The 121,896-nt window shown below is 38.7% G+C and overlaps 4 protein-coding genes and 1 long non-coding RNA gene across 8 annotated transcripts in view; 1 reads left to right on the top strand and 4 right to left on the bottom strand.

Moving 5' to 3' along the window:
* Positions 1-706: 706 nt before the first annotated feature.
* On the bottom strand, positions 707-34,750 carry PPIL4 (peptidylprolyl isomerase like 4). The gene is made up of 13 exons (XM_004263729.3): positions 34,596-34,750; positions 29,621-29,688; positions 29,469-29,533; positions 28,784-28,901; positions 28,043-28,185; positions 27,438-27,534; positions 26,572-26,688; positions 22,103-22,227; positions 20,546-20,612; positions 15,242-15,353; positions 12,405-12,501; positions 7,498-7,645; positions 707-1,506 (listed from the first exon to the last, which is right to left on the bottom strand). Exons 1-13 carry the CDS (start codon positions 34,663-34,665, stop codon positions 1,255-1,257), a joined length of 1,479 nt encoding a protein of 492 aa, XP_004263777.1. The 5' UTR covers positions 34,666-34,750; the 3' UTR covers positions 707-1,254.
* A 5,390-nt stretch (positions 34,751-40,140) lies between these two features.
* On the bottom strand, positions 40,141-44,587 carry LOC125960661 (uncharacterized). Its single transcript, XR_007470550.1, has 2 exons — positions 44,447-44,587; positions 40,141-40,849 (listed from the first exon to the last, which is right to left on the bottom strand). It is a non-coding gene; the product is annotated as an uncharacterized LOC125960661 (long non-coding RNA).
* A 90-nt stretch (positions 44,588-44,677) lies between these two features.
* On the top strand, positions 44,678-63,672 carry GINM1 (glycosylated integral membrane protein 1). Of its 3 annotated transcripts, XM_049695193.1 has the most exons (9): positions 44,683-44,857; positions 49,248-49,307; positions 49,479-49,575; positions 54,878-55,029; positions 55,582-55,738; positions 56,282-56,417; positions 56,909-56,969; positions 57,794-57,957; positions 62,934-63,672. In XM_049695193.1, exons 1-9 carry the CDS (start codon positions 44,738-44,740, stop codon positions 63,043-63,045), a joined length of 1,059 nt encoding a protein of 352 aa, XP_049551150.1. In that variant the 5' UTR covers positions 44,683-44,737; the 3' UTR covers positions 63,046-63,672. The 3 variants fall into 3 exon arrangements, 2 of the variants coding, with proteins under 2 accessions (XP_049551150.1, XP_004263776.1); XR_007470449.1 differs by lacking the exon at positions 62,934-63,672 and having other exon boundaries at positions 44,678-44,857; positions 56,909-57,459; positions 57,794-57,932; XM_004263728.4 differs by lacking the exon at positions 56,909-56,969 and having other exon boundaries at positions 44,686-44,857; positions 56,282-56,415.
* Positions 63,673-65,560: 1,888 nt separating this feature from the next.
* KATNA1 (katanin catalytic subunit A1) lies at positions 65,561-100,999 on the bottom strand. Its single transcript, XM_004263726.4, has 11 exons — positions 100,859-100,999; positions 94,838-95,012; positions 93,320-93,477; positions 87,356-87,536; positions 75,742-75,863; positions 74,002-74,107; positions 72,632-72,790; positions 67,507-67,633; positions 66,861-66,995; positions 66,364-66,490; positions 65,561-65,924 (listed from the first exon to the last, which is right to left on the bottom strand). The coding sequence occupies exons 2-11, from the start codon at positions 94,997-94,999 to the stop codon at positions 65,726-65,728; spliced, it is 1,476 nt and encodes a 491-aa protein (XP_004263774.1). The 5' UTR covers positions 95,000-95,012; positions 100,859-100,999; the 3' UTR covers positions 65,561-65,725.
* Positions 101,000-109,979: 8,980 nt separating this feature from the next.
* The window catches only part of LATS1 (large tumor suppressor kinase 1), a 41,669-nt gene continuing 29,752 nt past the window's right edge, over positions 109,980-121,896 (bottom strand). For both annotated transcript variants that reach the window (XM_004263724.3, XM_033405060.2), the window contains 3 exons: positions 120,263-120,445; positions 119,951-120,057; positions 109,980-113,861 (listed from right to left, as the gene is read on the bottom strand). In XM_004263724.3, the coding sequence (XP_004263772.1) occupies positions 113,352-113,861; positions 119,951-120,057; positions 120,263-120,445 (800 nt within the window). In that variant the 3' untranslated portion in view covers positions 109,980-113,351. The remainder of the gene's footprint in view (positions 113,862-119,950; positions 120,058-120,262; positions 120,446-121,896) is intronic.

Below are 121,896 nucleotides of genomic sequence, written 5' to 3'. Positions count from 1 at the left end.
TGAAGATATCCAGGGGCTTCCCTGGTGGCGCAGTGGTTGGGAGTCCGCCTGCCGATGCAGGGGACATGGGTTCGTGCCCCGGTCCGGGAGGATCCCACATGCCGCAGAGCGGCTGGGACCGTGAGCCATGGCCGCTGAGCCTGCGCGTCCGGAGCCTGTGCTCCGCAACGGAAGAGGCCACAGCGGCTGAGCCTGCGCATCCGGAGCCTGTGCTCTGCAACGGGAGAGGCCACAGCAGTGAGAGGCCCACGTACCGCAAAAAAAAAAAAAAAAAAGATTAAGATATCCATATCACGTGACCAAGCAAATCACTCCTAGATAAAGAATGTTCATAGCAGCATTGTTTGCAATAGCAGAAACAAAAACAAACCCCAAACATCCATAAACAGAAGAATGGATAAATTATGGTCTATTCATATAACATAGCAATAAAAATGAATGACTGGGCTTCCCTGGTGGCGCAGTGGTTGGGAGTCCGCCTGCCGATGCAGGGGACACGGGTTCTGTGCCCCGGTCCGGGAAGATCCCACATGCCGCGGAGCAGCTGGGCCCGTGAGCCATCGCTGCTGAGCCTGCGCGTCCGGAGCCTGTGCTCCGCAACGGGAGAGGCCACAACAGTGAGAGGCCCACATACCGCAAAAAAAAAAAAAAAAAAATGACTTTCCAAAAACACTAAGCTGAAAAAAGCAAGTCACAGAAGTAAACGTACTTTATACCATTTATATAAAATTCAAAAACATACAAAACTTAACATTTCATTTAAGGATACGTACATACGTTGTAAAACTATAATAACAAGCAAGAGAATGACAAACACAAAATACAGAATAATAATTATTTGAGAAGGAGAGGGTACTTTTAAAATGCCAGTAATATTCATTTCCTAAGCTGGCCAATGGGTACACGGCAGATATTATTCTTTATACCTATATATATACATTTGTGTATTTTTGTAGGCATGAAATACTTCATTAAAAATAAAGACTGAAAAATATGAAAGACTTTAAAAATGAAGACTACTATTTATGTATAACAATAAAATTAGTGTAAAAAAGTATACAAAGAAAATGTTCAATTCTTTATTTCTTTCAGTGCCCCGTACAATCAGTATTAATCTAAAAGGGCTATAATCCTACTGTGAAAAAAAAATAACAGGCAGTGTCTTTAACTGCTTTGACACAAAATCTGAACGTCTGGTACTCGAAATTATACAAGAGCAAATATGTTAGCCACTCATGTCTGATTCTTCAACTTTCATCTGTACTTAGATTTTTCTTTATCTTTGGATTTCTTGGGACTCCTGCTTCGTTCTCTCTTTTTACTCCTTTCTCTTTCATAGGGATCTGTCTGGTATTTGGATTTGTGACTATTACTATAGTGGCCATCCCTTTCTCGAGATCGGCTACGACTTCGGTTTTGAGGTCGGTCTCTCTTTTCACTCTTTTGCTTCTCCCAACAACTTTCTTCTTCTTCATAGTGACCAAAGCCCATTTCCCTGTAGATATCCTGTCAAAGGAATAAAGTGAATCAGTAAAATAATCATTTTGTACACACTATCAACAAAACTTAGACAAGTCCTCCATTAGTAAGCGGTTTTTACAGCTCAAATTTGAACGCTACCACTAAGGCCAAGAATCTTGTAAGTTAAAACGCAAAAATAATTCAGAAAAAGACTTAACCATTTTCTCATCGATCTCATTATTCTGTACTTACTACTTCAGCTGAACTGAAAGATCAGATCCAAAAACAAGGAACTGAAATAGCCCAATTGAAATAAGAAGCCTTTAGGGTGAAATTGCAATACCAAGAATTCTGGTTATGTGTGGTCACATTTCCACCTCCCCCTCTCCACTCCCCAAAAATGTGGTTCCATCACTGATCTGCAGTGAAACTACTAAAATCCCGATAAGAATCCTATAAAGAAGACATCATTTAAATAACATAGCCAGAAGACGTTTTAGACAGATCAATCAGTCTAAAGAGAAGAGAAAACAGATTCTGAATACTTGGGTCTGGGCAATTATTTTTAAAGTATTTTTTTGTGACAGCTCCTCTCTAAATCTCTAAATAAATTTTCTGGTTTACACTAAGCTGATAAATGGTTTTTTTTAAATCATTATTGACATATTTCTTTAAAATGAGTTAAGAAACACTGAAATAATTCATTGCCCCAAAGAGAACAAAGTGGGTACATTTAGTTCTATTCTCAATAACTAAGGAGCAGTAGTAACGTTTTCATATACAAAAAAGGGCTAGTTACAACACAATTCTATCTCCGCTTGTGTCTTATCCCTGATGAAAATGAGTACCTCCACAAGTGGCTGAAATCTAAAGACGCCAGAGCCAATGCTCTTTTAAGAATAGTTCATAAAATTCAACTTTCTTAAAAGATTTCTCAAAGGAAAGGCAAAATTCTAAGGACTGAACTCCCATGCGCCCAACTCTATCACCTTAGACATTATAATAGTAGTAAATATCAAGGTTTAAAACCCAAGTGGTGAAAACCCACGGTTAAGGACTGGGTTTTAAGCAAATGATTCACAATGATTCCATATACTATCTAGATACTGTACATTACGCCTGGCATAGAGATTGCAGTATGTGAAAACAGACCTAACGTGATTGTTACATTCCACAGTGTTTGTGGAATACCTCACTATAAACTGATTCATGATTTCCCACACAATACCAATAGTTCTTGTCATTCTATAAGAGTCCTGGAGGTAGAAAATGAGTAGGTAGTTCAGCTTAACCTTTTATCAACTATTTTCGAGCAAAATGTGACATCCCTAGATAAAAGAATTTTTTGTGCTTCCTGTAACATACACAAAATGTAAATATCTATGTACTATTCTGACTGTACACCTAGTACTTATTTCTGTACTGGTTGAGGCAAGAAACTTTTTAAATGGAGAGACTGTTTTAGCTGATGTATAATCCTATAAAGTCTTCAGCACATTATTATGCAAACAGGCACTTAAATGCTTTGAGTGTTTAAAATAAGAGAGAGAGAGAAAAGATTGTACAGTATTTAATTCTTTGAAAAAATTGACTAAGCTGAAAATCTGAAATGGACTGAAACCTTAAAAACCTCTCCTACTTGGCACAGTTTTCAAAGCTACACAAGCTTTGAAGTCGGGCAGCTCTAGGTTCAAATGGTCTTTGCCATTTAGACGTGTCAAACAAGAAATGCTCTTGAGGTTAGATTTATCAGTGAAGGTTTCATAGAGAAGTTATAATGGACTTGAGATGAGCCTCAAAGGATGAGTGGGTTAGGGCTTGGAATGGCTTCAAGAAGGCTAATGCAAGGAGTGTTAAGTGAAAATTGAAAAGCAAGGAAGAATGAGTACTGTATGTATGAAGGAGAGAAAAGTTTAGGCAGCTGGATGAAGCCATGTTAGAACAGATCTAAGTATGTGCTTGCACAGTGCTAAGTGCTTTTGGAGTACAGTATTATCCTCCTTCCAGATATAAGGCAACTGAGACTCAGGAGATCCCCATAGGTTGGAGATAATTATTTCATTGATCAGTAACTCTACATATAAAATTGAAAAGGGGGTGGTATAGAGTAATGAAAAAAATAATACCACATCCAACTGAATTAAAATAAATGTTAAACTTCCAGTCCTCCCACGAAACTATAAGGCCCATGGGCTCGTGGGGTCAGGATCTTCATATCTAAGGTGAGGGAAACAAATCACATGAGCTCTAAGTCCTTTCCAGTATGGACTTTTAAAAATTCTATTTGTTTTATGCATTTAAGACATAAGACAAGATGATTAAACCAACAAGCAGCTGAAAAAAAGAAAGAAAGAAAAAGAACACCATAAAATGTTCAATTTAAGGCACTCAACTTAACCGAGCCAACAATTTCACGTTTAGTAGTCAAAAAATTAAAAAATCAACCAAAAACTGTCCTTGCTGAGGTCTCTGGGAGTAAATCAGAGGTTTAGTTACATCTAAATCACTAAAATAATATTAAAAGATGAAAATGACAACAAAAAGTCCCAAATTATAAGAACACTGAACACCTATGAAAACCACAGAGGAGACAGGCAAGTAGTCTGAGTACCTCTCAGCCAGGCAGCCCACGGCTGAGTACTCATTTCCTGTAACCCCAGTAAAACTCAAACCTCAAGAACACAGTAACCAGCTCTGGAATTAAGACATGTGGTGGAAAAATTAAACAGAGATTTCGAATTGAACAGTAAGGCTGTCATTCAATAAAAAACAAAGCCCTTGAAGAAGTAAGTTAAAACATTCTTAGGAAACTAAGCTCACCAAGCAAAACACCACCGAACAGGAAAATTTGAGCTATACCTGAAAATTCCCTAGCACTGAAAATTCCCTTTAATGATTATGTTTTTGAGATTAAAATCAAAAGAATAAAAAGCAGAATAACAGAAAAAACTGGGCCCACTGAAATCTTAAAAATGGATGCTATTTCATTAGGAAGAAGAGAAAATTAGTACAGCTATATTATTAAATCAAAGTACAAAATCAGAAACAATTGCTTTAATACACTTCGAAGGGAGAGATAAAGTTAGAATATTATTGCAGAAAGAGAAAGACATTTGCTACTGCTGCTGTAAAGTTTTAAGTAATCAAACAGCAAGATAAAAAAGATTCACAAAAAGGCAGGGGTGCAAGGGTGGGAACCACAGACTTAAAATGCAGCCAGTCTTTGGAGTTTTTAAAGATGTCTGATTGTCTCAAACACACCAATGTGTATTTCGGGCCTAAATTCATCGAGGAATCCATGTACAAGCGCAGGATGAGCAGCTGTAGCTATAAGCAACACATGGTGGGTGGGGGGATTAAGGAGTTTTAGGGGAAAACCTGCTAAATATTCACAGAAGTGTGATACAGGCACCATTAAAAAAGATGCTGGGGTGACCTTCGGCTAAATTAATAGAGTATAAAAACTAAGAGGGAGATGTTCCTATTGGATGACATTGGAATATTATACTATGAGACAAATTATATTAGAATTAACAACTGGAGTTAGGAAGGAAAACTGCTGACAGGAATATATTCCAGGTAAGAAGATTTAGAAAAGAAACTGACAGAAATATATTCCAAGTAAGAGGAACAGCAGTAAGGGTGCAAGTCCAAATTTAAATTGTGGTTCCATTACTTATTAGCTGTGAAAAACCACTGGCAAGTGGCTGAACCTCTTTATTCTTTACTTTCTTTTCTGTGAATGGAGACAATAGTATCCACCTCGCATTATAAGGACACAGAGACGTTACTATTACTGATTCATGTGAGGATTACTTGAAGGATTGACAAGGATGTAACTTAAAAACTGAGGGCAGGGGGCTTCCCTGGTGCCGCAGTGGTTGAGAGTCCGCCTGCCGAGGCAGGGGACACGGGTTCGTGCCCCGGTCCGGGAAGATCCCACATGCCGCAGAGCGGCTGGGCCCGTGAGCCATGGCCGCTGAGCCTGCGCATCCAGAGCCTGTGCTCCCCAACAAGAGAGGCCACAACAGTGAGAGGCCCGCGTACCGCAAGAAAAACAAAACAAAAAACAAACGGAGGGCAGAGCATAAATGATGGGAATCTTTAAGTAGTAAAAGGTTTATGGAAAGAGGAGAGATTAGATCTCTGCTGGATGACAGCAAGGAGTAGGAAGATCGGCTGTCGAGAAAATAGGGTGCTAAAAATATATATAAAAAATGCGGGGCTTCCCTGGTGCCGCAGTGGTTATGAATCCGCCTGCCAATACAGGGGATAAGGTTTCGAGCCCTGGTCCGGGAAGATCCCACATGCCGCGGAGCAACTAAGTCCGTGCGCCACAACTGCTGAGCCTGCATTCTAGAGCCCACGAGCCACAACTACTGAGCCTGCGTGCTGCAACTACTGAAGCCTGCACGCCTAGAGCCCGTGCTCCGCAACACGAGAAGCCACCGCAATGAGAAGCCCATACACCGCAACGAAGAGTAGCCCCCCCTCGCCGCAACTAGAGAAAGCCCGCACGCAGCAACGAAGATCCAACACAGCCAAAAATAAATAAATTTAAAAAAATGCATTTGCTGACAATTTTTAAAATGAAGAATAAACCATAAAATACATAAAATGGTTACCTTTGGGGAAAGAAGAAAAGGGGGAAAGGACAGGGATGGAAGCTAGGTTTTCTATACGTACAATTTTGTAGATTTTACTTTGGAACCATACAATTATTATTATTATTATTTTTGCGTTACGCGGGCCTCTCACTGTTGTGGCCTCTCCCATTGCGGAGCACAGGCTCCGGACGCGCAGGCTCAGCGGCCATGGCTCACGGGCCCAGCTGCTAAGCAGCATGTGGGATCTTCCCAGACCAGGGCACAAACCTGTGTCCCCTGCATCGGCAGGCGGACTCTCAACCACTGCGCCATCAGGGAAGCCCCAATACAATTAGTTTTTTAAATGACAAAACAAAAGAAAAAATTTTAAGCTATCCTTAAACATCAAAAAGAACAAGTTAATTTAAATATGAATCCAGTTAATGGCCTTACCAGAGAAATGATTCCAAGTGATTTAAAACACAATGATTTGACTGTAAAAATAACAGTAACAGCCAGTGTAGAAAATGTTTGCACACACATTTTTTTTCTTTTTCACTTAATCGTAACGTGCCTGGACAATAAATATTATCTCGATTTCACAGAGGAGGAAACTGTGGCTCAAAAAACTTAAATAACTTGATGAGGTCGCATCAATGATTAGCAACGTAGAAATCTAAACCCAGCTTTTCTGACAGCAAATCCTTTACTTTGCCAATCACACTACATCTCTCCATCTCAGTGTCTTTGCTTAACATTCTCACAGTCTTGAGTCCCCTCTGCCAACTGAAAGCCTCCTCGTCTACCAGGGCCCAGGTTGAAATGCCCTTACGTGGCAAAAACCATAGCAAGGGAACATAACATAATCTGCTTTTCAATTAACTGAGAGTCAAAATGCAGGCTGGAAATGATTCCTTCTCTTTATAATTAATTTTCTCTGGGGAATTTTTATTATCATTGTCTTAGAAAAAGCATTGTTCAAGAAAGCTTTGGGGATGATCAAGCTAATTATTAGTGCTGCTTTTATTTCATATATACCATATGGAAGGGCATAAACGTTCTTCAGGTCCTAAAACCTCAAGACCTCTAAGTGCTGTACATAACACTTGGTGATAAATTAACATGATACATTATAAGAACTTTTTTACCATAACCACACTTGTTTTTGGTGGGAATAAGTGAGTGTCCACAGGTATGAAAATCACTCTTGCTTCACAATGTGGAACTATATGATATATTAAGTTATTTCAAAAACAATCTTTTATAATCTGTTATATATATTCTTGAAAATTAAAGTTCATTACCCTAGTGAAACCATTCTACATCTTAAGAGTTAGGAACACATCCATCCCTGTTCAGGACTATACCCTTATCTCCTAAATTAAGATGTAATTTACAAATGGATGAAATATTTATTTCTCTACAGCTAAGTCTGAACATCAGTAAGTACCTGATTTGTATTTTTGACTGGCATATAGTCCTCATCTTCTTTTTCTTCAGAGCAGTGGCGGGTTTTCTTCTTGTGTTTTTTACTTGTGTGTGAGTAACCTGACTTTGAGTCTTCTGCCTGCTCATCTAGTATAAGATCATATTTTGCACTGCAGCAGCTAGTTAAGGACAAACATGAGAACTGACACCGGTAATACATCAAAACATAAGAATCTGGTAAACAAAGTAGGCCATGAGGTTAAAGGTAACTTTTTAAAGCAAGAAACATCTCAGAAGCATAGAGTATATTTCTAAAACAAAACTAATTCATATTTTACTTCATTACAGAGTCAGGAAAAATGGAAAGAACACCTGTCTTTAATAAACGGTTATAAATTGGTAAGTGGGCCAAAAATATAGAGAGTAAAAAAACAAAATGAAAAATATAAGTAGCATAAAAAATAAGGAAGCATATTTGTCAATAATGAAAAACTTAAACTTAGAAAATGAGGCACATTTTTAACTAGAAAAAATTAAGACATTATAAACCCCAATGCCAGAGAAGCTGTATAGATGAAAAATACACTCGTGTGACTCTTCTTTTGAGCGTAAATTAGTTCAGTCCTATAGGAGAAAATTTAGCAATGCATATCAATAGTTATCATGTTTAAATTCAAATAAGAATTTATAAAATAACAGTAAGTTAAATGAACATAAGCACAGCTGTCCCTCATTATCCACAGGGGATTTGTTCCAGGATCCCGAGGATACCAAAAGCTGCAGATGCTCAAGTCCTTTATATAAATGGCATAGTGTTTGCATATAACCTACGCACATCCTCTTTTATACTTCAAATCATCTCATTACTTAAAAACCAACACAATGTAAATGCTATGTAAACAGTTGTAAATACAACATAAATGCTAGTAAATAGCTGCCTGCACAGCAAATTGAAGTTTCGCTTTCTGGAACTTTCTGGAATACTTTTCCTGAATATTTTCCATCTACAGTTGGAAATCCATGGATGCAGAACCTGCAGATACAGAGGGCTGACTGTATACATAACAGAATTTTTTTTTTAGGATTATTTTTAATACAGAAATTAAGAACAATAAACAGCCTAGTAATAAAGATATACTTAAATACATCAGGGTATTTCAACTGATATATTACTATAAAGGAAGTTATTAACAATGACAAATGAATGCTATTAAATAACCTGGAATGATGTTTATAAAAAATTAAAAGTGGAAAAAGCTTGAAGCAAAAACTGTATATACCACACAGTGATTATAACTTTATAAAGCTTTATAAAAGATCAAGGCTTGAGAGGAACAAGGAGAAATAAAAAGTATCATTTGCCCAGGTGGTAGAATTATGAGTGAATCATTTTTAAATTTCACATAAATGTTATAAAAATTGTAATAATATGTTTTAATTCAGAAATAAGTGTTTAATATACTATAATGTCTTAGAATAAGAGAAAATGTAAGACTATTAGAACCTCTTCTAAAAAGAATCTTAAACTCTAAAACAGATTCTGAGGAAGGCTGACAAGGACTAGAACAGTGGTTTTCAAAAGAAAGGCTAGGAGGAAGCCCAAAGCGCAGAGCTATTTCAGTGGCGTGTGGGACTAGAGTAACAGTAGACACACTTCCCTCAGGACTAGGGCTTCGCCAGGCTACAGCTCTATGCTTCCTCAGCGATGTCTCTCATTCAGTAGGAAAACACTGCAACTTCTGGCTTTTCACAAGACGGCTAACGACAGCTGATCAGCCTGTACCATCCTATTATTACTCCATTATCTCCAACTTCTTTTCTCCTTTATACCATGTCGCAATGTTTCCATAGTACCTTCTGGATGGTCTCCTTCTCCAGATACAAATTCAATAGTCCCTGCCTATGATTTCACCTCAGTGTTTGCTCTACACATGCTGCTCTCTGTCCAAAGTGCTTCAGAGGGGGCTTCCCTGGTGGTGCAGTGGTTAAGAATTTGCCTGCCAATGCAGGGGACACAGGTTTGAGCCCTGGTCTGGGAAGATTCCACATGCTGCAGAGCAACTAAGCCCGTGTGCCACAACTACTGAGCCCATGTGCCACAACTACTGAAGCCCGCGCGCCTAGAGCCCGTGCTCCACAACAAGAGAAGCCACCGCAATGAGAAGCCCGCGCACCACAACAAACAGTAGCCCCCACTCGCCGCAACTAGAGAAAGCCTGCGCACAGCAACGAAGACCCAATGCAGCCAAAACTAAATAAATAAATAAATATTTAAAATAATAATAAACTATTCAAAAAAAGTGCTTCAGAGTGTTTCAAACTACTGATCATAATCCATCAATCCAGTTAGTGGGTCACCAAAAGCCAGCATTTTAAAATAACATAGACTAGAAAATAGAGTACACGGCATCTAATGAAAATATTATTTTATAACACTGTTGTTTCAATTACGTGTGTGTGTGTGTGTGTGTGTGTGTGTGTGAGAATGATTATATACTTGGACTGTACTGAGTCAAGATGTAAACTGTATTTAATGGATCACAGATAAAGAAAATATTGATAGTATCCCACCTCAGCCCTCCTCTCTCCCCATATTCAAGCTGTAGCTTTAATGTCACTAAGAGTATTACTTGAGGTTCCTCTGACCCCTTACCTCTATTATGAGTCCCATATCCCACAAATGCACTTCTCTGCAACACTCTAGACGTATTTAATTAATGGTGATTATTTAATGTCTGTTCTTAATGTCTTTAAGGTCCAGAGGCTACATTTCATTGCGAAACTTCACTGGGCATGTAACCGATGCCAAATAAGTATCGGCTGATTACTTGTAATACCACCAAGACACTTGTTGTATCTCTTCCTTCCTTGCTCATCCACTATCTTCTACTCACCACTACAATCAAGACTTCTAGAAGATGTCAAATCTCTCCAAAATCCTACTTTGTGATCTCCCTGTCCTCTTTTCCCCAATTACTTCCCTGAGGTCTAGTGCAGCCAAGTTAAACTTCTCTCTTCTACTTCTATTTTTGAATCTTCTTATTAATGGTTTAACAGCACCTTCTCTCTCATGACCTATAAAGTACATCCCATGTCTTTCTAATTGGCTTATCTGTACTTAGATTATCATCAGAATCCCCTTTCTTCACCATGGTAATAATGTATGTGAAAATATATATCTATGTGCTACATATGAAGACATATGTTCTGTCCCTCTATAACTGTACCTATAATTTGTAGATTACAAATGACTTGCTAAAATGAAACCTATCAACTACCAGGAATGTAAAGATCATCCTACTGGGTCAGATTCATGAATTCCTTTCTCTTGTTCAGTATGTTGTTTGTGAATAATGAATAGTGGTTTGCACCAGGACATGCCTATCTTCTCCATCAACTTCAAAAGGTTAAAAGCAGCACTGTTCAATACTAGCCATGGGTAGTGGTTTAAATTTAAATTAATTAAAATTAAACAAGTTTTAAAATCCAGTTCCTCAGTCCATTTCACAAGCTCGATAACCACATGTGGTTAGCAGCCATACTGGACAGTGGAGTTACAGCACATTTCTATCACTGCAGGAAGTCCCGTTAGACAGCACTGGCCTATAGACTGATTCTCAAACACACTGAGTTCCTTTCTTAACTCTCAGTAGTCTATCATCTTGAATTTAAAACACTTTAATACTAGGTATCCTTCCTTTTCAGCCTGAACACCCGCTATGCGGGGAAGATGCCTCCTCCTACTTCATACTCCACAGCTGACCTTCCTTTCATTTGTCCTACACATTTCCCTTCTTCCAGCTGCAGTTTCTAGTGGTTGGCCTCAATTTAATTTCAAAGATTTGGTGAATAAGTCTCAAGTGTATTCCATCCACACCTTTTATGATTCTAAGATTTCAATCATACCCCCTCTAATGTCCATGTTTTAAGACCAATCTTAGTTTACTGTTTGGTTTGTCTGTATGTGAAAGCCTCTTTTCATGCTGATTATGTCAGTATACTCCAGACTTTATCCAACTCTAACTCCTTACAATGCTTTGTGCATTAGACAGCCAATACAATAAAAAATATTTAACAGGTCAACCTGATATTCATCTTTCCTGATGAATACTTGGAAAAAAAATGTCTATATAGTATGGGCAAAGAGAATCCCTAAAACACCAACAGAAACTAGGAAACAAAGAAACTACTTACGAGAAAGAATCACAAAAGAAATAACCTTTGCCATGTATGGAGTGATAGATTTATAATGAGAATATCAATGAAGAAACTAAAATGACATAATATAAGAAGTATGTTTCATTGCTTCTTATTTGTCTCAGCCTAAAACTTGAAAGAATCTATAAACTAAAGGGTCAAGTCAATGGATTTCTTTTTAATCCTATAAAAGTCAACTCTTGTACACAATAGGAGCCCAATAAATATTCGTTGCTAGACTGACAATGTATTATGCAGAAAGAAGCAATCTAGTAACACAAAACAACAACAGGATTTTATCTACATATTCACCAACTCCAAAGAAGTTAAACATATAAGAAGGGTTAACACAAAGAGTTTAGCTTAGCTGTAACAAAGAAATTTCTGATTATGAGAAATTTAAAACATTAAGATTATATATAGAAAATACAACTCTTACCTGCAGATCTTCTGAGAATAAGAGATAACCTTAACCTAGGTGTAGGGAGGTAAAAGAATTAAGCTCAAAACTTCTTTCAACCTTAACTTTCTCCATACAATAGAGAATATACTGAAAAAGCAAGGTATACAATGTAAAATGGTGAAAAGAGATAACAATAAACTAAGTGATTTCTTCACAAACCATCTGGATTCAGGAACTTGTCTTCTATAGCCTTTTTATAAGGTATCACACTCAACTCTCCAGATTGGATGGTCAATACGTATTGACCAACTGGTTCTTGTGAAGGATACTCCTGTTTGGGCTTTACTTTATCTTTCAGAACCAAATTACATGGTTTGTCCTGTTCCTTTTCATACTCCTTGAAATCACTCTTGGTGTACTTCCCACCTATTTATTTAAAAAAAGAAGAAACAACCTAGTAATAAAATCACCTGATTCATCAAGAACAATAATTATTTTATAAGAGGTATAATATGTAAGAACTATTTATAAGTGGCATATATATCACGGGATAGAAAAAGGCTGAGAAGAAAACAAAAGAATCATAGTAATTCATTCTCCACCACTATTTTAACTGAAATCAGATATCCATTTTGCTAGGTAGCCAGATGCTGCCCCCTAATGACATACATGAATATTACAACACCAAACTTCCAAATCCTAAATTACGCAGTGAATACAATCACTGGAAAATAATTCAGGGTTCAAGTAGAGCCATTAAGTCTATGAGAACATTAGGCCCAAAGGAAATTGAGAGCTTGGGACCTGCGTCTGAGATCTGAGAGGCTTATAAGAATCAAAGACAAGATGAATCTATTTGGCAATTCCAGAAGCTCTGTAAAGGAAAAGGGCCAGTAGGCAAAGTTTCATATAAATGTGAAACAGACAACTGTAAGAGTTAAAATACTGGTAACTGTAAAAAACAGGCATCATTTCATCACTGAAAAATATGTGCCATGTGTCTGCCATTAGAAGTCTCACTATGGATGAAGCAGTTATGGTATATAGTAGAAGGAGCAACAGATCCAAGTGAGAAGTTCTGGATTCAAATATTGACTCCAGTGGGAGGTCCTAGGTAGGACACTTCAATTCTCTGAAAGTCATTCTCTTCATTTAGGAACTGAAAATAATATCAACATTTCACAATGCTGTTGGAATTATTAAACAAGGCTATAAGGAAAAGTACTTAGCACTGTGAATGGTACACAAGATATGTTCAATTTTTTAAAATGTGAATCCATAATATACAGAATTATCTCAGGAACTTCCTTGGTGGCACAGTGGTTAAGAATCCACCTGCCGGGGCTTCCCTGGTGGCACAGTAGTTGAGAGTCCGCCTGCCGATGCAGGGGACGCGGGTTCGTGCCCCGGTCCGGGAAGATCCCACATGCCACGGAGCGGCTGGGCCCATGAGCCATGGCTGCTGAGCCTGCGCGTCCGGAGCCTGTGCTCCGCAACGGGAGAGGCCACAACCGTGAGAGGCCCGCGTACCGCAACAAACAAACAAAAAAACAAAAGAATCCACCTGCCGGGCTTCCCTGGTGGTGCAGTGGTTAAGAATCCGCCTGCCAATGCAGGGGGCACGGGTTCAAGCCCTGTCTGGGAAGTTTCCACATGGTGCGGAGCAACTAAGCCCGTGCTCCTCAACTAGAGCCTGCGCTCTAGAGCCTGCGAGCCACAACTACTGAGCCCGCGTGCCACAGCTACTGAAGCCCGTGAGCCTAGAGCCCATGCTCAACATGAGAAGCCACTGCAATGAGAAGCCCACGCACCGCATCAAAGAGTAGCCCCCGCTCGCCACAACTAGAGAAAAGCCCGCGCGCAACAAGACCCAATGCAGCCAAAAATAAATAAATAAAGTTATAAAAAATAAATAAATAAAAACACTGCATCAGCAATCAAAAACCCGTAGTATTTCAGTATACACAGATTCAACCTTAAATTTGTTATGGTACCACTAGCAGAAATTTGACATATATATGCACATGTGGGATATGTCATTATGTGTAGGGATAGGACCTAGTACACAGAAGATCTTTTAATTTTGTACCATATGACAACTAAAACAAACAAACTTTATAAAAAAGAATTTTTTTTTAAATTTATTTGTTTTTGGCTACGTTGGGTCTTTGTTGACGTGCATGGGCTTTCTCTAGTTGTAGCGAGTGGGAGCTACTCTTTGTTGCAGTGCGCGGGCTTCTCAGCGCGGTGGTTTCTCTTGTTGCGGAGCACGGGCTCTAGGCACGCCGGCTTCAGTAGTTGTGGCACACGGGCTTAGCTGCTCCGCAGCATGTGGGATCTTCCCAGACCACGGCTCAAACCCATGTCCCCTGCACTGGCAGGTGGATTCTTAACCTCTGCGCCCCAGGGAAGCCCCAGAAAAAAGAATTTTTAAGAGTTTTGCATCTAGAAGAGCCAAATCACCAAATGATAATTACTTTGGAAACATGTTATGTCTGCAATGGGTAATTATAAGTAATTTATAATACAGTCAAGCAAAAAATATATTCATCATCAGTTTAAAATACACATATACATCAGATAGAGAAGGACAAATATCATATGATATCACTTATATGTGGAATCTAAAAAAATAGTACAAATGAACTTGTTTACAAAATAGAAATAGAGTTACAGATGCAGAAAACAATCTTATGGTTAACGGGGATGGGGGAGTGAGATAAATGGGGAGACTGGGTTTGACATATACACACTACAATACATAAAACAGATAACTAGTAAGGACCTACCATATAGCACAGGGAACATTACTCAATACTCTGTAATGACCTACATGGGAAAAGAATCTAAAAAAGAGTGGATATATGTATATGTATAACTGAATCACTTTGCTGTGCACCTGAAACTAACACAACATTGTAAATCAATTATACTTCAGTAAAAATTTTAAAATTTTTAAAAATACAAATATACACACTCACACACACATACCCCCATCTTATATACTAGATAGCAGCTAGGGAAAATCAAATAGCAGGAGTTACATCACTGAACATTTCTAATTAACAGCACTGTCAAAAGAGGTACACACACACACACACACACACACACACACACAAACACGATGCAAAGCAGAACAGAAACAAAGGAAGATGAACCAACATACCTTTTCCTTTCCATTTAACCTTTGCAACAGACTGGCTAAAGTCCACATGTATTCTTCTGTCATCTATAAGTACATTGTCCATTTTGAAGAACGCTTTCTCACAATCTTCTTCCTGATAGTAATTATAAAAACTCAAGCATAAATCTTTATGGAAAAGATTTCTGCAGCTAGAACAAATACTGAAAATACAAAAAGTTTCTTGTTACTAAAACTAAAATTTGAATATTTACTATGCACCAAATGCTGTTAAATGCTTTGCATCTACTATCTCAATTAACTCTGATAACACCCCTATGAGGTACTACCTATTATTACCTCCATTTTGTCAAAGAGAAAACAGAGGTTTAGAGAGGTACAGAAGTTGCTAGAGGGCACACAGTTGGCAAGGGCAAGAGCCAGGATTTGAACCGAGGCAGTCTGATTGCAGTGCACATACATATACTTACCAACTGTGTTATACAAATCCATAATCCCTTTTACTCAAAACCCAAAAATATCCTGAAAACTGTTTTTATAAATTTGGTGTTAAAATCCATGTGACAGCAAAACCTAATGGAATGATAAACCTTAACTTATTCTACTTAGTATGAATATTCATTTGTTTTCACAGCGGAAGTATTTCTGTGATTACGGAATGCTGACCCAGAAGTGTGCCACGTAATCCAGAGATATGTGTGTTGCGCGCACACACACACACACACACACACACACACACACAAACACGCAGTATTACATTCCTAAATTCTGAAAAAGTCTGAAATGGGAACAGCTATTCCCAAGGATTTTGGATAATGGATTGTGGGCCTATGATACCAAGGTCTATGTTACATAAGAATCCTTGCCAGTAACTTTGCAAGCCCTACATCCCCATTTCTGACATCTGAAGACTAGAAATGACACATTTCAATCCAGCACTGATCAATTTTCTCCTAGGTCCCTGGAAACTTATTTTTTGGTCTGTTCACAGCTCAACTAGAAACAATCCAAAGAGAAGCAGATAAAAGAACTAGTTATAATCATTTATTTACAATGTATGTCAAGAATTAAATGGAATATAAACTCCAAGGGACAAAACTTTATTCATCTTTGAATCTACATCATTTAGACCATCATCTGGCACATGGTAGGCAATCAGTGCATGTTTGATAAATCTGACTGATGACCCCTAGGCAGGCATAATTCCATCACTGTGCCATTTCCCCAAAGAGAAAGTTCTCAGATACTTTTTTCCAGGAGGATAGTATTTGCAAATACTCAATTTACTTATACCTAAACAATAGTTAAGGAATCTCTTCAAAATTTAGATTAAACACAACATTGTAAATCAACTACACTTCAATTAAAAATTATAAAAAACACATATGGAAATGCATGCCAAGGACAAAAATATCCAAGAAAATCTTTAAGAAGAACAAAGTTGGAGGACTCACACTACCAGATATCAAGACATAATAAAGCGATAGTAATTCACACAATTTGAGAGTGGTGCAAGGACAGACAAATAGACCAGTGCAACAGTGCAGCATCCAGAAACAGACTTTACACATGTGGACACCTGATTCATAACAAAGTCGGTACTGAAAAGCTATGCGAATGGGTCAACCTTTTTAACGAATTTTGCTGGGTCACCTGGCTATCTTATGCAAGAAAAATGAAATTTAACATGAAACACATAATATACAAAAATCAAATTTCAGATCTAAATGGGAAAGATAATTTCGCAACAAAGCTTCTAAAGATAGAATAGAGAATATTTTCATGACTTCAGGTAGGCAAACATCTTTAAAAATAGGCAATAAGGAAGAAAGCTGACAAACTGAATTAAAAATTAGAAATTTCTGCTTATCAAAAGATACCATTAAGAAAGGGAAAAAGGCAATCCACTGAGCAGCAGATACTTGCAACACATACAACCAAAAAAACAGTCTGTACCCAGGAAGTACAAAGAATTCTTACAAATCAATAAAAAGGCACAAACACCCAATCCCAAAGTGGCCAAGTCTTGAACAGGTACTTCATTTTTATAAAGGACGTTTAAATGGCAATAAACATATGAAAAGGGGCTCAATCAGGAAAATGCAAAATAAAACCACAATAAGATACCACTACACATCCACCAGAGTGGATAACATTTAAAAGACAGACCATACCTAGAGCTGGTAAAGCTACAGAATAATAGGGACTCCCATACATTGCTAGTGGAAGTGAAAATTAGGATAATCCCTTTGGAAAGCTGACTGGAATTATCTCCTGAAGCTACACCTACCCTATGACCCAGCAATTCCCTCTTGGATATATACCCAACAAAAATGCATACACTTGTACACTGAAAGACATGACAGAAATGGTTTAGAGCAGCACCATTCACAGCAGCCAAAACTGGGAAAGACCCAAACGTCCATCAACAGCAGACTGGAAATCTAAATAATGTTATATACACGCAATGAAATACCATATGGCAACGAAAATTTACATACACACAATAAAATACTATATGTCAGTGAAAATTTACATGCACACATAAAATACCGTATTTCCAATGAAAATTAACAAAAAAGTTAAAAGCTACATGCAGTAACGAACAAATCTCACAAATGTTAGTTTAGCACTGAGTAAAAGAACCTAGACAGCAAAAACACACATTGTGTTTACACTGATATCAAGTTTAAAATTAGACAAAATCTATGATATCAGAAGTAGCAGCAATGGGGAAGTTTGTGGAAGGGGACACAGGTGGGGCCTCTGGGATTCCGGTAATGTTTTTTCTGCTGGCGTTTTATTCCTTGACCTGGGTGGTGATTTACATGGGTGTATTAACTGTGATTAATTCATCAAGCTGTTCACTCATGAGCTGCATGTTTTCGGCATGTATTTCATTCCTCAGTTTTAAAAACATTTTGATCAGATTATCCAAAGCATAGAGAACTTGCATAACATGCAAAAAAGACTCAGCAATGGACACTTACAAAGAGGCTACCGCTCATGAGAATCATGAAGCAGAATAATATAGCTTAATCTAATTTTCAAGAAAAGAGAAAGGCTACAAAAGATTCACCTCAGGGACTCCCCCGGTGGCACAGTGGTTAAGAATATGCCTGCCAATGCAAGGGACACGGGTTTGATCCCTGGTCCGGGAAAATCCCACATGCCACGGAGCAACTAAGCCTGTGCGCCACAACTACTGAACCCGTGTGCCACAACTACTGAAGCCCACGTGCCTAGAGCCCGTGCTCCACAAGAGAAGCCACTGCAATGAGAAGCCCGCGCACCGCAATGAAGAGTAGCCCCCGCTCGCCGCAACTAGAGAAAGCCCACGCTCAGCAACGAAGACCCAACACAGCCAAAAATAAATAAAAGATTCACCTCAAAAACTGAAATGTTGAATTATGATAAAGAATCCATAGATTCTAGGGCTTCCCTGGTGGCGCAGTGGTTGAGAGTCCGCCTGCCGATGCAGGGGACACAGGTTCGTGCCCCGGTCCGGGAAGATCCCACATGCCGCAGAGCGGCTGGGCCCGTGAGCCATGGCCGCTGGGCCTGCGCGTCCGGAGCCTGTGCTCCGCAACGGGAGAGGCCACAACAGTGAGAGGCCCGCGTACCGGAAAAAAAAAAAAAAAAAAAAAAAGAATCCATAGATTCTAGAACCACTCTATGCTCTACAGTTGACCTGAACTATGTATTCATGGCAAATGGGATACGTGCAGAAGATATTAGTCAATCTGCCATAAACAAAATGAAATTATGTTTGTAAGCAAATAAACAATATAATCTATGCTCAGTGATGGAATAACACTGTCAAGTTGACAAGAAGTATTCATAGCAAACTAAAGGTAGAAATCTCCTTTCTGCTGACACCAATGTACCTTGTAAATATTATTTCTGGTACACCTGACACAGTGTCTAGGTATAATGTGTTATGTGTCTGTCTTCCTCAACCCTCCATTATTCATCTTGTACCCCTAGGGCCTACTGCAGTGCCTGAAATATAAAAGGTGTTCGACAAGTACTTTGGGATAACTATAACTAAGAATGAGCTACTATTGGACATACTTCAGTCCAAAGCTGCAAAAAGAAATAACGTAGCCTAGCAAAATGGCTAAACACATTGGGAACAGCATCAGACATATCTAAGTTCAAATCCTAAGAGCAAATACAAGCTTTTGTTTTGTTTTGTTTTGTTTTGTTTTTGCGGTACGTGGGCCTCTCACTGTTGTGGCCTCTCCCGTTGCGGAGCACAGGCTCCGGACGCGCAGGCTCAGAGGCCATGGCTCACGGGCCCAGCCGCTCCACGGCAGGATCTTGCCGGACCGGGGCACGAACCTGTGTCCCCTGCATCAGCAGGCGGACTCTCAACCACTGCGCCACCAGGAAAGCCCAAGCTTTTGTATTTATTTATCAGATGAAGAAAAGTGCAAAGAAGAAATAGAATTAATACAAATGTTCCTAGTCACTGTATAAGTCACATTTAAATTTGATGGTTTTTTTAAAAAGAATTACACTAAATTTATGAGTATTAACAACGTTTTAAATCTGAACAATTTTATAAATATGGGTGGTAGTTTATATTTGTTACATAAAATGTTAATTGAGTTATTAACTATTTCTTTGAAAATAAAACAGCAGGACAGAAGGCTATGACATTCACTAGGTACATGATTTTAAACAAGTCACGCTACCACTGTGTGTCTCAGTTTACTTATTTGGAGAAGGAGGACAGTACCTATCTCAGAGTTGTGAGGATTAAATGCAGGTCAAATAGCATAATGCTTGCTTAAAGAAAATTACTTGAGTAACATAAGCTATCATTCCTATTATAGATCTAGAAAGTACCCATCTAACCTAATACTCAAGCTTTACTTATAAGGAAGATAATGCCTAGAAAGAAGAATTCTAAATAAACTGCCAAATATCATAGAACAGCTGGTCAGTGATAGAGCTGAAATGAATATCTAGATCATAACCCCCAGATTGGTTCTCTTTCTATTACTCAATTATTATATCTACCTAAATAGCACTGAAAAATTATTTATAGAATGCGAAGAACTTTACCTAAAACTTTAAAATTTTAAAGATACATTCATGTAGGTTGAAACTGAACCTAAATTAAAGATACATATATTAACATTGATAGATGTTAAATTTATCCCCTATTTGAATATAACAAAGTTATTTTTCTTGGGTGCCTAAAGAAAGGGCAAACTAATTTTCTAATCTTAGAGACTAGAAAAAGTTCTATACATTTTCACACTTTAATATCATAGAACAAAAAAAATACATATTTAATATATCTATATTATGACCTACTTTTTCAAATTCAATAAAAGCATAACACAGGGATTCTCCAGTCTTCCAATCCCGGATAACTTCACAACTGAAAAATAGTTTGGAAAAAAGTGACTTTAAAGAAAAAGCATTCACTCTTACTCTTCAAAAGTGAAAAACAAAATAAGCCAAAGTTAAATTCACAGAACTATATTTCTCCAAATCTCTTCAATAATAACTATTTTTTTAAAAATAGTTCACCAGTCTAGAAACTAAATTATTTAGATTCTACTATAAATGCCCTATCTAAGCCTACAATCCTACATTCCCAAAACACTGAAGGAAGAATAAGATAAAAATATTTAATTTTCCTTTGGCAAAGGGAAATTACTGCTAAAAATCCTTTTAAATTGTAATTTATTTGTAGTCCAAATACAGATGAATTACAGATTATCTAATGTAGAATAATGCACACACATTCATACATATTCATATGTTTAATAAACTTACGATTTGGGGGTTTTGAATTTTAATATAAACCAAGCTCAAATGTAATCGCCTAAGTCTAGCTATTATACAGAACTAATCCATCTTAACCAAATGAAAGGGCCAATAAGATGGAATTTAAAGCAACTGGCTTAATCCTTTTTCCTCATGTATCTCAAGCCTCATTTTAAACACATGAAATGAAACAGGGATATAAAACATCGTGAGAGAAACGAAAAGTAATCACATTATAGCATATGGTTCAGCTGCTACAATATTTAAGTATACATTAAAATGTAAATATTGAACAAAGATCTAACCAAAATTATGATACAACCAAAGTTGTAGGCAGGGAGAATGAAGAGGGCAGGATAGAAATAGACGTGAATCCTCATCTTCCTTAGCAAGAAGTTAGAACATAATGTCTCCAATTTAAAAATAAGAAGTAGCAGTATAGGAAATATTTTTGTAAAGATGATATATTATAAGTGAGTAGAGGAATAAAGGCAGGTAGTCTTTTATAGGAAGATTTTTCTTTCAATAGGAAGAATAAAGAATGGCTTCATAGAAGAAAAAACATGAAATGAAAGGAAATTCTAAACTTAAAATAATATTTTTTAATCAATTACAAAATATTCCCCTTTCTCACAGAAACACTAGTTTCATAAACTTTTGCACTAATAATACAAGGAAAATTAACCAAAAGAAAAATTTTAGAAAACTTAGATTCAAATTAATTTTGACATAGGTTGCTGGTAATTCTAGGGAGAATTTAAATGAGATAGATATTTAAAATATTAAAGAAGAATACTACAGAACTAGACTTAAACTGTTCCATTCACTTCCTGTTTTAGAGTTGAAAATGTCTGTGCTGGGAGTGAGAGAATCATTCAATGTATAATGCATACACACACATTACAATATATATACACACATATATCTACGCATACACATTTACATACATGTTTTTCTTCCCTACTGTCCAACAGACTCATCTGTAAAACTCACCAGTATAAAATTCACTTTGAGTTCACAGACTCGTCAAAAATGTTATTAGAAAACTACTAACTAATACCTAGTTTTTCTAAATCTTTCACTAATTCTAGAGAGTACCTTCTTATTGGCCCAAATCTTGAGAATATTATCTCCAGATCTTCATCTGTGGTCACTGGATTCAATTTACACACAAAGAGCACATTTTCTGGAGGTTTAATATCTGCATCAGGTAGGTCTCCCACCTAAATGACAAATAAACAAGAATATAAATCAACTCCTTTATTTAATTTGCATTCTAAATATCCCATATTTAGCCCACAATGCTGATTCCCTGAAATATCTAAATTTACATTATAAACTACAGGCTCAGCAAAAGAAATCTTAATAGATTTCAAGATTCAAAACTCCATGCTTCCTGGCAGTAACAATATTAATAGCCAAAATATTTACCAGACCCCTACTTTGTGTGAAGACCATGTTTGGCACTTCATATACATTACTGCCAATTCTTAAAACAACCATGCAATTTCCATTTTACTTTTCCATGAGTAAAAATTCAAAAAGGTTAAATAACTAACTTGCCCAGGGTCACACAGTTGTAAGCAACAGAGTTGGGATTTGAACCCAGGTCTACCTGGCTTCAAAGTCCCAATTTTATCTCCACTTTTTTCTTTCTTCAAGTATTTAATATATTTTTGAAAGAACTTATGTAAGTATATCTAAGTTATGAAGCATGAAAATAAAAACACCCATGATGCCACCAACTAGCTTGAGAACTAAAATGTCCCCTGATCCCATTATCCCTCTGCCTCTCTCACCACGAATGAGCTTTTTGGTTTTCCTTTCTGGCCATTCCCTTACAGATCTTTATAGAGTTCTGACACATAAGTATATACCCCTAAGTAACATATTGTTTAGTTTTACTTGTTTTTAAACTTTTGCAAAATACTGTCATGCTGAATCTAGCCTTCGGCAATAAGTAATGCCCAATTCTTCTCCACATTATTGCTCAGTATGGAACACCAACAATTCCTGGAGAGTGTTTCTAGCTTTTTAATCTCACCCTCACTATCATCTTCTACTTCAGTCAAACCAAAGTCAACTTCATGGTCAACTACTGTGCTGAGCCGAGCCTACCACTTCCTACTAAAGAACTAGAGAGGGTGACAGTAAGAGAAAACCATGATATAATGATATGATATAATGATGGTGTTGTTTTCCTTGTGGGAAAAGTATGTTGACCATGAGCCTTTAGATGGGGAAACAATATACCTTCATACATATATTCAAAAACTCTCAGAGATGATTTCAGGTAAGATTACTATATAACGTGTTTCCTCTTGGACAAACACATTAAAAAAAAGAGAGAGAAATCTTGGAAATCATAAACAGTAAGAAGCAAGTGAGCCAGTAAGATCTGCTCAGTGTCTCTGAAGTCTATCAAAAGATAGCAATAACCTATGCCCAATAAGCAGCATTACAACATATATGGGGAAGAGCAAATCAGTAAAATCCCAAAAGGCACCTATAATGGCAGAAATACATCTAATGGAAGCACAAATGAGAAAAAAAAGTTAATGAGTTAAAAAAGAACTTGTTATACTACTTAGTCAAAGATAACTTTAAAATACTGCAAGGAAATTTAAAATATTCATAAGCTATGAAGGTCAAAACAATATTGCAAAACACTAGCTGAATTACCATTACATTATACACAAATAAAGCGAAACTGATGTTCTTAGAAAATAGAGGAAACTTGTTAATTGTGAGAATTGAAAGGACACAGGATCACCTAATGCAACAGCTAAAACCCAAAACACTGACAACACCAAGCGCTAACAAAGATGTAGAACAACAGGAAGTCTCATTCTTGCTGGTGTGAATGCAAAATGGTAATTCAATTTGGAAGAGAATTTGGCCGTTTCTTACAAAGCTAAACCATACACTCCAGCAATTGTGCTCCTAGGTATCTACTCAAATGAGTTAAAAATTATGTCCACACTAAATTCTACACACAAAGGTTTACAGCAGCTTTATTCATATTTGCCAAAACTTGGAAGCAACCAAGATATTTAATAGGTGAATGGATAAACAAACTGTGGTAGACCCATTTGAAATATTATGTAACTATCAAGAGAAATGAGCTATCAAGCCATGAAAAGACATGGAGGAACCTTAAGTATACGTTGCTAAGTGAAAGAAGCCAATCTGAAAAGGCTACACATTGTATGATTCCAATTATATGACATTCTGGAAAAGGCAAAACTATGCAGACAGTAAAAAAAGATACTGGTTGTCAGGAGTTAGGGGGATGAACAGGTGGAGCACAGAAGACTTTCAAGGCAGTGAAACTATTCTGTGCAATACATGGCATTTGTCAACACAAAGAGTGGATCCTAATGTAAATTAAGGATTTTAGTTAATAATAATTTATCAATATTGGCTCACCAATTGTAACAAATGTACCACACTAATGGAAGATGCTAATTAAAAAGGTAAACAGTTGGGGAGGGTGAAGGGAGTACATAGGAACTCTCTGTACTTCTTGTTCAATTTTTCTGTAAATCTAAAACTACTCTATAAAATAAATTCTATGTATTAAAAACAAAACAAGAAAAGGAATCCACAAGTCCATATAGATAATGAATATATGATAAGTAGAGATAATAAAGGAGTGCTCTTCCTTACAAAAGGCAGGCTGACAAGTGTGGAAAAAAGGGCAGAGTTGGGAAATCACCACTTTGCACCCATCAGAGTCAAGATTGGTTCAAGCAATAGTCACGGATGGCTAAGAAATCCAGAGGGACAGTTTGACAAGGAATAAGATATCTGAAGGTCTCAAAGTGCCTTTCTACAGATGGCTTATTAGTTGCAAGGGGAAAACAGAAACTATGCAGTGGAGTCCCCAGACAATGGATTACCTTGACCAAGTGATCAAAACGAACACTTTCCAATGAGAGGCAGATGGATATTATCCACCTCCAGATGTGACATCTGAGAAGGATACAATGTCACCTATGTAGTACTCTGGCTATGGGTGTATAACCTGAATCTTAATCACAAGGCAACAGCAGATAAACCTAAATTGAAGAATATTCTACAAAATAAATGACCTGTATTCTTCAAAAATGTTAATGTAATGAAAAATAAGGCAAGTTAAGGAATTCTTCCAGATTAAAGAGATTAGAGCAACATGACAACTAAATGCAACAGATGATTGATCATGAGCTGGATTCTAGACTGGCAGGAAAAAAAAAGCTATGAAGGATATTACTGAAGTAACTGACAAAACTGGAAGGTAGACTGTAATTTCTATCAATTTTAAATTTCATGATTTTGATATCTATACTGTGAATATGTAGGATAATATTGTTGCTCTTAGGAAATACACACTAATGAAAGAGAAAAGATATCTGCACCGCAATTTCAAATGGTCCCCCCAAAACAGTATGTGCGTATGTGCATGTATAATCAGAGACAGAGAGGGAGAGGAGAGAGAGAGAGAAAAAATGAACGATCAAAGCAGATGTGGCAAAATGTTAAAAATGGGTGAATCTGGGTAAAAGGTATATAGAAGTTGTCTGCGTTATTTGTAATTTTTCTGTAAATTTGAAATTATCTGAAAATAAAAAGTTTAAAGAATGTGTCAACTCCTCTTATTCTGGCATAAACTTTCTATACTTTGTTGATGAAAGCTCTGATGATAAGCTAATGTTCTTTCCCTTATAAATCACTTACTCTTGCTGCCCAGGTGCTCAAAGGATTTTTCTTTTAAGTCCAGTAATTTTCTTAGAATTTGTCTTGGTGTTGGCTATTCTGGGTCAATATTCTCAGATAACACAGTGTGCTCATTAAACTGTATATTTTTAATTTTTTTTCAATTCAGTAAAGTTTTCTTGAATTATAATCTTTAGTATTTGTTCCTTCAGACTAGTGATGCTAATACGAATTTTAAAACATAATGAACCTGAAAGCTCTACTATATAAAATAATGATAGTAATAAAAACTTAATTATTATCCATCCATTCCAATATTATTGATGACCTACTACGTGAAAGGTATACCTATTCCACAAAAATAAGAAATGGAAAAAATGCCTAGTAGGTCAACTAATCATGTACTGAATAACTGTTCCCCAAATGACTTCATATTGCTAGTAATACAAAAAAGAGTATACTTTACAGTGTTCAATTTCTGCCCAGGTTTTATCCTGTACTTAGTATTTTACTATTTAATCTCAATACTTGAGACGTACAAAGAATTATTCTCTAATATACTTAAAATTCAGTCCAAGAAACTCTTTAAAAATGAGATGAGTATAAACAACTGAAACCCAATTAATATTTGTAAGCTGGATATCCACTTCCCATTTTTTTAAAAAGGCACTTAGCACTATATTAATAGTGGAATCAAATCTGTTTACTTTCATTTGTGTTACTATGTCATACAAAATTTAATCCAAAAAAAAACTCTTAGCTAAATTTTTTAATATTTTAAAGACTATCAAAAAGTCAGAAATAAACTCACAATGAGTATGTATTAAATATATTGCTGAAAAACTATTCGAACAAAGTAATTATCTTACCATTTCTAGTAGAATAGCTTGAGTTTTGGCCTCTTTTTCTGCCTTTATTTCTTCTACTTCTTCAGCCGATCTTCCTTTGAAATCATCAATTTCTTCATCTGCTCCTATTCGACCACTCTGTAAGGCAGAAGTTACTCATATATATATTTAAAGAATAGAAAAATCTAAGAAATATGAGAGACATTATGCTTTATTCTTAGTTCCATCAAATGTGTTAGAACATTTGTTTCACAAATGTGAAACAAACTTACAAACCTCTGAAAATTGATTTAGATGAATTCAATAATACTAGCCAGACTAGGCATCTAATTTATTTTGAAATCAAAATAAACATTTATATAGGAACTACCTGGTATCCAACTAAGTGCTGAATACAGAAGATAAATGATCTTAGAAATTAAGCATTAAATCCCAACTATAAAGATAAATTCAGCTTTGAGGAAGCCTCATATGCAGAAATTTTTACCTCAAAAGATCTGAGGGAAAAAGTCTCCATTATGCCACAGAAATTTCTGGGTTCTAGCCTGGCTCAAAAGTATCCCCAGTTGAAAAGCTCCTTCACAAGCTGATAATTTAATTTAGCCTTAAAGCTACACTCCTATCTAGAGTTAAGAGATAAGAGAAATATTTCCCCAAGGTATTCATATAAGCTTCCAGAGCTAAGGAAAGAATATTAGGGAAATAAAAAGATAGGTAGAAAAATGAGTATCTCCCTGGAAGAGAAAAAAGAACTCTAAACTTGTCCTAGTATTACTGATCAAGCAAGATAATCATTCTGAAGAAATAAGTTTTAATAAGGAAAAAAGCAAATTTTATGCAAAACATTAATATGTATATACATTCAATCACAAGAAGACTCTACTTACATCTAGTTGTTCCCTTGTAGGTTCTGGTGATCGATCAGGAATTAATAGATCAGGAGGATCATCAAATGGATCATCTAAAATCACTGTATGATTTATCCTTACAAAATAAATCCAAGTCAAATGTTACATTTATGTCATTTCAGAATCCATGTTTTACTTTTTATAAAAATTATAACAAATATCTTAAGTATCTCTAACACCAAAAAAAAACCATAAGCTCTTAAATTTTATTGCACAAGGATATTACTAGTGTGTACTTTCACAATTAGTGTTACTGTCTTTGATTGTTTGATATTATATATTATATTTATTACTCTGCATTATGCTAAGATGTAATATAAATGACTAAATCCTAGTAATTTTGTCATAGCTCTCAATAATCTGCATTTTTTAAAAGCTAAAGGAGTAATAATTCCTCCCAACATAAGCATTTATAATTAGTACAAGTATTTTTTTAAATAAAGGTCTTCTCTATTATAAAGATTCTTATAGTCACACATTTTAGAATTATCCAAAAACCAGTCCTATGTATGCCATCCCCATTACCTGTCAAACATCACATATAAAACATTCTAGTACATTTCAACAGTAAACTATAACCATACCTGATATCTTGATATGGAACAAAGTCCTTATCAACAAAGGTCTCATTAATTTTCTTAATTATGTCCATGCCTTCTGTCACTTCACCAAACACTGTATGAACACCATCAAGGTAATCTAGATTATCTCCTGTTGTAATAAGAAACTATATAGAAAGACATAGAATAAATACAAATATATATATAATTCAAACTGAAATCAGTTACAAAAGACTACATTAATTGCATGAATTCTCACCTACTTGTCACTACTACTAAGTATAAGGCACAAAGCTTAAACATAAAATATCAATAAATACAGATGCTCTGATTGTTTAAAACACTTGAACAAACCAAATCTCAGTTTTTTCACATGTAAACTGTGAGGGAAAAAAACCATCTACTCCAATGGGGCTGTTGTGACAATGAATGAAAGGTGCTCAACATGACCTGTTTTGAAATAAGTAATCAATACTGAAAGGAAACAGGCCACACTGTGAACAGTGATATTCCAGGAATGGTGGGATTGTAGGCAATATTATTTTCATCTTTGTGCTTTTCTGTATTTTCTAAATTCCTCCCAATGGACATGCTTTACTTTTAAAAGGACAAAATAATAAGGATTTTTTTAACATAGGAAAAAATAGTGTCATTTTTTTCTTCTAACAAATATCTTTGATTGAAATTCTCTCATTACTAGATATTTACAAAGATAATTTTGTGGGTTCCCTAGAGCAAAACTCATCTCCTCACCCATTTCCTTACCTGAGATCCATGCTGATCACTGCCATTGTTCACCATGGACACAGTGCCCTTCTTCTTGTGCTTAATTCTTGGCACTTTTTCAGCATCGAAAAAGCTTGCTTGATCGCCATACAGTTGACTAAAAATACATACAATAAGGTTATAAAATATAAGTATACTCAACATGAAATATAAAACTACTAGGGTTACATATAGGGTGCTAGGGTTAACATATAAGGTTACCATTTGTTTTTGGTTTTTTTTGGCTGTGCGCATGGCTTGCGGGATGGAACCCATGCCCCCTGCACTGGAAGGGCAGAGTCTTAACCACTGGACTGCCAGGGAAGTCCCAGGTTACCATTTCTTTATAGAAATGCCACTATGATTCAAAATATTCCTTTTATTTGCTATAGACATTTATGGAACTTGGGAAAAATCTATATATATATATAGATTTTTTTTTTTTTTTTTGTGGTACGCAGGCCTCTCACTGTTGTAGCCTCTCCCGTTGCAGAGCACAGGCTCGGGACGCGCAGGCTCAGCAGCCATGACTCACAGGCCTAGCCGCTCCGCGGTATGTGGGATCTTCCCGGACCGGGGCATGAACCCGCGTCCCCTGCATCGGCAGGCGGACTCTCAACCACTGCGCCACCACGAAAGCCCGAGGCAATTCTATTTTTACTCATTTGAAAATAAAAGAACTTACCCAAAAACTGATTCTCCTCCACGGCCAGTCCCTGTAGGATCACCAGTCTGTATGATAAAATCCCTCTATAATATATAAGATACTTTGTTAATTCAGAGAGCTTGCTAGATAGTTCCAATAACAAAGAACATGACTAATATCCACCAACTCACCTGTACATTGTGAATAAGGCAATAATTGTAATATTTTATTTTGCACAACTTCAGGAAATTCAAGCAAGCTGAAAGAAAGTAAATAGTAAATTTATCACAGTAGTTCACAAATATATTTTTAACCAAGTAAAAGCACAGTTAGTATAGTTTAATTTCTAAGTTACCATACAAAAACTTCCCCAAATGGTCAAATGTCCAAAGCCACTGAAAAAGGTAGTAATCCTAGAAAAAGGCAATATGTTTTAAATTATCATTTTATTCTCTTTTTCTTTGGATTTCTTGGGCATCTGAACTGTATAGAAAACTGAAACTTATCTGGGATAAGCAATCATTTGTTGATGAATTGATTTTGTAAGGGAAAGAAAAAATGAAGAGGACACTATGACTGCAAAGGATCTAGCAGAGTATCTGAAAATGGGTACAGATTATTTATATTAGAGAAAACAAAATATCTGGGACCATTTTTTTCACAATGATTAAACAGCCCTTCACAAAAATCCATATACTTATCATGTACCATGTTTTTTAAATAAATTCACTCATTTATCCAATAAACACTGACTAGAATCTTCTAAGTACCTGTCACTGTTGTTAGGTCAAATGCCATTAAATCTCGATCTCTGCCCTTAACAAGTTTACAGTCTAGTTGTAGAGAAACATGCTAACAACTTCTCAAGGCACTAAGCTAGAAACCAAACAGTCAGAAAGACATATGAGGTGGTCCCTGCCCTCAAGGAGCTTATACTAAACTAGGGTCCTTTCACCTGAACACAAATAGTTACAATAGTGGGCACACCTGATAATACCATCTGTGCACTTAAATGGTACAAAGTTTAAAAGTGCTTTTAAATATGCCACACAAGTTGAAAAGAGATTGTTTCTGGCTGGGGAAATGAGAACACCTCCTGGAGGCTTAAGGGAGCACTAAAAGAACTGGATTGGCAGAGAGTAGAGAGTGGGCATTTCAAGCTGGGAGGACATTATGAAATACCCTGGAAGTGGGAATTTAAATGTTTTGGGGAGGGCCCAGGAGACCAGTCTAACTTCTATAACTTCTCCAGTGACACAGAGGAACAGAGGATTAAAAAGCTGGAGAGGTAAGATGGAGCCAAGTTATTGGAGGTTCTTGAATATCAGGCTTTTGATCATTTTTCTAGAAAACAAATGTATTCCTGGAGTTACTGTTAAACATATAGGAGTAGTCCTTTAACTAGAAAACAAAAATAATGAATCTAAGTAGTGATCAACAATGGTTGCCAAAATCTTTAGGTGAAAAGCTAATGGGAACACTATAACAGATATTATCAGGTAGACAGGCCTGAACCACTAACCAATTTTAACATCACAAAAAGATCCAACCAGACATCGAGTGCCTCCTGAATGTGATGCAGCTGGAAGTACAGGCTACCTGATATGAAATATTCTTGCCAAAAACATTAAACCTGAATCTGATCAAGGCTCTGGATCTAAGTAGCAATTCATGAGAAATAGAAGGGATAGAAGAATATATTAAAAGATACAACAGGGATAAAATCAGTCAAATCCAAAATGAGAAAAATCTATCAATGACCCAGATTCTTTCTCAAAAATTTTTCAGGGAAAAAAGGGGGGGCGGGGGGAACTTACAGATTAAAAGATATTTAAGAGATGTATCAACCAATATAATATATGGACCTCCTTACAAGACTAAACACACTCTTATCATACAATCCAGCAATCATGTTCCTTTGCATTTACCCAACGCATCTGGAAACAGGTCTATGCAAAAACTTGCACACGGATGTTTATAGCAGCTTTATTCATAACTGCCAAAATTTGGAAGCAATCAAGATGTCCTTCAGTAAGTGAATGGATAAATAATCTGTGGTACAACCAGACAATGAAATATTATTCAAGGCAAAAAGAATTGAGATATCAAGCCATGACAAGACGGGGGAACCTAAAATGCATTACTCAGTGAAAGAAGTCAATCTGAAAAGGCTACATACCGTATGGTTCCATCTGTATAACATTCTGGAAAAAGCAAAACTATGGACACAATAAAAGATAAGTGGTTGCCAGGAGATGCGGGGGAGGGGAATGAACAGGCAGAGCACAGAGGATTTTTAGGGCAGTGAAATTACTCTGCATGATACTGTAACGGTGGATACATGTCACTATACATTTGTCCAAAGCCACAGAATGCACACCACCACGAGCGTACCCTAACATAAATAATGGACTTTGGGTGATAATGATGTGTCAATACAGGTTCATCAAATGTACCACTGTAGTAACAAATGTAAAGTATGTACAATGTTACATGGTAGAAACATTACAAATGTATTACAAATGTACCATTCTGGTGGGAGGTACGACAATAGCAGAGGCCTGTGCACTGGGTGTAGGGGGAATATGGGAAATCTCTGTACCTTTACCTCAGTTTTGCTATGAACCTTAAAGTGCTTTAAAAAAAATAAAGTCTTAATTTTAAAATGGGGTGGGGGAGAACCTACAGATTAAAAGATATTTAAGAGAGACTTCCCTGGCGGTCCAGTGGTTAAGGCTCTGCGCCTCCAATGCAGGGGGTGCGGGTTCCATCCCTGGCGGGGGAACTAAGATCCCCCAAGCCGAGGGGTGCGGCAAAAAAATAAAAAATAAAAAAATTTAAACATCCAGTGGAGTGGGGCTATAGATGAAACATTTCACAACTGTTAAACAGAAGCTGATCATCAGCACATGAGAGTTCATTTACATGTTTCTACTTCTGTGTATGTTTCAAGTTTTCTATAACAAAAAGGTTTAAAAAAAAAGAAAAAGAGGGCTTCCCTTGTGGCGCAGTGGTTGAGAGTCCGCCTGCCGATGCAGGGGACACGGGTTCGTGCCTCGGTCCGGGAAGATCCCACATGCCGCGGAGCGGCTAGGCCCGTGAGCCATGGCCGCTGAGCCTGCGCGTCCGGAGCCTGTGCTCCACAACGGGAGAGGCCACAACAGTGAGAGGCCCGCGTACCGCAAAAAAAAAAAAGAAAAGAAAAAGAAAAAGAAGGGAGAGAAGGAGGGAGGAAAAAAGAAAAATAAGTCTGGATATACTTACTATAAATTGATAAGTAGTTACATATAGAAGTAGATACCCAATCACCTGCTTACAAATATATACAAATAGGGTGGACTTATGTTTTTAGTGTCCCAAGCTATCTTTGCAGAAACATTGCTTGTCCATTTTGTCCGTGTTAATTAGGTGAGATAACCCTACCTCCCCTTTAGTCTCTCATAGTTCTACGGAAAAAGGCCCACAAACTTGCCAGGTGCTGCTCCACATGGAGAGTGTCAAACTCAAAGGAAAGCAAATCCAAGAGATGAAAAATACAATTCCCTAAAAAATCCTGTGTACCCCCTGGTCCTGCCATCCTTAAAGCTTACCCCAGTAACATGAGGCAATCAACTGTTTTCTTTAAGCCAGTTTGTGTTGAGTTTCTATCACTTGCACAAAGAATCTTAATACAACACATATATTTGCATTACTCAATATAATGAACCTTTGGTGTATGCCCTCAAAGTGTCAGGCACTGCAGTAGATGCTCAGGATATAGAGATAATTAAGACACAGTCCCTATTCTCTTAGAGTTTACATTCTTGAGAGGAGCCCAGGACTTGCAAATTAATTCCAGGAAAATAGGTAAATGTATAACAAAATATGTACTGTGATTTATAAAAGACCTGAGACAGAACACAAGAAACCAATCGAACTCTACTTAGGGACACTGGAGAGTTTCACAGAAGAGATCATGCTTGATCTGAAAGTTGAATAATAAGCAGGAACTTTGCCAAAAGGACAACAGCGGAGAGAAATGTGGGGTAGAGGCAACAGTATGAGAAAGGCATAGAGGTATGGCTGAGTGTTGAGGGGTGGCGATAAGTGAGCGTGGGATAAAGTGCAGCACGTCGGAAGGCACTCAAGGTACCATACTGCAGCTTGTTTCATCTTCTTTCATAGACTGCATTCCGTGGGGGCAGGACCCTGCTTGTAACTAAACTCTCCTGGTCTCTAGCTTCTCCCCACTCTGAAACATTCTCCACACTGCTACTTATTATCGTCCTAAAACAAGAAGTTTGCCATGCCTCCATCCTGCTCTTAATCCCTTCAAAGACTCTGGGCTTAAGGCTATTCACGACCTGACCTAACCTAAAAACGTGTACAACCAGACTCGCAGTCGGCCATTCCACTGTCAAGCCACGCGGATCTACTTGCTATTTCCATTAAATTTCAAGCAAACAAGAAAACCCTCGCTCCCACTCATTTTTCAAAGAGCTAGTTCAAGGGCTCTGAATTCTTTGCTAGCTTTGCTTCTCCCCGCCCCGTGCCAAAATTACACCCTCCTCTGGTTTCCATGGCAACTTACACATTCTTCCACTACAACGCTTAAGAAATTAAATGGGTTGCGGCGCCTATTTCCACCAATTTAAAATTAGACCCTCAAGGGTAAGAGGCCCATTCTACGGCTTGGCACAAAGTCTCGCATAGTGGACGATCAATGAGTGTTTGCTAAGGTTGGGTGCACACCTCTGGACAGCCCTTCTTCCAACCACGAGGGATGCCCACACTCACGGCTCCAAGCCCATCCTCCCTGCTTTCATCAGGATATACTGATTACACACCAAGGAATACTGCTTGCGTTCCTCTGACTAGTGAAAAGCAGTAAAGCCGCAAAAACTATGGGCATTGTATATGCTGCATTACACACACACACACACACACACACACACACACACACGCATTTAATAACCACAAGCACCCGCCACCCGGACCCAGCACCAGATGCGGAGAAGGGCTGCTCCTCAAAAAAACTTTTCAACCAAGGCCCGCTAATAAAACAGCGCAGTCGCGGGCACCATCAGCCCAGAAGCTCCAACCAGTCCACGGGGACCTGGCAGAAAAGGCAAAGTGGGGAAGGCAGATAGCGGCCCGGCGGAGAGGTGAGCGGGGCCCGGGCCTCACCGCGCGGCCGCTCCTCCGTGTACAAGTCGATGACGACATCGCCCAAGGTGGTCTCCAGCAGAACAGCCATGGCGCCCGCTCCTCCTCTGCAACAAGCCCCAGGGGTGACAGGCTCAGCCCGACGTCAACTACGCCAGGCGTCACCCTCGGCGCGACGCCTTTTACGTCATCCCTCCGGCGACAACGCGCCCTTCCGGGAGGCTCCTTTGGGCGGATCTGGTCGGTGCCCCGCCTCCCCCGGCTGTCGGGCGGTGCCCTGGGTCCTGCCCATGGCGCGGCCCTTTTGAAAATCGTTCTTAGCCCTTGGCGACTGGCGCGGAAACCTGTCACTCAAAGGGGCTTCTCTGAAGGATTTGTGACCCTTTGTGCTCTATCTCAAGAATGGGGCGCTCTTGCACTGTTAGTGGGAATGTAAACTGATACAGCCACTATGAAGAACAGTATGGAGGTTTCTTAAAAAACTGAAAATAGAGTTACCACACCACCCAGCAATACCACTCCTGGGCATATACCCTGAGAAAACCATAATTCAAAGAGAGTCATGTACCACAATGTTCATTGCAGCACAATTTACAATAGCCAGGACATGGAAGTAACCTAAGTGTCCATCAACAGATGAATGGATAGAGAAGATGTGGCACATACATACAATGGAATATTAGTCATAAAAAGGAACGAAATGGAGTTATGTGTAGTGAGGTGGATGGACCTAGAGTCTGTCATACACAGTGAAGAAAGTCAGAAAGAGAAAAACAAATACCGTATGCTAACACATATATATGGAATCTAAAAAAAAAAAAAAAAAAGGTTCTGAAGAACCTAGGGGCAGGACAGGAATAACGACTCAGACGTATGGATTTGAGGACACAGGGAGGGGGAAGGGTAAGCTGGGACGAAGTGAGAGAGCGGCATGGACATATAGACACTACCAAATGTAAAATAGATCGCTAGTGGGAAGCAGCCACAAAGCACAGGGAGATCAGCTCGGTGCTTTGTGTTCCCCTAGAGGGGTGGGATAGTGAGGGTGGGAGGGAGGGAGACGCAAGAGGGAGGGGATATGGGGATATATGTATAGCTGATTTGCTTTGTTATACAGCAGCAACTAACACAACAATGTAAAGCAATTATACTCCAATAAAGATGTTAAAAAAAAATAAAGAATGGGGCGGACCTTTCTTTAATGCTCCTCAGGCCCTCCCTTCATCGCAGTGTGGGCGGGGGCGGGGGGCGGGCGGGGAGGGGGACCGCGGCGCCACCTTCCCCTGACCTGCTGGGACAACCACTCGGAGTTTCCTAGTTGGTCTCTTTTTATCTCCCAGAATCAGAAACTTTAGGCCTTAAAGGCAGAATTTGCTACCCAGAAAGATGGTTAACAGGCAGTTCTTTCCTGGCTAATTGCGTCTAGGGAAAAGACTATACCTGTTACAGCAGCAGATGGTGGGTGGGTCCTTAGTGCAGCAAGCTAAAGATGGTAGGCTTCAGCCTGTATCTTTGCTGGTTTTATCAGTAATCTTGATGAAATAAGAGAAAACAATTTTAAGACAAGACAGAGAAGTTCAAGATCAATGATTGTAATAGCGTAACTCTAAATGTGAGAAGAAGCAACAATAGGGAACATTTCCTGGACCATAACGGACTAGTAAGACAGGTGGTCTAGAGGCTTTGGGCTACTGTTAACAGGGTCTAGTACAGTCATAGCACATTGAGCGGCCTATCAATGAAATCCTCGCTTGACCTGGAAATGAGCATTCCTAGCACCCCGGGATAGATTGGTCATGAAATGCCTCGCAAAACTTGGTTGAAATTAAGACCTAAAGGGAAGGGATTGTAAAATTAAAAAATGTTGCCCACCATCCAGTTCTACAAGAATCAAGTCATCGGCCACTGCAGTCACTGGCCTCTAATACACCTTGAAAGGAATTCAGGGCGAAGGTCAGGATGAGACACTTTGTGCTCTGGGAAAACTAACAGAACTGGCCCTCGGTTAGATATTTACAGGAGAAAATTTCATGAACCCGGTTTCTTGCATCTTCTCACACTTAGAAAAGCACTAGAACCATTAACTAAGATATTTGTTTCTCTCGAATAGCAGTAACCTACTAAGGTGATGGAGTTCATGTACCCCTTCACCAAAATCACATATATACTGGCCTCCGCCTTTACCTCTTCAGAACAGTTCTCAGAGCTCTCTGAGAGACTATCTCCCAGGTTATAATCCTCAGGTTGGCTCAAATAAAATTTTCCATTTCTTTCATAGGTTGACTATTAATTAATATTTTCATCGACACTCTAACTTAGAAGACTTATGAAACTACTTTTGTCTTCCTTTGAGGGTTTCCATGAAAAGTTTATTCCCCAAACTCTCCTGGTCAAGCTGACCATTCTTTTTCATGCCATTTTATACACACTTATAACCTCCAATAACTTTATTTCTGACTAAAAACCAAAGTTTCTATAGTCTACAAGGCCTTACATGACATTCTGCCACCCCTCTTGCTGTCTTCACTCTTAGTCCCATGAGGTCACACTAGCCTTTGCTATTCTTTGAACACTATGGGGGAGGGGATGGGGTGAGGGGCTCTGCCTGAGGCCCTTTGCATTGCTGTCCCATCTGATTGGAACCCTCTTTCTCCAGCTATTTGCATAGCTCTCTTTCACCTCCTTTAGGTCCCTTGCTCATATGTCACCTCTCAGTGAGCCCTTCCCTGACTACTATAATTAAAGCTAACCTAGAACTTCCCTGATGGTCCAGTGGTTAAGCCTCTGCACTTCCACTGCAGGGGGCACGGGTTCGATCCCTGATCGGGGAAGCTAAGATCCCACATGCCTCGTGGTGCAGCCAAAAGAAAAAAAGGTAACCCCACATACATACACTTTTACTTCTCTACATAGTGCTTTTTACCATCTAACATGCTAGTTAGGAATTTGTTTATATTTGTATGTTGTTACTAGAATGTCAACTCCAGAGGGAGAGCCAATTTTGTCTGTTTTGTTTACTGCTTTATCCTTAGTGCCTATGACAGCCTGCCACATAATAGGTGAATAATTATTTACTGATGAATGAATATTGGTGATTAATTAAAGAAATGCAAATTAAAATAACAATGCAATTGTTGATGGAAATGTAAAATAGTACGGCCACTTTGGAAGACAGTTTGGCATTTTCTTACAAAGCAAAACATTACCTTACCATGAATTCAAGCCATCACTCACCTAGGTATTTACCCAAATAAGTTGAGTCTTATGTCCACACAAAAACCTGCACACAAATGTTTATAGCAGCTTAATTCATACCTGCCAAAGTTCAGGAGCAACTGAGACATTTTTTTAATGGGTGAATGAATAAACAACCTGGTTTAACAAGCTGGAATAAACAGCCATGCAATGGAATATTATTTAAAGATCAAAAGAAATGAGCTAGCAAGCCATGAAAAGACATGGCAGACCTTAAATACATATTGGTAAGTGAAAGAAGCCAGTGTGAAAAAGCCACATACTGTGTAATTCCAACTATATGACAACTCTTCCTTTTCTGATAAAGGAAAATTATGTAAACAGTAGAAAGAGCAGTGGTTGCCAGGTTTCTGGCAGAATGAGGGAGAGATGAGTAGTTGAAACACAGGCATTTTTAGGGCAGTGAAACTATTTTGTATGATGCTATAATGGTGGCTATTATGTATTTGCCAAACCCTGAATAACTGTATGACACAAAGAGTGAACCCTATTATAAACTATGGACTTTAGTTAATAATAGTGTATGAATATTGGTTTATCAGTTGTAACAAATGTACCAGACTAATTCAATATGTTAATAATAGGGGAAACTGGGAGATGGAGGAGAGGGTATATAGGAACTCCCCATAATTTCTCCTCAATTGTTCTTTAAACCTTAAGTTGCTCTAAAAAAAGTGTGTATACAGAAAAAAGATTTACCATTTTCAACTTTTACTTAAGTGATTCAAAAGATAAACAGTCCTAAATATTAAATTTTACATATATACCACTTAACATATTTTATTGTTTTATGGTTATATTTTCCATGATTATCTCTAAATATTGAGTCCCCTGAGATAGTAAGCTTCCACTCCTATCCAACCCCACTCATATAAAAATCTTAAACTTACTATAGCAGGGGCTTAGATCCAGGGGCTTTTGAGAACATTTTGATTGGCTGGAAAGCAGGACATTCCGCCCTCTCTGGGAGCAATCTTCACCTGCTTCTTCGTCTGCCTGTCCTTGTCAAAGACTTTAATTGCTCTTTCTTTTCTTTTTTTTTTGCCATTTTATTTTTTTAATTTAATTTTATTTATTTTTTTTATACAACAGGTCCTTATTAGTCATCAATTTTATACACATCAGTGTATACATGTCAATCCCAATCTCCCAATTCATCACACCACCATTCCCACCCGCCACTGCTTTCCCCCCTTGGTGTCCATACATTTGTTCTCTACATCTGTGTCTCTATTTCTGCCTTGCAAACCAGTTCATCTGTACCATTTTTCTAGATTCCACATATATGCGTTACTATACGATATTTGTTTTTCTCTTTCTGACTTACTTCACTCTGTATGACAGTCTCTAGGTCCATCCACGTCTCTACAAATGACCCAATTTCTTTCCTTTTTATGGCTGAGTAATATTCCACTGTATATATGTACCACATCTTCTTTATCCATTCATCTGTCGATGAGCATTTAGGTTGCTTCCATGACTAACTGCTCTTTCTTTATTGTGATTATTTTAGCATGACCTTTTCAGTAGATATTGGTACAATGTTTTGAAATGTGGGTTTTAGTATTATTCACACGTGGTGAGGACAACAGATCCCAAGAGGAGGAGGGACACACCATGCCGTGAAGGACCACACAGGAAAGCACCAGGGTGGGTCAGGAGGCAGAAGGAGCAAGAGGAAAGCATAGACAGAAGTCTTTACTGTGGTTTCTTTGGAGAAGGCAAGACAAGGGAGCATAAGCAGGATTAGCATTGGCTGGTTTGAATAATTTCAGTGGGCTCTGGGGGTTGGAGGCTATCTCTAGTTTTCTGGCACTTGGCCCTGGGATGATTAGGGCAGAGAAATATTGCCTCCTGGAGTTTAATAAAAGCCTGATAGTGGAGGTGATCTGGAGTATACGCTCTGGATTGGTTGGTTTACATATGAAAGGCAGGCTCACAGGGGAGCAGTTTACTAACTCTAGAAATTAGCTTAGCCCTGGGAGTCTCTCTTGGGTCAGCCAGGCCCCAGACAACAGAGCATCCAGAATACAGAAAATAAGAAAATATAGTTAATACATACAGATTATGAAGTTGCCCATAATTTTGCCACCAAATGCGGTAGAAGATGATAAAGTGCGGCTCCTGTGTTCTAGGGACTCAAATAGAGTGAAGCTTGACTCAAAAGAAGTAAATGCACTCCCCAACACTGGAAGACCAATGAAGGCGGAGAAAAGACATCCTGCAATCTGCTTCTGCTTCCACATGGAGGCCCCTTCCGTTCCTAAAAAAGTCTTAAAATTTCAAAGAAGACAAATAAAAATGCAGGCTTTTGCTTCCCGGGTGTCTGTACATAGCTTGTCTTTGTATCAGAGCACTCTCCTGTGTTCTGCTTTAACAGACAACAGCTGTATGAGGAAGACAGTGTAAATAGAATACAAATTAAACTGGATCTCTATGGCCTAGGTTTTGTACATACAGAAACTGCATGGTATTTAAATTACTGTTTGTCTCTAATGATGTATGCAGTTTCTTTAAAAACAAACCTCAAAAAAAGTCTTAAAAAAATAAAAAAAAAATGCAGGCTTACCACAAAATATTACCTACTTAGCTGTGTTACTGAATATGAAATCATCCCTAAATAGACTCTCAAAAGGATTTCTACCTCCACCATTGAATTCTTCCTGCAATATTTATCACAGGTGTCCTATATTTTTGAAATCGCATAGTATTTTTAAATATTTTGGATGTTTATTTTAATCTTTTATTTCCAGAATTTTTATGAGAATACAAATCAAACACTGATTTACAACTAATTTAACATCCTTGGACACAGATGTCTCTGCATGCTTTCAGGTTGTTGGAATCAGTTAGCTGGGGGAGCAGAAAGCAGGGACGGCCTCTTTGTCCTGGGGCCCCTCTGGCTACAGTTGTGGTGGAGAAGGAGGCAAAGATCTCCCACAATTTCCTGTTTCTTCATTTCTCTCAAGCCAGATCATGTTCTTAGAAACTCAACTGAACAGAACACTTTGTAATAATCTCTATAAACATATAAAAACAAAGAAAATTATGACTTTTACTTTTTAAACAACTTCTATGAACCAATAGAATGTATTAATTCAGAATACCAGGGTTAAAAACCACAGCTCCATCACTTAGTATCCTGTAACTCAGGGCAAAAAACTTAATCTCTATAAATACACAGAGAATAAGGGTACAGTAAAAACAGTTTTAAAATATCTTAGCAGAAAAATAAGGTAAAATGTGTAAATGGCTCTGGAGATGTAAAAGGAATATCTTTCTTGATTTCCTTTTTATCATCTCCTGGGGGCATTCAGGAAGTTCAAAAATGTGTAGTTGAGTAACTCTGCGAAATAATGGGGTAGACTGTGTTGCAATAGAAATGCAGTGATTCACTCTCTCCCAGAAATTGGAAACAGATACAGATTATGTCCCAGACTTCTCTTTGGTGCCAAGCCTGCTTTTGGATTACAGAAAAAGAGGAATTCAACTTCTGAGTGTGAGAACAATAAAAACAATGGGATCAGTAGTTTTTGCTTTTTTTTTTTTTTTTTTTGCCACACGGTGCCGGCATGCAGGTTCCCTGACCAGGGATCAAACCTGTGCCCCCTACAATGGGAGGGTGAAGTCTTAACCACTGTACTTCCAGGGAAGTCCCTAGGATCAGTTGTTGAAAAAGGAAATACCTCAAAGTTTGGAGTCAAAGAGTACTATTTTGCGTGAAAATAAAGACGTATTTTTTATACCTCATATAGTTATCTATGTATCAAATTTTTAAAACAATATCTTCTGCTATACGAAAGATCATCTTCAAGAAACATAAAGCAGGGGGCTTCCCTGGTGGCGCAGTGGTTGGGAGTCCGCCTGCCGATGCAGGGGACGCGGGTGCGTGCCCCCGTCTGGGAGGATCCCACCTGCCGCGGAGCGGCTGGGCCCGTGAGCCATGGTCGCTGAGCCTGCGCGTCTGGAGCCTGTGCTCCGCAGCGAGAGAGGCCACAGCAGTGAGAGGCCTGCGTACCGCAAAAAGAAAAAAAAAAAGAAATGTCTTTTTTTTTTTAAAAAGAAAGAAACATAAAGCATGTAATGTACACAGAAATACATTGGGTTTCTATAGGCAAACTGAACTCTTCTGGAGACGAACAAGTGTAAGAATAATGGATGGTCAGACAAAGGGGAGCGCTCTGTGAGTGACATACAGACTACGTCACTCACCTTCCCCAACTACTCTTTCTTTCAAATGTATTTTGGAAACTTATACATATATTACTAATTCAAATTACACAGATCCACATATGTCATATGTTCTGACCATTAGATTCGATTTGGTTATTTATTTATTTATCTATTTTGGCTGCACCAGGTCTTAGTTGCGGCATGAGGACTCTTAGTTGTGGCATGCATGTGGGATCTAGTTCCCCGACCAGGGATCGAACCCTGGCCCTCTGCATTGGGAGCACAGAAACTTACCCAGTGGACTACCAGGGAAGTCCCAGATTCGATTTGTTTTTAATCCCAGAGGTCTGAAACAATGAAAAGGCCAGTGGTTGCAGTTGAAACCCACCAGTGGGTGAGGCTTCATTGCAGAAACCACTTGCCAGTTAATAATGTTCTTGGGTATCTCATCGTAGGCAAGAAATTAGTTGAATGACTGTAGTTTACCATACAACAATTTTGGCCAAAGATTTTGTAGTTTACTCTAGCTAAAAACGCAGGCATGGGGGGAGGGGTTGATAAAAGAGGAAGAGGAGCTAAGAGAGAAACAGATTTCTTTTTCTTGTCAAAAGTTTTATTCTTTTTTACTATTTTTTTTCAAAAGTTTTATTTTAAAGAAAGACTGTTTCTTACTCTCCCTAAATGGCAACATCTCCAAGTTCTTCTCAATCAATATGCAATCCTGTTAACCTGAAATATCTGAATTCTTGGCATTTTCTGTGTTAACCTTAAAAATAAGCCAGTTGTTTTACCAGCAAAATGAGTCTATTCAGGACTAGCAGAGCAACTGCAGTAAGGGACATGAAAACTAGATGAACCATAGGTTAAGTTGGAGGACAAAGGAGAGGGACTTGCTTTTATAGAGAAAAGGGGGGAGGTTAAGAGGGACTGTTTTGAGTAGAAATCCATTGGAAGAGGGCAGGCGTTCAAACTTCTCATTGGCTGAATGTGGCAGTTTCTCATTGGCAGGCTACTGCTGGGTAAAGATAAAATCTTCCTTCTGCTGGAGTATTTCAGTAAGCCTCTTCCTTCTGGACATGCATGGTACCTCTCTCTTTCTGTCTGGGGTCTGCAGACCAAGGAGTGATCATGCATGAGAGCTCCTCCAGTCCTTCCAGATTTCATTTTATTTTTAACTTTTTAATTTAATTTTGTCATTTTTCTTCCAATTTTATTGAGATATCATTGACATAAAACACTGTATAAGTTTAAGGTATACAGCATACTGATTTGACTTACATACATCATGAAGTGATTATCACAATAAGTTTAATGAATATCCATCATCTCATATGTATACAAAATTAAAGAAATAGAAAAAAATTTTTTCTTGTAATGAGAACTCCTCGGATTGACTCTCTTAACAACTTTCGTATATAACAGACAGCAGTGTTGCCTATATTTATCATGTTTTACATTACATCCCTAGTACTTATTTATCTTATAACTGGATGTTGTACCTTTTAACTGCCTACATCCTATTCTCCCTCCCCCCATCTCCCAGACTTTATTTTTCTTTTTTTAAAAAATTAATTTATTTTATTTATTTAATTTTGGCTGCGATGGGTCTTCGTTGCTGTGCGCATGCTTTCTCTAGTTGCAGCGATAGGGGTCTACTCTTCGGAGCACGGGCTCTAGGCACGCGGGCTTCAGTAGTTGTGGCACGTGGGCTTCTAGCCTACTCTAGAGCGCAGGCTCAGTAGTTGTGGTGCACGGGCTTAGTTGCTCCGCGGCATGTGGGATCTTCCCGGACCAGGGCTCAAACCCATGTCCCCTGCATTGGCAGGCGGATTCTTAAGCAGTGCGCCATCAGGGACGCCCCAGACTTTATTTTAAATGGGGTTTCTTTCATTTCATTTCACATTTGCTTTAGAGGGTTTCATCAAAAAGAAAATTATTTTTTTAATCTTAAAGAGGGAAGAAAATCTATCATCTTCAATTTATAGATTTTAATAAGCTCACTAGAAAAGTCCTGAGAGCCCAGGTGGCCTGGCTTCCAGTGGAGTGTTGTTCCCTCGCGTCTCCAGCGATCCGCTGAGTGTTGAACTTAATGTGGGGTTGATCCTCAACCTTGTCACAGTAAATCACTGGGGAACTTTAAAAACTACCAGTGCCCAAGTAGCTGCCCAAAGTAAATCAGAAACTCAGGTGTCCCAGAAGATACCAGAATCAGTAATTTTTAAAAGTGCTCAGGCAATTACCAAGTGCAACCATGGTGAGAAGTACCGATTTAATAAATCTGCCCCTCTAAACGTGATATACCTTATTTTCTTGTACAACAGCGTTCTGATACATTACCACTATTTTCACTTTGTAGATATATGTAAATATATACACACAGAGACATACCTATGTACGCATACAGTATATACTGATTCAAAAGTAATGGCAATGAAAATGTTTACACTCTTTTAGGTGAGGAAACTCTCTCCAAATCAGAGTGCCGGTCTAATGACGGAATCAGACCTTCTGTTGACTTGATTCCGCCCCGGAACGTTGCTCCGCGGTCCGGAGGCCTAGACCTCCGCAGCTCTCGGAGCCTTCCGGGTCCCGCCCCACCTTCTCCCCGCCCCCGCCCCGCCCCTCCAATCCCCTCCCCTCCTAAAGGCCCCGCCCCTCGGGCCAGCTCGGCCCTCGCCTCCCAGCTGCCCCCGCACCGCCCCCAACGCCAGCCGCCCGCCGCCGGCCTGTCCAAGATGGAGGGCGCTCCGCGGGCGCCGCTCGCCCTCCGACTGATCATCGTCGCGGCGCTGCCAGTCACCGGCTGGCTGACGACGGGCACCTTTGAGCCGACGCTGTTGCCCCGAGCCCCGAAGGTAGGGCACGGCGGACGCGGCTCTGCCGGGATCCTCAGGAGAAGCCGGGACCGGAGACGTGGGACTGCGGCGTCCCCATCGACGCCTCCCACCTCCGGCGGGCAGGCCGTGGTCTGGGGGCCGGGCCCCCAAAGCGGGAGTGGGGAGAAGCAGCCAAGGAAATGGAGGCGGCAGGGGATGGGGGAGGCGAGAGCGCAAAAGAGGCTCTTCAGTTTGAGGTTCAGCGCGGCGCAGCGAACCCGATTGTTGCGGCAGTCCAGGCAGTTGCAGTCCTGATGGGGGTGTGCCGTCGAAAGTAGCGGATCACTAGTGATCTCAGCCTTTTGTAATGGCGCCTAAAGAGCCGGGCTCTGGGGCGAGGCAGTGTTGAAGTGCTGGGGAAACGTGGAAGTTGCTCAGTTGAGAGCGAGCGCGAGCGTTTCCGGGCCACCTGTCTGCCCCGGCCGGCGGCGGGAAGGAATGCCTGCCTTCCCCCGGCGTGCAGGGCTCCGGGTGCACGCCAGCCGGGTCGCTGGGCCGGAGAGGGAGGGAGGCTGCAGGCCAACGCTGACCCCGACGTCGTCCCTTTGGCGGGAGTTGTTAGAGGAGTGGATCTTCGAGCGCGGTGGAACCAGCCGCACCAGCATCCCCTGGGAACCTGGCAGAAACGCGCTAATCAGAAGCTCTAGGGTGGGGACCCAGCAGTCTGTTGCAGCAAGCCCTCCAGGTGATCCCGAGGTCGGCTAAAGTTTAGGGACCACTGCATGCTTGTCCTGAAGGGTGGCTGGTTCTTACTGCTTTGGCCGGGTGGAATTAACCAGTATTTGCCTTTCATTAATTCAATGTGTGGTAGGGAAGCGTCTGAAGACTTTAAAATGCGATTTTCCCAGAATGAAAAGAAACGACATAGGTGCGCCTTTTCTTACTATATCAAGACTTGAATGCTCAAAATTCAGGGGTGAGGGTTACGACGTTACCCTTCCTGGGTAGAATAATAGCATATCTTAGTTTCAGTTCTCTTGGGACATTCCAAGAAGCCACAGCATCCCAAGCTCTAAGAACCACTTATATCTGAAGTATGTGGACCACAGTTGCAGCTGTTCAGAAATATGGTTGTGAGATCAAGAGACCAAATAAAAATGAAATAATTCCTAGAGTTCTGGAAATAGAGACATTGTTTTTCCCTTTTCCAGATTTTAAAGATTCATCATAGTTATTTATGAACCCGAAAGACATTTGAGTCTGTTCCTATAATATGAAAAAAAATGCATTTAGACTGCAAGCTGAAAATACACCACACCGTGGGGCTCTTAGTGAGTTCATCATTTCAGTTCTCCTTATGACTTCTTTCTACTTTTGGAAGGTCCAGATCTACACTCAGAATTTCATAGGTTAAATGAATGGTGTGCAACTAGAAGGAGAATCTCATTCCTTGGAAAGGTGTATATGGGAAACTGAGGCCTCTTGATTTCACAAAGTTTTACTGTGAAAAATTTTTAATGTACAGAACATTTGAAAGAATTTTACAGTGGTCATGCATATTTGATAGGAGCTGTCCAGTTGACCTTTGTGCAGTGATGATGTATGTCTGCTCTCCCCATTACAGTAGCCACTAGACTACTGTGGTTACTGAGTATTTGAAATGTGGCCAGTGTGATTGAGGAACTGAGTTTTTAAAATGTTATTTAGTTTTAATTAACTTAAACGTAAATAGCCACATGTGGTTAGTGGATACCGTATTGAATAATGCCAACTTAAACTACCATTTATGTTTTACTACACACATCTGTTCATTTGTTCATCTTTGTATCCAGCCTGACCTAACTGTAAGAAAACTGGTTGAAGTCAGAAAAATTCTCCTTGTATCTCTTCAGTGACTCATATTTATTGTGTTATAAGCATTTTTCTGTTGTGTTTTTTTTTAAATAAATTTATTTATTTATTTTTGGCTGCATTGGGTCTTCGTTGCTGAGCACGGGCTTTCTCTTGTTGCGGTGAGCGGGGACTACTCTTCATTGCAGTGCACGGGCTTTGCATTGCAGTGGCTTCTCTTGTTGTGGAGCACGGGCTCTAGGCACGCGGGCTTCAGTAGCTGTGGCACGCAGGGTCACTAGTTGTGGCTCTCAGGCTCTAGAGCGCAGGCTCAGTAGTTGTGGTGCATGGGCTTAGTTGCTCCGCAGCATGTGGGATCTTCCCAGACCAGGGCTCGAACCTGTGTCCCCTGCATTGGCAGGTGGATTCTTAACTACTGCGACGCCAGGGAAGTCCCGCATTTTATGTTTTGTTTACACATGTAGTTGTCAGAAGTTGAGGTTACACAGATTGTGAAATTTTTAAAAATTTGGGGAAAAGTTGTTACAAAGATTGTGAAATAAAAAAAAATTTACAGTACATTCTTCTAATATTAAAATGACTTGGTCACCAAAGAGAGGGAGGCATCCAGAGGACACTTATTTTCTTATATGTGTAAGTATTTCATGTATTTCCCTCAGACTTATTTTAAACCAGGTATCTATTACCTTTGTCCTTAGGAAGCCATTTTTTTCTAGATGGGCACTTGTGAGTGAAGGAATTAGAGGAGAATTGAAAATGAGTGGGGAGAAACTTCAGTTCTGCCACTCACTTTCTAAGCATACACTGCCCTGGCTGACAAGCCTGAACTTTCAGTTCAGTCAGAGGCTCTCAGGAAGAACAAGAAATATGCTGGCTCTGAACTTTGGGTCAGGAGGCAGTAAGGGGTGAGAGTTTCCCCTGATATGAAATCATTCAAGAGGGTCAAAAGGAATTTAATTGAAGTTAGTTTTCTGGAAAATATAGTGCGCTATACAGTCTGCTAATTGTCTTTTACAAACCGCATATTTCTACTGGGCAAATGATGTATGTAAGTGCAATAAATTACTCACAATATAGTGTATGTTCTCTACTTGAACGGCAGAAGCTATAAAAAGGTTTCTCATAACACCATGAGTGGACGGTTATCTCTGGGCTATTAGAAGAGCACTATAGTCTACAGTTTTCAAACAGATCCTCTAGTTTGAAAAGAGGAATGAATTCTTGGCTGGAATTTGGGCATAAAACAATACAGCCACCAACTTGATGATTTATTGAATGTTAGTTTGTTCTAGAGATGAGTTTATTTGTTCTAGCCCACACTTAATTCTAGATAAGCGTGGGCCAGGAGAAAGCCAGGCTGGATCTGAGGAATCACTAGTCCTAAAGCTTCCTGGGCTCCTATGGGAGTTGGGAAGTGTACCAAAGTCATCCTGAATAAATGGTATGAATTTACATGTTAGAATCCTGTTCCTCAGGTTGTCCCAGGAATCAAGCCAATCTCATAAAATCACTCAGTCTTGGTCTCTCATTTGTTAGAAATATATAAAGTATTGGAGTTGCGCACAGTGCCAAGAAATACACTTGTATATTGGTTTGATGTTTAGAATAATTTCTGTCTTTTCAAAATTAAGAATACCCTCACAAAAAAAGTATTTAAGGGGAGTCTTGTTTTCATTCTATGATAACAATGTCTGTCTGTGAATATATTTAGGAAAGAATTTGATTTACAGATAACAAATCATAGTTCCTGTGACTCTGATTACTTAGAATAATGCTTTCTTGTCTGTAGTAAGCATGTCATGAGTAAACTTAAATATTTGAGCAGAGTGCTTTTGAGCATACCTTGAGAGGCACTGAAGCTGTGCACTGAAAGACCTTGTCCTCGGGCACTAGGGGACACATGTAAGAAGGGTTAGAGAAACTTTGTATATGAAAACAATAGAGTTGGAAACATTTCAAATGTCCACTGATAGGGGACAGTTAAGTAAATCGGTAACAATTTGATGGCATATTACACAATGCTGTAAATAAATGTCTACAGCTGCATACATAACAGTTTTAAATGAAAGAAGTTCCAGAAGAATACATTATATTATTCCACTCATATAAACAACAATATGTTGTTTAGAGAGAGATAATACAGATAGTTAAACTATAAAGAAAAGGAAGAAATGTTAACATAGAAGACAATATAGGGATTCCTTCTGAGGGGCATGAGGGGAATGTGACAGAAAAGGTCATTCAGGGGACTTCTAAGGTGTGGATGACATTCTAGTTTTTAACCTAGGTAGTAAGTATGTGAGTGTTAATCTTTTAAACTCTATATTTGCATTTTATATGCTCAGATATGTGATATATTTCATAATTAAGTGGAAAAGTATATAGTTTATAAAAAATTGGAATTGTGAAGGGTATTTAAAAGGCTGTAAGGATGAAATTGATGAGTTTTTAAAAGTGGTCTTTTAATGTTGCTGTAAGTGATCATACAATAAGTATAACTGAGGGGAGAAGAAAAAGAACTGAGTTATTCTCAGTTTGTGAAACGCATACCTGCCCAATTTGTATATTTGTTTTGCAGGACAGCATCAGAATTAATGTAACTACCCTGAAAGATGATGGGGAGGTATCTAAAGAACAGGTTTGTCTCTTTTGGTTATGTTTTTATTATATCACTTAGCTAAGTATCATGCAGCCTATTTTATTTTTTTATCTCTATATCCAATTTAGTTAGATAATGTATTTTTGACATGAAGAGTTTGTCATCATTTGTAAACCATTGGAATTAATGTATATGCTGCTTTATTTTAAGGTTGTTCTTAACATAACCTATGAGAGTGGACAGGTATATGTAAATGACTTCCCTGTAAATAGTGGTGTAACCCGAATAAGCTGTCAGACTTTGATAGGTAAGTACTGCTAAATTACTTCCGTAATTGTTCTATTTTTAATAATACTAAATTAGTGAAACACAATTCTTTGATGTTAAATATTTCCATTTCAAATTAATACTACACATCATTACTAGAGTATATAATAACACTTGTGTGTACTCTTTTCCTACTTTATATTTATATTTCTGGCATATTCACATTTTCTCTGTCATGAGATTGGCATTGCTTGGAACTTCATGTCTGGTAGGTTGATAACAATGTAAGAATGTGCCTGGAGGTGGTAAACGGAGATTTACAAGCAAGAGACAAAATCTTCAGAGGAGTGCTTATCACAGTTGTAAAAAATAAAGAGAAAAGTGATTTGTCTTTCTGATTCTTCCACCTTTATGTCCATATAATGTTTTCCTTTTTAACCTTTTAAAATCTTGAGTTGTTTAAAGACAAGCAAATATGTTACATTGGAATGTGCCATTATTTGAATGAAATAAAGGATATGAAAAATTTGTATAGTATTCCTATTACCTGTTTTAATATATGCATTTGAGGCAGTAAATGTTTCTCTGAGCAGTTGTATCCTATACTTAATTCATTATATATCTTTATTATCATTCCATTCATGGTGTTTTCTAATTATTTACTGTGATATTTCCTTATCCTGTGGGTCATTTTGAAGTATATTGCTTAATTTTCAAATATTTTGGGATTTTTTTTTTTTTTTTTTTTTTTTTTTTTACTGATTCCATCTCTATCATCAGAGATATAATCTGTATAATTTTAACCCTTTGAAGTTAGAGACTTGCTGTATGGCTTAGCAGATGGTCAGTTTTAGTAAATGTTGTTTTCTGTGTGTACTTGAAAAAAAGTTAATTATGTAATTAGTTGGATATGATGTTCTATATATGTCAGGTCAGATTTGTTGATCGTGTTCAATCCTTTATGGAATTACTGATTTTTTTGTTTATTTCTTTCCTTGCCCTATCAATTACTGAGAATGGTATGTTAAATCTCCACTATGTATATTTGTCTGTTCTTTCAGTTTTGTCAATGTTTGCTTTATATATTGTGACACAATATTACTAAATCCATACATATTTAGAGCTGTTATGTCTTCCTGGTGAATCCGCTCATTTATCATTATAATATGTCCTTATTTATCTCTAGTGATGTTCTTGCCTTGAAATCGGCTTTATCTGTATTATTTTACTAATCACTGCTTTTTGGCCAGGCATGGGGGAGGGACGTGGATTGCTTTGTGGTATCTTTCCATCTTCTTGGAGTCTTCCTGGGTCCTTATAATTGAGGTGAATGTCTTACAAGCAGCATATACTTGTGGTTTCTTTCTTTCTTTTTTTTTTTTAATCCAGGCTGTCAATCTGTCTTTAGTTGGAATTTTAATTTATTTACATTAATGTAATAACTGATGTATTTGGATTTAGATCTTCTCTCTTATTTGTTTCCTATTTGTGTCTCACCTGTTCTGTTTCTTTTTCTTCTCCTTTTTTGCCCTCTTCTGGGTTATTTACTTTTTGTTTCGTCGTTCCCCTCTATCTTGTTGGTTTTTATATTATTTTACTATTCTTTTAATGGTTACCCTTGAGATCAGTAAACTAGTACTTTTATCATTTCCCAACCAATGTAGGACCCTTAGAACATGTAAAGTCCATTGATTCCCTTTATGCTTTTTTAAATTTTATTTTTATTTTTTTGACTGCGCAACGTGGCTTGCAGGATCTTAGTTCCCCGACCAGGGATTGAACCCAGGCCATGGCAGTGAAAGCACTGAATCCTAACCACTGGACCTCCAGGGAATTACCCCCTTTTTGCTTTTGTGTTGCTATTGTCATGCATTTTAACTCTTTGGGTTCTTAAACACTAAGCAACATAATTATACTTAATGGTTTTCTGTAGTCCAGTATTCATTTATGTTCACCCTCACAGTTACCCTTTCCATTGTTCTTCATTCCTTCCTGAATATCAGTGTTCCCCTCTGGGGTTATTTTCCCTCTGCCTAAAGAATTCCCCTTAGTATTTTTTTAGTGCAGATTTGAGTGTCTGTTTGTGTGTTTATCTTTTTACATGTTTTCTAGTGGTTCTCAGTGAGAGACTTGGTGTGCTACAAGCTAATCCATCATAGCTAGGAGAGGAAGAGCCATTACTGGCTTGAAGAATATTCCACTGATGCTGTATTTATTAGGAAGTTGACGTGGAGTGCAGTCTGGCTGCTTTATTTGTTATAGTCATCTTTCTAGTCATCCCAGTTGCACAGGGTTTATTTCCTTGAAAGTGGAAGTAAAAGCCTATCTTATCAGTTATAAGAATCTTTAAAACATTAAATGCAACTACAACAAAAAGTCTTCTATGCTTAATTCTTTAAAAAAAATTTCTTCTTTGTAGATACATTAGTTATACTGCTGTGTAACAATTTCACCCCCAAGTTAGTAGTCTTTGTCAGTATTATCTCCTAGTTCTTGCAGGGCAAGAATCTGAGCTTGGCCTAGCTGGGCTCTCTGGCTCTGGCACGACTGGCGAGGCCCGCTTCCTAGCGCACTCACATGGTTGTTGACAGGATGTAGTTGCTTGTGAACTGTTGGACTGAGGCCTCCGTTCTTCACAAGATGTTAGCTGGAGGCCTCCCTCATTTCCATGCCACATGGCCTCTCTGTAGAGTATCTCACAACATGGCAGCTGGCTTTATCAGTGAGAGTACGAGAGACAGTGTCAGGGAGAGAGTACCGGCAAGACACAAGTCAGAGTCTTTTATAATCTAATCACACAGGTGACGTTCCAGCACTTTTGCTGTATTCTGTTTGTTAGAAACAAGTTACTAGGTCCAGCCCACACTCGGCAGGGGGCAGTTACACAGGGGCGTGAACGTCAGAAGGCAAGGGTCATTGAGAGCCATTTGGGAAAGCTGTCTACCTCAGTAGGGAAAGTCAGAATATGGAGGGCTTTTGTTCTTATTAGTTTTATTCTACGGCAGCAGTACCAGCTTTGGAGTCTGAAGGGTCCCTGCTTTGATGTATTTATATGACTGCATTTTCTCATGCATTGAATCTGTGTCCTCGTGCACTGGCCTTTGGGCATACAACTAGGCTGACGAGGAGCCCACTGTTCCATGAGGGAGGCTGATGGGTAAACAGTGAAAACACTGACATGGACCACGAGAGAAGGGACGTTTTCCAGTTAGGAGCCTCAGATGATGTGAGGGAAGTTAGGCAGACTAGAGAGAGGGCACACTGTAACGAGCCTGAAGAAGGAGGACCAGGCAGAGAACCACTAAAGAGGTCACGGGGGCGCTGCTGAAGGCGTTTGCACAAGGAGACTATAATCAAAACCATGTCATGGTAAGATTAATCTGGTGCTGTGGTGTGAATGGTTTGAAGGGGGAGGGGTTACAGAAGGGGAGAATAGGTAAGTATCATAATAGTAAGTAGCTAATGAACTAGACATTGGGTGGGGAGGTAGGTGGAGATGGAAAGGACAAATATAGGAGATACTTTGGAATGGTCCAAAGGAAGCAACTGACTGGATACAGAGGATGAGGGTGAAGAAGTCAAAGGTAACCTAGTAATTCCTGTCCTTGGTAGGTTGGAGAAGGGTGGGTTTATTAACAGAAATAGAGAAGTCAAGGAAGATTGAGACCAAGGGTTAGGCCACTTGTTTCTCAATAAAAATATCTGTACCTGTTTAAAAAATTACAAATGTTAGTCTATACCCCCCAGAGATTTTGATTTATTAAGATTAGAGTGAGGCTCTGGCATCTATACTGTTCCCTGGTGATTCTGATGCATAGTTAGGATTTAGAACCACTCAACCAGGTGTCTGAACATTATTGACAATTTATGATAGGATATTTACTTTAAATTATGTATTTATAATTCTGGGTGGAATCACTGATTCACAAAGGCTGTAGAACAATAAACTTGATGCATTCTCTCAAAGAACTCAGCCTAGTTGAGGAGACAGGTTTCTAAACTAAGAGCTACACTACGAGAAAGTTAGTGCTTAAAAAAAAAGGCATGAACTCAGCATTGTAGGGATACGGTATCTAGAACTACCCAAGTAGGAGTTTATTAAAAATGTATGGGAGGAGAGTGAATAATGGAGAGCATTCTATAACATTTTTTAAAACTTAATTTAATTTATTTATTTATGTTTGGCTGTGTTGGGTCTTAGTTGCTGCGCGCGGGCTTCTCTCTAGTTGCGGTGAGCGGGGTCTCCTCTTCATTGCGGTGCGCGGGCTTCGCACTGCGGTGGTTTCTCTTGTTGCAGAGCACGGGCTGTAGGCGCCTGGGGTTCAGGAGTTGTGGCTCGTGGGCTCTGGAACACAGGCTCAGTAGTTGTGGTGCACGGGTTTACTTGCTCCGCAGCATGTTGGATCTTCCCGGACCAGGGCTCGAACCCGTGTTCCCTGCATTGGCAGGCGGATTCTTAACCACTGCGCCACCAGGGAAGCCCATGGAGAGCGTTCTAGATCAAGGGAACAGCTCTGCAAAGGCACAGCATCACTTTAAATAGCTGGATATGCATGCAGAATTTTCATCTGGGTTCCTTTCTGGCAAGTAATTCTCAGACAATAACATTTGAGGAACAGAAGCAAAATGCTTCTTTTGCGGCAGTTTCATTGGTTTCTATTGATTTGTCTTTTTCTATCTCTTTCACTTTCTTGGCTTTATAAGCCAGCTGCAACTGCTACACCCCGTCACTGCCAGGGTGGGGCGGGGATTCTCAGCTAGAGAGGAGGAGGGCCGGTAGCTGATCCTACCCCATCGTCCACTAGTGGAGAGTCATTAAGGGCTCTCCCACCCTCTTCCCCATTCCTGACCTCTCCAACAGTAACGAGTCGCTTACTGGAGACAGGATTGAGAAAAGCCTCAAGTGTCCTTACTGCTTGGGCCCCTTCTATCACTGGATTTTGTGAACGAATGACTGGATGGATGAACGTGCTCACTTTGCTTAAACATGGGATTGTCTGTGTCTTCTGGCCTGCTTTGTAAATAGTTAACGCCTTGTCGGTTCCTCATTGACAGTGTATATAAAAGAATAGGAAGGACGTGGCTAGTGTGGAGTTCGGTACAAAACATAAAGGCCATCAAGCATTTTCCCCTTTTCAAATGAGTATAAGGATTGTAAGGATTTGTCAGGTTGTCTTTGTTTTCATAGATCTGAAGCATCAATATGAGGTCAGAGATGAAGAAAGGCAAAGATATTGGTATACAACTGTCTCGATCCATGTAAATGTCATCAAAATAATCAAATGCAGCAACTGACTTGGTGGCAACTTTTGTTCAGAGCTGTCACTACTTTTTTTTTATAGTGAAGAATGAAAATTTGGAAAATTTGGAGGAAAAAGGATATTCTGGAATTGTCAGTGTAAGGATTTTAGTTCATGAGTGGCCTATGACATCTGGTTCCAGTTTGCAACTAATTGTCGTTCAAGAAGAGGTAGTAGAGATTGATGGAAAACAAGTAAGATAGTATGCTTACTAATTGAGAATTAAATTATAAAGATTTGTGCTCGGTGTTATGCATGTGTTCAGTTATTTTACTATTTATTTCTGACTTAATAAGGAAAAAAGTTACGTTAGTGTTGCGTGTATCCAGTCACTCAGAATTTTTTACTTGTTTAGCATTTGAAGTCTTAATTTTAAAAAAGATCATATTCATACATGTTTATTCACACATGTTTATATCACTTTAAAATATAGTAAACATCATTAAACAGAGCAAGTAAGTGAAGAGATTGAATTTGGTTCGTAGCTCTGCTGCCATTTCCTCTGGCTAAGTCTCTCTAAGTCAATGAAATGGAACTGAGAGCGAGCCTCTAATAGTGAGCACACAGGAATGTGATTAAAGTTGCAAATTAAATGCCTTAAAGTGGGGGGGGGGGGAAGAAAGAGGAATTGTGTGTGACTAGGACAAGGTTTTTAGTTTCAGAAATCAGGGAGGAAAATTCAGTCTTAGTTTCTTACCAGCTTGTGCCATTATTTAAAGTAAAGAGTTGCTTATATTTTCTCATAGGCTCAACAGAAGGACGTTACTGAAATAGATATTTTAGTTAAGAATCAGGGAATACTCAGACGTTCAAACTACACCCTGCCTTTGGAAGAAAGCATGCTGTACTCGATTTCCCGAGACAGTGACATTTTATTTACCCTTCCCAACCTCTCCAAAAAAGGTACTTTAAAATACCATTATTTAAAGTGTTAAGGAAATTATTTCTTTAGTTGGTAACTTTTTAATCATAATTAATATGTTTCGAAGTAAGCTTCTCTTAAAAATGCTTTGTAACATGTATTGCTTTATATATCCATTTGAGGACTTTGCAGAATGTGATCAATGCTGATTACAGAGTGACATTTTGCTGTAATCATCTATCTACTCTTACTCTGGGTAATCATCACAAAATACATAATAAGAATGTCATTCATTTAAGTTCATTTAGAGGAGGAAGTATCCATTTTTCCCACTGAAACACAGAACTTGAAAAAATTTGACTTTCTATGTGACAGAATCATAACTGCTGTAGGTCCCTTTTAACTGTCTAAATTTGGGGTTCCTTTCTGGCATTTAAAGCTAAACAATCAAATGTTTGTTTTTCTCCCCTGGAAAAATGTATGTTCTTGCTATCTGAAATGTTACTGGTGTAGTAGTCTTAGGACTGGTGGGAGGGACACCAGCATATGCCTAGCATTTTGGTAACCTGGCTCTTCCTCCTCAGGAGAAAGTGTTAGTTCATTGCAGACCACCAGCCAGTATCTTATCAGGAATGTGGAAACCACTGTAAATGAAGACGCTTTACCTGGCAAATTACCTGAAACTCCTCTCAGAGCAGAGCCTCCGTCTTCGTATAAGGTAAATCAGGCGTTTGGGGTTCTCTTTATACGTACTACAAGCATTTATGGTTATGGTAAAGAAAATAAATATCAGCATTTAAAATGAGGTGGAAACCATGAGGATTGGATCCATGGGAGATTGTTAATAATGAACTCAGCACTGTTTTACTGTGGTATTTTTAGGTATTCCTGTCTTCCTTTTCAAGTTTCACTTAGTAATGTAGTCAGATAATGATGATTAAGGCATTAGATTTCATTTTGTTTGGGATCTTCCATTTCAGAGGCTTTCTCATGTCCCCATTTGTCTGTTAGTATTCTGTGACTTCTAACACAAACACACATGCATGGTCCCCTCAGGACTGTGTGCAGTGACTAAGCACACTTGGTTAAGAGTGTACTTTCTGGAATCAGACTGCCTAGGTTTGAATCCTGCTTCTGCCACTCACTAGTTGTATCATCTTGGACAAGTTCCTAGCCTCTCTAACCTTTTCCTTTATCCGTACAGCAAAAGTCCGTAAAGTGATGCCTTTCTCGTCAGGTTGTTGTGAGGACCGAAATAAGATGGGTGCAAATGTAAATACGCGCTGGCACCGTTAGGGACTTGTATATTCTTAGTGACATTATACTGCTGACTGGGAAGATATTCTGGGTTCAGAGAGAGTATCCTGGAATCTCTGTGTTAGCTAGGCCCCTCACTCGGAATAATTTACATTTAAATGAGCAGGATCTGTGGTTAGTCAAAATGGATTCCAGAGATGATTCTTTGAAGAGATTCTCACTGAAGGTTAGGACTGCTTACGTGGGGTCACTTTGTGCTGCCTGAACTCTAGCGCCCTCACTGTCTGCCCCATCTCCTTCAGAGCAAGGAAGCCCAAGAACAGACTCTTCAAAGCCCATGCCATCAAAGCACACCTGAGTTTCTTCTGTCACTGTTTAAGTACAGAAATAGGTTTTGTGCACAGTGAATGCCCCGTCTGTTTCAAAAGCGACTGATGTGTTTCTCTGTCTCTCTGTCTCTTGTCCTCCAAATATTGGAAACACATAGTTGACGGGTCCATTTTATGTAAGTGGACTAGCCTTCTTCTTGTCAATTAGCAATATTTTCACTTGGTTTACAGTTAGACAGCAGTGTAAATAATTGTAAAGTATAGCAACATTTCTGTGCCTGTTTTGCATAATTTTTTAAATTGTAAATAACTGAGGTACATTTAAAAATAAAATACACCCACTTAAAATGTACAGTTAGATAAGTTTTGACAAGTGTAGACACCCATGTAACCACCACCACAGTCAAGGTATATAATGTTATCATCACCCAAAACTAGAACATAATTTTTAAAGTTTCTTAGAGCTCAAATGAAACTTGCATATCTAATCAAAACCCTTTTTTTTTAAAGGTGATGTGTCAGTGGATGGAAAAGTTCAGAAAAGATCTGTGCAGGTTCTGGTGTAGTGTTTTCCCAGTATTCTTTATGTTTTTGAATGTCATGGTGGTTGGAATTATAGGAGCAGTTATAGTAATAACCATCTTAAAGGTGCTTTTCCCAGTTTGTGAATACAAGTAAGTATTTCTTATTTTGGATCAATTTTAGTATTTTTAATGATTAAAAAGTAGTTGTATTTACTCTATGTCAGAGTGGTAAATATAAACATTAGGAAGGATAAGAGAATTGGGAGGGAAAATAACATCGTTTTTTGTTCTAGCCCATCTTTCAACGTTAGCAAAATTAAAAGACATTTATTAGATACTTATTATGGTCAAGACACTTGTCTTGGGAATTCATATGTGGATAGGACAAACTCTGCTGTGTAAGAACTTAGTTTATTAGAGAGAGAAAGGAAACAAATCTCTATAATGGAAAATGGCAATGTGTATAATAAGAAAGAAATGAAACAAGAGGGCTTCACTATTTTCAACCCCAAAGTATCAATTTAAAATGAAGTAAATTTTTGAAGACTAACAGGATATTCACGGCAGCACTGCTTGTAACAAAAAACAAAAGCAAAAGAGGAAACCTCTGAACTGTTTATAGGTGGAGGTTGATAGCTAATGGTTCACACATGCAGTGGGATTCTGTGTGGCTTATAAAAGGAAGAAGTCCAGGCTTCCCTGGTGGCGCAGTGGTTGAGAGTCCGCCTGCCGATGCAGGGGACACGGGTTCGTGCCCCGGTCCGGGAAGATCCCACATGCCGCGGAGCGGCTGGGCCCGTGAGCCATGGCCGCTGAGCCTGCGTGTCCGGAGCCTGTGCTCCGCAACGGGAGAGGCCACAGCAGTGAGAGGCCCGCGTACTGCAAAAAATAAACAAATAAATAAATAAATAAAAGGAAGAAGTCCAAGATGTATTAGATGGGGAAAAAAGTTGCCCAATGGTATCATCCAATTTGGGTAAAAGAAGAGTATGTGTATATGTATATAAATGCACAGAAGATTTCCAGAATGACAAGGGAGATGTTATGTCTAATAAGTGAGAATGAGAGCAGGAGTGGAGAGAACCTTCCCTTTTTCCCCTTCTGTACAGCTTGATTTTTTTTTTAACTGTAAGAAATTATTTTATAAATTAAAAAATGAATTTATTGTTGGCATTTTTACAAGTTAAATAGTCATTTTAGTCGTCTTACTAGAAGTAAATCTCAATAGAGATGACAATTTTTTTTTAATTTTTATTTATTTTATTTTTGGCTGCACTGGGTCTTCCTTGCTGCGCGCGAGCTGTTCTCTGGTTGCAGCGAGCGGGGGCCACTCCTTATTGCGGTGCGCAGCCTTCTCATTGCAGTGGCTTCTCTTGTTGTGGAGCACGGGCTCTAGGCGCGCGGTCTTCAGTAGTTGTGGCTCACGGGCTCAGTAGTTGTGGCTCGCAGGCTCTAGAGCCCAGGCTCAGTAGTTGTGGCGCACAGGCTTATTTGTTCCGCGGCATGTGGGATCTTCCCGGATCAGGGATCGAACCCATGTCCCCTGCATTGGCAGGTGGATTCTTAACCACTGCGCCACCAGGGAAGCCTGATGACCACAATTTTTGGCTTAGCTAAATTACATTGGACTATGTGGAGAAGACCATAGGATTTATTTTTTTAAAAAATAGACCCAATTTAAACATTCGCTTTTTTTCCACTTGCTTGTCAAGAGGTCTTCAAAATTTCCATTTCTTCATGTGTAACACTGAACTAATGCCTCCCTTAAAGGATTGTTAGAGGTCAAAGTCATAATACAAACAGAGCAAATGAGAGTAAAGAAATATTAGTGCCCCTCCTACCTTTTAGTTTGTGTTTCCCGTGGAGAATTCCCATTTCCCATTTCTTTCTGATAATGAAAATTCTATAACTTAATAGTTTCTTCCTTTTTCCTTTGACTGCCAGGAAGCTCAGGACTTTTTTTTTGATCTTTATTATGCAAATCTACATAGAAAACAGTGTTGTAAATTTTTAAATGGTTCTTTTACCAAATGTTTTATTTATCATGGGCTCCTCTGTGTGAAAAAATGCAATGTAAAATTAAAAACCTAATTTTCAATATACTCTGTCATTGGCAATTGTACTGAGGATTCTTTCTGGTAGTAGAAATTTTATCAATACAGAAAGTTAAAAGTACCTTTTCACTTCCCTGTTCTTTAATTCTTGTATCTAGAGGTCTTAATTGTTAACTGTTTGGGTATGCATCTTTTATCCAAATTCTGTGTATTGATGTAATTGTATACTAGATACTTATAATTGTTTATCAATCTAGACTCTTAACTGTCCCACAAATTGTATTACTCACTTATAACAGAGGTTCCCAAACTTTCTTGGTTCATAGCTCTCAAATGTGCCAGGAAGTTTTTCTTGGTGCCCTTACCTAGGCCAGAAATAAAATTGAAAGAAAAAATATTTTTTGTTTCTTAACTTACCAATGGGATTGTGTAGCTACAGGGCACTACACAATACTCATATCTTAGAATCAGATTGGACACTGCCACCCTCATTTCCCATTCAACATTAGTTTTTTGTACTGTATTTGCTTTTTATCACAACTGCCCAAAATCCAGCTTTGCAAAGATGAGACCTCATTGAAAAAAGAATGTGTAGTACAATGTAATGTTAAAATCGTGAACTACCTTCAAGCTAGTATTACACATAAAGTCTAGAATTTTCTTTTTCTTTTTTTTTTTTTTTTGCGGTATGCGGGCCTCTCACTGTCGTGGCCTCGCCCGTTGCAGAGCACAGGCTCGACGCGCAGGCCCAGCGACCATGGCTCACTCACGGGCCCAGCCGCTCCGCGGCATGTGGGATCCTCCCAGACCGGGCACGAACCCGTGTCCCCTGCATCGGCAGGCGGACTCTCAACCACTGTGCCACCAGGGAAGCCCTTGAATTTTTTTAACTTTTTATTTTATATTGGAGTATAGCCGATTAACAATGTTGTGGTAGTTTCAGGTGCACAGCAAAGTGACTCAGCCATACATATACAGGTATCCATTCTCCCCAGACTCCCCTCCCATCCGGGCTGCCACATAGCATTGAGCAGAGTTCCCTGTGCTATACAGTAGGTCCTTGTTGGTTATTCTTTTTAAATATAGCTGTGTGTACATGTCAATCCCAAACTCCCTAACTGTGCCTTCCCTCCACCCTTCCCCCCCGGTAACCATAAGTTCATTCTCTAAGTCTGTGAGTCTGTTTCTGTTTTGTAAATACGATCATTTGTATCATTTCTTTTAAGATTCTGCATATAAGCAATATCATACGATATTTCTCTTTCTCTGTTTGAAGAAGTCTTGAAATTTTTAAATATTCTGTAGCACCTCTGTGAGCCATGCCAGGGGTCTCAGTGCAGTTTGGTAACCATGGGCTTAAGATCTTTTCCTATCAATACATATATGGACTTACTCTTTTTATTGCTGCATAGTGTTCACAGTATGGGTATGCCATAATATAACCATACCTGCATTAGACATTTAGGTAATTTCCAATTTCATGTTACTTCCAATAATGCTCTAGTGTATATTCTTAAATGTTCATGTCTCTTTGCACATGTATATTTATGTAGGATAGAGTCCTAAAAGGTGAAATTACTGGGTCAGAGTACATGTATTTAACATCTTCTCAACACCTGATAGCAATCTTTTTTGCTTTTTATACTGTGGACAAAAATCTCATTTTAATTTCCATTTTCTTCTTACTACCATCTTTACTAGTCTAGGTCTAGCTAAGTCTAGCATCTTTGTGATGCTTAGCTGTATATATTTCTCCTGTGACATGCCTATTTAGAACCTTTGCCCATTTTTCAGTTGTATTGCCTTTTGTAATCATTAACATGTAGGACTCCTTTGTCTGTTATACATACAGAATATGTATTGCAGATATATGTATATGTATTTTTTTTTTTTTTTTTTTTTGCGGTACGCGGGCCTCTCACCGCCGCGGCCCCTCCCGTTGCAGAGCACAGGCTCCGGACGTGCAGGCTCAGCGGCCATGGCTCATGGGCCCAGCCGCTCTGTGGCATGTGGGATCCTCCCGGACCGGGGCACGAACCCGCGTCCCCTGAGTCGGCAGGCGGGCTCTCAACCACTGCTCCACCAGGGAAGCCTCTATGTATATTTTTAAATCCCAGACTGTGATTTGTCTTTTGCTTTTATTTATGGTATTCCGTGTCATACAGAAATTTTAAATTTGGGGTCAGGGCAATTCATGTTTTCCCTTTATGGCTTCTAGGATTTAATTTTTTCTCAAATAGACCTTTCCCATCTTAAAATTACATTGTTTTCTTAAAACTTAGTTTTTACCATCACTTTTGTGTATTGTTTGAGCTAGTTGATTTTGCTTCCCAGAGAGGCCATTGTTCTATTGCCCATTGACTTGGAATATTACCTTATATTATGAACTAAATTCCCGTGTTTCTGGACTCTCTTCTTCCAGTGATCTAGTCTATTCCTGTGCCAGTAGCATAGTTTTTTTTTTTTTTTTTTTAGTAGCATGGTTTTAATTTAATAAAGTGTTTTAATAAATTCTCTGCTAGCTGGTTAGGGCAACTGTCTCTTCTCTGCATTGTTCTTTTTAAAAAAAATGTGACAGCTATTCTTGCAGTTTCTCCCTTGTGAACTTCAGAATCAGCTTGTTCAGGTCTATAAACAACTTCTGTTTACATTCCAATTAGGGTAATACTGAGCTTGCAATACAGGGTTTTGGATCCAATCCAAAGATCTCCCTGGTCAGGTATTTTAGTAACAGAAGGAGAAATGCTGTCTAAAGATCTAAGGTTGCGTTCCACTGGAGTACTGGTTAGAAAGATGCCTGGGCCTAGTCTTTTTGCCCAACTTGTGCAAATCTAGGACTCTGTTTGCCTTGGAGATCTGTAACTTACCCTGTCATCTCCTACAGTACCAGGTAAAGAACTTCCTCTTATTCCTTTCTGTTCCCTCAATCAGTTTGGTTAAAGTGAACTTTGGACTTAGGATTTATATAACCATCATAAACTAAATGAAGCAAAATTACCTAACATCAGGTATATATTTAATTATAACCTTGAAGTAACCCTATCTTACTTTAATTTTAATTTTTTATTTCAGAGGAATTCTTCAGTTGGATAAAGTGAATGTTATGCCTGTGACAGCTGTCAACTTATATCCAGATGGTACTGAGAAAACAGCAGAAAACCCTGAAGATAAAACATGTGTTTAATACACCATCTCAAATCATGGACTCAGAATTAGTCTATTGGTTCAAATTTGCCACTCGAATATAATTTTCTTTAAATCGTTAGGAATCAGTTTGTACAGTAAAGAAATTGCTAAACTCCTATAACTGCCTAAAACTTGACCTTTAAAGTGATAGTTGAAGTTCACCTTATTAATGGGGCTGGCTGTTCAGATGGTGAGTTATTAAAGAAAATTTAAGTGAAATGGAAGAGAAGATGTGAAGAAACTTTGAAACTACCAAAAAAAAAAAAAAAAAAGGCAAGACAAAATGCCATGTGCCAATACTTTTCAAGGTGCCTTTGTTAATGAAATTATATACACTTAATTGCTATAATATATAAGACTTTATGAAAAGCACTTTATGAAATTCTAATTTAAAAGCTCAAGAACTTAACACTTATTTTTTTATTGAGTACAATGTGCCTTAATATTAAGTATGTGACTCAGTATAAAATCACTGAAGTATATCATGATTTAATTGTATCCTGTACCAAGACTACTTACCTTGAATGAACCAGGATTTTAAAATAGTGACATGTTCTCACTCTAAAAATAAATTTTTTTGAAGAAAAAAGTACAATCTTTTTGGAATAAAAATTTTCCTCACGTGCGAGTTACTTATATATAATAGCTGCTTTCACATAACACTGGCTGAAACCAAGGCTCACATCAGTTAATGAGTCCATCAATGTCATGGAATTACAACGTGCCTTTGCTCTTGTGGTTCTAAATATAATCTTATTTACCCTACAATAGTGTTTAACCATCACCCAAATTGACGTATATTTTACAATGTGATCTAGGACATATAATACTTATTAAAATTCTTCTTTTGATTGCAACCCATCATTTAAAACACATTACTCAAAAAAGAAATGACTGGTTTTTAAGACCAACCACCTTAGATTTTGGCTAAATAGAAGTATGTGTGGAGGAAAGATGAAGGCAGTAAAGGAGTGATGTTTCATTCTGCCTGTTTTTTTTTTTTTAATATTTATTTTTGGCTGGGTTGAGTCTTCGTTGCTGCACGCAGGCTTTCTCTAGTTGCGGTCAGTGGGGTCTACTCTTCGTTGCGGGCTTCTTATTGTGGTGGCTTCTCTTGTTGCAGAGCATAGGCTCTAGGCGTGCGGGCAGTAGTTGTGGCACAGGGCTGCTGCTCCACGGCATGTGGGATCTTCCCGGACCAGGGCTCGAACCCGTGTCCCCTGCATTGGCAGGTGGATTCTTTTTTCTTTTTTAATTAATTAATTTTATTGTTGGCTGCGTTGGGTCTTCGTTGCTGCACGCGGGTTTTCTCGTGTTGCAGTGAGCGGGGGCTACTCTTCGTTGCGGCATGCGGGCTTCGCATTGCGGTGGCTTCTCTTGTTGTGGAGCACGGGCTCTAGGCACGCGGGCTTCAGTAGTTGTGGCATGCAGACTCACGTGGGATCTTCGCAGACCAGGGCTTGAACCCGTGTCCCCGCATTGGCAGGCGGATTCTTAACCACTGTGCCACCAGGCAAGTCCTGCCTAGGTGCTTTTAATAAGGAATAACAGCCCTGTAATGTGCTATCTCCATATTATAGACGAATAAATCATAGTATGTGGTTTACAATTTGATCCTCAAGTCACCCAGCTGCTAACACTTTATTTTTTTATGTCCTCCTCACTCTCTCAGTTGCTAGAAATCACCAGTTCTAACTTTAAGTGATGACAGGGTCTTATTTCATCCATTAAGCATAAGCCTGAAGATTCTAGTGAGGAGAACAATGCAGGAGGGCTTTTGTTGGAGAGTGTAGACTTTGCAGTCAGCAATTCCCATCCTGACTTCTCTCCTTACCTGTTAGGCTTGGGACCACGGCAAGACACTCAGTCTTCTTGAGGCTCTGTTTTCTATGGTTGGGATGCCACAGTGTTTTTTACAAGTAATTATAAACAAAAATCTTACCTGAAATTTTATACCATTAACCTTTATTTCATTTATTAACTTTTACTTCCACCATTAACTATTACATATTTTATTTATGCTTTGTATCCACGAGTGATGGGTTAATGCGTTTCACTGGAATACAGTGAGCAGCACGGGCTGAAAAGTATCTACTCGCCTACAGTGCAGCCTCTTACACAGGCAGAATAAAGTCAGGCAGGCAAGGTTTTATATAGATGTATATATTTTTTCCTTTTAAATGCACAGTAAAATGAAGGGCCTTTAAAGCTCTCTCAGGACGAGGAGGGAAGTTACCATAACACCACGCAGGAAGGAAAGCACACTGGGTGTGGTTCATGCATCAAATGGCTACTTGTATAAAAATGTTCAGGAATTTTCAGCTATCCACTGGCACCTGTGGAGCTAGAGCCAGTCTTATTCTTTAGAAGGAACAGCAGCCGCAGGCAGTGGAAGAGAAGATAGTATACTTAGATGTACATATAAGACAGTTTTCCAAGCTAAGTAATGGCATCTGTGCCGCAACATTTGTTGTCAGTGAAAGAGAAATACAGTAATGCTAAAGTAAAACATATTTGCTTGTAACTTTTAAAAATTTCCTTTATTCAGAATCATACTTTTTTTTCACTCTTACCATTATGAAAATTTAAAAAAATATAGCGCTTGGTGCAATGACATACTACTTTTAATTATTATTCAAACACTTAATGCAGGTTTCTCACAGTTTACATGTGAGAATTTAGCATGATCCAAACTCAAATATCCACTTCTCATATCTTTCAATGTCTGCAGCAGATACTGACTTAGAAACCTTTTTTAAAGCCATTTCAAAATCCTCCATAGTTGTAGGCATGTGCATTTCTTCTCTTGAAAGATTCCTGATTTCTTCTGGGGTCAAACCTTCAATACGCCTTCTCATTGCCATCAAGGATGCATCCCTAGGTTTTAAAAACGTGTAAACAAAAAAATGTTTCAGTGCATATGTTATTCTGTAATTATCTTATTACATATACATATGTAGTACTGCACAGAATCCAGTACTGGACTATAAGGCCTGTTTTTGAGTTGTTTTTTTAGCAGTTGAATCTGAGCAAAAAGCCCAAGAAGAATTAAAAGGATATAATAAGAGAGCAATTCAATTTTATTAAAAGTGTACCATAATATAAAGAATAAGCATCACAGAGACAGGAGAGAGGCTGTTAGCTAACACTAACGTAATACCAAAACTTGTGTCTCTGACTAGATTATAATGTGGGTCTTTATTCTTCATCTGTCTTAATTCAGCATAAAAACTTCATAATAGAAGCTTATACCCACAAAAACCTATGCTTCAAAAAAAAAGAAAAAAAACACCTATGCTTCCAAAATAATTCATACCTGCACACGTTGGTAATGTCCGCACCTGAATAACCTTCCATGTTTTCTGCTATACTTGCAAGGTCAACATCATCAGCCAATTCCAGCTCACGTAGACTTATTCGTAATAGCTCCTCCCTGCCTTTTGCTATTGGTAGAAACAAATTTAAAAATATAAGCCTTCAACACAAACAATGTTTTATTTTTCTCCAGTCTACTTTGAGAAGTTGTTTTCCAATTCTTAGAGCTCATTTGCTTAAAAAATTTAAGACCTATTCCTTACTGAATTTACTGCATTTATTTTAAAATTTTAATTTTTATTTTTTAAAATTGAAGTATTTCATTGAATTTTAAATTTCCTAGTATCAAGGCTTTAGGCTCCAAATATAGCCAAACCAATTAAAATAAGGAAAGACATCCTACGTTTGTCTTGGAAAGTTAATTAATACCAAATTTTAAAATTTCTAAGCAAAACTACCTAAGAGTTAACATGACCTTTCTGATTCAAATAAAGATACCTGATGGCAATGGAATATAGATTCTTTTTTCAAGACGTCGTCTTAAAGCCTCATCAATATCCCAGGGAAAATTAGTAGCTGCCAGAACCATAACCATTTTGGAAGGGTCATCATTTTCAGAAGCACCTCCAACACCTTGAGGAAGGATAAGAACACAGTAAAAAAAGAAAAAACAAAGCTCAACTACTTAAAGATCATCAGATATTTAGCACAACATTAAAAGCAGGGTAATCATCAAGCCTCTCTAAGACTTATAAAGCTAACTGGTATGTATGTGAATTTGTGGTCCAAGAAAAATGAGTTTTTGCAGTGTGCAAAAAATAGGACTCAAAATAGATTTGATCAAAAGACTAGTTCAGCACAACTACATAGCAATTTAGAAATTCTTCAAAACCATACATATCCCTCTCTAAGGCCAATTAATCGGCATTTGTTTCAATTTCATGGCTAAAAATGAGATCAGTGTGTATGACAGAGGGTGTCCTGTGAATAAACAGCCATAATTGCTGGTGTGTCACCACTGTCAGTGCACCCAGTTTACCGCTGGCGATCTCCAGGACCGACTGGCCAGCCCCGCGTCCCTGGGGCTGTGTGGGTCAGCACTATGAGTGGGGCTTGCTCAGCTCACGCAGAGACACAGGCATACCGTCCATCTGAATCAGCAGCTCGGCTTTCACCCTTCTGCTTGCCTCGTGCTCTTCGGAAGTCCCTCTGCGGCTACAAATGGAATCTATCTCATCAATAAATATGGTGGCTGGAGAGTAAAATCGAGCCTGAAGGGAGAAAGCGTGCAACACCAGGTTTTTATTTCATTGAAAAGTCATCTATAGTTTAGCAATTAGAAAAGAGCTGTGGAGGCTGCCACCCTGTGCATCTCTCCCTCTTTGCCTAATACTGGGGAGAGAGGATAGAACTGGAACAGCTAAAATACAGCTTCTAATATAGACCTATCATATACTTAAATCTTACATGGCCATTTTTTATACTATTCAATACTATAACTGATTATCTTCAACGTGTATTTGTTTATGAGTCATATAAATACAGGATTATCCTGTACACTACAATAATATGGACAACAATGGTGGGAAGACATTTACAGATACTGACGTGTTGTAAAGTTCTAGAAAAATTTTTGTTAAAGAGAACCATTACCTTAAATAAAATCACATAGATTCCCTCTAAGGGATTCTAATTTAATTGCCATTTTTTATTTGACTAATACAAGTACACCTGACCCTTGAACAACTCGGGTTTGAACTGCATGGGTCCACTCATATGTGGATAGTTTTCCATAGTAAATACTATGGTACTACACAGTCTGTGGTTGGTTGAACCAAAGGATGTGGAAGAACCGTGGATACAGAGGGCTCACTATAAGTTATATGCAGATTAACCTTCACGTTGTTCAAAGGTCAACTGATTTTTATCCTCTTAAGTTGTCAATTAGAGGTCAATTTAAATGGCCTCAGTTTTTTTTTTTGAGATAAAATTCATATACCATAAAATTCACCATTTAAACCATTTTAAAGTGACAATTCAGTATTTAGTATATTAACAATGTTGTGCAACCATCATCACTATCAAATTCCAGAACATTTTCACTGCCTCCAAAAATAACCCATACTTCCCTGCCCCTAGCCCCTGGTAATCACAAATCTATTTTCTGTCTTTCTGCATTTACCTATTCTGGACATTTCAAATAAATGGGATCATACAATATGTGGCCTTTTGTGTCTGCCTTCTTTCATTTAGCATGTTTTCAATGTTTATCTATATTGTAGCATGTACAGTACTTCACTCTTTTTTTTGTCTGCATTGGGTCTTCGTTGCTGTGTGCAGGCTTTCTCTAGTTGCGGACAGTGGGGTCTATTCTTTGTTGCGGTGTGCGGGCTTCTCATTGCAGTCGCTTCTCTTGTTGCAGAGCATGGGCTCTAGGCACGCAGGCTTCAGTAGTTGTGGCATGCAGGCTCAGTAGTTGTGGCGCACAGGCTTAGTTGCTCCATGGCATGTGGGATCTTCCCAGACCAGGGATCAAACCCGTGTCCCCTGCATTGGCAGGCGGATTCTTAACCACTGAGCCACCAGGAAGTCTCAGCACTTCATTCTTTTTTATGGCTGAATAATATCCCCCAAGTTTATTTTTGTACCTTAAATGCATTTCTTCCCCAAACCAAAGGACAGGGAAGATTGATCCATTAACTAATAGATCTAGTCAAGTATTATCTAGTAAACAGCTGTGTAAGACTCAATAGTATCACCCGTTTCTTAAGGAGACTGAAGAGGCATTTAATTTTATTTACTTATTTTTTTTTTGTTTTTAGTAGACTTTTTTAAAATTGGAGTATAGTTGATAAGAAGCATTTTATTATAGTAACTAATGTTTATTGTTAATCACTTTTTAAACAAAATATCCAAACTTACAGAATCACTGCACAAGAAAGCTTGAACGTAAAATGCAAGTCCACAATGGTAAGTGAACATTACAGATTTGAACACGCAATTGTACTGGGTTCATCAATTCTTTGGACCATGAGGTTATAATTCAGTATCCTCTAAGAGGCGATTGTGTTGAAAGCACAGTGCTTCCAAAGTATAGATTTAGTTTTAGTCTGTTCACTTGGGAAATCCTAATAGTTAAATCTCACTTTCTTTTCTAGTTAAAAACTTGAATTCTAAGTCATCTACTGCCTCCAAAGGGATAGTAAGATAATAATAATTTTAAATTTTATTTATTTATTTTTGGCTGCGTTGGGTCTTTGTTGCAGTGTGCGGGCTTACTGTGGTGGCTTCTCTTGTTGCAGAGCACGGGATCTAGGCGCACAGGCTTCATTAGTTGTGGCATGCAGGCTCAGTAGTTGTGGCTCACGGGCTCTAGAGTGCAGGCTCAGTAGTTGTGGCGCAAGGGCTTAGTTGCTCCGTGGCATGTGGGATCTTTCCGGACCAGGGATCGAACCCGTGTCCCCTGCACTGGCAGGCAGATTCTTAACCAAGAGCCCTAATAATACATTTTTAATAAGGTATCCTTACTTGGATCTTAGATACTGTGTACAAACATTTTTGTACTTTCTTTTCAAGAAACAGAGGGAGAAAAATAAACTGGATGGAGGGAAAGAAAGAAAAAAGCAAACATGCAAGAAAATTTATAATTGAAATTCTAGCTAGCAACCATCTACCAACAGAACCAACAACAAAAATTAAATTTCAAGCAAAAATTACTAGATTGAGTCTTCCCAAATACTGAGGGTGTGCAGAAAGGTCTGACTTAAAGCAGAGGCTATGTGGCACATTTAAAATTGGCTTTGGATGACCTGAGAAAGTAATGTAGAGAGACTCGGAGAGGAAACCAATTGTTTCTGCCTGCACAGCATGGCTCCTTATGATAAGAGAAGCTGTCTTTCTCATTTGTAAATCATCTCTCTCTCATTCTTATTCCATTACTTCAAGAGAGGCCAACTCTGCTGGAGTCCCAGGAGGGTCCAGGCATATGCATGTGACTGAAAAGAGACCAAACATTAATCTCTGGAATTTTGCTGGAACAACTGAGAGTGTTGTTCACTTGATTAGATTTCTGACACTTGAAAATGAAAGTTCCTGACAATACAACAAAAACTATACAATTAAGTTTTTATATGTGTTTGTTACCATGTCATGTGAAAAACCCTGGACAGACTTTTATAATATGTAAGTGGCCTTATTCAAAATACAGGCCCTGAGGAATGCTCACTTTGAGAGGTCCAGGGGGAGGGGCACTCAAGAGAGAGGCAGTCATCTGTAGAGCAGTCAAAACCAAAATATGAGAGGCAGTACAATTTTACTCGAGAGAGTCCATATGAACAGAAGCAAATCAAGGTGGTTTCAAATGAGCCCTAACCGAAATGCAGAAAGGCAGAAGCTCCCATCTGCAGGCACTGGTTTGTGACCGAGCCCCTGCTCAAGTGGGCAACGCAAAGTAGCTCGCTCCAGATAAGCAAGGACTTGTTTAAAGATGGTTAAGATTCTCCTGGGCAATACCAGGGAAGCAGTAAAAAATAAGTTGTTTGATGTGTCTTTATAAACCGCAGTATACAAAAATACTGCAAATTACTACTTTGTAAGAGGCTTTCCCTCATAGAAGAAAATAGTCCTTTTTCCTTAATATAAAACCCTACATTAAAAAAAAATCAAATAACTCTTAAACAGTAACAGTTAATATTTATGAGTCCTTATGAGTCAGGCTCTGTATTAAGCAGTTTACATGTATTGGCTGATTTCACCCTCCAAACATTACAGAGGTAGGTCCTAAATTACTGTCCTCCTCTTATAGATAAAGCAACTGAGGGACAGGAGAGGAATTTTCCCACAATTAGCCATCTAGGAAAGTGACAGAAGTGGGGTCTTAACCCAGGCCACCGGACTCTAAAGACGCCACACTCAGCCATTCACCCTATTTACTTTTTTTTTTTCTTTTTTGGCATGCGGGATATCTTAGTTCCCCAACCAGAGTTTGAACCTGTGCCCCCTGCAGTGGGAGCGTGGAGTCTTAACCACTGGACCATCAGGGAAGTCCCCATTCACCCTATTTAGCTTACTTTTTTTTTAAATAAAATTTTTAAACTATTTATTTTGGCCGCTCCGGGTCTCAGTTGCGGCATGCAGACTTCTTAGTTGTGGCACGCATGGGGGATCTAGTTCCCCGACGAGGGATCGAACCCGGGCCCCCGGCACTGGGAGCGTGGAATCTTACCCACTGGACCACCAGGGAAGTCCCCTAGCTTACATTTTTAAAAGGCCTAGTTATTCTGGAATACTGACAATATAATTTTTCCCCTGAAGCAAATAGCAAGCTAATTTTTCAAAAGGATCTAAGAGGTTCTCCATTAGATTCCTATTGTGGGATGGACTATTAATAATCCATAAGAACTTGTCAGAATTTACATTCTGCCTTATGAATTATCGAAGTTGAAGGAGAAAGAAAATGGGAACCGAAACAGGAAGAAGCCTTTACAGAAAACAGATAACATGAAATTGTGAGGGTTTTGTTTGTTTATTCTCAGCCTAGGAAGGAAGATCTGGTATAATATTAGCATGGTCATCTAAGGTTTTGTCCACCACGACCAGGAATGTAAATCTTTTTCACTATCTATATAATAAACATAACTCTGTCCTCATGCATATAACTACACAATTTCTTAAATGAGGTAAGACGGAAACAGTAAGTGAAACAAAGTCTGAAGTCTAAAAAGCTGTTGAATTCAACCTAAACACTCAAGCAGAACTTGTTGAATTACATTTCTTCTACTGATACTCAGATGAGTGGCAGTGGAAGAAGGAAAAAGAAACTCAAAGAAGCGAAGAACTTAATCTAAAGACTGGGTCATTAAACTCAGGGTATTTGATATAGTTAATAGATTGGAGGTAATCTCAGTTCCATATCTACTTATGATTTTCACCTTTTCTCATTTTTGTTCTAATACTGCATTTACGATAACTAAGCCTGATTTAAAAACCGTAATAATTTCACATTCCTATAGCAGATCAGTAATGCAGATCCCGTAACATGAGCATGTCCATAAGCTAACAGAGACAGCCTTTCATCCAGAGAAAAGGAGTCAAAGAGAAATGCAAGTTATTCATGTTAGTATTGAATAAAAATTTTCTACCTTCAAGAGCACAGGAATCACACTCTGGGCACAAAAGCATCCTGCCTAGCGATTCTACATGCTGTAATTACAACTCACTTTCTCCCCTTCTAGAGGTAAAGAATCATTAGAGTTAGCTCAAGCACTCACCATTTCGAACAGAAGACGAACAAGCTTCTCAGACTCTCCTCTGTATTTGGAAGTCAGAGTTGATGAAGAGACATTGAAGAATGTTGTCTTGCATTCAGTAGCTACTGCTTTAGCAAGGAGGGTCTTTCCTGTGCCAGGTGGGCCAACCATCAACACTCCCTGTTGGGAATATAATAGCATCAGCAAAGGATTTATGTGCCATTGTTCTAATTCACAAGAATTCCGTTACTAAGGATCAATTTTCAACCAACTTACACATAACATTAAGACAAGTAAAAGACAAAGATAAACAGAAGGATACTTTATCACAAATTTACTTTTTCCATTACAAAAGTAGGGGAACTACACATTATTAAAAAATTGGAACTAAGAGATGAGAAATAATATAATCAATATTATAGTACTGATATAATATCATACCCTAGCACAGGTACCATTAGTATCTGGATATATTTCCTGCTAGTCTTTTTGCTCAAATTAGTTTTTTTTTTTTACATAGCTGTATGTCCATAATTTTGTATCTTGCTTATCACTTAACCTTTCAAGAATTTTAAAAAATAAGTACAGAGTTAGCCATTAGCACATTTCCCAAATCCAAGAGTTTTTTGGACAGTCTCTTTTCATATCAGCACATGACTTTTAAAAAGTACTCATTAGATACAGATATATCTTATTAGTTTCTTAAGAACAATTCCAAGAAATATAGATGTAAGTTCTGCAACACAACACGTAAAATGGAGTATTTTTGCATTAGGTGACCTGTTCATATTTGCGAATGTAAGCTCATTATAAATCTGCTATGTGTCCAACTTTCCAAATATTCACATTGTACCTATTCCTTTTTTTTTAGTAAATTTATTTATTCATTCATTCATTCATTCATTCATTTATTTATGCTGCATTGGGTCTTCGTTGCTGTGCATGGGCTTTCTCTAGTTGCGGTGAGCAGGGGCTACTCTTCGTTGCAGTGCGCATGCTTCTCATTTGTGGTGGCTTCTCTTGTTGCAGAGCACGGGCTCTAGGTGCGCAGGCTTCCATAGTGGGCTCAGTAGTTGTGGCACATGGGCTTAGCTGCTCCGCAGCAAGTGGGACCTTCTTGGACCAGGGCTCGAACCCGTGTCCCCTGCATTGGCAGGTGGAGTCTTAACCGCTGTGCCACCAGGGAAGTCCTGTACCTATTTCTTATTCTGGAAACCTTGCAGTAGCTCTTGGTCTAAACAAAGTTCTGAATAACACAACATAGTTTAAAATAATTTTCTTTACCTGCTCTATTTTCTCCTCCCACTTCCCCCAACACAGATAAATACTGGCTTTCTATAGCAATGCACTTGCCATTTGCTTTGACAATGCCGTTACAGTAATACACTTACTTTCCATGGTCTCCTAATGCCTTTGAAGAATTCTGGCATCCACATTGGTAACACCACAGCTTCCTTAAGCAACTTTTTAGCTTCTACTAAATCAGCAATATCATCCCTGAAAGAGAAGATATTTTATCAACAACCTTGTAGTTGTTGATAAACTAACTACAACAACCTAACTCTATGTAGTCATTCTTGAGAATCACTGAAAGCACATGATTTTACGTTGCTGACAGAATGCTAAGCTTCTTCCTAGGCACTAGTGAACTAACACACTGTGACGAGGCCTGCCACACCAACCAGTATATAGAAAGAGCACAATCTGAATCTTCGATTCTTTTTTAATTTTTTTAAATATTTATTTATTTGGCCGCATCAGGTCTTAGTTGCGGCACGTGGGATCTTCGTTGCCGTGTGGGGAATCTTCAGTTGTAGTGTGTGGGATCCGGTTCCCTGACCAGGGATCGAACTCGAGCCCCCTGCATTAGGAGCGCAGAGTCTTACCCACTGGACCACCAGGGAAGTCCCTGAATCTTCAATTCTTGGGAGTAATGATTTTCAGCTTGGTGAATGAGAACACAGGTCTATAGGCCTACAATTTAAGTATTATGCCATTTCATTTTAAAGTTCTGCTCTTAAAATGCTCATTCCATAAATTCCATGATTTAGAAATAATGAGCCCATTAAAAAAACCCATAAAGAATAAAAAGGGCATAAAGCAGATACAGCTTGCAAAACTGCTGTTTTGCCCCCAACCCTATCAAGAGATAGACACCAAGATTAAAGAGTATCATAGAAAAAAAATTAAAAATAAAAAATAAATAAAGAGTATCATAGAGATTGCCATGAAGTCATCTCCAACCACTAGAACACAACTACTACTACAACAACCGGTACACGTGGCATGATAATATATTATGATATATGACATGATAATATATTTGAAAATACCCCTCAAAACTATACCTAAAAATAATTAAAGTTTTAACAAAAAACGTATAACAGAATGTACCTAACTTTGTGGGAAAGGGAGATTTATAACTCACTGTGATAAATTACAGTTCTTTGATTAGATATAATATTTATTTTTTTAATTGAAGTATAGTTGATTTACACTTTTGTATTAGTTTCAGGTGTACAGCAGGGTGATTCAGTTAGACATACAACTACATCTATTTTTTTTTTCAGTCTTTTCCCTTAGGTTATTCCAAAGGGATTCTTTTCCCTTTAGGTTATTACAAAATATTAAGTATAGTTCCCTATGCTATATAGTAGGTCCTTGTTGGTTACCTATTTTATATATAGCAGTGTGTGTATGTTAATCCCAAACTCCTAACTTATCCCTTAGATATAACAGGAATAAAGTTGAGAACCACTGCTCTAATAGGATATAAAAGCAACATATATTGTATAAACCTAAAGATAACAAGCAATACACACGCATAGAATCACTGCCATTTTACCACTGGAGAATGTCCCCAAAAGATGTAATTTCTGTGATCTTGTTCCCATTCTGTATGTAGAATTTTTAATTTAATAAGAATTTTATTATTATTTCATTAAATTAAAAAATCTCAGACAAAAACTGGTACAGCCTGAACCAAAGTCAAGTTTTTCATTACGTGTCATGCTCACATTGTATGTCCTCAGGTTCTATCCTCAAGGACTGATCTTCAGTACATGCCCACATTTGTTCCATTTTCTGTTCCAAAAAGCAACACCCAATTATTTTGTTGTGATATAACTTACCATCGAACATTGGGATTCTGAGAAATTATATCTCTTTCCAAAGCTTCTACTAAGTCCTTATCGTATCCAGTACTATCAAATTTATTTGTCTCTGGTTCTGTAACTGCAGCAGGTGATTTGTTCTACACAAACAGAGAGAAAAAACAAGAGCTTTTGATTGACTCAAAAATTATATTTTGTTTCTATGAGTCAGAAACAAAGATTGGACTTAGGTGACATTTTTTAAAAAGCTAATGTAATAGTACCAAGTAATAAGGACAGAATCAAAGACTACAAGTCATCCTTCTACATCAACATCAGAGTTTCATACAGAATTTTTATTTTTACATAAAAAGTATGACAACGGTATTAAAGAAAAATAAAAATATTATGCATATGAACTGACAATAGTAAAAATTAATATTGAGATAAACTGTAGTCCCTAGTGAATATTAGATATGTATGGCATTTATCTCAAAACTTTAGAAGAGATAAGGTTATAGACAGATGGTTTATTTAGCTAAGATTATGGGTCAATCTTTAACATGTACTCAGTCCCCATTGATACTCCCAAAACATCCCTTTTCACTATTCCCACATCCCTCCAAAAGACACCTCAGTCCTTCGGAGAGATTTTCCCTCCCACCCTCTGTGATGACAGTCATTAGGGCCGCAAGATGCACACTAAAGCACTCCAAGGCACAACAGTGAACTCACAGGGCGCTGCAGGATTTTTCAGATTTTTGAGGGAAATACAAAAACACCTGTTTGAACATTGGGTGAACTACCGGCTCGAGGTAGTTCAGTTTCTCCGTGAAGACTGCTGCATTCCTTTCAATAATCCCGTATTTTTTGTGAGGCTGGATTTTTGGCAGTTGCTGTGATAAAACATATACCGGGAAAAATCAATGTGGAAGAGGAATGACAGTGGAATGTCCACTGTGACTCCAAGGTCTGAGAAACTGTACAGTGTCCAAAAGGTGTTGTTGGGACATAAAGAGTTGTTTTAACCAAATTTCAAATGGATGGGTATTCTTTTTGTCCTAGAGGTGCTATGAAAAAACTGCTGAGACAGTCGTGAATTTTATAAGCCAAGAAAATTTATGAAACTTTATATTGGTGTAAATAATCATTTACTTGGTCTTGTACTAGGATTGTTACCCCCATCTCCAAAATCCATAACATTTTTTTGCCCATAACATGATGACTTCTTTGTCACTGGTGCTGTCTAAAGTCAGTACTAATGTCTAGACTTAACCAATATTTATGACGTTCAAAGTCTTACACTAGATGACCAAATAAGTGCCTGTCTCACAATTTACATATTTAGTATCCAATAGGAACATTAAAGATTCAAGGGAGGTGTTGTATAACATTTAAAAGAGGAGGTTATCTTTTCTTCTAAGTATTTATGAAGTTGTTATTCATTCACAGATACTAATCTATTCTGTACGAGCAGCTGCGGGGGATAGAAAGAAGACACTGTTCCTATTAGAAACTTAAACTGCAAGCCCAGGGAAACGCAAATATAAGGCACTTTATCAGCAGTTCTCACCTTATTTTCTCCCATAGAACACAGTGCTGAGGGAATGTTTGCAGACAAAGCAAAACAAATTTCAGACAGGCAGAAAGGAGAAACAATTCTATAATAGGTCGGCCAAGGGGAGCTATGGAATTTCAAATTTTGACATTTCTAAGGGAAAATACTAACAACTACCAGGAGGTAAAAGAAAGCAGTAGAGGTTAAAAAGAATGTAGACTCCTTTTTGGTGCTCAAAATAAACTTGACATAAATTTGACAACTTCGACAAAATGGATCACTATTTGAAAAACACAAACTACTACAACTCAACTATTATGAAAAAGATCATTTAAACAGCCCTTCAACTTCTAGGGAAATTGAATTCATAATTTAAAAACTTCCAAAAAAGATATCCAAGCCCAGATGGTTTCATTGGAAAATTTTATCAAACATTTAAACAAGAACTACCAATTCTACACAATCTCTTCCAGAAGAATGAACATTTTTCAATTCATTTTATGAAGTTACTATTACTGTGATACCAAAATCAAAGAGAATTAAAAAACAAAACAAAAAGATTATAGACCAATATCCCTCATAAATGCAAAAATCCTTAACAAAATATTACCAAATAGAATTCAGTAAGATATAAAGAGAATTATATACCATGACCAAGTGAGGTTTATTCCAAGGATGCAAGGCTAGTTCAAAATTCAAACAATAAATAAATCAATATAATCCACATATTAACAGGCAAAGAAGGAAAACTACATGATCATGCAACAGATGCCAAAAAGCACGTGACAGAACTCAACATCCATTCGTGGTAAACACGAATTTCTTCAACTTGGTAAGAAGCACACACAAAAATTCTTCAGCGGGTTTCCCTGGTGGCGCAGTGGTTGAGAGTCCGCCTGCCGATGCAGGGCACGCGGGTTCGTGCCCCGGTCCGGGAAGATCCCACATGCCGCGGAGCGGCTGGGCCCGTGAGCCATGGCCGCTGAGCCTGCGCATCTGGAGCCTGTGCTCCGCAACGGGAGAGGCCACAGCAGTGAGAGGTCCGCGTACCAAAAAAAAAAAAAAAAAAAAAAAAAAATTCTACAGCTAACATTATATTTAATGATGAAACACTGAATGCTTTCCCCACTAAGATCAGGATGTCCACTTTCATCACACTTATTCAACATAGTGCTAGAAGTTGTAGCCAGTGTAACAGAGCAAGAAAAGGACATATACACATACAAATCCAAAAGGAAGAAATAAAACTGTTCTATTTCAGATGGCATGATGTTTACCCAGAGAATTCCAAGGAATCTACAAAAATTCTCCTAGAATTAATAAATGACTTCAGCAAGGTGGCAGGATACTAAATATACGTAAAAAGTCAATTTTATCATTAGGGAAATGCAAATCAAAACCTCAGTGAGATACTAGTTCACACCATTTGGATGGCTATTACAAAACTATTACAAAACTAGAACAAACTAACTAACTAACTAAAAAAACCACACACAGAAAATAACAAGTGTTGGCAGGGACTTCCCTGGTGGGTTAAGAGTCTGCCTGCCAATGCAGGAGACACGGATTCAATCCCTGGTCTGGGAAGATCCCACATGCCATGGGGCAACTGAGCCTGTACTCTAGAGCCCACGAGCCACAAATACTGAGCCCACGTGCCACAAATACTGAGCCCACGTGCCACAACTACTGAAGCCCGCGCGCCTAGAGCCCATGCTCCGCAACAAGAGAAGCCACTGCAATGAGAAGCCCGCACACCACAACAAAGAGTAACCCCTGCTCACTGCAACTAGAGAAAGCCCGCGCACAGCAACGAAGACCCAACGTAGCCATAAATAAATAAATAAATAAATAAATTTATTTTTTAAAAAAAGAAAATAACAAGTGTTGGCAAAGATGTGGAGAAATTGGAACATTGTGCACTGTTAGTAGAAATGTGAAATGATGCAGCCACTGTGGAAACGTTTGGTGATTCCTCAAAAAATTAAAAACAGAATTATACACGAATACTTCTGTATATGAATATATATATATCTCCAAAAGACTTGAAAGCAGGGTCTTGAAGAGACATTTATATACCCGTGACATAGAAGCATTATTTACAATAGCCAAAAGGTGGAAGCAACCGAAGTGTCCTTTGATGGATGACTGGATAAACAAAATATGGTATATACATGCAACGGAATATGAGCCTTAAAAAGGAATGACATTCTGACACATGCTATCAAATGGATGAACCCTGAAGACATTATGCTAAGTAGGAAAACCAGTCACAAAAGAACAAATACTGTATGATTCCACTCATGTGAGGTACTTAGAGGAATCAAACTCATAGAGACAGAAAGTAGAATAGTGGTTGCCAGGGCCTGTGGGCAGGGGGAAGGAACAGGGAATGCAATATTATGATCTATAACGAGAAATACATACTTAGTTTTAGTCCTATTCCTGGCATATAACTCCTAAAACCCTTATGATTTCCTAACTGATAAGAGCAATGGAAGCATCTTTTGTTATAATATGCAGTTTTTGTTCCCAGCTCCTGAATTAGATCCAGAGCAGTAAAGGTGAAAGAGGTGTTTTTTGATACTCATAACAAGCCCCTTCAACTCAACCTGAGTTTACGTTAATGAGGTGATTTTTGGAAAGCCCCTAGTTAATCACAGGATGGGGACTGTTGTCAGGGGAACCAAACTTGTGATTAGAGGGTTGGAACTTACAGTGCTACCATACAACCTCTGGGGAGAAAGAGAGGTTGGAGGTTCAATGAATCACCAATGGCCAATGATTTAATCCATCATACCCATGTAATGAAGCCTCCATAAAACCCCAAAAGGATAGGGTATGGTGAACATGCGGAGGTGCTAGGAGGGTGGCGTATCTGGAGAAGGCATGGAAGCTCTGCGTCCCTTCCCACGTACCTTGCCCTGGGCTTCTCTTCCATCTAGCTGTTGCTGAATTGCATCCTTTGTAATAAACTGGTAAATCTAGTAAGAAAACTGTTTTCCTGAGTTCTGTGAGCTGCTCTAACTAATTATCAAACCCAAGGGGGTTGTTTTGGTAACCTCTGATTTATACCAGTTGGTCAGAAGCACAGGTGACAAGCTGGACTTGCAACTGGCATGTGATGTGGAGGCACCCTGTGCAACTGAACTCTTAACCTGTGGATCTGATGCCAGTTGAGTTAGACTGTAGGACACACAACTGGTGTCAAAGAATTGCTTGATGTGGAAAAAAAATCCTACACATTTGGAGTACAGAAGTGTTTTGCAAGTAGCAAGCAGAAAGAAAAATAGAGTTTTCCTTATCAGGGAGTTATTGTTTAACGGGCACAGAGTTTCAGTTTTGCAAAATTAAAAACGTTCTGTGGATGTATGGTGGTGATAGTTCCACAGCAATGTGAATGTACTCAATTGCACTTTAAGAAATGCATACTTAGGGCTTCTCTGGTGGCGCAGTGGTTGAGAGTCCACCTGCCGATGCAGGGGACACGGTTTCGTGCCCCGGTCCAGGAAGATCCCACATGCTGTGGAGCGGCTGGGCCCGTGAGCCGTGGCTGCTGAGCCTGTGAGTCCAGAGCCTGTGCTCCGCAACGGGAGAGGCCACAACAGTGAGAGGCCCGCATACCGCAAAAAAAAAAAAAAAAAAAAAAGGAAAGAAATGCATACTTAAAAATGGCTAAAATGGTAAATTTTACGTTATACATATTTAAACCACAATTTAAAAGAATTTTTTTTTTCTTTTTTTTTTTTGCGGTACGCGGGCCTCTTACTGTTGTGGGCTTTTTGCGGAGCGCTCCAGACGTGCAGGCTCAGCGGCCATGGCTCACGGGCCCAGCCACTCCGTGGCATGTGGGATCTTCCCGGACCGGGGCACGAACCCGCGTCCCCTGCATCGGCAGGCGGACTCTCAACCACTGCGCCACCAGGGAAGCCCTAAAAGAATTTTTTAAGTCACTTGTATTTCTATATACTAGCAATAAATATGTGGATACTGAAATAAAAAATACAATACCACTGATACAATCACTTAGAAAAGTGAAATACTTAGGTTTAAAATCTAACAAAATATATGCAAGACCTGTATGCTGAAAACTACACAATGCTGATGAAAGAAATCAAAGATCTAAAGGAGATAACATGTTCATGGATTGGAAGACTCAATGTAACAAAGATCTTAATTTCCCCCAAACTGATACATAGGTTTAACATAATTCCTATCAGAATATCAGCAAGATTCTTTGTAGATGTAGAAAAGCTGATTCCAAAATTTACATGAAAAAAAAGGAACTAGAATAGCTAAAATAACTTTGAAAAGGAAGAATAAAATGGGATGAATTAGTCTACTCAATTTCAAGCTTACTATGTACATAACACAGTATATAACTATAGTAACCAAGACTGTGTGGAGTATTGGTTGAGAGACAGATACATGTATCAATGAAATGTAATAGAGAGCCCATAGACAGACCCACACAAATATGCCCAAATAATTTTTGACCAAGGTGTAAAAAATTTATTTTATTGAAGTATATTTACAATGTTGTATTAATTTCTGCTGTACAGTACAGTGACTCAGTTATATATATATATATATATATATATATATATACATGTATATTCTTTTTCATATTTTTTCCATATAGTTTATTACAGGATATTGAATGTAGTTCTCTGTGCTATAACAAATCCTTTTCAACAAAAGGTGCTGGAGCAATTGAACATGTATAGGCAAAAAATGAACCTTGACCTAAGTCTCACACGTTACACAAAAATCAACTCAAAACAGATCATGGACTTAGATGTAAAACATAAAATTATAAAACTTTTAAGAAAAAAATTAAAAAATTTTGGGATCTAGGGCTAGGCAAAGAATTACAAACTTGACACCAAAAGCATAATTTATAAAAAGGAAATGTTGGACTTTACCAAAATTAAAATCTTTTGCCTTGTGAAAGATCCTGCTAAAACAATGAAAAGACAAGCTACACACTTAAAGAAACTATCTGCAAAATACATAACTGACAAAGGACTAGTCTCTAGACTATATAAAGAGCTCTCAAAACTCAAGACTAAAAAAAAACTCATTTGCATAATGGGCAATAGACTTAAGAGAGACATTTTACTGAAGACACTTGTTTCTGTGCTCTTATTTCCTTTTCTTTAGTCATTTGTACAGCTACTATTTAGAGGAATAGACCAACTCAACATAGAAAGACTGTTAGGATACATTGATAATCAAAAAGAACAGGCTACTTTATGATTCCAGTTACGGTAAAAAAAAAAAAAATCACGCAATAGAAAAGCATTAAAAGCATATACCATGAGATTAACAGAACTCTGGGTGGGTAAGAATGTGAGTCTGAGTTTTCTTTTTTCATTTGCTCTATTTTCTGATTTTCTAAGTGAATAGGTAACAAAAGGTTTTAAATAGGAAAAAAAAATTTATTCATTCTGTATGACTTAATGGCTTTATCTCTTCCATGAAGCTTTCTCACTACTACCAACTCCTTCTAAGAATTCTGCTATTTTTAGTCACTAGCTACCACCAGTTTAACATCTAATTGTTCTATAATTGTTTGAAATATATTATTCTGATCTCCCCAAATGTAAGTTTCTCAACACTGGGCATATATTACCAACAAAGACACACTGGCTGATTTGGGAAGAAAATCTATTCTATACACTTGTTCTTTGGCTGTCAAGTCCTGAGGATTTTAGCACGTAAGTCATGTCTACACTCAGCAAAGACACAGATAAGATCTCCTCTTTTTTTTTGCAGTACGCGGGCCTCTCACTGTTCTGGCCTCTCCCATTGCGGAGCACAGGCTCCGGACGCGCAGGCTCAGCGGCCATGGCTCACAGGCCTAGCCGCTCCGCGGCACGTGGGATCTTCCCGGACCGGGGCACGAACCCGTGTCCCCTGCATCGGCAGGCGGACTCTCAACCACTGCGCCACCAGGGAAGCCCCTAAGATCTCCTCTTAATGTAGCTGATTTTATGTTTATTTATTATACTTTGTCCTCTTGCCCTATTCTTGAAACAGTAGAGAATCAAAGGGTGATAGAAACACTATTTGTTTTAAACTGAAGGCTAAAATACTTCCATTGGTAAATAAGAACTTTTTTTCAAAGTGAGCCTCCTTCTGGGGAATTTATTTTTATCCTACTTTTAACCTAATAATTCTACTTTTGCATTTAGATAAATTAAAGAGCATTTTGAATGTAGTCATCAACCTCTAAGATATTTCATTAAAATTTTAAAAAATGCAATGGTGAAACTGTTCAAGTCAATAGCATATGTAACAAAAATCTCAGTTACCTGGAATGTTTGGGAAATAATAGCTAACATTTATTGAGCACACACTAGGTAGAAAAAAAAGTTATCTTGGGGCTTCCCTGGCGGCGCAGTGGTTAAGAATCCGCCTGCCAATTCCGGGGACGTGGGTTCGAGCCCTGGGCCAGGAAGATCCCACATGCCGCGGAGCAACTAAGCCCATGCGCCACAACTACTGAGCCTGTGCTCTAGAGCCCACGAGCCACAACTACTGAGCCCGTGTGCCTACAGCCCATGCTCCACAACAAGAGAAGTCACCGCAATGAGGAAGCCCGCGCACCACAACGAAGAGCAGCCCCCGCTCAACGCAACTAGAGAAAGCCCGTGTACAGCAACGAAGACCCAACGCAACCAAAAATAAATAAAATAAATTTTTTTAAAAAAAGTTATTTTATTTATCCTACAAAAACTCTATAAGACAGGCGTTAAAGTAATTTTATATATGAGGGGATAAAATTTAGAAAGCCCAAGTAGCTTATGGTAATACATCCAGAAACAGCAGGGATGGTGCTGAAATACAAGTCTACATGATTCCAAAGCCCATACTCTTAATCACCATGCTATATTTTTGAAAAGCTTTATATCTTCCTGTTTTAACAAGCAAATCATATTAATTCAATTTAATTTATACAACTGATTTGCTGATTATAGTACCTCAGGTTCTACACATCATTTCTCAGGGTATAAAAGTATAGATATAAAGTGAAAAAGGTATAGGACATTGAGCTCTACAAACCACAGATGGTTAAAAGGCTTACAACCCACACCCTAGATGATAGGCAAGGGCAACCTTCGTATTGATAATACTGCCTAAGGCCAGAGGCATTAGCCACCTTCCGCATACCCTTCCTTGTTTCAGGAACTACAATAGCACTGCTGTTGCTGAAAGTACAGAAATACAGGACTATGGAACGATGGTGAGAGGGACTCAAGGGAACTGACTATCCAGATGTACAAGGGCAAATGACCTCCAGAAATGGGGAGGACGGGGAATAAAGGTGATGACACAAAATCAAGAGCTAAAAGCACATCTGTATCTATACCAACAAGGAAGGTTATATTTAAAGGTGTGGCTTGGCTGGTTACTGGATGAGGTTCTCAAGCAGAATTACAAAGTTAGATTGCAAATTTAGGAAAAAGATCTTGAAGTACGGGCTGATATGATGGTTTTTTTTTTTTTTTTTTTTTTTTTTTTTGCGGTACGCGGGCCTCTCACTGTTGTGGCCTCTCCCGTTGTGGAGCACAGGCTCTGGACGCGCAGGCTCAGCGGCCATGGCTCACGGGCCCAGCTGCTCTGCGGCATGTGGGATATTCCTGGACCAGGGCACGAACCCGTGTCCCCTGCATCGGCAGGCGGACTCTCAACCACTGCGCCACCAGGGAAGCCCATGATATGATGTTTTGAAAAGGACTGAATGGGCAGCACTGGGGGCTTTACATTTGCTTAACCCAGTTTTCACTTTGCCCAGGTGGTGTGGAGGGGTCCTTTTGGTACAACAAGCCAAGAAGTGAGCCTGTACTTTACCATTTCATAGACTAGGTATGTGCCTGGGGCAAGGGACTGGGGAGGTGGAAGTAGAGAGGACAGAAACTAGGTTCTCAGAGTCCCATATATTTCTTACTGTAAGAGAGCACAGGCCCTCAAATAATAATTGGTACTGAAATCTTGGTTTATAAATCTCATTCCTCACTAATAGGAACCAGGGTTTCCTGGAGAAATGGGGTAAATACACGAAGAGCCTGGAACATCCTATTTTGCCAGAAAATGAGGAAATGCTCAGAGAATGGTGAGTATGTGTCAAAAAGACTTAAGACCCAGCTTCAAGGGTCTCCCACTCCTCAACTCTTGGACAATTTAAGCATCAAAAAGATAGTAATAGATTTTAATTCACTGAATAAAATAAGAGTCCACCAGTCCATACTGATAAAATTAAATAAAGGGGAAGAGATAGAGTTTTTTTCTTACAGTTCAATGTCAAGTAATTAATGTAGAAGAGATAATAGCATTAGAAAATGATTTTTCAATTATCAGAGGAATAACTGCTTCAGGCAAGAATCACTGGATGCTAAAGCAAGTAACTGAAACTTTAATGAGAAATACAATATTTATATAACCTCAAAGTATCTCCCCACAAACTACTATAAAGGGAAAAAGAGTAACTGTATAGTGGAGGGACTTGGCAGGCACCACCCTAACCAAGTGATCCAATTTATCACAAGTAACAGAACAAATAAACATCCTGTGCCTCCTTATATGATACACTGAGAAGAACAAAACTTCACTTCAGTGGTATTCCTGCCAAAAATGCACAACCTTAAATCTAATCATGAGGAAACATCAGGCAAATCCAAACCGAGGAACATTCTACAAAATAACTCTTAAAAAAGTCAGGCCAAAAAAGATAAAGGCAGAGGAAATGTTCACATTAAAAGAGACTAAAGAGGGCTTCCCTGGTGGCACAGTGGTAAGAATCCTCCTGCCAATGCAGGGGACACAGGTTCGAGCCCCAGTCCAGGAAGATCCCACATGCTGCTGAGCAACTAAGCCCGTGCGTCACAACTACTAAGCCTGCGCTCTAGAGCCCGCGAGCCACAACTATTGAGCCCGCATGCCACAACTACCGAGCCTGCACGTAGAGCCCGTGCTCCACAACAAGAGAAGCCACCGCAATGAGAAGCCTGCGCACTGCAACGAAGAGTAGCTCCTGCTCACTGCAACTAGAGAAAACCCTCATGCAACAACGAAGACCCAATGCAGCCAAAAATAAATAAATTTAAAAAAAAAAATTAAAAAAGATAAAAGAGACTAAAGAAACATGACAACCAAATGCAATGTATGCTTCTATACTGGGTCCTGGCACGGGGGGCAGGGGGAGCTATAAATGACATTATTGGGATAACTGGCAAAATTTTATAAAGGTCTATGTATTAGATAACAGTACCGTATCAATGCAAAATTTATGAATTTTGATCACTACATTGTTTTCATGTGAAACAATGTCCTAGTATTTAGGAAATTGACTCTAAAACATCTAAGGGTAAAAGGGCATGATTTCATTTCTACAACTTACTCTCAATGCTTCAGGAAAAATAAAGTATATACAGAGAGTAAATGATAAAGCAAAAGGGACATAATATTAATAACTGGTAAAACTGGGGAAAGAATATATGGAAGTTCTTTTTTTTTTCTTTTATTTATTTTTTTATACAGCAGGTTCTTATTAGTCATCCATTTTATACACATCAGTGTATACATGTCAATCTCAATCTCCCAATTCACCACACTGGAAGTTCTTTATACCATTCTTGTAACTTGTTTGCAAGTCTGAAATTGTATCAAGATAGAAAGTTACAAAAAACAACCAAAATAGGGCTTCCCTGGTGGTGCAGTGGTTGAGAGTCCTCCTGCCGATGCAGGGGACATGGGTTCGTGCCCCGGTCCGGGAAGATCCCACATGCCGCAGAGCGGCTGGTCCCATGAGCCATGGCCGCTGAGCCTGCGCGTCCGGAGCCTGTGCTCCGCAACGGGAGAGGCCACAGCAGTGAGAGGCCCACGTACCCCAAAACAACAACAACAAAACAAACAAAAAAAACAAAATTATTTGTTGAATAGTGAGTAGGAAAAATCCTAGCCTAGGTGGAGTGTGACTATGGTTTTATTATAGTAGCAGATTTAATTACTAAAAATTATTAAAATTTGTACAGTCTTCATTTTTAAGGTTAATAAATAACTTTTTCATTTATGAATATCAGTAACATTTACCTTTTCCTCTCTTCCTTTATTCTGTTCTTTCTTTTCCCGACAACGAACAGCTTTCCCTCTGTCATTGTGAACACTGTGTGCGGATGGACGGTGAACTCTGACAGTTGTACTTGAACGGTTACCCTGTGGTTTAGGGTCACTGTACTGAGACGACTGGCGTTTTCTAGGTCCTGGTGAGGGTCTAATCAAATACAAGATCAATAAAATCATACTCAACTCTTGGAGTTGGTCCATATATAGATGAACACACATAGTGTGTAAGTTAGTTTATGAACTAAAGAAGCAAAGGCATAACTGAACACAAGATAAAACAAACTTGAGGTCACTGAAATCTAAGGTCTAGCATTTAAACTGGGCATAGCTGTCTGTGGTGCACTATGGTTTTATGGTAGAAATAATAGAAGTCAACTGATCATCACCTCTCTTTTAAAAGGAAATAGCTATTGTATATCGGATTAGATGAAAAATTAGTCTGATTCTTGGAAACTGAAAAGAGAACAATAATCAGAGAAGGGAGTTTTATCGAAAAAGCAAGAACAAAGCACAGGTGTAGACTTCACTTATGTACTGATATATGTGCAGTTTGGCACCATTTTATTTAGAATGTATCACAGTTCTGTTTTAATTAATAAAATTTAATCATTTTCCCATTAAAAAAACCTGACATAAGCACTGGCTATGGACAGTTACAAGAACTCATGTACAGTGCTTTACCTCTATGTAGATCACTTCATCTTTATTTCTGTGGCAGGATTTAGACCTCTCAAATACTTATTAGGCTCCTACTACACTTCTAGACTTGGTTGGGGCCAGTAAAATAAGCAATAAAAAAAGGCAGGGGAGTCCTATCCTCAAATACCTCAAGTATAGTTAAGAAAGAAGAAGATACATAAGACTAGGCAAGTATACTAGAAAGTGTGAAAGAGATCTAGTACTGTGGCAATGGGAGTGGCCTCTTAAAGACAAAGTAAATTGGACCTGGAAACACAGAAGTTGACCTAAACAAGATGGTACAATTGCAGACAAGAAAATCAGTGAAGAAAAGCAAAGAAAGCAAGATGAGCTTAATCTACGTAAAGGTTATAAAGTTACTAACTGTGAAGACAATGGTAAACATTAAAACATGATACTGAACAGATAAGGTGGTTCAGTAAGTAGATCTAAACACTGCCAGTTCAAGAGGCTTGGTTTTTAGCTGGCGGCCACTGAAAAGGTTTTAGAAAGATCAGTCTAATAATAAGATACACTGATGAAGGAAACAGAAAAAGCAGGGAGATGTTATCAAGGCATGAGATGAGGGCCTAGCTCAAGGAGTAATGATAAAAATCTAAGAGACACTATGAAAAAAGATACTCTTAGATGTGAAAGGTTGAGAATGAGAATTTGGGAGGATGATAAAGCCAAACCAATATATATGTGAAAGGAATGATGAGGGTTCAATTTTGGATTTAGAAACTTGGATAGCCAAGTAGGGATTCTGCTTTAAAATATATATTTATTTTTCCTCTTAAGAAAAATAATATAAAAGAGACACTGAATTATACTAAAGTATAAAGAATTTGAAAAAGTCACCTTAACCCCACTATCCAGAGTTAACCACTTAACATATTAGTTTATTTTCTTACGGTTGCCTTTCATTTAAACAAAATTGGAACCATTATATACACATATGCTCTTATTTTTCTCTACTCATTATATCATGAGGCATTGCCGGTATTCTTTCCTCTATCATCACCTCATAAATGACTTTTAATGGCTAGCTGGCAGTCAGTCACATAAAATGTGGCACACTTTATCCACTTCTTCTTTTTTTTTTTTTTTTGGCCGCACCTTGTGGTTTGCACAATCTTAGTTCCCTGACCAGCAGTGGAAGCATGGAGTCCTAACCACTGGACTGCCAGGGAAGTCCCTTTATCCACTTCTTACTGCTATTCATTTATCCGAAAAATAATTTACTGAACTATTACTACTGACAGGCACTACTCTGCATTTAAAGTAAAAAAATTTTTAAAATAACTTTAATAAAAGCCTTTACTCACACAGGCTCACATTCAAGTGTGTGTGTGGGCAGAGGGGGTTTCAATGAAGAAATAAACAGTATATCAGATGATGCTAAATACTATCTAAGAAAATAAAGAATGGTAGGGTCTACGGAATGATATAGGTAGGGTGATCAGAGATGGCCTTTCTGAGGTGATATTTAAGTAGAGACCTGAAAGAAGTGAGAGAACAAGCCATCAAACATCTGAGTTGAAGGAAAGGCAAGTGCAGAGAACTGAAGCATTTGTTTTGACTTGTTCAAGAAGGCTGAGGGAGAGAACTGTAAGAACTTAGGTCACAGAGGCGGCAGGGAACCAGATCTCACAGGGTGGCACTGAGGGACATACTGAAAACTTTGGGTTTTATTCAGTGAGACGAGAAGATGTTTGAGGGACATCAGCTGACTTTTAAAAGACATTTTAAAAGAATCATACCAAAAAGTTTTATTCTATTTCTAATCTTTCCTCTAAAAGGCTTCAATGAACCTCCTGTACAAACATATTTGTGCACAGCACTAGAATGCTGGATCAGTTAAATCTGTTCTTCAAATGGGATTAAAATTTAGGCAATGTCAAGGTTAGAATCACCATGGGAGTTGAAAGAATAAGTGCTCTTAAGCATGAGTACAGATTAAGACCAACAGAAAAATAAAGAGTTTTGAGGGATATTCAGTTGAGGAAGCAAGTAAAATAAATTACAGAAAGAAATAGAAAGATGCAGCAAATAAAGTCAAAGAGGAGAACTTTGTAGTTAATAGTAATCCAGGGCATTTAAAATCAGAGACAGAAAAAAATATTGAAGAAAAGCCAGAAGCAATAAGGAGGGACACTAGGGTTCATCATCATAGACTTTTCAAGATGAAAGACTCATTTAACTCAACTTTCCATTACCCCTAAGAGAGAAGCCTCCTGCCTCCACATATTAGATTGTGGCAACCAAACAGTTCATTAAATTTGAAATCAACTGAATAATCACTGGGCACATCTATTCATTGGAAAGTTCTTACCAGTAATTGATAAAGGAGTTACAGGGCTGTTATAGACTGAATGTTTGTACCCCTCCAAAATTCATTATGTTGAATTCCTAAACCCCAATGTGATCATTTGAAGTAAGGAAGTAATTAAAGGTAAATAAGGGGCTTCCCTGGTGGCGCAGTGGTTGAGAGTCTGCCTCCCAATGCAGGGGACGTGGGTTCGTGCCCCGGTCCGGGAAGATCCCACATACCGTGGAGTGGCTGGGCCCGTGAGCCATGGCCGCTGAGCCTGCGCGTACGGAGCCTGTGCTCCGCAATGGGAGAGGCCACAACAGTGAGAGGCCCGTGTACCGCAAAAAAAAAAAAAAAAAAGAAAAAAAAAGGTAAATAAGATCAAAAGGGTGGGGCCGATCTCAGAATTAGTATCCTTATTAAGAGACACCAGAAAGCTTGCTGTTCCCTCTGCCATGTGAGGACACAAGTTCCTGTTGCTTAAGCCACCCAGTCTGTGGTATTTTGTTATGGCAGCCAGAGTAGACTAATACAAGGGCCAAATGATGATTCTCCAGAAGGAGGGAAAAAAAAGAAAGTAGGAGTAAGACATATTCATAGGTAAAATAAAATAAAAACACAACTTGACTCATCTATTATTAGTTCTACTTTTGAAATTAAGAAAAAGTGATCATAAATGTGGAAAAATATTCACTTTATTTATAACAACAAAAAAGGGGAGGACTTCCCTGGTGGCGCAGTGGTTAAGAATCCGCCTGCCAATGCAGGGGACACAGGTGTGATCTCTGGTCTGGGAAGATCCCACATGCCGCGGAGCAACTAGGCCTGTGCGCCACAACTACTGAGCCCACGTGCCCTAGGGCCCGTTCTCCACAACAACAGAAACACCGTAATGAGAAGTCCACACGCCGCAACTAGAGAAAGCCTGTGTGCAGCAATGAAGATCCAACGTGGCCAAAAATAAATAAAATTAAAAAAAAAAAGAGGAAACAATGAATAAGAGCATGATTAACTACGTAGGTTATATCCCTCAAAAGAGTAGCAAACAACCCTTTAAAAGTAGCAGAGAATAAGGTCTAAGATGGCTTATAAATTATCAACGTTTACAATATGAAGAGCAAATTACTTAACCTATCTAAGCTTAAGTGTCCTTATCAGAAATTGGGGCTACAAGTTTAGTACCTACCTTCTAAGACTGTTTTGAGAATTAAGTAATATATGTAATATATGTAAAGCAATTAACACGGTATTTGGTAAGTGTATGATAACTGTTGTCTACTTTTAGGATTTTTTTAAAAAAACAGGGTACAAGGTTCTATATTATGGATATAGCACAACTACAACTATGAAATAAACAATGCATAAAAGACTAGAAGTTGCACTAGGATGACTCTATGATCTCCCCCCTACTTTTATGCATTTTCCTATTTTTCTTTAATGAGCCTATTGCTGTACTTTTTTTAAAATTTTTAGTGAATTCTAAAATAAAACAGAAAATATACATAAAAGTACTTAGAGTAAGGGTAAAATTTAGTAAATATTCAGAAGGTATCAGAGTCAATAATAGAACATTAGTACTTTTATCTGGAGCTGAAGAAAATCAAAGTGGCTAAGAAACAATCAATATCCATCAGTTAATTTTAAACTGGAGGGGGAACACTTTGGTATGGTACTTCTCGAAGTGTGATCCATTGACCACCTGTATCAGAATCACCTGAAGACTTCTGGGCTCCACCTGCTATTACACCAGATTCTCTGGGAGTGAAGCCCCAGCATCCACATTCTGAATGAGTATCCCAGGAGATCTTTATGTATGCTAGAGTTTGGGAATGACTGGTATGGCAGAGTGCCAGCCTTGTAATCAAACACATCTGGATTCGAATCCTAGCTCCACCAGTTATTACCTCTGTGATAACTGGAAAAAGTGACTTAACTTCCCTCTACCTCAGCTATCTTACCTGAAACACAGAAAAAATATGACTTATTTGGAAGGCTTATTGTAAGAAATAAATAACACATGTATCCCATATTAGTGCTCAGAACTCCGTGAGCACTCAATATCTAGCACCTATCATAAAATACAATTGAGAATTAACAGTTATAATGATAGAATCTTAAACACCTGAAAAACACCTGAGCAACGTTTTAATGCAAGGTTCTCAAACTGGTTAAGGGACAAAGAACCTGAAAGTCAGTGTTTTTTGTACAATGCCAGTTTACACTAATGTATTTAAACCCACAATATAAACTAGGAAATCTATTATGTGAGTAAAATAGATAAATGACACCCACTTGCACACTCGTCAGTTAAAAAATATGCAGTGGAACTAAGCATAATTGGCTCTTTTGCATTTCAGTAAATATCAACTTTCACTAATTGTTCATTTGCTGGCACCAGGTAAGAGGAAACTGGGGATAAAAATACCAAAGAAAAAAACCTATAATTGAGAACATTTTATCTTTTCTTTTTTTCTGTGAACTAAAAAGCCCATTTTTAAATTTTAGCAGCAGTATAGCTTGATAAATAGCAGTATTCTGTGATAGCTTTTTGAGAACCACTGTTTTAGTCTAATTCCCTCACTTTACATAACAAAAAGCTGAGCTCTAGAAAGGTTACATGATTTTCCCAGAGCTACAAATAATGATACAGACCTAGAGCCCAGATATTTCAATCTCCATCCCCATGTTCCTTCCATAAGATAACAGTGCCTCCACTACTTTAAGCTCATTCACAAAAGCATATTTTTGGTCTATGTCTACCTAAATTTAACTTACTGAAATGAGGCAGAGTTACATGATGTACAATTTAAGAGTTACAAAAGGTATTCAGTAAAAAACCCTCTCCCATTCCCGTCTCTCAGTCCCCAGTTCTCTTCCTAGGTAGAACCAATGCTATCAGTTTTCCGTGCCAGTGTGTTTCTTAAAGGGTCTCCACTTACCTTCGTTCAACAGGCACAGGCAGGGACCAGACTTCTCCCTCGGATGCTGGAAGCTCATGCTGTGCAGCTTTTAATGGAGTGCTGTCTAGTTTAAAGCTTTCTAGTGTTTTCATGATATCCTTAACGTGTTTAGCTTCCACATTTATTTCCTGCCAAACCTGATTTCAAAGGAGAATATGGCGCTTTAAATTTCTATAACTAATAAATCACTGCCAAGATTAAGTTGGGCCATTTATTAAAGATGTCAGAAGCCTCCATTTTGACATCAGATATCCAGGAAACCATACCAAAATATTCTGTTGAAATTTTAATAATGGTTCATGAATTCTTTATTTCTAATTGCAAAATTAATTCTGATAAAATGAATTAAGTATCCTGGCTAATGAAGCCATCATGACTGACTTATGGTTCTTATTCAAAATGCATAACAAATTTAAAAGTTAGCTGTAACTTCAAAGTTTGGCAAAAACAATACTTTTGCAAGTTGCGCTTTGATGGTTCTTATGCTACTTAATTGACTTTAAAAATGCTGATCAGAATCCACTAATTTCATAACTGCATCCCACAGTTTGAAAAATAAAGCTTCAGAGGATAAATGGCTCAATCCACACACAACCAATATATTTTTTTTAAAAGCAGCCTTGACTCAATTTTAAAACTATACACACACACACACACACATATATGAAACACTGAAATGAAGTTAGTAATATTTGGTTTTAAAACTAAATGATTTAAATATCCTTATAAAAAAGCTCAGACTTTTTAAGTAAAAGCTGCTGGCCTAAGAACAAAAGGTCTTAGAAGTCTTTCAGTGACAAATTTAAGACTCTTTATGAAATAAAGTGTTTTCCCCTTCTAATGTAAAATACGCAGAGGCAGACTTAAGGAAAGAGGTTAAGTTCAAAGAGGTAGAGTATTTCTCTCTTTTAAAGAAATTTAGGACAAATATGGAATACTATGAAAAAAGCAGTTTAGTAGAATCTGAGGGATAATACTCTACCTAAAAGACCAGCACAAAAAGACTATTAATTTCTATAATATTTCTCTCCTGTGACATTGTTGAACCCTATTATAAATGCCATATTCAACTGGACCTGTTTATAGTTTCTACCTATAAACTTCTACTGGTCCTCAGTGACTGAAGTTCCTCAAGTGGGATGCAAGTATGGTCTGCTTTATGATGTTCTATAGAGAATATGGTACTTGTGAGATTCAGGTGTCATCTGCAGTTTCAATAATGGCTTAATAAAGTCAATTCTAATTTTACCAGGTAAAAATGCGATCTAGAAAAAAATGCCAAAACCATTACTATTAGATTCCAAAAATTAGAATAACTGAGAACTCATCATACTGATGATGGCGAATATGGACTAATATAATAATCAAGTTTTAAGAAACATTATATACAAATCCATGTAATAAATTATACACTCTTAACGTAAAGCTGCAAAAGCACTACCTATTTACATCTGAGTATTTTAAACTATTAAAACAAACATCAGTCATGTTTCTTACCTGTTGCCATTTCTGCTGGAGGTATGTATCTTTGACTGAGTATAGATACTTGTTCATTTGATCAAGAACTCCCTGATAATAGACCACTGCAGAGTCATAATTTCCCAGCAATGCATATTCACGGGCCAATTTTACATTCTCACTAATCATAAGAAGACTCATGCTCAATTATAAGCTAAAAAAGAAAGAAACATTTAATATTACCTCTTAAAAATAAGTACTACAAAGAGTTTTTTAAAAGTATACTTTCCAAGGATCCCTGAAGACACTCACAATGTACTTTCCATCTCTATACATTTGTTCATGCTAATTTCCACTCCTTCAAAGAAATTTCTCAGGTTCCCACAGTCAAACCCTACCTATGTGTCAAAACCCCACTCAGATGGCAATTCTCCCAGTATGTCAACCTTCTGAACTTCCCAGTTCAAAATAAGCCCTCCCCCTTCTAAAGTCCCCTGGCACTTTACTGGGGCCTTCATCTCAAGGCACTTGTCTACCTTGAATCTCTAAGTTCTTTTAGAGCAGGATTTACAGAGGAAAGGTCTGAGATGGTAACTTCAGTGCGTGACATACAAGTCTTATTGAACATCTGCAGAACAAATGTAGAATGTTAGATCATTTTTTGGAGGACACTGTGACACAGCAGAAAACACACGTGTTTTGAGGTTAGAAGAATCTTGGTTGGAACTGTAATTCTGCCACCTTTGTCAAGCCCCTTAACTTTAATGAGCCTTAGTTTTTAAATCCGTAATTGGGATAGTAACTATTTCCAAGAGTTGCACTAGAAGGAATAAATGGCTATTTAGAGTCCCTACCATAGTACTTGGCAAAGAGTAGGTCTTCAATAAATGCTGAATGCATCTTCCCTGAAACTTTCCATATACAAGAACTAAGCATAGTCTTTGTACTTAGTAGGATGTGGATATACGGATATGGGGTTTTTATAGGTGGGTTTTTACCTACCCTCTAGACAGAAGCTAATTCCAATTACATAAAAATTGGCCCAGAAAACAAGGGGAAAACTGATCAACTTTTTATGAGGTGAGAATCGCCTCAATTTCAAAACTAATTAACAGCAATAAAAAGTCTATTTCACTTATGAACATGATGTGGTAATCTTAAATAAAAGATTCGCTAACTAAAAAAAAGAAAAAAAACGATTAGCTAACTAACAATGTATCAGCGCGCATACTCTCTCTCTCTCTCTCTCTCTCTCTCTCTCTCTCTCTCTCTCTCCATGACCAACACAGGAATGCAATTATAATCTAAGTTGAGAAAATCCATCCTTGTAATTCCTCACACTAACGGACAAAAGAACTTCATACAAAATCATACAAAAATGGGTAGCGGGCTTCCCTGGTGGTGCAGTGGTTGAGAATCTGCCTGCCAATGCAGGGGACACAGGTTCGAGCCCTGGTCTGGGAAGATCCCACATGCCGCGGAGCAACTAGGCCCGTGAGCCACAATTACTAAGCCTATGCGTCTGGAGGCTGTGCTCTGCAATGAGAGGCCATGATAGTGAGAGGCCCCGCGCACCACGATGAAGAGTGGCCCCCACTTGCCGCAACTGGAGAAAGCTCTCGCACAGAAACGAAGACCCAACACATAAATAAATAAATAAATAAAATTTTAAAAAAATGGGTAGCGCAGAAAGGCATAAAGCGTAATTCATGGAAGGGAAATCCCAAATGGTTACAAGTACAGATACTAGTAATAGAAGAATGCAATGAGAGACTCCTTTTACATTTACCAGATTAAAAAAATTAATAAATCCAATAATACTAAGTATTGGCAATTATTTGGGAAAAAGGACATTCTCACATACAATGTGTGGGCAGAAACTGGTATAATCATTTTGAAAAGCAATCTGGCAGTACTTAGAGAAATTCTGTATGCATATATCCTACGACCCTGCAACCCTACTTTTCTGTAAATATTCCAGAGGAAATTTCACACAGATCCACAAAGGGACTTGTTTTTGGATGTTAATGACAGAACTGTTTGAGAAATCAATAGCTGGAGGTAATCTATCTATTCCCTGCTAAGAAAATAGATAAGGAAATATGGTGGATGCACCCTATGGAATACTACGTAGCAGATGGAAGCAATGAACAAAATATGCAAATAGCAACATGGATAGATCATCAAAATACAGGGTTAGGTGTAAAAAATACTTAGACATAGAACAAGGTCTAAGTGCCAAGATCATTTTATAAACTTAAAATTATGCTATATTTATTGGGCTGGCCAAAAAGTTTTTCCGTAAGATGTCATGGAAACTGTACGAACTTTTTGGCCAACCCAATATATATGGTGAATAAAACACTCTTTTTTTTTTTTAAAGGACACATACACACCGAAGAACATATATTAAATATATTACAGTGTCTGTGGAGGGTGAGATAGGGAAATATGAATGAAGAAAGAGGATGGAGGGTAGGGGAGTAACCAAAAATAAATACAACAAAAGAAGGGCCTTATATCCATCAATAATCACAGAGACCCTGTAAGGTGGCTCTCAATGACCTCTGCTTCCTAGTGTCCATACCCTTATGTAATCATCTCCCCTTGAATGTGAGCTTGTAACAAACAGAATATACAAAAATAATGGAACATCATTTCTGAGATTAGACTGGGACTTCCACCTTGCTTACTATCTTTTGCTCTCTCGTTGGACTACTCTAAGGGAAAACCAGCTACCATGTTGTGAGTTGCCCAGTGCAGAGGCTCACATGGCAAAGAACTGATGGAGGCCCAAGGGCAACAGCCAGTGAGGAACTGAGGCCCCCAGTCCAACAGACCAGAGGAATTGAATCCTGCCAACAACCATGTGAGGGAGGCAGGAAGTTGGATCCTCCCTCAGCTGACCCTTGAGATAAATGCAGCCCTGACTGATACCTTGACTATAGCCTGTGCAAGACCCTGAATCAGAAGCACTTAGCCAAGTTATGCCCAGAGCCTGACCAAAGAAACCGTGAGACAATGAATGTTTGTTGTTTTAAGACATTAAGTTTTCGGGTAATTTGTCATGAAGCAATACAGCTATGAACTAAGGTCTATAAGTAATTCAAGACTGAGCACCTGGGGTCCAAAAGAAAAGCAAAAAAAATCCCGTGACTGAAAAGCATGACCACTGATAATATTCCATCTTTTTTTTTTTTTTTTTTTTTTTTGCTGTACGCGGGCCTCTCACTGTTGTGGCCTCTCCCGTTGCAGAGCACAGGCTCCGGACGCGCAGGCTCAGCGGCCATGGCTCACGGGCCCAGCCGCTCCGCGGCATGTGGGATCTTCCCGGGTCGGGGCACAAACCCGTGTCCCCTGCATCGGCAGGCGGACTCTCAACCACTGTGCCACCAGGGAAGCCCATAATATTCCATCTTAATAAGAGCTCTGTGGTCAGGGACCATGGCTCTCTGCTATTTTATGGATATATCCCCAGCATCTAGAACCATGCTTCCTTTCACACAGCAGATACTCAGTAAATCTTCGAATGAATGAATACTGTCAGGTTTTGTCTAACTACTAAGATTTCTTACTTTTGTCCAGTTTCTGACCCTCAGCACTCTCACACTGCTTGATCCTCAAATCACCCCTACCAGAACTGTGCGACTGCTTTTGCTCTGAAGCTATATATGCCCTACAGTGACGCCTAGTCTGAGCAATAATGTTATAAGGGTACAGCTGGAGCTGGCTGCTGGCAGTATATCGCTTATCTGGATAAGCACAGATAGCAAGACTCTAACGTCTCTTCCTTCTCTCTCTCTTTTCCTTAACAGACTCCCTCCAGATCTTTCTTCCCTTTCCCCAAGTAAAAAAAAAAAAATCTAAATTGTTGATTATATATAGGTTGTCCCTTTGTATTTCTGAGGGCCAGGGCTCAATGTTCCAAAATTCACAGAGTCACTCCAGGCCTTCTCTGAAGGTTCCGTGTTATGGATACTTCTTTCTAGTCAGATAAAATTCCTGAGGAGCCAATGAATCGACATTTTCTAACAAACAAATGTAAAGTCAATCCAAGGCCACATTAAAAATGACCTGAAAAATTCTTGGTTATCAAAGAAATGATGTGTTTACTGAAAATGTATCAAAATACCATGCAATGAATAAATGTTAGACAAAAAACAAATTTTCCTATTCTTAGTATCACACATTCTTCTTCTCAAATGAACGTCAACACTGTAAATTTATGAGATTCTTCAATTTTCAAGAATATATCCTTATCATTGCCAAAATTACACTTTAGGAAGACAGAATTTGGGTCTACCTGACACAATATCTGGCAGTACTTGAAGAAATGAATATATGTGAAGAAAAGCCTGTAGACCAAAGTTTAACCACAGTGAACTGTAAACACTACCTGTTGGTTCAATTAATAGAACAAAAATGAGATTATAAAATTATAAAAACTGAGACTGTCCAAAAACACACTGTTGGTTTTTAAAGAGATTATTAAAGAGAAAAATAAACATAAGCATAGGTGATGCATGCTTTATCTCACAGCAAGCTTTTCCTTTACATGATCCTTCCTACCAGAACCACCCTTTTGCTTAAGTGTACTGAGTATTTATCTTAATGACTAAATTCATTTATTTAAACTAAGTAAGATGCAACATGAAATTTTAATTCAAATAACAGAGTCAAAATTTTTTAAACACTAAAAACTCAATATTACAGCAAAATTTCTAGCAAACTTAATGTGATGCTGTGTGGTCCACAAAGAGTATCTTTTTAAGCAGTCAAACAGCTAAAAAACAAACAATCCAGAACCATTGTTGTAAACAGAAATTCAACATTGTTTTTAATACAGTAAATTCTACAAGATTCTCTAATCCTTAGTATTTGTCAGAATTGTGATACCAGTTTCAAAATAAGATGCAGAATCCGTTGTAGACTATATAATATGCCTAATACTGAATCTATAAAATGTAAAAAGGTCTTGAATGACCAATGCCATAAAGGAGCTTTATATAACTTTTCATAGTCTAAGAATGCTGGAAAGTCGATTGGCACTGCCTTTTTTTTTTTTAAGATATGAAACAAGTCACAAGTTATTAATACTAATACAAGACAAAGAGTTTTGCCACTATTTCTTTGTGTGAGAACTCAATGATTACAAAAACCATCTCCTTTGGAAAAGAAAATAAGGCTGCACACTGAGATATTTAGGCCTGTATGAACATCACAAGAATCTTTCAATACCTTGGTGTTCTAGCATTGTGACTATGGGGCAAAGATTTATCGCACACATTCTAAAACGTTAGGAATGTCCTCAGCAGTATCTAAAGGTCTGATTTCAAAGAGGAAGACAAATGAGTGCTTTCAAGAGAGGAGCAATGTTAGTAACTGATATAAATGTTAGTAACTGATATAAAAATGGCACTTCGCAGTTAAAAGAGAAAATTATTTTTGAGTAAATAAGGGCCTGAGACTATCCACTGCAAAGCATTAAGGACCCACGTTCATCGCTAACTTCATCACCGTATAATATACAGTATGAAACAAAGTTTCGAGGGATACGTTTTGTAAAAGGTACCGACTCTAAACAAAAAGGGCCATAGCCTCCCAGAGGACGCCCGGCTCCAGAATAAACTAAATAAGAAAGAACATCCTCAACAATAGCACACCTACCTAACAAAACATAAGAAAGGAAGCTGCATCCCCAAAGTCAAGGCTTTTGGTGTTTTTTTTAGGGTAGAGGGTTTCGGGCGGGGGCGTGGACGAATTCGGGAGAGGACCCGTCAAAAAAGCGAGGAAATAAAAACAGGTTGTCTCGGCCGGAGACTTCTCTAAGGAGACACGCCTAGAGTGGGATCTGCAGGAGCCCTCAGAAGTCTCCGGCCGGACAAGACTCCTCCGGTAGGGGGAACCGTCATCCGAGCCACAGGTGTCAGCGATCGGCGCAGGCACCGGCAAGTTCACAGCAGAATGCGCAGCGGGATCGCATCACAGGCTCCCGAATCCCTCGCCGACCCGGCCACGTGGGTCGGGGATTCCCAGGAGACCTAGTGAGCCAACACTCACCTGTGTCTCCGAGGCTCCTCGGGAAACCGCCCAGCGGCAGGCGGAGCGGGAGGGCCGAGCGGGGCACCGGGCAGCGATGAAGGAGGGCCCTGCCCTGTCCTGTCCCAACCACCCTGTTTTGTGCTCACGGACCCAGCACTGCCTGGTCACCAGTCTCGGGGCGCTGCTTCCACTCTCCGAGAATTTGAAGGCAAACCCGCCAGGGTCACTTCCGGTGTTGGGGGGAACCTCGGTGACTCCGGCGCAAGCTGGGCTACGCCCCGGGAGCGAGGACGCCGGGCGGCGTGCGCGCGCCTGGCGCCGGTTGGGCGGGGTCGACAGAAGTGGGGCAGGGCCGACGAAGGTGGGGTGGGGCCGACGGGGGAGCGCCTGCGCAGTCCCGCGCCAAGCCTCCCGCGCGGACTGGGCAGGGGCGGGTAGTGATGACCCAAACTAGAGCTACCGTCTCGTGTTCCTCAATATGTTTTTCGCAGTGCTTCCTCACTTTTCCTCCCACTTGATTTTCATCACTCTCTTCAGAGGTTAGGAGGTCAGAGTGTCTATTTTACAGGTGAGTGTCAAGGGTCAAACAATTCGTTTGTGACAAATCCTGTTCTAGAACCAAATACTCAGAATTTGGCTGAGGCGCTTGTCACGACATAACATGAATAAAATAGAGAATGGGTAAACAAAGGTATTCGGACACAATGATGGTGGAATTTTATATTCTTGATTTTTTTGGTCAACGTATTAATGCAACCAGACAACAAAATTATGTTCCACGATGTACAGAAACATATGTACTCGACAGTACTAGTGGCCATGCTTCCTCCAGGATCTCCATCCTCTACTTCCACCTAAGGTGGCATAGAGGGACTTAAGACACGTTATCTTCTAGGAATGCATGGGAATTAAAATTCTGATTTTAAAACATCCCATTAATTTAACACAGACTTATATAAAGGCAATTCAAGGGAAATACATCCATTCAGTCCACAGATGTTTACTGAGCAACTAATACATGCCAGACAGCATTGTAGGCATTGGGTAAACAGTGGTCAACAAAATAGAATGTTTCATGAAGCTTAAAGTCTTGTAAAATTCTCAACTAAGTAGAAAATAATAGTTTCGCTATGATGGATTTGAACTCTATTGTAATGTAAAGTATAATTAGTATAGGAAAGTATAATTAGTATAGCTTTTTGAAATGAAAAAACAATTCAGGGAGGTACAGGTTAATTACCCTAGTTAGACTGAATCAACCTTCATTTTTTATATGATTGAAAAGGTATGTTGAATTATAAAGGCAATTTATAGTCTAAAAACTTCTCAAAGGGCATATAATGAATACATATTACATGACTCCATTTATATGAAATTCTAGAACAGGCAAAAGTAGTCTGCAGTAACAGAAAGGTGGTCAGTGTTTGCCTGAGGCTGGATTGGGGGCTGGGAGAAGTGAGGTGAAGGACTAGACTGCAAGAAGGCATGAGGAAATGTTTTGAGGTGATGGAAATGTTCTATATCTCAATTAGAGTAGTGGTTAAGCAGATGTATATGTTTATTAAAACACTGAACAGTGCACATAAAATGGATGCATTTTATTGTACATAATTTATACCTCAATGAAGTTAATTTTTAAAATTAAAAAACAAAAAACCTCCAAACAGTGGCTTACATTTACTACTTCTGTTTCTTCACTAGTTGTACTAGTCTAGGAAGACTAGGGTACCCTGTAGTAACCTCTCTAAATTGAAGAGGTTTCAAACGCCAAGAATTTTTTTCTTCTTATTTACTCTATATGTTCATGATAGAGTGGATGCGCGCACTGGGACCCTGGACAGTGGAAAAAAGAAAATGCGATAACTTGCATAACTTCTGCCTGGATATAAGACGTGCCACTTCTGTCCACATTTCATTGGCCAGAGCAAGTCATATGGCCAAGCCTGATTTCAAAGAGATGGGACACTGAGCTCTACAGTGTGCCCTGAAGGAAAAACAGAATATTTGTGTGCCGCCCTCATGACTACTACACTAGTCATTTCTTCTTTTACAGTGTGGCTTCTACAACCACCATCCCTCTAAAATGATTGTGTCCAAACTGGGACTCAGAAAAATTGGAGATTATTTTTTCTGGTGAATGGTGACAGTAATTTGGCAGGATCATAGGACACATCCCGGGAAGTTAATGAAAAGTAGGTAAAAAGGTAGGTGCCAGGGCTTCCCCGGTGGCGCAATGGTTGAGAATCTGCCTGCCGATGCAGGGGACAAGGGTTCGAGCCCTGGCCTGGGAAGATCCCACAAGCCACGGAGCAACTGGGCCCGTGAGCCACAATTACTGAGCCTGCGCGTCCGGAGCCTGTGCTCCGTGACAAGAGAGGCCGCGATAGTGAATGGCCCCCGCTTGCCACAACTAGAGAAAGCCCTCACACAGAAACGAAGACCCAACACAGCCATAAATAAATAAATTAAATTAAAAAAAAAAAAAAGGTAGGTGCCAGTAAAGAGTTTAAATTTTGTTCAATAGGCACAAAGGAGCCATTGAAGGTATTCAAATGAAGGCATAATTTAGATAGGAAATAGGAAGATTGATTTGGCAGCTGTGAGTAGAAGGGTTTGGAGGGGAGAGAGAATAGATTGGGCGACTCTTGCAAGAAGTGTTGTGACTCCTGGAATTACACAGGAGGGAATGACATGCAGACCATTTCTCGACATTATGTATTTGCTGTCTCTCTTGCCCCAGTAGGTAAACTTTAATGAAGTTAGATACTTCCTCCATTTGACTAGGGCAATGTCTAGCATATTGCAGACATTAATTAGATATTTGTAGAATAAATACATTAAATCAGTAAAAAATAGAATTTGGAGACACTTTTTACATTTCATCAGAGAAATCTAAAAGGACTTTCAGGACTAGTTTCACTCACCTGGTTATTGCAACTGGCAGTCCTCCTCTACCTCCTTCAAAAATTTGAGCCATCTCTTGGGATACAGAGTATGTATAAGACTAGAAAATTCTAACCATGATTAAGAATCTGCTAAAAAAAAAAAAAGAAGAGGGAGTTCTTTGGTGGCCTAGTGCTTAGGATTCCAGGCTTTCACTGCTGTGGCCCAGGTAAGTCCCCTGGTCGGGGAACTGAGATCCTGCAAGCCGCGGATCAGAATCTGCTGAATTTTTAGATTATGTCACAGTTTTTGCAGCAACAAACTGAGACAGATCCTCAGTGCTGTTCATTAACCTTATGCACATTCTTCCTAAATAATAGCTTCCATCACAGACCTGCTACTCCCAGATTGCTGAATGCCATAGGGAAAAAAAAATCACACCACCTTGAAGACTGATGCACCACAACTGCATGATGTCTAACCCACCTGAAACATATTTTTCTGCATGTTCCACTTCAGTTATCTCTCTTACTCTTCACATTAGTTATTTCAGACTTTCACCACTGTCCTCATGCCAGCCACATACCCCTTTCTGCCCTTTCAGCAAATCACTATGTCTCCACCTTCAGAGAAAATAGAAGCTGTCAGGTTGAAATTCCCTCAACTTGCTCAGTGAGGCAGAGACTGCCATCTGCCCACCAAATACACATTTTCCTTGGTAACAGAACCTAGCTTGATTAAATTGGGCTGCCTGGAATAAGGACTACATTTTCCAGACTCTCATGCAGCTAGGTGTGGCCGTGGATCTTCTGGCCAGTGGACGTGTTGTATAGAATTTTTGGAAGGTACCTTACAGGGAGAGGCCCTGAAAATTCCCCTTCCAGTCACATCATCCCCTCTTTTCACCAGGTTAGAACAGGGAAAAAAATGGATAGAGTATAAGCAGCCCACTACTGACCATAAATGACCTTTAGGATATAAGCCATGTGATGAAGATAGCAGAACTGAACAGACAAAGTCTGGAATGACCTTGTGGAGCTGTTATAGCAGGTGTGGACTGCCAACTCGATATTGTCTGTCTAAGCAGTCGTTGTTTTGGGTTTCATATGCAGCATAACCTAATCCCAATACTTTGACCCTCCAACTTAACAAATGTCTCTACCTCACTCTTGCCCTTTGGTTTTGCCTCCTGTCTCAAAGAAAGTGTATCTTCCTTTGTCTAAGCCCCATTCCTCCACTTGAACTTAAAGATTTTATTTTTTATTTCCATTTTATGAATTTATATTTGGATAGGCAATGCATTTACATGGTTCAAATTCAAATGATACAAAAGCTTATATAGTGGGAAGTCTTTCTACTATTCTTGCTACCTTAGAAATCCAGTTCCCATCCCCAGAGACAGTAACATCAAACTCGTTAACTACCTTCCAGAGATACTTTTATTATACATGCAATTAAATAATGCAATTTATTAGACCTCTCATGAGCTTTCTATAATTTGCTAGTTTATGTCTTCAATCAAGGAAAATTTCCTTTTGGTAATTTCTTATAGCTTCTATTTTCTTGTTGGGATTGCCTATTTGTACATTTATGAGAACGTTTTTCTTTACATTTTCATGCATAGTTATAAGAGCCATTGTAATATCTTTGCCAATTCCAGATGTTGGAAATAAGATCTTGGGGTCAGCCTCCAGTGATTGTGTTTTCTCTTGAGACTAGGTCATATTTTTATATTTCTTTGTATGCCAGGTAAGTTTGGATTGTATCATGGATGTTGGATATATTAAGTTACACTCTGGATTCTGGGATATGCCTCTGGAGGTGTTCTGCTTGGTTAAGCAAGCAATTAACTTGGTTTAATTTTCTTTCTGTTGGGCAGCATCTCAAATGTCAGTTTAGTTCTTTGATTCTTAGGATGCTTGGATTCCTCCCCACACGTATGTGGTTCGTGATTCAGCTAGAGATTTGGGCCATTCTCAGGCAAGATATCATAAAAATGAGACACTCATCTAATGCCATTCCTCTCTCCCAAGTGTTGACTTCCACCCAGAATCTGCCTGCTCTTGGTTCCACTTCTGTATCTTTAGTTCTTTTCCCCCTGAATTTATAGTTGTTACATATGATAAAGTCAATCCATCAGGCGCTTACTTGGTCATACTAGAAGCAGAATCTAGAATTATCTTTCAAGTATGTCATTTGGTTGACAGTTGGATAATAAACTTGAAGGACCAGAATGAAGTCAAAGACTCCAGTTAGGAAGTTATTACAATAATTCAGTCAAGAGTTGATGAAGACCTTCACCGGTCAGAATGGCCATCATCAAAAAATCTACAAACAATAAATGCTGGAGAGGGTGTGGAGAAAAGGGAACCCTCTTACACTGTTGGTGGGAATGTAAATTGATACAGTCACTATGGAGAACAGTATGGAGGTTCCTTAAAAAGCTAAAAATAGAACTACCATACCACCCAGCAATCCCACTACTGGGCATATACCCTGAGAAAACCATAATTCAAAAAGAGTCATGTACCACAATGTTCATTGCAGCTCTCTTTACAATAGCCAGGTCATGGAAGCAACCTAAGTGTCCACTGACAGATGAATGGATAAAGAAGATGTGGCACATATATACAATGGAATATTACTCAGCCATAAAAAGAAACGAAATTGAGTTATCTGCAGTGAGGTGGATGGACTTAGAGACTGTCATACAGAGTGAAGTAAGTCAGAAAGAGAAAAATACCATATGCTAACACACATATATATGGAATCTAAAAAAAAAAAATTGGCTCTGAAGAATCTAGGGGCAGGACAGGAATAAAGACGCAGACGTAGAGAATGGACTTGAGGACACGGGGAGGGGGAAGGGTAAGGTGGGACTAAGTGAGAGAGTGGCATGGACATATATACACTACCAAATGTAAAACAGATAGCTAGTGGGAAGCAGCTGCACAGCACAGGGAGATCAGCTTGGTGCTTTGTGTCCCCCTAGAGGGGTGGGATAGGGAGGGTGGGAGGGAGACACAAGAGGGAGGGGATATGGGGATATATGTATACATATAGCTGATTCACTCTGTTATACAGCAAAAACTAACACATCATTGTAAAGCAATTATACTCCAATAAAGATTTTTTTTTTTAAAAAAAGTGTTGATGAGGGCCTTAACCAAATTAGTTTAACCAAACAATGGGGATGAAGATGATGAATTAGAGAAAAATGCACCAGGTAAATAACCGAATTTCATGAATCATTGCATGGGAGACAGACAAAGTATAAAATGACCTCAAATTGTTTTGCAAATCAGATTATACACGAACACAAAGTACACGTTAGTTGGGGTACAAGTTCAGCAACAGTAACAAATATATGAATTTTTTTCCTTTTAATATTCTGCAGTTGGACAGACAGCCCTGCTTCATGCCATCTTTCAGGTAGCCAGGTTTTATTCATTTTGTTAATCCACCATCACTAGGGTATTTTCCTGGATTTTATGGGTCAATATAAAGTCATGATTCTATGTTCCATCCTGTGGGAAGAGGGAAGGAGCAAGTGAAGGGCAAACAATATCAACTTTAGGTGTATGAAGTAGTTTTTTGTTTTTTTTTTGTGGTACACGGGCCTCTCACTGTTGTGGTCTCTCCCGCTGTGGAGCACAAGCTCCGGACGCGCAGGCCCAGCGGCCATGGCCCACGGGCCCAGCCGCTCTGTGGCATGTGGGATCCTCCCGGACCGAGGCACGAACCCGTGTCCCCTGCGTTGGCAGGCGGACTCCCAACCACTGCGCCACCAGGGAAGCCCTGAAGTAGAATTTGCATGTGTCACATCTGCTCATATCCCAGTGGCCAAAACCTAGTCTTGTGGCCACAACTAATTACAAGGGAATATGAGAAACATGGGCTCTAGTGGGACAGTTGAAACATGAACAGGGATGGGGGCTCTATTAGTAAAAGGAAAACTGAGAGAATGGAAGCTGGAGAACAAGAGCAGCCTGTGTCATTAGTCAACCCCTCTGGGAGCTAGGAACTCTTGAGAATCCCCCTTTTCACTACAGAACAAATTTAACCCTCCTCCAGGGAAAACAAAGTCCCACCCAGACTGTGAATCCACCAAAATGTCCCGGATCTCTGTGTGACTTTATGTAAGGGAGAAGGAAAGACTGGATATTTGGGAGGACAACTGCCTATGTCTCAAACATAAATTTGATATCCTCCCTTTTGGCTTCACACAAAAGCAGATACATTTTCTGTGTATTTGCCTTTGACATAATAAGGTATGGTCACAATTTTAAGCATGCCAAACATGGATCCAAAATGCAGTAAAATGAGAGAGCCAATGAGCTAGACGGAGGGTCCCACAATGGCACCCGTCAGCACCAGGGTCCACGCAGTAGAACAAGCTCCAAAGAATGGCTGCCACCAGTGTCTATGTTCCCAGGGTGAGCCGCAGCTGCCTCCCACCTCAACAGGAGACTCTCCAGGACCAGGAGTGTATGTCCACCATTCAGTCATCTGCTAGAAGATGGTGTGGAAGTCACGGAAAAGTAGCTTGGGCAAAGAAAGAAATTAAATTGTGATGCAGGTCTGCTGAAACCACAGCTAACCTGGCTGAGAGCTCCTGGACGACGATGATGACATATGAAGGCAAACACAATGTATTAGAGACATTTTCTCTGGAACATATCATCAGAATTAAAAAGGAAATTGGATTCCATGGAGTCCTTATCACTTCTCACCCACCAAAAATATGCTAACTAAAAGGACAAATAAATACATTAATTGGAAATCTTAAAAAAATGTAGTAAAATGAATCATAAGCATAATGCAGTTTGCATGAGCTATACAACAGCCTCATATAGACCAAATATAAATTTACAAGTGGGACTTCCCTATAGGTCCAGTGGTTAAGACTCTGTGCTCCCAACGCAGGGGGCCTGGGTTCGAGCCCCGGTCAGGGAACTAGATCCTGCATGCTGCAACTAAGAGCCAGCGCAGCCAAATAAATAAATATTAAAAAAATTTTTTTACAAGTGAGTGCAAACAAGAGGATAAAAGGAGACCTAAGAATGATGGTAGGGACTTCCCTGGGGGCACAGTGGTTAAGAATTTGCCTGCCAATGCAGGGGACACGGGTTTGAGCCCTGGTCCAGGAGGATCTCACATGCTCTGGAGCAACTAAGCCCGTGTGCCACAATCTGCTGAGCCCATGCGCCACAACTACTGAAGTCCTTGCACCTAGAGCCTGTGCTCCGCAACAAGAGAAGCCACTACAATAAGAAGCATGTGCACTGCAATGAAGAGTAGCCCCCGCTCCCTGCAACTAGAGAAAGCCCAGGTGCAGCAATGAAGACCCAACGCAGCCAAAAATAAATAAATTAAAAAAAAAAATGATGGTAATGCTTGAAAAAGGGGGAGAAAAACCCTAAATATTTGTTCATCTTTGTAAAGTTGATTTAAGATGTAACATCAACATATATACTTTATTTGGTAGGCAGTTCATGTGATAAAGTAAAAAGATTATAAATAAAGGAAAAGAGATTAGCTAATAACTTCACATTTTAAAAATTACTAACTGGGCTCAAATGATACTAAATGCAGAGTTCAATAATTAAAAAAGGTTTAAATCTGTGATCTAAAGGGAGCCTTTAACATGAAATATTTATTGTACTTATACTGGGCAAAACGAAAACTTTACTGGGCTACACTAACTTTAGTTTGCCTTAATTTAAGTAGGGATTATCATTAGCTATATATGTTTTAATTTCAAAGCATCAAATTTTTTTTTTAAAGAACTTTAGTACTTTTTTTATTTTTTATCTTTGTCTGCGTTGGGTCTTCGTTGCTGTGCGCGGGCTTTCTTCTAGTTGTGGTGAGCGGGGGCTACTCTTCGTTGTGGTGCACAGGCCTCTCATTGCGGTGGCTTCTCTTGTTGCAGGGCACGGGCTCTAGGCACGCGGGCTTTAGTAGTTGCGGCACGCAGGCCCTAGTATGCGCAGGCTTCAGCAGTTGAGGCGCGCAGGCTCTAGGGCGTGTGGGCTTCAGTAGTTTTGGTGCATGGGCTTAGTTGCTCTGCAGCATGTGGGATCATCTGGAACCTGTGTCCCATGCATTGGCAAGCAGATTCTTTACCAGTGTGCCACCAGGGAAGTCCTTAAATTTTTAATCATAAATTTTCTCTGAGAATAAAAAGATTAAATTTTTGAATTAAAAAATCAACTTACTTAACTAAGCAGCCTAAAAGTCAGCCTTCCACACATAATTTAAAGATTTGAATTTTGCTTTTTTTTTATTATGATCCCAGCAAATGTTACACTAGAGAAAATGATTGGGGAAATACAAATAGATCCATTAAGAACACAGGCTGATTATTCGTATCTACTACATTCAGAAGTATGCAAAACAATTTAGTTATATTGCAATGCTGTAACTCCTTTTCCTAACAAAGCATTATTTTATAAAACTGTAGTGTTGTATTGATTCAATTTTAATACAAAATACTTATATACATAATACAATATAAAAGTAAACTGTGGTATAGTGCCTTCACAAAGGGATCTATTAAGGCGCTTTACAAATACACCATTATGTTGATCCAAATTACTTTTTGTTTTAGATTAAAACAAACAGGCTGAATGTTTCACTTTAAATACCAAAGGGATTTTTGTTTATTAAAGAAAAATTTCTAAAGTACCTTAGGTAACAGCAGCAGCAATATCTAAAAATCCTCCCACTGTATTCTCTAATTTCAACATATTATTAAGTCAGAAGAAAACATTTCCACTCACAGTTTTGCACTTTGCAACAGCAGAAGGTAATAACTTTTTAAAAAAGTCAATCTCAAAGTGACTTCTTAGTCATACATTCTATAGTTTCTATTACAAATAAGGTAGAAAAGATACAGCAACAGGGCCTGCCTTAGGACGTCACTGGACAATACATAACTGTATCTACAATTACATAATTATAGAACACATTTCATAAATACCACTGATATGCATAAAAGGGGTGAGTATAAGAAAGACAGCAAGTTTTTTTTTTTAATGAGTGGGAAAATTATTTTAAAAAGAAAACATGATCAATGTTTTCACTCCATTTCAATTGAGAGCATATAGATTTTTGACATCGTTCTCATCTTTTTGGTCAGGAAGCACCAGATTCTATACTGGAAGATCTGGATATAGTTTGGGAATAAGACAGCTAATAAGTATATCCAAACTGCTAAAAATGCAGATACGAAAGGCTTGTACACTGCTTCAGATAAACACAAAAAGCTTATACTGTCAGAGGAAATTTAAAAGAATACAAAATTTGTAGTGTCTGTTACATTTGAGGAATAAGGGCAACACAGATTTTGGGGGGAGGGAGGGGGAGAAGACAGCACCTTAGTTTTCCTACAATGTAAATGTAACAAAGTTGGTTTTATTCTGTATTGCACCATAGTCCAGAAATAAAACAACTAAATGGAAATTGCAATAAATCTGACTGAGAAAGCCTGAAGAACAAGGGGGATAACTTAAAAATTTGAGTACTGAGCTAGAAAGTTCTTGAACTAATTTGTTTTGCATAGAATTTTACAGGACTAAGCAAACGTTCCATGAAGTGAAGACTGCCATCTTATATAGTGCATTTTCCTACAATCCTCTGAGTAGAAGTCCTTCAGAAATATTTATTAAGCTTGTAACAAGCCAAACATGTATTTCAGTGCCCTCAAAAGGGTGTGTTTAAAATGTCTTGGTGCTGTACCAGCAAGAGAGGCAGTCCTAAGGATATCTTATCACATGGTACAGACCTTTCACACCATAAATTATCAGTGTTTATACAAGATGTGCTAATCTGAGTACTAATTAGTAAACTTACAGCAAAGTTCCTAGTTTAATATATCAGTGTTCTTGCAGGACAGAGGTCCCTAACGAAGAGTTTGTGACAGGTTTCAACACATCCAAAATCGCTAAACTGCATGCAACATTTTGTGCGTATGTGTTGATGTGCATTTTTCTGGGAAGAGAAGCCACAGCTTTCATCAGATTCTTGGAAGGGCCAATGACTCCCAAAGACCTACCATTACATAGTGGCTAATGCACTGGTTTACAAGCTGAGAAGACCAACTATAGAAAGGCCACCTATAGAAAGGAGGGAAGTGTGAGCTAATAAATCTTTTTTGCTCTCCCCAATTCAACCAGAACAGCTTTGCCTTTAATTTTACTTGCATACATGATTCCATTAGCTTTTATTTGAAGAAAGCTGTAAGTTTGAAAAATCACTAAAATTATGCTTCTTCTCCACAAATATTGTTTTGATGAAACAATTCCCTATCAGTGGAGCTTCAGGAAATAAAATACAAATTTTACTAATGTGAGAATAGAGCCCTTTCCCCCTTCCTAAAAGTTAAGCTAAATGTATTTTGGTATGAAACCACAAGTTGTCCTTATACCTAAGTATTATATATAACAGTAATGCTGAAAAACATACTGTTTAACCTTAATAAGTTAGGAGGTTTTGAATTTTCCTAAGAACACTATGTATTTTTTCCTAATTACTAATGGCCACCTTAATTAGGAATTAAATAATGTTTTTTTCACCAATTAATCTCTGCCTACAGGTAAAATATTGCCAAATAGCCACATTTGCTTTTGCCAGTAACAATCTGTGTATGCATCTCTGTTCTGAAAGAGGAAAACTATATAACATTACTGATGACATAATCAAAACTGTCACTATATAGAAAAAGTACTTTTCTAGTAAGTACTCACAAATAATTTTTAATTGAAGTTTCATATGAAGCTGAAAATGATCTCTCTGCTTAGGATGTGGAACTTTTTTTTAATTTCAAAGTAAAAATATGAAAGATCTTATTAGCTTTTAGTATTGAAAATTTTAATTTATGGCAGCTTTGTTCCCTTTAAAAACTGAAAGCAGCATTAAAAATACCAATATGAAAAGAAAAATGGTAGTGCTTTGCTTCTTTCAAAGCCAGTAATTTGCTGAGATATGTTAGAAAATTAAGTATTCCGCAGATGGGATAAAAAGATAAACTGCACTAGTTTTCATCTGGATGAGCATACTGTTTCAACCTTGTATTTCTTAGTTACAAAATGTGAATTATACAGATTATCATTAGCCTAGGAACACTCACCACCATGATGGCTTCATTTCTATAGCTTATTTTTTTCCAAAAACAAATTATGGGGGAAGAAAAAAAAAACACCTCTGTAAATGTGGGGTATATTTCATATTTGGTTAAAGCAAGATAAAACTAAAACTGTCTTTCAAAAAATTTTCAAAAATTCTTGTTTTTTTAAAAATTATTTAGCATATGTACAAATAGATATCAGGCTTCTCCTTTTAAACAAAGCACTATTTTTTATTTTAAGTACTTTAAGTACCAAGAACTGACTATAATATTCAGCTCATAATTTACTTTATAACAATTTTTTTCTAAATTACTGATTAAAAAGGCTGGAATAAATTAACATTTCAAAAGGATTTCCCATAATTTAGGAACATAAAAAATTGTACACAGAGCACACATACATAGCTCTGTTACATTTGCATAATTTTATTCTCAGAGCTTCAAAAACCCCTGCGTTTCAGGCCTTATTGCAAAGCCTCATTACAATTATTTCCTAGTGTGTTAAACATACACTAGGTCACGACTTTTGATCTCTGAGCCTGTGTGCTGATCATCTTCATCTGACTGTTGCTCTGAGCCTTGTGAATTAATATATTCATATTCAATAGGCTTTGGATAATTATATGGGTAGCCATTGTCATCAAAAAACCTCCGAAAGGTAAATTCATAGAAAGCATGTTCAGGGTGCTTTCCATTTTTATACCATCCGTTCAGAGTGTCATTTACATTTTCTTCTTCATTATCATCACTCCGTAACTTATCAGGATCAACAGGATCAAAATTTGATGTATCTGTTGGGTGTGTGATTTTAGGAATGTATGAAGCAGACTGCTGTCTCAGGTCACTGGAAAAATCAATTGTTTTAAAAAACGGATGAGCTTTTATTTCATCAGCACCATTCTTGCCTAAGCGATCTTCTGGTCCTCTGCAGAGTTTAATAATAAGATCAGAGGCTTCAGGACTCAGTTTAGCTTGCGGTGGGATATGAAGAGATGTTTGCCAGTTGATAACCTTTAAAGAAGATTTTTAAAAATTAGAAGGAAAGAAATAAGAAAAACAAAAATTTCCTCCAAGTTTCAAATGAAAAAATCTTACTGGACTATCAGTGTTTTCTTAAAATAAATTGCATTGTATTTCACCTTCCTTACCTTTTTATTTTACTTCATTTTTTTGGCCATGCCGCACAGTTCGTGGGATCTTAGATTCCCCCATCAGGGATCGAACCCAGGCCCTTGGCAGTGGAAGTGTGAGTCCTAACCACTGGACCGCCAGGGAATTCCCTCACTTTCCTCACCTTTAATAATGAATCGGTGGGAAATAACTTTTCTTTCCATTCCCTCCTCTCTAGACAACTTATACTCATATTACATGACTCACTGTAAGTTTTAGTTCCCCTGTTAAGACCTTCAACCTACGGTAGAAATGACTTTCTCCTGTGCCTCCCCAGTTCTATATATTTCCTTGTAGCATAATATCTCTAATACTTTGTGGTATCTATTTATGTCTGTGTCCTACTACAGTATAAAATTTCATAAGGCTATAGACCATGTTTTGTCTTTGCATTTCCCAGTGTTTGGCAAATTGCCTGGCACATAATTAATAGATATTCAATAAACACTTATTGTTTTGAATAAACTGGAATGAGGGAGGGAGAAAGGAAGGGAGGGAGAGAAGGGGTAGGTCTCCATAAATATTTATTAAATAAATGAACTTCATTCTTCCTTATTCATATATGAGCTTATCAGTGCTGTGTAGGGAAGAAAATTAAACCCCCTCTTCAATAACCAAAGTAAAAACTCAACGGACCCTTTAGGCCTTGGCGCGTAACTCGGCTCAGTCCAGTTCAAGATGCTGATAAACAGGGCTAGTGCTTGAAAGCTTTATGAGGAGATAACATGTATTTGAACATGTTATGATTGATATATACAGAGTAGAGGTTTTTGCTTACTGTCCCTTTCATGGTGGTAGCAGGGGAGAACTTCTGAAAAGGTGCCAAATATCTGCAAGAACATGTATCTGCCCCATAGAGAATTTCTGTAGAATTCAATTCCATTTAAACTATTTAAAATCATTTTTCTGCCAACCAGCCCCAGCCTGAAGCCCAACATAGTAACTAGACTAGCTATCCTAGCAATACAACTATCTTAAGACAACTTTGTCAGCTGCTTTAATTTACAAAGGTTAGTTCTAAATCCCATTCTTTTGACTATTCTAAACATTGTATGTTTCAAAGTATCCTTTTAAAAACTTGGTTTTTTGTGCTTACATTTTTTTCTATAATAGATTATTTTGATGATTAAATTTGACCCCTTTGACAGAAAATGGATCAGTGGATTCCTAAGGATCAGGGAGGAGTTTGTGCATAGGGTTTCGGGGACGGGGTGGGGTGGGGGGCGGGTGTTGAAGAACTGTTCTACACTTTGATTATGGTGGTGATTGCATTTGTCAAATTTCAGAGTGAGTTTTACTGAATGTAAATTCAACGTGAATAAACATGACTTTAAAAACTTAAAAAAAACAAAAAACAAAAACTCAATGGATGGGCTCAACAGCAGAATGGAGACGTCAGAGGAAAGAATCAGTGAACTTAAAGAAAACTCGATAGAAATGATACAATCTGAACAACAGAGAGAAAAAAGTTTGAAAATATGAGAACCTCAGTAACCTGCGGGACTATACCAAAAGGTCTAATGTTGGTGTCAGAGTTCCAAAAGGAAAAAATATGTGGTACAGAAAAAATATATGAAGAAATGATGGCTGAAAATTCTCCAAATCTGATAAAAGACAAACCTGTAAATTAAAGATGCTGTTTGGTGTCAAGAGACACCAAACAGGACAAGCCCTAAGAAATCCATGCCCAGACAAATCTTAATTACAACACTGAGAGCTAAAGAAAATTTCTTATAAGTATCCAGTGAAAAATGATGCATTACTTGAGGGAACAATGATTTGAATTACTGTAGATTTCTCATCAGAAAACTATGGAGGACAGAAGTGGATACATTTTAAAGTGCTGCAAGAACTGAAACCCAGACTTCTATTACCAAGTGATAATATCCTAAGGAAGGTGAAATAAAGACATTCTTAGATGAAGGAAAACTAAAATGATCTGCTATAAGCAAACCTGCTCTAAAATATTTGCTAAAGGAAGTTCTTCAGACAGAAGGGATTGATAGAGAAAGAATCATAAAACATCAGGAATGCAGGAAAGCAAGGAAAATGCTAACTATCTGCGTAAATACAAATGACTATTCTCATCTTGAGTTCTTTAAAATAAGTTGATGGTTGAAAACAAAAACTGTAACATTGTTGGATGAGGCTTTTTATTTTTTTTGATGTGGACCATTTTTAAAGTCTTTATTGAATTTGTTACAATATTGCTTCTGTTTCATGTTCTGGTTTTTTTTTTTTGGCCAGGAGGCATGTGGGATCTCAGCTGCCCATGCTTTGGAAGGTGAAGTCTTAACCACTGGACCACCAGGGAACTCCTGGATGAGGTTTTAAATGTATGTAGACGTGATGTATAAAAAACTAAGACACGGGGCTTCCCTGGTGGCGCAGTGGTTGGGAGTCCACCTGTCAATGCAGGGGACTCGGGTTCGAGCCCTGGTCCGGGAGGATCCCATATGCCGTGGAGCAGCTAGGCCCATGCGCCACGGCTACTGGGCCTGTGCTCTGGAGCCCGTGAGCCACGACTACTGAAGCCCGCGTGCCTGGAGCCCATGCTCCGCAACAGGAGAGGCCACTGCAGTGAGAAGCCCACACACCGCAACAAAGAGTGGCCCCTGCTCTCTGCAACTGGAGAAAGCCCGCGCGCGACAGCGGGGTCCCAGTGCAGCCAAAAATAAATAAATAAAAAACAAACAAAAAAACCCTAAGACACAAAGGGTAGAGAATGAAGGGACCTATATGGTAGTAAGGTTCTACACTGAACTTTTAGTGGCAAGATACTGATTCTAAGTAGACTATGAAAATTTAGTATGTATCTTGTAATCACTAGAGCAACCTCTAACAGAACTATATAAAGAGATAATAGTCAAAAACACAGTAGGAAAAAAAAAACACAGTAGAGTGAGATCTCATGGAAAATGGCAAATAGGAAGCCTCAGTGGTCAGTCCCTCCACAAAAACAATCATTAAACTGAGAAAAAAAAATTCAACTCTTATCATAATCAACCATTTTGGTACTGTGGAATCTGACTTGACCCTAAGAGCAACGAGGGGAGTGCTTCATGAAGGGAAAAGCTGCTAAAACTTGGTAAGATAGCAGTCTGCATGAACCAACTACCATTCACCATTGCTCAGCCCCACCGTGGTTATGGAGAGGGCAGCCCATTTTCCTGGTATGGTGCCAAGGTAGGCAGTAAGGACCCTGCCTTCCAAAAATTTGAGGCTGTGCATTTTGGTTGGTCTTGGTGATTCCCTGAGGGACCAGTCCAGAGGCCTGCCTTTCTTTTGACCCTCTCAGGAATACTTAAAGAGAGAGACATGCTTTCCTTTTCTGATACAGGCATTTAAGGAAACCTCTATCAAGTCACTGGATTAGGCTGTTTTTCTTTAACTTTTGATTCTTAAATAGTCTAGAGATAAGCCTGCTGTTGGGTATGTGACCTGCAAGTATTTTCTCCCAAACTGTAGCTTGTCTTTTCATTGTTTGACCATGTCTTTGGCAGACTGAAAGTTTTTAATTTTTGATGAAGTCCAAATTCTCAACCTTTTCTTTAATGAACCATGATTCTGATGTCATTTCTAAGAACTCTTCACCTAAGCCTAGGCCATAGAGATTTTCTCCTACATTTTCTTTTAAAAGTATAGCCTTTATGGGGCTTTCCTGGTGGCGCAGTGGTTGAGAGTCCACCTGCCAATGCAGGGGACACGGGTTCGTGCCCCGGTCTGGGAAGATCCCACATGCTGCGGAGCGGCTGGGCCCGTGAGCCATGGCCGCTGAGCCTGCGCATCCGGAGCCTGTGCTCCGCAACGGGAGAGGGCACAACAGTGAGAGGCCCGCGTACCGCAAAAAAAAAAAGTATAGCCTTTATATTTTATCTAGATCTATGACTCATTTTGAGGTAATCTTTGTGTAAGGTGTGAGGTTTATGTTGAGTCAGTATTTTTTGTATATGGCTGACCAATCTTTCCATCACCATTTGTTGAAATACTATCCTTTCTCCATTTGTACCTTTGTCAAAGAACAAATGGCCATATTTGTGTGGTCCTATTTCCCTATTCACTATCCTGTTCCATTATCTGTGTGTGTATCCTCTTGCCAATATCACACTGTCTGGACTACTGTAACTTCATAGTAAGACTTAAAATCAAGTAGTTGATTCCTCAAACTTTGTCCTTCTTTTAAAAAACTGTTTTTGTGGGACTTCCCTGGTGGCGCAGTAGTTAAGAATCCGCCTGCCAACGCAGGGGACACGGGAAGATCCCAAATGCCGCGGAGCAACTAAGCCCTGTGCGCCACAACTACTGAGCCTGCGCTCTAGAACCCACGAGCCACAACTACTGAAGCCCGCGCGCCTAGAGCCTGTGCTCCGCAACAAGAGAAGCCACCACAATGAGAAGCCCACGCACTGCAACAAAGACCCAACACGGCCAAAAATAAATAAATAAAAAATAAATTAAAAAAAAACCCCTGTTTTGTTATCAGTTTCTTTGTCTACCCATATCAATTTTAGAATTGGCGCACCTATACCTACAAAAATTCCTGCTGGGAATTTTTATTGGATTTGAGTGAAATCTGTAGATTAGTTTTGGGGGAACTGACAGCTTTAATATGTTGAGTCTTCCAATCCATCAACACAGTATGATTCTCCATTTATTAAGATCTTGTTTTTTTCCATCAGAGTCTGTAACTTTTAGCATTCAGATCTTGTTCATGTTCTATTAGATTTATACCTAATAGAATTATAGGTATAATATGACCCAATATTATACCTAAGTATTTCATTTTGGGGAAGCTACTGTAAATGGTATTGTTTTAAAATTTCATTTTCCATTTGTTCATTACTTGACTATAGAAATACAATTGATTTTTACGTAGTACCCTTATATTCTACAACCTGGCTAATCTCACTTATTAGTTTTTTGGAGTTTTGCACAGATTCCCTGGGATTTTCAGTATAGAAAATTATGTCATCTGTGAATAAAGCAAGTTCTTATTTTTTTCTAATCTTTATGCCTTTTATTTTTTTTGTTGCTGTATTACACTGGCTAAGACTTCCAGAACTTTGTTGAGTAAGACTCATTAGAATAGACATCCTTGCCTTGTTCTTGAAATTAGGGAGAAAGCATTCAATTTTTTACACGCACAGCACCCACACAAATATACATGTATTTATACATATGCATATACTTACACATATACATATATATTAAAATGAAGGGGAAATAAAGACACTTTCAAACAAACCTGACACAAACCTGAAAGAATGCATTACCAGTAGACCTGTAATAAAAGAAATTCTAAAAGAAGTTTTAAATATAATGTATTAAATGCAATGTCAGAAGTTGTAACTTGAGGAGAGCATCATAGAAAATATGATATCTTAAGACATTCTCAGAGAATGATTAAAATGACCAGGAGTGAACCAGAAAGGGGGAAGGTTGTGAAACATGGGAGAGAAAGAAGGACATTCCAGAGAGAGGGAATGGTACGAACAAAGGAACTGAGGACAAATTTGGACTTTAACCCACAGACAAGGCCACTAAAGGGTTTTTTAATGGGACAATTTATGGTCAAAATTGTGAGCAACTTTTCATTTAAGTGCCAGGGAGATACAGACATTTGTTAGTAGTTTGAGGCTAGAATGTGCATGAAAGGAAACAAAGCCAGCAGCCAGTAGTAAGAGTAAACTGGAATACATCTTCAAAAGGTACTAAAAACTTCTATGAGAATGAAATATGAATGTAGTATATGAATGAGGAACAGTGATATGATGGAGATAAGCGTTCACTCATGGAATTTTAGTGGGTTCCTGTATCCTTACAAGTTCTTTCTTTAATTCTAGATTAAGATGCTCAAAGTAAAGGACTGATAAAGGTGTATGGTATTGGGACTTCATAACAATTCTTTTGGTATAGATTCTACACCTTACCTTCACTTGTGTTTCAAATGGTGTTTGTGCCAAGAAAGGAGGTTGTCCCACCAACATTTCAAAAAGAATGACACCAACACTCCACCAGTCACATAACTGTGTATAGCCTAAAATAAGATACCAAAGTTATGGTTATTCATAAGCACTTTTTAAAAAGTGCTCAGAATTAATACAATCAAAATTAATATTAAATCAACAATTTATACTGTAAAATTAATACTTTTATTATAAGCCTGAAACGAGCCATATTCTAATGTAAGTTTCAGCTGGTCTAAAGGCATACTGAGATTATTTATGAAACAAACATTTTACCTGTTCGTAACAACACTTCAGGCGCAATATAATTGGGAGTCCCAACCAAAGAATGTGCAAGACATCGCTGGTGCTGGCGTGCAGCTCTCCGCTCTAGTGGCTTCAGTCTATCTCCACATCGACAGTTAGAGGGGTCACCCCATTCATTACTGAAATCCATACTATCTTGCCGTGGATGGTCACCTGTATAGTAAAAAAATAAATAAAAGCAACAAGAGTAAACCTAGTCTGTTTAACCTTTTGACGTCATAGTTCATAGTTAACAACGCTTCCCCTTGTTGACAAGCTGAGACACAATGTATGGCAAATCACTGATGGTGTTTATTAATAATTAGAGCCTGCACTCTTGAAATATCAATAGGATAAGTTTTACACTAAGAAAAATAAGCCTAAGATGCAGTAATTTACTCAATATTAAGTGATGACGGTAAAAATCATTTGAGTAGGTAGGATTGAGAATTTGGTACTCAGACTGCTCTGCAATACTACTCTGGACAAAGTTTCAAACAAATTAGATTTGTGTTTCATTCATTCAGCAAATGACAACGATAATAATAAAGACACTATTCTCCTCTCAGGCAGCTTCTCGGTAGGGGAGAAATACAACAAACAAATACATATATAAGAAACATAGTGATGCATTCCATACAGAGAATCAACATGGGGTGGTGATATGGCAAATGTTCTAGGGTGTCTTGGGAAGACCAACTGAGGTGACATTTGTAAAAAAATAAGAGGAACTCAACCATCTGAAAACCAGAGCAAGGCGCCCACACAATCCCAACAGCACCAGAGAGAAGAGCAGTGTGGTTCGTAAGGGGAGAACGGTAGGAAATAGAGCAGGAGCCAGTGCACAAGGGTGTGCGAGCGAAAGAAATGGTCTGCTTTTTCCTCGAAGTGCAGCAGGAAGATACTGGAGAGTGTGAAGCAAGAGAATGAAAAGGTCTGATAAATGTTTAAAAAAGAAAACTTTAACTGCTGTATAGAGAATAGATTATAGGGGGAACAAGGGTGAAAAAGAGATCAGGTAAGAGGCTATTACAGTGAAGTTTGGACTGTGATGGTAACAGTGCACATGGAGAAAAGTGAACAGATTGAAGATATATTTAGAGGTGGAGTAAGCAGGACTTACTGAGGGATCAGATGTGGAGGGTATGGAGATAGAATCAAGGACGGGTGGTGGTAGTACAATTTACTAAAAGGGAGGGGGAACAAATATGGAGGGGGAGAACGTAAGAGTTGTTGATTGGCAATGTTAAGTTTGAAAGATCTATTAGGAATCCTTGTGAAAGGGAGAGGCTGTTTCTGAAGAGAGATTTGGAAGTCACTGATGTAGAGCTAGTAATTAAAGCCATGACTGGATGAAACCATCTAGGAAAAAAAATATTTGAAATTAACCTAACTGTAATAATCATCTAGGATGTTTGATTAAAATACAATTTCTACCCTCAGTGGAGATTTTCAATCAGAAGACTGGAATAGAGCCTAAGAATCATATTTGTAAGATGAACCCCAAGTAATTCAGGTGAATCTGGGGAGACATTAAATTATGTTAAGCTGAATATTAAAGTAGGTTCAGGATCTACTCCTAGTAGTATCTCAGTTTTATCCATTTAATGTCAATCTACTTGTGT

Source organism: Orcinus orca, chromosome 12 (genome assembly GCF_937001465.1).
Source record: "Orcinus orca chromosome 12, mOrcOrc1.1, whole genome shotgun sequence".
NCBI lineage: Eukaryota > Metazoa > Chordata > Mammalia > Artiodactyla > Delphinidae > Orcinus > Orcinus orca.
This window is presented reverse-complemented; position numbering and strand designations above follow the sequence as displayed.

Coding starts and splice junctions, on each gene's coding strand:
- PPIL4 (XM_004263729.3), bottom strand. CDS start 34,665: ATGGCTGTTCTGCTGGAGACCACCTTGGGCGATGTCGTCATCGACTTG. Junction 29,689..34,595: donor CACGGAGGAGCGGCCGCGCG/GTGAGGCCCGGG, acceptor ACTTTCTTTCAG/CTTGCTTGAATTTCCTGAAG. Junction 22,228..26,571: donor AAGCTATTCTACTAGAAATG/GTAAGATAATTA, acceptor TTTGTCATTTAG/GTGGGAGACCTACCTGATGC.
- GINM1 (XM_049695193.1), top strand. CDS start 44,738: ATGGAGGGCGCTCCGCGGGCGCCGCTCGCCCTCCGACTGATCATCGTC. Junction 49,576..54,877: donor AAGCTGTCAGACTTTGATAG/GTAAGTACTGCT, acceptor TTTTTTTTATAG/TGAAGAATGAAAATTTGGAA. Junction 56,418..56,908: donor CCTCCGTCTTCGTATAAGGT/AAATCAGGCGTT, acceptor TACAGCAAAAGT/CCGTAAAGTGATGCCTTTCT.
- KATNA1 (XM_004263726.4), bottom strand. CDS start 94,999: ATGAGTCTTCTTATGATTAGTGAGAATGTAAAATTGGCCCGTGAATAT. Junction 93,478..94,837: donor TCCAGCAGAAATGGCAACAG/GTAAGAAACATG, acceptor CTTTGAAATCAG/GTTTGGCAGGAAATAAATGT. Junction 67,634..72,631: donor TTCGTCTTCTGTTCGAAATG/GTGAGTGCTTGA, acceptor TTCTCCCTTCAG/GCTCGATTTTACTCTCCAGC.